Consider the following 109871-nt stretch of genomic DNA (forward strand, 5'->3'; position numbering starts at 1 on the left):
CAGATAGGCAAAAGAAATAATGACAAAGTTAACATTTATATTTTTACGAAGTATTTTTATTTTATTTTTATTTTATGTCTAGGCACTGTGGCCAAGGATTACCAATAGTGAATTAATCACTGTCCTATCAGATAGGTGGTAATCCCCCTGATACAGAGGCTATTGTGTGAACCAGTTCACCGGGGTAACCCCCTACTCTTTTTCGAATAATGAACTGGGTTCTTTAAAGTACATACAGGTTATAACTGTGTACACTGGACCTACGGTTTATAGTCCTTATCCGAGAAGACTTGTTCCACCACCAGAACTAGGAGCGAGTCGGCCTCGAACCCTTGTAAGTACGTATGTTTACTAGACATTTTCGCGCTTTGCCAGACTTGTCTATTGACATGACCCGATAGAGGGGCTAGAAATATGACGTATGTTGCTCTGTGGAATCATTCAATCATATCGCACTAAAAACTGTTTTAATACGATCGCGATGATTTGGTGAATAAAGAAGATGGTATTTATAGTAATCCACCGGCCTAACCCTTGTACCCAAATACGATACCAGGGGTGGCGCCAGGATCTTACCGACGCGGGGGCTACATTCCCCGACGAGGGGGCTATGCGAGCGAAGCAAGCATCACACGGCTGGGGGACAGGGGCCGCCAAGGGCCCCCGGTGGGGGTCCAGGGGGCGAAGCCCCCGGAAGCAACGCGTTCTAGCGTCATTTGAGGTCATTTTAATCAGATTTAGGGTAGCCATTTTTTTCCATTTTTTATAATGCATAAATAAAATACTGCGTGCGAAAAAAACGGTGCGCGATGACTGTTTCAATCCATATTTTTCAATTTAAAAAATAAAAGTTCAAAGAAAATTTAGAAAAATAGAGTTGGAGGTCCTGGAAATTGGACTTCAAAACATGAAACAAAATATATAAGTCCCTATCATGGTTGTGACTGAGCTAAGAAATGTTTGAAAAATAGAGATGTTAGGTCCCGGAAAATGCACTTCTTGTACTTCGAAATATGACCAGCTTTATTGTTGGGGATGAGCTAAGAAAATGTTTAAAACTAGAGCTGCATTTTATACTTTGGAAACATCAGGCCCAGAGGCTTAAAAAACGCAAGCGTAGACCTTTTCAGTCGGGGAAATAAGTTTATTTCTCCAAAGTGTATGCCTGCGTACCATCTGGACTTCCGAGTGGTGAGAAATTCATGACATACAGGACATTGAAAATTTAATAACTTAGCTATAATAAGATGTTGGCTAAGCGAAAATGGCATGTTTTTTTGTTTAGTAATGGATGAAATATTTATTTTAGGTGCCCCACGTTACAGAAGGTTACTTGTAAATTAAAAAATTGGTGAACATACGAACAATTAACATAATTCGTTTTTGCTGTAGTGTAGCGTCGTCGACACAGTACACGACGTAACCGTTCGTAAACTTCGCCTGGAAAATAACTACAGTACACATTTTGGTCCCTGGACGGAACATGATATCACGACCCAACGTTGAACGATTCGTACAAAGGAATACCGCCAGACAAGTGCGTACCTATAGCTATTGTTTAGTAGTAAGTTAGATCGCTGGCGATAATGAATGCATATAAAGTGCATAATATCACTCTGACGTACTCTCACGGTCAATGAAACGTCGAGGTTTTCTAGGCGCTGAAGCTACGAAGTGAACGCGAACAAATTATATTCCCCGACAAAAAGTACCCGAACCGTCGGTAAACTTCGCCTGGAAAATAACTACATTACACATTTTGGTCCCTGGATGGAACTTGATATCACCCGTCTCGACCCAACGTTGAACGATTCGTACAAAGGGATACCGCCAGACAAGTGCGTACCTAGCTAATGTTTAGTAGTAAGTTAGATCGCTGGCAATAATGAATGCATATAAATTGCATAATAGCACTCTGACGTACTCTCACGGTCGGTCAATGAGACGTCGCGGTTTTCTAGGCGCTGAAGCTACCAAGTGAACGCGAACGTTTTTTAACTGTATATTATATTCCCCGACAAAAAGTACCCGTGTTCCCTTCGGTAACCGTCGGTAAACTTCGCCTGGAAAATAACTACATTACACATTTTGGTCCCTGGATGGAACATGATATCACGCGTCTCGACCCAACGGTGAACGATTCGTACAAAGGGATACCGCCAAACAAGTGCGTAGGCCTACTAGCTATTGTTTAGTAGTTAGATCTCTGGCAATAATGAATGCATAAAAGTGCATAATAGCCCTCTGACGTACTCTCACGGTCAATGGAACGTCGTGGTTTTCTAGGCGCTGAAGCTATATGAAGTGAACGCGAACGTTTTTTACTGTATATTATAATATTCCCCGACAAAAAGTACCCGTGTTCCCCGACGGGGGGGCTAGGCTCCCCGACGAGGGGGCTAGAGCCCCCGTAGCCCCCCCCGCTGGCGCCACCACTGTACGATACTATAAGTAAATTGTAAAAATGTATGATCTTCTCTCTGTCATGGTCTTAGCTTTAGAAACATCCATCAGCAGAGGGCGACATTGACAAAAATAATTATACAAATTTGTTCGGTATTTAGATTTTGTTATTTTGTTTTCGGTTTGTTTTAGGTTATTTTCGGCAATTAGACTGACCGCGGTAAAGTTGTCATTTAAGACGATACTAAGTAAATTATAAAAATTCATGATGTTCTCTCTGTAATGGTCTTAGCTTTAGAAACATCCATCAGTAGAGGGCGACATTAACAAAAATAATAATACAAATTTGTTTGGTATTTAGATTTTGTTTTCGGTTTGTTTTTGGTTATTTTCGATAATTAGACTGACCGCGGTAAAGTTCCATCCATTAGCGAATAATATATTATATTCGCGGGAATATTAATACGCATGCGCATTAGTGAACACGTTTATGCCTAATATCATTTGTGACCAGTTGATCTTTTTTATTTTGATGAAAAGACGACATAAATTAAATGAATATAGGCCTATATTTCGTCTAGTGGAAAACCGGCTTAAAAGACTGATTTCCCATAGGCCAAGGGCCGTATGAATTATCCCTAGTCCTGACCTTTCTTTTAGTTTCAATGCTTTTCTTTATTTCTCTACCTTTAAGCATTCGTAACTTTTACAATTTCTTCTCCTTTAAATCTCTTTTAAAAAACATCTCTTTCTCTCTCTCTAAATTACTGAAAAAATGACAATGCTGTGGGTATCAGTGGCTGGATCTCAATGGAGATACAAAATAAAAGCGAAAAGCTAAATCAAAACGAGAAGTAAAACAGCCAGAAAAGTTTGTTTCTTTGTTAATTTTTTGTTTTTATAGTTTATTTTGTATTTACTGTTTGTATTTGAGGGTCCCTAATGATCAGCGTATGCTGGATGGATCACCCTCATTAAATATTTTTCAAATAATAGCGAATATTATATTAATCGTTTGAGTTCTGATTGGTAGATTGCATATATTAATATGCATATCACACTGTCGAATCCCTCTAACATTCTCTATAAATTTACCACTGCTCGAGCGTTTCATACGTAGTACATCAGCTTGAAATTACAGACAAAAATCGAAACGCTGACTAGAATATTAGACATAAAATAACAGATTAAAATACTTAATAATAATAACTATGTTACTCATGTTACTAACATCATAATGAAAAAAAAAGAAAACATTCAAACAGCTTCTCGCGAGCTACCTCGATGAGGGGTTAAATTTGATGAGGCTATTGCTAGCCTATTTGTAAAATTGTCACACTTTAGTAGCTAGTATCGTAACACAGTTTAGAACACACACATAAATATTATTATTGTAATTTAATGATTGTGAGTCACATGTGTTTGATTAAAAAACGCCGTTAAACGATCTTGTGATGTTTTTTTTTTGTGCAAAAAAAATCTTCTCTCATCGAAACTCAACTGTGAACATCCCTGAAATAATACTACATTAAACAAAATAGCTCAACCAGAATTACCATTTTTGTAGAACGATATGTACAAATTAAAAAAGTAGGGCTAGTAAGAATATTACCGGTGTATGTTTCGGTTGTTGAAATATTAGGCAGGTATAGCTATACAAAAATAATGAATGTCTTGGTATTGGAGTTTGAGTATATTTCATTGATCGTTGAAGGAGACTGTTATATTTCATTCGGTTGCAGCCCCGTTATATCAGTCAATCTTTAAACTCATGTAATATTCTCCACCATCAAACTCAAACATTTAACATTTTGAAGTTATAAGGTCAAATAAATATGTGAACAAGGAAATCCCTTCCACAAAATTGTTTTCCTTTGATATAAGACAAATGTCGCCCTCTATGACCAAGTAGTTCATACCATAAAACTATTATTTGCAATAAGTGTATGATATGTAAATTTCAGTTTTATTTATTTTCGAATTTATTAAATTTTATTCTAATCCTACAGGATATGCTCTTAAATTATCAATCAGTCAGTAGATGATTATTTTAAAAGATTTTAATTGACAATTTTATAAATCTTTTTTACCACAATAATCTTATGAGTAATCGTTACTAGGGAAAATAGTTTTAAAAACCTCGATCTGTGACAAAAATAAGATCCAAGACTTAGAAGCATTAAAGGAATCCGCATAGTTCGTGCCCGACAACGGCGTAGTCACATCCTTTTCTTTGGTAAGTTATACGAATCCGGTTAGAAGCAGGTTTACCGATCATTCCACACCTTATCAAATATGGCTTATATTCCTAATGATTGGCTTTTAGGGGAAAAGTGCTTGTCATCCTCTTTCAGAAGGTACCGGTACCGCTAAGATGTCGTTGTAAACCTTACCGTTGTACATCTACAATGACAGAAAGACAATATTAAAAGATACGCACTGTCACTATACATCTGAGCAGCTCATATCCCACAACGAACATCAGATTGTTTTGGTTGTTTATAAAACATTAAAATAAAACCAAACTTTTGATAATTTCTAGTTTGAGTTTATTTTTCTCGGCACAAAAAAAAACACCAACAGCTTTTTTTTATATTTAATCAACCAGTCCTGTTTATCTGACATGACTATTTTTTTCTTTTAAATTACGTTTTCATTATATGCGTTGAACATTTTTTTATCTAAGTTTTGGTCAATGTGACTAGGCCTATAACTATTTCCAATACAAATGTGTTTATCACTTTTTTTTTTCAGGGCGCAATATATTGATGATAATAAATGAAATGTATCATTGAACATTTATATAAACCGTAGGTCCAGTGTACACATCTGGCTCATGTGCACTTTAAAGAACCTAGTACATCTTTCGAGACGAGTAGGGGGTTACCCCGGTGTACTAATCTACACACAGTCACTCATCAAGAGGGCCGGCCCCTTGATTGTCAGCATATAAATAAGGTGTAATAGAAAATAAAAATCAAATAAAACGGAGTTGGTATTAATTTTATTTTACTATTAAGGAAGTAAAGGAAGCCACCCGAAATGACGAAAATGACCACGTCCACCACCGCCTCAACACTATCCTGGTCGTGTCTCCGGGATGCATGATTTGACGTCACCATTCTAGGAACCTAGTGTGCAGGAATGAAAACTTTCAAATTAATTACCTCAGTTATAAGTTTGAAATATATAATAGTATTTATTTTCATTGGTATATAGGCCTAAATCCAAAGGCAAATTACTGAAAAATGACAATGCAGCGCAGTAGCTGGATCTCAATGGAAATACCAAATAAGCAAAAAAGTATAATATAACAGCCAGAATAATTAGAAGAGGTTTCAGGCAACAATAGCCCTTCATATCAGGGCAAGTAAGGACAAAGTAGAGAGTATAAACCACCTGAAACATTTATATAACTATATCTTATTCTGTTTAACTGTAATATTCTTTGTAATGACTATAATTGATGTAAATTACAAGATGAATTGAATTGCAATTGAAATAAATATACATTTTGTTCCAACGAAATGCCCAAAAAGCACATTCACATCACTATGGCGCGCCAAGCTGTAATGTATTTGGAAATAAAGATATCTTAGTTTAAAACTAAGATATCTCTATTAAAAACTAAGATATCTCTATTAAAAACTAAGATATCTCTATTAAAAACTAAGATATCTCTATTAAAAACTAAGATATCTCTATTAAAAACTAAGATATCTCTATTAAAAACTAAGATATCTCTATTAAAAACTAAGATATCTCTATTAAAAACTAAGATATCTCTATTTAAAACTAAGATATCTCTATTTAAAACTAAGATATCTCTATTTAAAACTAAGATATCTCTATTTAAAACTAAGATATCTCTATTTAAAACTAAGATATCTCTATTTAAAACTAAGATATCTCTATTTAAAACTAAGATATCTCTATTTAAAACTAAGATATCTCTATTAAAAACTAAGATATCTCTATTAAAAACTAAGATATCTTTATTTAAAACTAAGATATCTCTATCTAAAACTTTTAAATAGAGCAATCTCTATTAATAGAAGAGAAGTCTATGCACCGTACGTGATTGTTTTGTTAGAATGGAGAATTTTCAACAAGTTGCCGAAAGAAAAAGACTGTCCACTAGGAAGTAAACAAATACTGTCGTACAGTTTGGGTTACTATTCTTTGAATGTGTTTTTAGGGTGGATTGTTGAATACATTTATTAATATAATAGAGAGGAGTAACCAATAGACTAGTGGGTTAATAACTATAATTGCTAGTCAAATAATGGTCATACACTGCAGCCAACTTGTATATATTATAATATATACACTTTTATATTGCAGTATATTTTAAATAAATCAATTATGGATTCGTGAATGGATTTTGTAATAAAATCCCTTGCCTTCATGTGACGCAATAAGCAAATTCTACAAAATGTTTCCTCGAAAAGAGCTGATTATGCGGTTGCTTGCAAACCGAAAGATAGACATTATTTTTTCACGAACCAATAATGTAGTTAAAATCATTTGGTAAATCTGTAACGAGATGGATACTGTACACAAAAACAATAGAGCTAAAGGTAAAATGTCACAAAATCTGTTTTATTTACAATATATGATTAATTAAAACAAAATAAATACTATAATATTGTATTGATAAATAGTCAAGTTAAAAATTGTCATATGCAGCGAGCAACAGCTTTTAAAATATTTCCAGCATATTAAAATAACTATTACTATAAAAACAAACGAGCTGATACAAATGCTAGCAGTTCAACTGCGTATAAGCCTACATTGTTGTAACCCCAATCCCCAAAATGTGGTGCCGAACCCCATTAAAATAAATTATTTAGGCCTACTGTGTCGTCAGTGATAATTCCGATTAGTAACTTAAAATTTACCAAGTTGTACTTTTAATTCTGGATAGACACACATTTAGTTTAATTTGTAAATGTAGCACAGTATCTGATAGCACAGGCTGTAGCACACGGTTGTGGTTAAGCGAATTTAAAAGTTCTGTTTTAACATGGTTTTAATGCTTCTCTGTCCTTCCGTGAGACGAACACCCAACGTCATCGTGTTTGTTTAGTAGTGACATCCGAGAAAAAGTTTTCCCACACTTTTTACAACAGTATTTCTTAACATCCGAATGCGTTTGTAGATGAGCCCTCAAGTTCGATCTGTCAGCGAACGCTCTTTTACAGTGATGGCAGGAGAAGGGCTTTTCTCCTGTATGGGTGCGGATGTGACCTTGCAGAAGCCAAGGCCTAGAGAATGCTTTTCCGCAGAAGGTGCACTTGCACGGAAGTGTATGAGTCCTGATGTGCATCTTTAGTGCTCCAAGTGACATATACTCCTTATCGCAATATTTACATTTGAAGCTTTTCTTACTTTGGGCATCACAGTAAAACTGTCGGTGTTTGCTAAGTCCACTTGACGTCACATAAACTTTATTGCATTCCGGACATTGGTGTTTCTGATCAGAATTCTGAGGTTCTTTCTTCTTCCTTGGGTTCTCCTTAGTTGATGGTACAATAGTCCCTATAACTGTCTCTTGTGGAGAGATGACAGAGTGCATAACAGGTGCTGCGTCAGCGATCTTTATTCCGCTGTCACAGCATGCCGTCTCAGACGGGTAGCATGTCATGTAGCATAGCTGGACAACCCTTTCGTTCAGCGACTTGATGGCTAAAGGTTCCGGTCGTATGGGTTTTCGTATAACATCTGTTAAGGGATTGAATGCTATAATAAAAAAAAAGATATTGTTAATAATGTATTATTCGTTTATATATTAAAAAAAATGAAAGATTATAAAAGGGAAAATAATAAATTATACAAATAATGAATACTGGATATTTACTGAATGAAAAGCCGAGCGTGCAATAGAACCATTGAATAGAACCTTTACCGTGTAATAGAGCTAATACTTATGCGGTAACCAATAAATGCATCATTGATTGATGCAATTATCTTATTAGAAACATTTATTTATAACAAACTAATAAAAACTCGAGTAACAGGTGTCCCTAAATACAGGTACAGCATACAACATTTACAATAATAAATAGTTATAAACCTTAGCTTACCTGCTCTTTGTATAGAATGTTGCAGTCTCTTAAAATGATACTGGTGGTTGTAGTGTTTCTTGATCAAAAATGACCGCGGCATCCTTGCAAACGGACTCTTCTAGTATCAGAACAAAATCTTGAAATCTGTGACTGTCGTATCGACCGAAATCAATGTAATGACAGGTATCGGAAAGTTATACAAGCTTTTATACATCTGACTTGCTTTACCAAGTACAATACAATGCATTCCGGTCTAGTCCAAGGATTTGTAGGCGGAGCTAAACTACTAAGTAGCCAATCATTGCGCCGTATTAAGTGCAGGTGGATATTAATAGTTTCGCGGTCCAGTGAAGTTTTGGAACAATGACATTTACAAGAGCTTTAACCACAATCCGAAGAGAAAAAAGGGGCGTTTTGTAAGATTCTATGCAACGAAAACTAACAGATTATGTGTACATCTGACAACAAATCATTACAACTCTATTAACTATAAGCATTTTGGTGGGAATCTTGAATAAGAACAATGAATATATCAAACAACAAACGAGAAAAAACAGAGGTGCTACCATTTTCTCGCCATTCAAATGTGTGACAGTTAATTTTGAAATCGTCATTATTGGTTAAAAGTGATTTAAACTAGATCAGTACTGGCTAATCTGTAGGATATGAACTTCTATGATTTACTAACCCACTTGTCCCTGAGATATTTCTTATTGCCAAGCAAGTGCATCCTATACTACAAATATGTGTTTATATCAATACTTGAACAATGTTAAGGATTATGGTGTGTATAGTATATTGGAAATGAAACTTACCAATACAATGAAAATAAGCAACCACTTTTTATTGGTAAATCAGTTTGGTATTATGAAACTATAAGTCTTTCAAATTGACGCTTGCTTTTCCTGTTTTTTACTAAACTTAGACAATGTGTACACAAACATCCCGAAGTATTCACTCTAAACAATACAGAGATTTAGCTGTTTATGTAACCTTTAACTAGATATATATTTTTTGGAAAACTACGTATGTAATTACAAAAAAATTAAAAAAGTGTCAATATTAAACTTGACTCAGGTAAGCTATTCACTCAGTAAATTTGGCGAAACCATGAAACCAACTTACCGGGTAAGCCTGATAATTATTTTTTTTTAATGTTTCGACTAATAACATTAATGGGATGAATACTGTAGGCCTACACAAGAACAACAATAAAAGTCACAAAAGCAAATTTACTTTACTTCTCCGATTACGGGTAGATTTTTCTACTGTCGCAATTTAATAGTAACATAATACAGCTGATTATCGATACAGTGTTCACTTATCTTGGTTCCGTAAAACACATGTTCGACGTGTTACGACTGTATCGTACACCCTATAAATATTATAATTTTGCTTCTGACGACTTGATTTTGTAAAATGTGTTGTCTCTGATCTACGGAAAACAACATAACACTAACATTATTATTTGTTGAGAAATATACGCGACAATAATATAGATGACAATACTTATTACCGGTAACGCGGCCGACTTCAGAGCCATTTATTTAAAACCACTTGGGTACAACGAAGTATACAAAAACAACCTAATTAAATTCTTATCAAATTTTTTGGGGAAACTATTGCATTGTTTCCCAATCATAATTAACACGTAATGACCGCATATATGTCCTTAATAAAGTAATCATCCTACGTATAATAATGCCACAGATCCGCAAGGAATCACAAGTTATTTGTGGTAACCGGACTGTCAGGAACAATTGGATGTAAAGTACAGTAGGCCTACTCGTTCGTCGTGTGTATTTCGAGTAATATTTCTTGTTTTGTTGTTGCCTTTGTCTCATGGATTTACACGGGATATTTTGATGTGCTTGCAAATGGCTCATGGTGTAATCGAGACCGATGCAATTTTTCCCTACTGTGGTTTCGTTCTTTTTGTTTATATAATTTCCATCTTTCTCTAGATCAGGACAATCTGGTATTTATATTTATATGAACGGTGTCAAAACGAAAGATGAAACAAACTTAATGCATATTGTAATCTTTTTCTTGTGGTAGACATACGTGATATACCTGTTAGCACATTGTGCATGTTTGATACGCATGCTAAAATGCTCAATCACAAAAGGAAAAATAAATACAAATATGATTTTACATTAAAACTGTTACAGTAGCCTAAGTAGCGATTAAGATCCTTATTTCTGAATGGTTATCATTTTATCTTTTTAAAAAAATACTAAAAAATGGCGCTGCAGCAGACAAATTCACAATTTTATTACAGGTGTATTATTACACATATCTACGATAATAATTTTGACAAATTAACTCTAAATGTCACAATACCGGAAGGTATAGAAACCAGTGCGTGCTGAGTGCCCACCATTGCAAAATCCCAAGAACTACAAAACTTCCGTAAACATTGTGATCGTCGGATATGATCCATATAATACAACACACAGGAACTTTGTATTACGTTTGTCTGTCGCCAGTAAAGGCCTACTACTATCTTTAGCTTTGCAAGAACTGTATTGGTTTTGTTTTTTTGTTCTCTTTTAAAGGTGTATTGTCCACAAAACATGAAAAATAACGATCAATAAATCAAATTTTAAATAGGTCATTTTGTAGATTCACGTTGTTAAAAAAATGACTAGCTTACAAAAACAACAAAAAAATAGTTATTTAGCCAAAAATGTGGGTTTTTTTTTATCCAGGTTGAATTTCTTTTTCAGGGGAGCAATATTTTAACAGGGAACACAATAGGATGTTCCTTAAATTTAATTCCTATCAATAATTTATCTGATTCATCATCAGTAATGTTTTCGGGACGACGACACGGCTAGTTTGTATATGCGCTATCTTACTATAAAAATTGTGTTATAATAGCCCTTATGGTCTCTACTATGTAAGTGGTACGGTAGTCACTTAGATATTATAATCTTTAACATTGTTAACGGACTGGTTCTCACAAAAGGTCACAATTGCATATTAGCTCCTCGTGATAAAAAAATAAAAATTTCAGAGGCGCCAGGTTGTTAAAGGTATAACCAATCGATATTTCCTTTATCAATTTGTCCTTCGGTAGCGATTCTGCACTTGACCGACACAATAGACACGGCTATTATACAGATTGGCTAGATTTGATATCAAGGAATTCATGGGAAAAGAAAATAAACTGTACCAGGATACAAACGTGAAAGATTCGGTAAAACATTTGATAAAATTTCCCTTTTTATTCGGCCCTATATAACGCAGTTGTTCCATGTAGTGGAATTTAAATTCAGTAACTTTGTACAAATTTACTGTATGTTTTCCAGTGTCTTCGTACTGTACGAATTCCATTTTTTCTTACTGATTTTGCAGTTGTTACATTTTACGATTTCCAGTGATGAATGGTGTAAATAAGACATTAATTAAAGGCATATCATTATTTAATGTTCCTGAAAATACTCTCCAGTTTGGGCTTATTATTGGTTACACAATTGTATTAGACCAATGGAATTCGATATACGGATGTGATCTTTTTTATGTGTTTTTTTTTTCTAACAAAAACCATCGAATAAAAGTCCACAGAACTTTCTTCGCCCAATTTTAGATGCTAATTACCCGTGTCCCATCTTAGATGACTCTTATGGAAATTCAATAATGATTCCTGGTTTTACCATGGAGTAAATTCTTTACTCCATGGTTTTACTTAATAAACAAACTACAGCTGACTCTAGGGTTTCGTGTAGTTTCCCATGGAAACCGACGCTTGTGATTTTTACGCTGAATTAACCTTTACGCTTATTTTAACACTGGGGCGTGTTCTACAGCACTTGAAACTCGCGTCCAAATTAAACCAAAATGTTGTTATGATTTAAAAAATAAAAAGTTTAGAATATCAATCAAACATGTAAATTGGCGTACATAAAATGAAATACAACATTCTTTTTGCAAGACAAAAAAGACCAAAATACGCGGGTACACTCCATGGTGTAAACAAAACTGAACCTTATTCGACACCTGCTTCAAGTCAGTCAAGTGGAACGGGCTTGCGTATCGCGTTTTGTTTGCCCAAAACAATAATACTATCGAGTGCTGTATGTTTTCTTTGTTTTTGGGTTGTGGCGAGAGTAACGGTATTTATGGAACATAAGTAGACTGTATGTGTGCTGTGATTGGTCAATAGAGAAGACGCGATAGGCTACACACAGAGAGTGTGTACTTTGGCGCGAGTTTGTTTGTACGATAGGTGGCAGGTGGTAATTAGGCGAATCCACAAAGTGTGTACTGGAATCTTCAAACGAAAAAACATACGGCACACGTTCATGTGTGCTGTACATACAGCAGGTGGCCAAAGCAAACATAGGATGTATCTCTGTCTTAAGTAAACAATTTCATCTAAAGGAATTTTAAAAATATCATTTTTATCTGTACTTTAATTTTTAATACAATTTTACTTTATCAACGATAACTACAATATTTGATTTATATTTTATTCAACGGTTGTTCTTCTGTTTTCTGTTCTATTCTATACTTTTATTGTATTTGTTTGATTATATTTTATAGTACCGTAAGTAAAACCTCGCAAAGAAAACATACAACACTCTTCTTTTTTTAGTTCCTTTTTTTTTGCGTGGGGGGGGGGGGGGGGGGGCGCTTCTTTTCGAGGTTTTACGGTACTGAACTATTATTATATTATCATTACAGTATGGCAGCCTTTGTAATCTGACATTATAATAATATCATCACACTTGGCATTCTTTCAAACAAACTTGAGTATTTCGTTACGCACTTTGCATGATATACTTAAATACTAATTCGTTGAATTGTACACATCCATTGTTGTTTATTTCTAATAAGTAGGATTGAGCGTTTTGTGTGCCTTATGTTAATTCAATGAGTAATGGAAATTGTTTGATATAGTTTTAAATATTACATAATTAATCAGTAATAACACACGACTTTAAATCAATGCGCACGTCAAGATTTTGAGAAAAAAAGTTATTTATTATTATTATTATTTCTTACATCCGGGGTACACGCTATCTTTTGTATTGCAACCAAATTAATAAAATAAAAACAATATTAAAACATAAAAATAATAAACCAAAAATTATTGAAGCAGAAACTGTAGGCCTACATAATTACGGAAAAGAACGAGTAAATTGTTAATTAGGCCTGATAATCTAAGAAATAGTGTAATAAAGAAAAGTGAACGTAGGCCTACTGTATAGTGTAAAGTTATGCACATGCAGATAATCATACATTTTTGACGGAAATAGTTTCATTTCGTTTTACGTTGTTATATTGTTTTTAAATTTTAAGCAAGTATTTTTCGCAGTCTTTTATAAGAAATGTAAGTATATAATTAAGGACAAAGTAAAAACCAGTTGAAGTAGCTATCAGATCACATGGCACTTAATCGGTGATATTTGTAAAGTAAACACAAACTTTTAATACGTGATTACGTCATGTCGCCTTCGACTTTTCAATGAATGGCTAATAGAAGCGCATTACTACACAAAACGTCCAGCAGGCATTAATACTTCAGGCCTATAGAAACTTGGTATACAACAAGGGGTGAACAGAAAAATTTAACAATAATTCCACCATACATCCAAGCTTTGTTCCGTCACTAATCAACCCCGGCGCGTGCACCTTGTCCATAAACAATGGTCGATCCTGGGTACTTATCTAGGCCCTGACTACTCGCAGCTGCCCCAGGCCCACAAAGGGCGCAGGTGGTTCCTACTCAAGGGCCGTAGGCATGCGACGAAAGTCACCACTGTCCTGGTATTTACTCTCACACACATGTCAGCCTACCAGATTTCGCGCCAAATTTAACAAAGAATTATTCACAGAGAGTGATCAGAGACAAATTGAATAATGAGCGGTGATTAGAAAACTTTAAAAACAACTCTTTGACCTTAATGAGACCAAACTATTGTGAATACACTATCAACAAAGTCACTATGAAATAAAAACACACCACACTCAGTAATTGTTTAAATTGTTAAGTACATTTTTTAAGATTGTATACCATTAAATCCTTTTGCTTTATTTTGCACTGTCCCTAAATAAATAAAAAATAATGAATGATTTACTTTTTACATTTAGCGGGTGTTTTACGTAATTCAAAGAATCATTTATGGCTGTGAGAAGGCATGTCGTTAAAAAGCATTATTAGGCCTACACAACCTTCCCCTTTTGTGTACAAACTCATTGCTTATGTACAAGTATAGAAACTTAATTTAATTATTGCATTGAATTAACATCAATGGTTATTATCTAGGCCTATATATATCATCGCGTGTGTCGTTTCACTAATTAACACCGAAGGCCTATAGACCTAGTTTATTTGTGCTTATGTCTGTTCTTAGTTTAAGTCTAAAAGATTCGCGAGGATTTTGTCTAATTATCGCCTATTCTACAGGATGGATGGGAAGATGGGTTTAAATGACTCACGATTGCTTTAAAGACATGATTATACGACAATTAAGACAGTACCAAAGTATCAATGAAACAATTTACCCAAATGGGCTTTTAATCGGTCTCTCGTGCCTTTAAACCGATCCTCCACACTAGTTCAATCGAAAGGGGTTTCAATTAAGACAAATACTGTAATGAAACGATTAGAAATCAAAAAATCAACAGCTTTGATATTTGTACAATAGGGTTTAATCGCTTTCTCGTGCCTTAAAACAAGCATGCACACAAGAGGTGAATCGAAATTAGGGTGTTTCAATAGAACAGGCTTAGCTGCTATCAATGGAACAATTGGAAATCCAAAAATCAACAGTTTTAATGTTTGTAAAATGGGGTTTTAATCGACAAAATGAAATTGAGGTTTCAATCAATCAATAAAACAATAGAAATCAAAATAAAACAAAATCAACAGTTAAAGTAAGCTTCTGTCGCGACACACCTGGAGTTTGATTACATTATTCCTTGGTTATATGAATCTTTCAACGAATATAAATATACTATATATTCTAGCTATTCAAAAAAATATAAAACATTCGTTTCTAACTGATTAATACCGGCATTCGACACCGATCATTGTGACAGAAATACTTTCACGGAATTATCAATGAAAAAAATATAGCATTACACGGTGTTCGTATACAAATTTAATGATGAAAGCAGGAAAAGGGAACAATTTTTTATCTCCCTGGTTAATACAAAAAACAATGTAGTTTAATTCGGAATTTTCTGGGTTTTTATTTAAAGGATCTTCTTCAAAGTGGCCAGACAAGTTGACGTTTTCTTTGAGGTTTTTAATACATTATAGACATACCTATAAAGGAAAAGATCGAGTAAACATAGATTTTCCTGTTTACGTGCGTAACTACGCTGGTTCATGGTGGTTTGCACTCTTCTATTTCAGTCAATGCTTTTCTAGTATATTTCGAAGAACTATTGTCAGAATTTCATTTCGTAAATTGCTTCCTCGTAAAAGATACAACACCGGAATTTCCCAAAATATTTTGTTAACAATAAGAAATGTTATTGTATGCAACACGGTAGTGTCTATGTTCGAGGTCAATGACCTATATACCATAAAGCACTGTTCTCAGTAAAGGCTTTCAAACTTCCAATTATTCAAAAATAAGTATTTACACGAACCATAAATGAAACCATGACGAACATAAATTCATTCAAAAATAAAATGTTTGTTTTTACCTTTCAAATAATTGTTAAAAAATAAGAGAAAAACAACTTGTGTCGGGAAACCAGTTAATATGTGTTATCTAATTCTTTTTTAGCCTACATACAGAAAAGCTGAAAAAACAAAACGAGACAAATAAAGACTGAATTGCTGGAGTAAGATTATTTTAAAATATTTTAGAAAACCAAAACATATAAAAAAGCAAGATCGGATCTGGAAAAATATAATTTTAAAAACATGCGAGAACCCATATTTCCAGAAGCCCCAGGTAAGACGTATTATTGTTTTTTAATTGTCAAAAAACTAGGTCACGTATTCAAACACCTACACATATTTGACTATTGTCCTCTAAGACCAAGGCCAGCTTCCTTATCCTACCACTTTCGAACAAGGAAAACAAACATTGTCCTTGATTAATTAAAAGCGCATCACTTCAAACAGAAGTACGTTATTAGTCTATTTATATGTAATTCTATTTCTTTTTGACATTAGTTACAGGTATCTTGCTTTCTACATGGCTGACATTAATTTGCCTTTATGCGCCGCTTAGGCCTAAGTCAAGAAGTTACGAAGTGCTTAAAAGGCAGGTGCAGACAAACATTCTAATAACTTTCATATATTGTTTGGAATTGTTTGCGTTGCACGAAAAAGAAGCAGCACAAGCCTACCATTACTATGGCAGAAGAAAATATGTTTTGTTTAAATCTATGTTACTCAACATTAACTAAATTTAAAATGCTTAGGCCTATATAGTCCTATTAGAAAACATATTGCATAACATAAACCGGATTTATGGTCTACTTCAAATAAACGGTCGTATTTGAGATTTTAAGCGAGAGGAATTTGATATCACACAATGTGTAAATACAAGTTATGTCAAAACAAATATGAGAACATTCATTGTACAGTATACCGAACATTTTAAACATTTCAAACCCACAAAGGCGGATGAACGAAAGGACATATTTTCCAAAAATATAGTCGACCGAGTTATTTTCAGAAGCCCCACCCAAATGTAATTTCTCGCCCGTTCCATCACGTGTACCGTACATGGTCTAGATACGCCCCCGATGATCGAAACGCGTCAGTACATTTCGTAGGATGGAATTTGGTCATAATGTATTATATACTTTTCTGTGACGTAAATGTTCTAGGTCTAATATAGGCCTAAGCCTGTTTTGGCAGTCGTTTTACTGTTGAACGGATCACAACAGGTCGGTCCCATGACGTAACATTTAAAGAATTTCAGGAAGGCGAGATCGGGATGATTTCCCATCACCCACACACCCCTTGAAATCCCAGAAGGTACCGGGCACACAATGTCAGATCTGTGTACACAACATGGATAGTTCCTTGTCGCGATACCGTAAAAAATGCAGACACTATTTCTTGTCAACCTGTTATACTCCCGTGGTTACAACGTGTCAATAGCACTTACTCAATGTGTTACTCACACATAACTATGCATTCCGTCCAAGTTCAAGTGGACTTAACGTTCTTTCTATTCACTTTTTCTCGGTAAAATATCCTACAAAGGAACAAGTTCATTAATTATTATTATTAGTAGAGATTAATACAATTTGTGACGTCACCTGTAACCTTAATATAGTTGTTAAAAAATACTAGTAGGATATTAATCACAAATTATATTAATCCGCAAGCTTTAGTGAAATTGTGGTCACACGTACTAAATGAACATTTTTAAAGAGCTATTCTATCTGAAAGTAGGACGCATGCTAAGGTCCTGGCATGATGGCATCACTATTATTAATCATCATCTTAAATTCTTTTCTCATCATATTTAAGTTTTCTCATTTTTCTTTCAATAATCACGGATGGACAATATCTTGTCAGTCATCGAATAACTAGTTGGTTAATGTTGCAATTACAGGCCTATCATATGTATCGATTGGATGTTTATAATCAAAAAAGAGAAACAACCTGGCCCATGAAAGATAATAGCGATAATAAAGAGGCCTACATCGTATTTTAAAACGATTTAAATACAAATCGAATTTCATATCACCCTTCCAAACATTGAAAATGAGCATTTTAAAAACTTTTAAATTAATATTTCTTTAAAAATTTTGATTCTAATTCGTAATTAACCTGTATTGCGGTCGACGGAAAGTGTGGGACTACTCGACTCACACTCAAGTTTGTATGAAGAGCATTACGAAGAGCAATGGAATGCGTTATCAAAGTATAGTATAATTTAATAAAACCGGCAATGAACTATCAATTTATCTCTAGAACCATTTCATGTGATCATGTAATAGTCATGGGGATATGATCCTAATATGTAATAACTATGTTAATAACTATCCAATATCTTATAAAACGTCCATCAACAATGTAAATCCCCCAAAATGGCAGAATCATTACAATATAACGGTGTTCACACAGAGTTAACAAAGTGCAGCATGATCGAGTTTAAGTATTCCATTTAGTTCACTTTCAGTTTTCCCTGTGTCATGTTTCTCTGTTATTTTATTGTTGTACCTTTGTACTGTCCTTGTTTTTTTTTAGATGAATAAATGAAATGAGTTATGCTGATCTAAATCACATCCGAGTTACAACCGACGTTCTTGTATAATCATCATCATAATCGCGTCACAGGCTAACTCCATCAACTCCAATAAAAACAACTTTTTGCGTTCGAACATTTTTTATTTTCTCAAAACAGTGGGTCCTATAATAAAATGTTTTACTTAATAAATATAAAACGAATAAACCAATAAAAATAATGTGTTCATCCGTGAAAATTTGGCCTAGTTTTTAAAAAATATAAACAAAATCAAAATCACCATGGTTCATAGAGGCATTATCGAAGAATGCGGTTTTGGTGTTAAATATTTGTTTGTGTTTATATTGTTTATTATATTGACGGGATTATGGGTTTGTGGGGCGTTTTATGACGTTGCAAACGAAGTATTGTTGGTGACCTTGATGAAGTAAATGACGATTATGAAAATCAAAAGAGAAACCAAATAGCATCAAAAGGGCGTTCTAAAATTGTGGTCGAACGATGAATTGAACAACTCACCTGTTTGGGAGCCTAATATAGATGCACCTGCAGGGTAGGCCTAGTTTGAATTTAATATCTTCGATATTAAAGTACATTTACATTACATATACAATAATTGTAAATAAAACCACTCTCATTAAGCCTACACAGTCGTGTTTAGTGCAAAAAAAAACCTACAGAAATGTGAATAAAACAATAGTAAGAAACGCCGCCCTCTATAATGTGAACATTCCAGAAACTTTTTTTAGGCCTTTTACGCAGCCAAAATGAATAGCATAACAAGACCTTCGAATTCCTGGTCAATTTAACAACGTGAAGGATGATGACGAGTTAAACGGTGAAGTTTTTAAGTTAAAAGAAAATGCTCACCAGAGTGTTGTCTTCGAAGATTTTTTCCAAAACCAGATGTAACCACGTGTCCGGTTGATTGCCAACAAAGAAGAATGGCAAAACTGTGAAAGTAGCTAGAAGAAATTCGAGTGGCAAAACAATTCAGATAACATTTCGCCAAATTTGTGACAACATTCAACATGGATTAAAAAGAATCACAGCTCCTTTAATAACCGTGTTGACTTGTTGCGTCTGTCTTTAAAATCACATTCTCTTAAAACGTTTTCCGAAATTACGCTTCCCACGATTTGTTTCCATATTTTTCTGTTTTGGGCAGGATGGTTTTTTCTTGTGCTAAAGTCTACATTAAAAGGCGAATATTCTGTTGTTGTTATTCGCAAGCATTTATTTTTTTAGAAATCTAAAGTATACGATTACTCATCCCTGGTAAAAATACTAATTACATAATCACATTATGAAAAGTATATATAAACAAATGTGGCTTTTTCTCATTCTTACAGATTTCCTCATGTTTATCGTTTCAATTAATTAATCAATATTCAGTATATCACCGGGCGGTTTAAAATTCCTTCTAATGTCTGTGAATGTATTTTGTTGTTTTAGTATTTTATAGTATTAATTATACTATATAAATTATACATCCCTTCTAGTCACTCTTCTACTGTCCATGAACCATTTGTTGAGTTTCGTTCTAACTAATATGCTTCTACATGTTACAAGTAAACATTTTACTCATCACTCATCCTTATATTATACCAAAAAAATATATAGCTATATACACACACACAATGTTATGCCTAATTAGACGGTGTACAAATATCATATTTAACCTGGCTATTTCACATATTAATAACACCTACAAATACAACACTAAAACAATATATATAACATAACGAATATTTGCAGAATATAATACATTTGTGCATAAATTGATCAAAATAATTTGTGTTCGAATTAAACTTCATAGAAGTGTACTAAAATGAAATTCGTCTAAACTATCAAAATATACAATATTCCAAACTAGCCTATTTACTTCTGAAACTATGTCACATGTTTTAAAAGCGTAAGCAAACACAATAAAAATTGTATTACTAAATGTGTATAATTTCATTTCTGATTTAAAAAATAAAACCAGTTATCGAATGTGAAGAAACCACTTGATTTAAAACACCCTTTGAAATAACACAAAGGTAAATATATTTCATAAATTTGCATTAAAATGTAAAATAGGAACGGTTGAAAGATTTTGCATTGATATCGCATAAATTGCACAATTTTTATTATTACTTCATGTCATTCGCTTTCCTGACGCGTTATTCGCTTTCCTGACGCGTTATTCGCTTTCCTGACGCGTTATTCGCTTTCCTGACGCGTTGTTTGCTTTCTGAAAGCTTCGTTCATGTTTAACAGTTTGTCTTCACAAAACTGAATCCAAGAATTGCTCTTATAAAAACTGTATTGCTTCAAATAGCTATGCGCTTCATTATTATCTTGATTAAAAAAGAATTTTTATTATAGAAACCATTAAAAGTCGCGCTTCATACCAATATTTTCCTACCTTAAGGGCCTTTCACACCTGCTCCGGCACGGTTCCGGTCCGGCGACGGCAAATCCAATCGAACGTCAATGTTTCGTTTTCACGCGGCTACGCGCATATCGATTGGTGCTTGGCCGCGTGGAGCGTCGTAAAAACGAAACATTGGTGTTCGATTCGCCGGACCGGAACCGTGCCGGAACAGGTGTGAAAGGCCCTTTACACTGTCCAGCATTCAGGCACAAAGTCATGAGTTTTTTTTTATTATAATTGGATGGATGAAATAAGGTTTTTAAAATGTTGATCTATATCAAATTACTTCATTTGATGTACTTTGTATATTGTAACTATAAAGGTTACTTCACTTGCAGTCTGGGCTCCAGACGGAGTTTTGTCTTAATATTAGTATATTAAATATTTTTGCACATATGGCGTTTCATACGTGTATTACTTGAGTTTGTATTTTCAGACAAAAATCGCGGTCGAAATAAAAACAAATAAATAAAAAAAAAAGACAATAAATACAGACTTGGGGCAAGTCTACTTCACTTGGTACAATAATGTATATAAAACAACTACCAGTGTAGTGTATTAATACACACCCGAGTGAAGTCAGTGAAAAACCAGACGTTTTGTTTTTTTCAAGGACATAACGGACGGCGTATTAGTTCAGATGATATATACATAACAAAAATGAATGATATAAAAGTATTTTTCGTCAAATGTTGACCTGTACCATTGATTGATTGGATTGGATGTACAGTAGTAGGTGCAAAGTCTTTACAAAGCAGCGGCTGTGCCAAAAAATAATCAAATAGTACAAAAGTGTCCCCTATAGGAGATATGTTCCAGTGAAACAGGCACAGGCTATTTCCTTACCACTACTGCCAACCCCTATTCAGGAGAAAACCCATATTAAGTGGAAACTTTGTTAGGTCGCAAAAGTATCTCCTTAAAAGGGCTTCAAATTATTATTGTAATTTTCCTTACGTAATTATTTAGTAATATTACCTCTCTCTATTATAAACAAAATAAAATCATAACCAGAAGGTGTGATTTGAAATGTATTAAAATTGGTTAAGAAATGGTGATTATTTCCGTAGATGAATCATTAGAGCAGATAGGCAAAGTAGTACAAACGTCCAAGCAAAACTGGTGACAAATCCCATATACACATTAAAGTAGTTGATACTCCATCCTATAAAAGAAACAATTATGAACTTGAAGATGGAACAGTGAAGAGAAAGTTATAGAAGAGCAAGACCAAATATGGCATAGAAAGATAATATTATGACCAAATATGGCATAGAAAGATAATATTATGACCAAATATGGCATAGAAAGATATGGGGAAGAAAATTTAAAAAAAGTAATGTGCAAGATGTGCAGAGGACAGATGTGGAGAGCTAGTGACAGTAACTGCTCTTTTTTTGGTCATCCTTCCATTTTTTATGCATATATTTATTTACACTATGTTTTATATTGGAAAATAAAAACTGAACTGAAACTGGAGGGGTAAACATCATTTCACAGTTACACCATCTCTTTACCTCTCACTAACACGTTTGTAGGGGGAGAGATTTACTTTTAAAGAACTGATAAAACATGATGTTCCTCTCACATGTATTTACCGACTAGAAGGCCCATTTGTCTGTACCATTGATTTTCTGTGCCTACCCACTCCATAAAAGAATTTTTAAAGGCCTAATTGCTAGTTCACATAACTAAAAAATAATTTATCATTAAATGAAATCTTTGCAGTTTGGAAAGATCCAGAAATTTGTGGCATCTTAAAAAGCCAATAGAATCATTGCACCAGTAAACTATTACTGTACTACTGTATATATGTATATACCTCTTGCTAAAATGCAGCGAAGACAAATAATAGCATATGTCTGTGGCATCATATAACTGAAGTACATCAGTGGATATGGTACGCCTTCAAGAGGCCACATGATACCTGCACACAAGTAACAACATATAGTAAACAAGTTAGTACATTAGTTATTGATCATAATATTATATGCTCATAGTATGAAAGAATTAATGACCACTTTTCTGCTGTACCCTTATGATAAAAAAGAACCGCAGTGAAAGTGGAACCATAAAAGGTTTAGTTTTAAAAAGTGATTTGACTTAATATTGGTTTAAAAAACAACATTTTGACAGCATAAAACAATTAAAACTTGTGGCATTAAACAATAAACTAAGGTTTCTATGGAAATTCTCTAGTCTGAACAATATGATAACTCTGTACCTAATAATATATATTATTACATAATTCTCCCAATACTGGACACCTTTGGGCTGGCCAAATATCTCTGGTTTTCTGAAAAGTCTGGTATTTGGAATGTGTTTTTACTGGTAAAACAAATTTGGAACCTTTGGGCTTCAAGGAAAATTTGATTTTGGGAGAGTTCACAGGTTTTCAGAGAGTTCGATATTGGGAGAAATTACTGTATATTAAATTAATACATTACATTTTATCCTTTTTAAAACTCAGTATTTTAATTTGAATCAGATTGGGAAGAAATTGAATTATTTTAAATATTAATACATACAAGTACTTACCACTCATAAGGATCAGTGGATAGAAAGATCCCAGCGACAATTGCATTGCCGATATCTCATTGTCACAAACACTAGAGACAAACAAGCCATAAGCCATTCCATTCAGGCCCTGGAATAGTGTAAGCACTATCACCATCAGAAGGGAGCCTTCATTTGGTACCTAACAACATAAAAGATCAATCTTTAAACTGAATGTTTAAGAGCAAGATATATGATGATCATGTTATTTCAGAATATTTTATATAAAAAACAAGCAAGACAAAGAAAACGAAAAATCATCAAAAAATAGAATTTTTGCCAATTTAGAGATTTGAAAACCGTAAAATATATTTTGTAGTGCACTTAACAAGATCATTTTGACTATTCAAAACTCATATTCTAAAACCATAGACGCACTTTATTATTCATTATTATTTCATTATATTATAATAAGCAGTTATACAGTGCATCTGAGAGATGAGTTCAACACAAGACAATTCCACATCATTACATTATGTTTATTATGGAAAGGCAACAATATAAAATCACTCAAACTAAGTGGCTTTACCTTGTACAGTTTATATTTCTTATTTATACTTATATATTAATAGATAACTTGTTCATTTTGGAATATTAGGGTGGGTGGGTTATGTCTTTATTTATCTAAATTGTAAATATATATGTATATTTATAAATATTTACTTCTGTTCCTTCAATATTATTATGTCTATGTTAGTGTTAGTGTTATTATTGTAAAGTACTGTACAACGTTTTTTCAGGCTTTGCCTTAGTTGTACGTCCTCCATCTTAATTTGTATTTTATGTTTGTTATGATGGAAATAAAGATTGAATAATGATTAATAATTATAATACTATAAAAATTTATATCTATAATTCTATCTACAAAGATATTCTAATAAGACCAGTCTTTTAAAAAATAAATTTTTTTTTCAATTGTTAGTTGTTTTTGATTGAATTGAAATTTATATTTATACTGGGTAACCTCTTCAGTCAAAGACTGGTCTCCCAGAGGGCCCAGTTGGTGATCAGTGGCTGTGATGTACTAATACACCGGGGTAACCCCCTACTCGTCTCGAAAGATGTACTAGGTTCTTTAAAGTGCACACGAGCTAGATGTGTACACTGGACCTACGGTTTATAGTCCTTATCCGAGAAGACTCGTTCTACCACCAGAACCATGGAGCGAGTGAGCCTCGAACCCTTGCCGATGTTATGGCTAAGTAATTACGGTTCCACTGTCTTAACCGCTCGGCCACTCACTCACTCAATCAATCACTTGATGATTGCCTTTTTCTTTCCACTAAACTTTGTTTAGTTGTAAAAAAAAGAATATAATACCAGGCATTGTATTAATAAGTCCAAAAGACTTTCATTATAATTACTGAAAACGAAACACATCAAGGGGTTTCTAAATTGTAATAAACGCATCCTGTTTACAATTCATACTATTATTATTATTATATTATTTCTAATTTGTTCTTAAAAATGTTCTTTTGAGTACTTTAAGGAGATGAAAATCTCAAGGTCAATGGACCACAAAATAAAGACATTATTGTAAACTGTTTACAAGTTATGAGTAATATATAAGAATAAAACTGATTTCATTCACCACAAAATGTATACCTGACTATAATGTATTCTATTGTATTGGATAAAATTAAGTGTAGATTAGACAAAGTATAGGACTAAGATTACAGATATAAGTGGTTCAATCCTGAAATTTGGTGTCAAGCCAAATAATACATTTGTCTTGTAAAATAGTAAGGAACTTTCGTAATCATAAGAATATGATAACAAAAATGTCACAAAAATATGTTTTTTGCACTAAAAATCTGTTTCACATGGCAAAGAAATATTGAGGGCGACATTCAAAACATAATTTGAAATTACAGGTGGTTAAATTGTTTAGCATAAAAATAATCAGTGCAAGCGAGAACAAAATAAATAAAATGTATGTATAAGAGAAACAAATTATTTAATTAATTATTATCGTCAATATATGATGCACATCACATGGAGTAAACCTTCCTTGAACAAACAAATCTATAACTTAGGCGTCACGCTTGCCATATGATTGTTTGTTGCCTACGTTCCTTGTTGTTTTATCATGCAAATTACTTCCTCATTTACATACAACCTGTCCTATTGGTATATAAGTACTCTAGGCATTGTTTTCTGTTCTGATGATGAAAATAGTTTCTCAAAACATGTCAAGACATTTTAAGGCAGTTTGCCTATTTATCAAATGTCTCACAAAAGTTATTTTAACTCGAAAGTTTGGTGGAATTATTCATGATGTATTTTAATGTAAAATGCATTAACTTACATCAAAGATTAACAGGATAAAGACAAGAACAATAGCTGTTTGCACTGCTATTATAACAAACTGAACCACAACATGAGATAGCATCACTTCTGTCGCTTTGGCGCCTAAAATAGAATTAAAGTAGTAAACCTGTAAAGACAATGATTGTTTGGCAAAACACAACAGAATATGAAGCAATAATATCTGTGCATACTCACAAACAAAACAAAGTTGTGATAGCTTTTATAACAACCCCAATTTCCAATTTCAGGAGAACCCTTTCTATGTGACTCCCTTTGTGTGTACAGTACATGAAGATGTTAAGCACTCTTACTAAATAGTTGACTCAATATTTAGAAGTTCTATCCACATCTAAAGCTCTGTTTACACTATCAAACTTTATGTGACAAAAAATGTGATGTGCCCATATATGGACACGGTGATGTCATATCACTACCATATTTAAGCATATCACTGCCATATTTGCGTACACTTTTTTGTCACAAAAAGTTTGATAGATGTAGAAAGGGCTTAAGAAGACCTACATAAAGTGTGTAAAAATAGTCAACTGTAATTTACCTGCTACCCATGTTCTTTCTAACAAGCCTTCTTTGCGCTCCAAAATAAAAGTGATACTAGTCATTGATACAGCCAAGAAGAATACAATACTAGACAAAAAAAGAATTGTAAGTATTTAGTTGTAATTCAATAAATCAAAATTATATAAAATACAAAATAAAAATTGAAATTGAAAATATAGGCAATAACTAGTTGATAACGAATTCTAAACTATTGAACCTAACAGTTTTACGTATGCTTTAACCAACTTCTTCAGATATTTTAAACCTTAAAATAGTAAGGCATAGCTTTTTCAAGCCTAGGCCAGCACTGGTCAGCGACTCCCTTCCTAAGTCTAATGATGAAAGAAAAATTGCCTCAATCAATCACTGCAGGATGTGTCAGACATGTTTGAAATTTTAATGTTTTTCTTGCATGCTTACTTCCTCATAGTTATTTGTTTACCCATCTACCTGTAGTCAACTGTATTGTCACATTTTTAACCAAGTTAGGGTGTATAAAACTCACAATGCAAGAATATGTTCCCTCCATTTTTGTTTTCAGTTTTTATAACGATTATTAAATATTATTATTAAAGATACATTGTCATGCACATAAAAAAAATCATTGCAGTTCAACTTTCTTGTACTTGTTGATTCACTTCCTTGCAAAAGTCGACTATCGGATATTGAATAAAATTAGGGCCACTCTTTTTTAATGTTTTTTAGTTGTATTTGTTCAATGATCATATTTACCTTAGTATGACCCCAGGTGCCATAAAATCAGTAAAATCAGACTCCTCGGTTCCATAAATTGGCTCACCAAACTTTGAATAAAAGAAAACCAAATATTTGAAAAAGAACAATTCAATAAAATTATACTTTGATTCAACTTTTTTTTTACAGAGAACAGATTACAATATTTCTTATAAGCAAAAAGTAGATAATACAAACAAGTACAAGAAATCTTAAAAAATAAAAGAAGCTATACGTGACAAAAAAAGTACTATATTTCATAAATAGGAAAAGATCGGATTTAAAAAGAAATTCACAACATTTTAAATTAACGAAAAAAATGTCATGTTTATAAATAGAAAATACAGTATATAGTATAAGTAAAAAAAAAATTTATTAACAGTTTAGAGTACAAACTAACCTGTAGAGGGAGCTCTGCAATTTTAGGATTTATTTTTGGAAACTTAATACTACTTAGCAAATCTGAAATGAAATCCTTAAAAAAAAAATCACTCAGTCAATATAAAAAATTAAAATTAATACCATTTGTGGAAAAGCATGTTTTTTGGAAGTGCTTAAAATCTAATTTCTGTTAAATCCTTAAAATGACATCACTTAACCTGACCTCTGAACAGAAAATAGAAATAGTGCACAGTTTACTTACTTAATTCATCTATTTTAAAACAGTTTAAATCTCTTCTTAATAACCACCTTTTTTATTTTAAGCGCTGTAAGACTTTTTGGTAAAAGACCAAATCAAGATATTATTATTATTATTATTAGTTCAAGGCCGTAATGAGTTGTTCTGGGCCTCCATGGTTAAAACAGTTTAAATCTCTTAATAACTACTTTTTTATTGTAAGCGCTATGAGACTTTTTGGTAAAAGACCAAATCAAGATATTATTATTATTATTAGTTCAAGGCCGTAATGAGTTGTTCTGGGCCTCCATGGTTAAATAAAGTTGAATTGAATCAAATAATGGAGACCATTCTATAGATTGTTTTACTGTATTCCTTTTAGGCACGGGCACAGAAGAATAAGAAATACCTGGTATGCTGTAGACAGTGACTGTTCCAGTGATAAAGCTATTTGTTGATCTGTAAGGAATATCAATTAAGTATAGAATCAAGAAACCCTGAAGTTAAGACAAGATTAATGGCAACGGTTCCGGTTCTCAGAGTCGCTGAGAACCGGACTATCTGGAAAGCCATAACCGCCTGAGAACCGGACTATCTGGAAAGCCATAACCGCCAATGTTCTTAAACATGGTACATGAAGAAGAAGATGTAATGCAAAAATAGAAAGAAATGGAGAGAATGCGAGAGTACACAGCCATCGACCAATAGTAAGAGAAGGAAAATTGACTACAAACATTGAAAAAAAAAAAAAAAAACTCAATCCACTTACTTGTTAGGTCAAGTTGAACATGTACTGTACTGCCCTCTATAGTATCATTGTCAACCTTCGTTCCTTCCACAAATCTGAAAAGGTGATTATGTTATTATTAAAAAATTATCTAGTGAGATAGTAGATTTTAACTGAACAAGACATACAACTTCATGCAGGTCATTTGGAGATCATGGATTTGAGTTGATAAAATTCTACCAAATTTGTCACAGGTTCGGCAATAGAGAGCTTTCAATTCGATGGAGGAACGGCGATCAACCTATGTCAGGTCAATTGTCAACCATCGTCGTCGGTCATCGTCTGACCAGGTACACTGGACCTATGGTTTATAGTCCTTATCCGAGAAGACTTGTTCTACCAACAGAATCATGGAGTGAGTGAGCCTCGAACCCTTGCCGATGTTATGGCTATGGATTACGGTTCCACTGTTTTAACCGCTCGGCTCCCTAATTTCTACTATAACGATGATCTCTATTACAGTGGAACTCTTATTGAAGGAAAAATTCGGAACCCATGTGATGTCCCCTTAATAAGGGTCTCTCAAAGGAGGGATTCTACAGAATACTTGTTTACCTTGTTATTAAATCTGTACTGTAGGTAGGCGCCATATATATAGTACCCCAATACTCTCCTTTCTTAGCGTCTTCAAAGGCATGAGTGAAGTTATCGTAAGGATGCTAAAAATAATTTAATATCAAAATGTTAATAATGATGAGTGATGATTGTGAACAACAAAGGATTCAGGAAAGGAGGACGACATTTCCTTTTTGACAGATTAAATAATATTATACTACTTTTCGATATCTATTTTTGGCAGACTATTAATATTACGAATGAGAGTACGTTTATTGTAAATACATAATATAAAAATAACGCTTAAAAGAGAACGACGTTTCGACTCCATCATGGGGTCATTATCAAGTCCAATGAATAAAATATAAAACAACAACTAATTAAGTAGCACAAGCCAAGGGTCAAAGTTTAAATAACTATTAATATTATTATGATTATTATAATAACTGTAATGGTCGTGATATCTACTGTAGTAGCTGGGAAGTGCAAATAGTGGTACTGACAATTATATGTTATAACCTTTGTCTACACTATCAAACTATCAATTAACAAAAAAGTGTGATGTCAAAATGCCGTAGTGATATGACATCATCGTGTCCATATATGGGCACATCACATTTTTAGTTGCGACTCTACAGCTCACTATGTTGGTCGGTTGGTCGGTAAACACTAACTCAAATTTGAGCACGCGACTGCAGTCATGTATATGGCCTTGTTTTGTCACATAAAGGTTGGTAATTTTAGTGTAGACAGCGCCTAAGACAATAAAATTGCTAGTGTCAAAATCAATGTTTTTCATGTTCAATTCTTTGATGTCACTAACCTGTACAATAGTATCATTATCCAGATGCCACAGAAAATGCTGGCTGTAGTTGAGTGTTGAAGTATCCATGTTGATGACAGCCATGTGAAGGCCTCTTGGAGGGTTACCAATACACAAACAAAATAAACACACCTCAATTATTGGTATTAGAAAGCTGAACAATATTGAACTAGGACAAACAAATAAGAATATGTTTTGTAAAGGTTTTGATAATAGAGAATTTTACTACATAAATACAGGCATGTAAGAAAATATTAATGCGTCCAGGATGACAGCAAACAGAATCCCTCGTATCATTATGTATGGGGAGCTAAAAGGGTTCCGGCCATAGGAGGTCATTAGTTTGTTTAGGATGTGTTTAAAGGTTACAAATATCAATATTGAAACCTGGGAAAAGCTAGCCTTCAAATGCCCGAACTGGAGGAAGGACATCAAGCAAGGAGTAGTTGTTGGCGAAAACAAACAATTAAGTAGACACTTTTTAATGACCAACACTGGCAATTATGATTATCTTTGGACACAATGCGTATAATCCTTCCACAACAGAAAGGGATTTCTTCAGTTCAGCTAAAACACCCAGGACAATCCACAATGGACAGTAAAAGAAGCATAACATCATACAAATTAAATTTGAAGTAACTGTATACTATATAGCAACTTACCCTGGGTTGAAGTAACTGTATACTATATAGCAACTTACCCTGGGTTGAAGTAACTGTATACTATATAGCAACTTACCCTGGGTTGAAGTAACTGTATACTATATAGCAACTTACCCTGGGTTGAAGTAACTGTATACTATATAGCAACTTACCCTGGGTTGAAGTAACTGTATACTATATAGCAACTTACCCTGGGTTGAAGTAACTGTATACTATATAGCAACTTACCCTGGGTTGAAGTAACTGTATACTATATAGCAACTTACCCTGGGTTGCGGATTAGCTTAATAAAGCTTTTAAAGATCATGGCAGATATGTTACTTGTTCTCGGAAGAAAGTCCCATCTTGTACCACCAGACTTCTGATGAGAAACTAAAATACAATATTGGAAATAAATAAAAATATGAACGTTCAGTCTATAATTGATAATTGTTCTAATCCGTATAAAAAGTGCTGCATTATCGAATGGTTTAAGCCTAGATTCTTGCTAAAAGTAGGTGTGTTATAAAACTAATAGTGAATGTTTTATAGTCTTGCAATAGAACAAACAAATTCGGCAAAAGATGAATGGAATGTTATGTTTTCCTTCATGAAATTATTTGTACCATTTCACTCATAAAAATTCATTATTTTATAAATGAATAATATTTATGGATCTTCCACAGATACCTTCTGGTAGTTCCTCATCAGGTAGCAGCCTAGCCGTATCTCCTGCACTCTCTTTTATCCTCTCAACATTTTCTACGTTACCATAGTCACCAACATCCTGAACATTCATTGTATGATGGCTGTCAGAAGAGACCATCTGAAATAATACCCATGGTAGCAAGTCAAAATGTGTTTAGCAAAGTTTACAATTCAATTTACTTTACTTTTTCTATACAATTTGAATACTTTGATATTCTATTAAAGATGTATTGTCCCTTTGACTAATTCCAAAAAAATGAAAAATAATAGATTTTGAAAAAAGGTGGGTCATTTTGAAGTATCATAATAGTTATTAACTATCACCAAAAATTTTTTGGAAACAAAAAAATTTAACTGAAATACAGACTTTTTTTGTTAAAAAAATAACTTTGACTTCCAGTCAAAGTTTTCAATCGAAACATATCCCATAATGAAACGCGCTTGTTTGGCTACTCTGTATGCATAATCAAAAAACTTCCTCATGATCTGTGTGAAAATACCTTCTTAACCGTGACGAGTTGTAAACAATCCTAATTTAGCATATGCATAATGCGTACTCATGGTTTGAAATCTTTGTTTACTTTCGCTCGTGACGATTTTCCAGATGAAATGTAATCAAACTAATTTACCTGTTAATTACGTAAACTTGTTGTTTTTGGCTCAAATTTTCGACTTAAAGTGAATAACTTTAATATTACTTTGATATGGCCACTTTAAATTTAGAATATTTTGACCATCATTTTTTTGTGTTTCAAGGGACAATACATCTTTAAGTAAATGTGTAATTAGTATGTCATGTTTGTATGTACAGTAGCCCCACTTTTGGGACACCTATATCATGGGGAAATGAACAAGGTGTTTTTAAACTATAGCCAACCCCTAGTGGGGAAACTTTGTTGAGTCCCGGTCTTCTTTATAGGGTTCAATATAATATTGTTACTTGTTGTTATGTCAGAGTGAATTAAAATAATGAATGTCCTTACCTCTTGAGGTTCACTTGCATCCCTCATGCATAGTTTTAAAAACACACCCTCTAGAGTCTAAAATGATATATTAAGTATAATCATTAAAACTATTCAATTCGGATTTAATTGGGACTGACACAAAAATGTAAATGGCCATTTCAGAACAAGATCTAAACCTAAGCTTTTTGAACTAAGTAAAACTATTCCCAAAATGCTTTGGTTTGGCCATGCGAAATATTGTAATACCGAGACATGACCAGTATTTGTATCTAGGAGCACGAAAAACAAGATTATTAACAACCAAGATAAGATTCCACTACTGTAGAGGCAAGAACTAGGTGGTTTGGCTTGCCTACCGAAGTCCAAGTCCAGAGGATTCAAATACTGTTCAAAGTCTGACGATGTTCAACTCCACTCAAAACTTTGTAGAGGATCTCCATATTTTTCTGTAAGTGAAAGATGATTTCCAGCTCCCTGGAGGACAATGAATGTCACTCTTGGTAAACCTTAGTTGTATGTACCTAAAGCAGTAAAAAAAGAAACATAAAAAACAAACCTGCATTTGATGATAATGCATAAGATCTTGTGGAGCAGACTCAGATAAAAGCACACCACTTCTCATCAATCCAACCTAAGAAAAGTAAGAAAATATGAAAGACTAAGAACTATAGCATAAATCAAGAAACAATCAGAAAGGAGGAATACAATTAGCAAGTCAGTAAAATAAAGTCTCATGATACAGTGTCTCATGGTCACCACTGTATCCAGGATACACCACCACATGTTAACCACTGTATCCGAGATACAGTCCAACATGTTACCCATTGTAGCCAGGATACAGCCCAACATGTTACCCACTGTATCAAGGAGACACTGCGATGTTACCCACTGTATCCAGGATACATAGTCACATATTGTAATCATTTTAATAAAAACAATTACACTGAATTTAGGAATTTCCCATGACAATACAATAACTTTAATATGACTCTGTTAATTAGCATGAACGTTTATTTTCAAATATGTCAATGATAAATATAGTGCCCTTGTTGTTTTTAGTGAATAAAGCTAGCCAAAACACTTGTTAATCTTTTTAAAAACAGTCAAAGCATACCGAATCAGCCTGTCTTGCTTCTTCAATATAGTGCGTTGTAATGATAACAGTTGATTTGCCTCCTTTCGTTAGATTAATTAAGTGTTCCCAGATTCTAAAAACAGGGAAGATTGATAAAACCATGAAAGCAATTTGGTTTCTTTGAAATATATAAGGTAAAACAATATACAGCACAGTAGAACACCTTCCAATTTGCAGGAGAAACTCAGTTTAAGGGGATGCTTTCCTGTGAAACAATCAAGGGGAAATATGTGTTATTAATATGTGACATTAGACAACCCTAGTATATATAGATACTTTTTTTTACGTCCCACAGGTGTCCTCTTAAAGATGTATTGTCCCAAAAAAACATGAAAAATGAAGATTAATTAAATCAGACTTTGAATAGGTTATTTTGTAGTTTTAAGTTCATCACTTCCGTAGAGGGAAAAAATAATCTTTTCACTTATAAAATAATATAATAAATAGTTAAAATCAACCAAAAATCCATTGGCTGGCAGCCAATTTGATCATTCATTTTGTTTTAAATTACAGTTTTTCAGGTAAATACATTTTGTTTAGATCCAGTTTTTTGTCAAAGTGGATAACAATTATGTGACATTAAAATGGCATATTCAACAAAAAAAATATTAAAATTATTTTTCAGGTGGACAAGACATCTTTAATAGAGGTACTACTGTACCTCATTCTTAGCATAGGATCAACTCCTACAGTTGGCTCGTCCAAAATCAACAACTGAGGTGAATGAAGCAACGCGACAGCAAAGGAAACTCTTCTTTTTTGTCCACCACTGTGAAAAAAAGAAATTAAAATCATTTTACAGTAATTGCTTTTAAGTAATATACATATAATTATTAGATTTGGATATTATTATTTCACAGCAACACAACCAATATTATCATAAAGTACTTTTTAACTGGGCCAAATAGCCAAAACAACTCCCTTATAAACTGTAATGTCTTTAATTACTAAAACAAATATGAACAGTTTTGTCTGTCTTAAGCTGGTTTTCTGTAAGTGAATTTCACTAATGCACATGCTTATTAATATCTACCTCCGCCAGAATGGCGAGAGGTTATGAGGTCCATCGGGTGTGTCTGTTTCTTTTTATATTTGTTAGTTAGCAGGATTACTCAAAAAGTCAGATTTTCATAAGATTTTAATGGATGTTTTCATAGCTGTATGGGAACATGTGATTCAATTATCATATGCCTGGTTCAAATATCAAGCTAACCACAGGGATTTTAACTGAAAAAGCTTTATTATTACGTCTTTATTGACATGTGGCATTGGCGGAGGTTTGTGCTCTCTGAGTTTTCTTCTAGTTTCATCTACTTTTTGTGACGTGCAAAAATGCACAGCCATAACCCTAATGAAAAACAGGCTTTAGGGTGTGTGCTCGCCAGACAGACATACATGTACTGAACACTTCAATAGTGGTTCTCACCTTAGGTTAGATATCAAAGATTTTGGTGTGGGAAGGTGAAGCAATTCAACTAGAAACTCTTTCCTGGCTTGCAACTTATCTTTCTTCATGCTACACAATGTTCCAAAATAAGTCAATGTTTCATGAATTGTAAATTCTTCATAGAGGGCAGTCTCCTGTATAGGGAAATAAAGCAACTTGCTGTATTATAATTTTCATGACATCATCAATAAAGAAGAAGTTTAATATACAGTACACTAATTACAGCATTTATACTCTTATTTATAATGTATTTCTTATTTCTTCACACACCTGAGGCATGTATCCAACCATTGGTCCAGGTACGCCATGACCCTGGGTCAATGGTGGCTTTCCGCAGATGATGATGGTACCACTATCATAACGCAATCTACCAAGGCAGCATCTTAAAAGCGTTGTTTTTCCACACCCACTTGCTCCTAGCAGACCATATCTGTCAAAATACGTACAAATAAGACATGCTACTAAAAATAAATACGTGCTCTAATATTATTTGAGGGAGGCATGTTCATTTTTATTAGCTGCAATACAATTACATGTATCAAATAATTTCCACAATTAATATCAAGAAGTGATAAAATACAGTTAAAATTGTTTCACAATTTTTTTGTAAAAAATGGAAACCAATGAATTCTACTACAAACATAAATGTTCAAAATTTTCGAGAAAAAAAAAATGCTCAGGGCGTTTATTTGAGAGATGAATTCACGCAGGGAGTTGAAATATAACCGTTCATCATTCACCTCATGCCATTATTTCAAAGTTGTTATATTTACTGTATTATATATATAACTTTTTATATTTTTACAATATTTGGACCAATAAAATATATCTATCTACATACAGTATAAAACTTACATAGTGCCTTGATTTACTGTCATGTTTAGGCCATTCAGTACAGGCAGTCGATTCTTTCCGGTGCCATAGTGCTTGTGAATTCCTTGCACGGTGAGGGCTGTGTTTTTTCTAGTCATATTTATGGATTTCTAGTTCCTATGATAAACAAAAACAATTATTTTGGCAACTATTTGCAAACATTCATAATAGTCAGGCCCGTAGCCAGGGGGGTTTTTATGGTTCGGGCGAACCCCCCCCCTTTACAGCGAACCCCCCTTAACCGACTGCGAACCCCCATTCCCGACATGCCCAATACCTCACCCTCATATTCGAAAATCGTCCAAATACGTGCCCCACAGTACAAAAAGTTGTTCGTAAATTAAAAAATTTGTAAACTCGTTCGGAATAACTCATACAGTACCTTCTTCCCTGTATGAGCGTACTTCGAGTGATATAGTCTGTATAAAGAGTTGCAAATGAATTGCCGATTTTAACCTGAAAAACAAATGTTTGGTCCCTGCATGTAACATGATATTGACGCGTCTCACAGCGAGCTGGGGGACGGACGAACGATTCGTACAAAAGACACCGCCAGACAACTGCGTACCAATTGTTTAGATCACTGGCAGTCAGGCAGCATGCATAAAGTATATAGCCTTCCGACATACATCAGTATTTATGTGTGGCTATGAAGTATGTATCATAGAGGATCATAGTGAATATTAATATTTTACACTATAATATCTATGGTATCATGTACTGTAGTTCACATTATGACATCCGATTATTTTTTTCTAGACCACCAGCCGATACGTACTCAAATGTATCAATATCACCTATTTACATTGGCATATTTAATTTCCTCAACAAATTGCTGTAAATAAATATTATAGATAGAGCTATAATAAGAATTGCATTTGCCTTCACCCAGTGTGCTTTTTTCGGGGCTTCTCCTAGACGTACGTTCGCATTGAACTTGAACGCAAAACAAAATATCGAGTAAATGATCAAACAATCGGTGGTTCCACACAGAGCACGCGCATCTAACATACGGCAACAAATGTTATCGTTAGTCCATGAGTCCAAGTACGATCGTTTTGCTCATTGGTAGCATGCTGCATGAGAGTGTCTTTTCCGGCCATCTAGGGGTGTCATTTAACAAAATTTGCTTCGCCTCAGGCCCCACCCCAGGGGTGGGGGTGACCCAAATACTTAGTGTGCGAACCCCCCCTTGACAGATCCTGGCTACGGCCCTGATAGTTTATAATTGGCAAATATTGATTTCAAATTTGACAGATAATTCAAAGAATATAAAAATTAAATTTGCTATAAAACTAAAGTCTACCATTATACCATGTACCATCTACTGTAGGTCCGTCTATCCACTATTTTACATACTTTAAATTTGTATTAATATAGTAGGGTGTAGTAATGGTGTGGTAATGTAGTAGGCTATGCCTAAACTTTAATATGAAAGGCCTAGCTACTACTACTAGCACTACTTTACACTGTAGTATATTAGGCTTGGATCAAAAGTAATTTACCGTTCATTTATGGTAAGTTGAAATACGCTTCTGATATGTATGGCATATGCCTAAAATGTCGAAATTTGAAATCAGTTTGTTTTGTTTGTTTTATTAGTTTCTCCACACATTTTAAAATAAAAGATAAAAATTACAAATTGCAAAAAGAAAATTACAATAAACAAGAAAAACATAAAAAATGTGCGGATGGAGGTCAAAATAAGTTGCGGACAACTTTAAGTCGTGACCACCAGTTAAAAAAAAAAAAAAAAAATTAAGTCACTAGCAGCCAAAGCCCATACTTACCACAAACAATTCATCCAGACAATCATGGGATCTTGGGTAAAGCTGGCCTTTGAGGCTTTAATTGTACCAAACAAATATGATGCGATTGTGAGTATATAAATGATGTAATCAAAAGCATCAATAGGCTAGTACTCGACTATGAGGATGCACTTGTTACACGCATTCAGTGGCAATTTGAACAATTTAATATTCATTGAAAAAATACCGGAAATTGATTATTGTTCACAGTACGTCTAACAACATTATTATTAAACACAAATGGATTACCGTGATTTCTATAATTAATATTAACGCGACTAATGTCATTGTTTACGTAAACTGCCACATTAGTAACTAGGCCTATGCATAGTAGTACTAGGCCTAGCTAGGCCTAGTAGTAGCCTGGCTATATAGCAGAAGTAGGCTATAAGAGCTACCTACCTACCTGGTCCTGGCCTACCTAGCATGGAGTTATCTATTTTTATACCTCCACTCCATGTATCTACTACTTACTAGTATGCCTGGTCTGGGAGGGACAGGCTAGGCCTACAAGAGAGGGGAGAGACAGAGAGGCTTTTTATAGGTAGGCCAGACCTAGGCCTACTACGTAGACTACAGTACTAGCCTAGGCTAATAGTAGTAGGCCTAGGCTAGGCGGCCTACTAGCCTAGGCCTAGCCTAGTGTTGTAGTAGCCTAGGTAGGCCTAGCCTAGTAGTAGGCCTAGATAGCTAGTAGGGAGGGCCTAGGCCTACATAGTATACTGCACACTATAGTACTAGCTAGGCCTAGGGCCTTATCTAGACTAATTATAAGTAAATAAATAAGGAGTTATATACCACATTAATAAAACAACACTAAAAAGTAAACATTTGTTTGGGTTCTGCTGCTGCTGCCCAGGTTCGCCGGCCGCGATTTTTTTTTTCGTACATAAGTTGGGGACCCCTCGTGAAACGTCACAAAATAAACATGAATAATTTATCAGTTAAATTTACTTTTTCCGTGTGCACCCAAGCGTATAGCAACAAGAAGTGATTACACCGTACTGCAGCTGTTGTACATTTTCTTCATTCAGCTATAACTGAACTTTAAATTGTACATTTTATTTGTGTAATTACAATTATTACTAATAATTTTTTATAATAATTATAATTATAAAACTGTAATTTATATATTTTAAAGTTGTTGTGTGTTTTCAATTTATATGTGATTTATGTATGTGGTTTTGAGTCTTTGATAGTGCTTGCACTGTTGGCAATCTTCAGGGTACTCCATCCACCACACTTGTATGTATAATGTTGTTGGTTTCTTTCTGTTTGTATACCTGGATATTGAATAAATAAATAAATAAATAAATAGTATAGCAGTAGTTATTAACAACGCTTTACACAACTTAAGGTCAAAACACTACAATGTATTTTCTTCCAAGAGCTCTTGAGAAGACAAATGCACATCTACGTCATTGAAATGGGTACTTAAAGTCTTTTATTGGTTTCTAAAACTACACCGAATTTGTTAAACAAATTATTCAATCTGTGGTAATAAAATTGAAAACCTTTTATGAAAATTCATATGTACATTACTTTGCGGTTCATTCGTGATTAAGTTATACATCTACAAGGAATGCATCCATTTCAGACGGAATTTACACTCAATGGAATCATAATAGGTCTACTACATACATTACAGTTCAAACTGTGTGTCATTTATTGTGAAGGTTTTCTTTTCCACCTGAGCACCCTCTCGTTTATGCCCTGAAGGTGAGCTAAAACGAAAATTGTTTGGTTTGTTTTTTCATTCAGTCACTACGAGTTCATTGTAAGGTAAGTACAATTTTGGTCAACGATTTTTTTTCTTTTATCTCGATTTTGATCGGACCCGTAAGATACAACTTCAGATCCATAGCCTCTTTTGAAACGAATACTTTGCTTGAATTAAGAGCCAGGTTGGAGTTGTATCATCTTCTTGGAGGAACTACTAACTATTTGGAAAAAACTAGGCCTACTAACTCCTTTGGTAAACCACTAAATCCTTAGAGAAGCTACTTACTCAGGGAGGAATTTACTACTGACTACTTGGAGGATACTAACTCCTATACCTAGAGGAACTACTGACTTCTCGACTTGGAGGAACTACTCTCCTTGACTTAGAGGAACTACTAACTCCTAGACTTGGAGGAACTACTCTACACTCCTTGAAAAAAAACATTAACTGGTTATTATTATTATCCTTGCTAAGCCTTATATTCAGGAAATCTTTAGTTGAATCGCTCTTACCATAGAGATAATACTACTGTAAACGAAAACCTCTTTTAAAGTAAGATAATATAAAGTGATGATAAAAATACAGTCATTTGAAAGAAAGAAAAATTCATTGTCGTTTGAATTGAAAATCATGGTGAAGGACGGGGTAATATAATGTGAATAGTTTAGAAATTATTTTCTACGGCAACGTGGCTGATTCATCTATTGTCATATGACATTATTATCTGTCTATTATTCTTCATTTATTCACGGATAATAAACCAATTGTATATTGCCAGTTACTGACCGGGAACATTTAGTTCCGATCCATTGAATACAAGCGTTTGACACAAGTTTATTTCGACGATCTCAATTGAGTCACCTCTTTCTTTTGTAGTTTAGCCAACCAATAAACAAAAAGTCTTGGCGTGTCACAGTTTTGAGCTTTTGAGCTTTTGTTAATTTTTGTTACTCTTAATTATAGTACTTGCTTTGTATGTTTGTTTGTTATCACGATAGCACCTATAATTTCAAGTTATCATTCTGACTTTTTTGGTGTAAATAGGTACTTACAGCATGCCTCTTAACATTCAAGAAAATCGGTTCATTAATATATTCACAAAAAAAATAACAAAAAATTTGTATTCTTTTAACATAGGCCGAAATATCAATATGCGTCTCTGTGGCAATATTTTGCTTCACTCAGCGCTTTCATAATATTTATTGTTGTATGGTACAAAGTGTGAAAGTAGGTATTTTGATAATAAATTGTTTTCTCGGACTAAGTTACAAGATGAATGATTTTTCCGATCTAGATCATTGTGTATTAGGCATTTGAATATAATATGTCATCGACATCACTTAATGAAACGGCACAAACATTTTTAAAAAGAATCAAACAAAACTATTTGTTTTTTAAAAAAGGGAAGAGGGGGAGGGGTGTTCACAAATATGAATATTTGTTGGAATAACAATCATTATAACACGATTGATGGTTTTAATATAATAGAAATAATCGTTAGCAAGAAATTCCCATCGAGAATAAAATTATTATCTAGAATTGAAACCAATATTCAAAATGTATGAATATAACATTTTTCACTCACAAAATGTTCATATGTTATTGCCGTTCATAATGTTATACCCGAGCCCGTATACATATTTAACCAATCTTATCTAAGTATAATAATTTTACTATGTCGAAACAAAAAGAATGCTCAATCACGTACCCGTCTGGTAGCCTATTTGTTAACAATTCAGTACCATGGTTGAGTTCTCATAGTGAATCGTTACAGACATAAAGAAATATGGAACAAAGGTTAGAAACACATTTTTTCTTTCAACTGAAAATAATTATACAAAATAATTGTTCAAATCAACGTTGATTAAAAAAACCATAAATATGTTGTTACATATGTGTTTCCTAACACGGTATGCTGTCGGATCACATGCATTTTTTAAAAAAAGATAAATATAGTTATAACATGGACCAAGGAGGAACCTATACTGGACCTATACTGATTTGTAGGTCCATGGTTATAAAACGAATAGGTAAGCCTACATTCCCAGCAGACTGACAGCCTACACAATAACAATACCAACTCAAGAACGGTAAACAATAGACTTAAGATCAAGGCCACGCACTGTATTGTGTTTTGCATACCTCTTGTATCCAAGCTCATGACGTTCTCATACCCACTTATTACTAATATCAAGTACTAGGCGGATGTGAAAACACAAGCAGAGAATTAGCATCAATCTTGGTTGTTTTTTTTTTTTCTGGACGTGTCTTTACTTCAATAAAAAAAGTAAGATGTTTCGTACTTATGTTATCTATTTTACTAGAAAGTTCAAACAATAGTTTTTATTGACGTCTAGGCCTACGTTTGTGAGGTGACCATGTTCGGCCTAACATAGACCTACCACTGTTTAAATTACCATGTTAGGCCACCACGCTCTTGGCTATTATAAATTGTCTTTAATTTCACCGATCATATTTGATTTGTTTCATCCAGAAATGCCTGAGTATATGAGTTTGTTTTATATGTTTAACTTTTTCATTTTAAGTTTTTTGTTATTATCATCATTTTGTTGATTGATTGATTTTTGTATTTCGTTCTTTCTAGGACGCACCGTTTCACCTAAGTGCCACTGTCACAAAGATTATTGTTTTTTTTAAACAAATCTATAGTGCTAGTTTTTTATTAATTGTTTTTTTGTCTTTTTTTTGTGATTAACCACCACCTTTATTTATTCAATCTTTCATATGTATTATATTCACATTTCATTTTCGTTCGTTAAATTTCCTTTTCTGATTTTTACACTTTTAACTTTATAGTGTTCATTATGCATACTTAAAAAATAATTATTCTTTATTCATTATCCGTTTTTAATGTCATCTTATATACAGTTATTTCACATATTCATTATGGAATTTATGAGTACAGTAGTCATTTTTAACCCATTTCAACCAGTTGTTGTTGAATATAGTTTATAGTTCTTACACGCGTGCACAATTTTGATTATCCCCGGTTCACTAAAACATGCAAATTAATTCTATTTTCCATTTCTGTTGTAACATTTTACGGTTGATGATTAAACTGGTGGGCGTGTTATTACTCATTTTGATTCATTCAGTGAAGATTGAGACTGTATAACTTGTTTCTATTTCAGTATTGGCATAGATATTTAGAAGCTAGCAACGTCTGACCACCTAACCAGAAACGTTGACGATGGGAGGCTTCTTAAAGCTGCCTGTTATTTTGGTTCTTGTGTACGGTTGTATTCAGGTAAGTTTTAATAAATTAATCTTTACACAAACGCTGTAATGTACGGAGTTAAACTCCAATTACACTACAGGGAAAACATTGCAAGCATTTCACAATAAAACTTTATCATTGGAAAGTAATCTTTTAGTAGGACTCTAACACATATATGTTTGATTTTGACAATCCTTTACCCTCTTTAAATATAAAATGGATGGACTGGTTGTTTTTTTTTTTTATTATAAACTGGTTTAAACCAGCATTTTCATACACGTAAACATTGTACAACTGTACTCTAAAATAGTTTTTTTCTGCTGATACGAATTCATTTTCCATTAAATATTCAGTTTTAAGTTTTGAAATGTAGGCCTACAATTGCTACAAATGCTATGTTCGGTTTGGATCAATTATATTATCAAACATTATCTGTCATTTTTTTAATAATAGAAATTTATTTTATTCCCAAAAAATCACTTTAGGCCTAAATACATTATATTGTTATGTCTTATTATAATATTATTATTTTGTCTTTGAAAACTCAAATGCAAAATAGCAATTAGTTACCACGGAATCACTTGTTTGCTTGTAAAAAGGAATATCCAATTACATCATAACAAGATTGCAACCTGGTTCTAAATTAATTAAATTAAAAAAACAATACATTAATTTGATCAAACCCCAGTCTTACCAAGCATAATGAATAAATTAGTGCCAGGTTTGTAACTCACGACTCTTTCAACACTCCCTAAGCCTCAAAAGAGACTTAGTTTATAAGCATGATAAACTATAGGATAATTTGTCTTATCCTGTAATTGGCGAGTTTGTGCTCGCTGTTGGATGAGTATGAAATAAAGAAAAAATAAAATAATGCCTGTAGGCCTAATGATGGACACACAATTATTGACGACGATGATCAAAGTATATTGATCGAAACGTTGAGAAACTTAGAAGTTCTTTTCAGAACATATATATGTGGTGTACCGCAAACTTTACATCAACATTTGATTTCGCCATGCAAACCTTCAAAACATAATAAAATCATACTAATAATATTTTGGGCTACAATAGTGTTAGAATCTTACTTATTTTGTTACTTATTTTTGTTTACTGTTTTGTCATCTGCGCGCAGCTCATCGCATTTTTACTGTAACTACGTATACAACTTTCAATAAAATTGTTATCTACAGTATATTATTATCAATCCGGTTTATTAAAATAAGCAGCCACTAAAAAGTAACCGCAATACCAGAGCTTAATGAAGTGACACTATAGTAATGACTAATAATAATTGAAAAACTGACCTGTGTCACACCATTTTATATGATAAATTCCATTGGTCAATAAGTGTCATCTGTTGGTTATATATAGTAATACATAATACAGTACTTTAGTAATGAACTGTAAATAGAAATACATATATAGCTTTTCGTCAGAGTGTGCTCAGTAAACTCGTCAGATGCTTGCCCTATCTGGGACCTAACTCTACTTTACCATGGAGTATATACTATTTTAAATGTTTGTACTAATACATATAGGATTCTGTATACACTGTCAAACTTTGTTACAAAAAATATGATATGTTCATATATGGACACGAAGACATATCACTATAATATTTTTGTCAAACTAGATTGATAGTGTAGACAGAGCGTAATTCTTTGGTGGGAATCAGAACACACGACCTAAAAGATCACTAGCCTGTTGTTCATACCTCTAGACCACCGAACCTACGGTGATGGCTACTGTAGGGTACCAGAATTACTGTATTTGTATTCTCATATACTGTATACGTGTATAAGGTACAAGTACGTCGGAGTCGGCCAAACATCTGACCATTAAAAAACAACCGTTAAAAACAAAATATTACAATGTAGAAAAAGAACGGAGAACCGTTTATGACGTTAGCCACTGAATGAACATAATACTACATTATAATAATTTAAAAAAAGCTAATTTACAAACAGTACACTAATATTTTATGTGTATATGAGGGTTAGGTTATATGTAAAGATAAACTGAGAACCGTTTATGACAATGAATGAACATAATACCATATAATAATTGCAAAAAAATACCAATTTATACAGTACACTAATACTTTCCCTTTTAAAAGTAAGTTCATTATTTTAATGGCTTCCAGAAATATTACTTTGATTGAAAATACAGTATGTCTAAATTAATTTTTGTGCATTTAAAAAAAGAAATAATTAATTTTGCATCTATTTTTTGTAAATAATATATATGTACTGTGTAATGTGCTGTGTTTTCGTCAGAAATGATGTATAGGCCTATGTTAAGAAAATCAAGACAATCTAACAACAGGACACTGAGCTCGCCTTGCCAAGATAGGAACTCGTAACGGTCCTTTGATCTTATGTCTGGCTGCGACAAATACCAACATTACTGCATGTACATTCTCCACGGCGCGCGGTGTTTGTTAAGGGTCGTGAAAATTATCGTGTCGCAGCCACAGATAAATCCTTTGATCTTCAGCGCTCAGCATCATGTTGTTAGATTGCCTTGAGATAATCAATACTCTAACATTCAACGTCACACTTTCATAATGATATCGCTTCTTACACCACTGAGTATGATGAACCCTAGTTTAATCGTACACAAATAAAAGTTAATGTTCGAGCATAACACATGCATCTTGTGATCTGAGTAAATGTAAATATAGGCCTACTGTATACTTATCTAGGCTACAATAATTACCAGTATCTGATGATACAATATTGTCAATGCTGATGAACAACTAACAGATTCTAATGGGTTTTTTTTATTATAGATATTTGGACAAGTTCATGAAGCCAATCGATGTATCTGGAACGATGAATGCAGCGATGATGGCAAGCCATGTTTTAGCAATACAATGCCACAACCTCTCATTGACCCTGAGGGAATTTACCTCCTATCTCAACTATGTCCAAAATTAGTGGTATCCCCAACTCCACCGACGTGCTGTAGCACTGCCATGCTAAGGCGTATGGCAGGATTTACAGTCAGATTTGCTCAACAGAATTTACGACGATGTCCGTCTTGTATGGAGAACATTATGAATCATTTCTGTCAGATAACTTGCAGTCCTAACCAAAGTCAGTTTGTGAATGTAACACTATCAGATGCAACGGGTAGTGATGTCCTTGTGAATGGCACAGAAGTGTTCCTTACAAATGAATACGCCGAAGGAATACATACATCATGTAAGGATGTCTTATATCCTGGCGTTAATGACATAAAAGTGATCGATTTGATGTGTCCAGGTTATTCTGATGAAACCTGTAACCCACAAATTTGGTTTAATGCTTTATACTTGACATCTATAACACCGTACACGGTTGCTTATAATTTTGTGGATTCAAGTCAAACGTTTACGAATGGAATTCAACCTCTATCAGACACCCCGTTCCGTTGTCAAGATTCTACTTTTGGTGATCCTGCATGTAGCTGTGAAGATTGCCCGGCTGTTTGTGTGGAGGAATACGTACCAGAGCCGACTAATGAACCATTTGAGATAGGAGAAGTTGATGGCTGGATTCTGATTCTGTCAGTGATTTTTTTTGTATTCCTCAGCGTGCTACTCGTGCTTATTCTTTGTATAGCTTTCTGCAAAAGACGACGATCGGACTCAAATGAAGTTAGAGATGCCAATTGCTGCGATTCCTGCAGTAAATTGTTTAATGACACGTTGAGCGGAGTTTTTGAAAAATGGGGGAGGCTGGTGGCGAAACATCCTTTCATCGTTCTCCTGATATCGTTAGTTGTTGTGATAGCGTGTTCATGTGGCATATATTATACAGAAATTGTGACAGACCCAATTGAACTTTGGTCCAGTTCTAGTGCTCAGACAAGAAAAGATCAGATAGAGTTTCAAGAGACATTTGGTTCTGAATCAAGGACGGAACAATTGTTCATTACACCTCGTGTTAACGGAAAAGAAATATATGATTCCTTCCGAAATGGTCCACTTGAATTTAATGCACTTTTTGATTTGAGCATTTTTGAAGAGGTAAGCTTGTTATGATTATTACTCATATAGTCAATGGCACAGGAGAGGAGAAGTATACATGTCTACCTAAATCATAACATCTTTACTGAAGTGAGGTTCCACCAACAGTGCATCTGATAGCACGTCGACTAGAATAGAGTGATGATGAGTGCCGTGTTGCAGTACTAAAGAGGATAAGGCAGCGTGGAAAGGAACTGATCACCATGCCACATAGTAGACCTACAAAGGCTTAGTACAATGAGCTCCTACGTTCAGAAAGAATACGATAACTACCATCACCTTTGTTTATATTAACTTAATCAACAAAATCAATTTTATCCGTTTCAGATTCTAAACCTACAAAACGAAATCTCTCAGTTACCAGTTTCTTATACCTATCCTAATGGTACTAAAATAGAAATCACACTAAAAGACGTGTGTGTCCAACCAGGAGCCCCATATTCTCAAGAATGTTTCATTAACAGTGTTCTTCAACACTGGCAGAATAGTTTTGAAAAAATGAATACGACAGTGATACTTGGTGGAAGAAAGGCAGATTATCATGACCATTTTTTGTTCTGTACCACGTAGGTTATTGACGTTTTCGAATTCTGTTCTCCCGCTTCTCAGTATTTGTCCAACATATTCTCCCGCTTCTCAGTATTTTACCTAAAAACTATATACATTACTTGGACAGATTCCGTAATAAAGTTTCCTAAATGTAATATAATGTTTTTATACCTTATAAAGCTACTTTTTCCAAAGTCCCTTTATGGATGCCATTATTATACATGTCCCTAAAACCTTTCTGTTTCATGCACTAATGCGATAATAAACCGCCTACCTGTCAATGGTTTACTGTTTAGGTGTAGGTTAATAGGTTATTATGCTGTTGTTATAATCAGCAGACTCGAATCGGCTGAATGTATCTGATGCTATCATCCTGTACGGAGATACCTAGCATTCTTAGAAAGCAACAATAGAGTTTATCTAAAGGACACCTACAACTGACCAAAATATAAAATAAAGAATACATTGTCTGTTGTAAAGTTGCGTTCGCACTAAGCCTAGAATAACTATAGCTGCGTTTTTCGGTCACACACGTGACGTACTACATTCAGAGAATTTCGAATGAGTTAGTGTGAACGGTTTTTATTAAACACATTTGCCACGATTTGTTTTATCTGGCCACCAGACTGGGATCTATGAAGGTATCTTTAGCGATTTCATTGTAAATAATTACAGTACACCACAAAATAAAAGGTCATCGATTGTTGTTGTTTAGATCCAACCAACCATACTGCACTACAAAGATGTTTTCTGCCATAACGGTTGACTAGAAATGTAAACTTTCAAGATACGCTGGTATCTACTATATTTTTGAATATATAAAATTGTCTTATTTGTAATAGTTAAATTTTTGTAAATTTGTATGATTTTTTTGACATTATTTGGATTTTTTTTCAGATCACCTTTATCACCAGAGTCGTTTATGGGACTGCCCTGTGGCAGCAACCTGGGAATTCCTGCTTTCCCATACACTACTCTTGGAGGCTACAAAAGTAAGTTCCAGACGTTATTTGACATGAGTAACGATTTCTTATATTAATATACACACTTAAAGAGATCTCCAATTTAAAAAAAACAGTTATACATCTAAGCTAATAATGGTATTGTATTATAGAGGAGCACCCATATAAGTTTCATTAAATTGAGTTGCTTAAAGTTAAATTTATAAAGAAAATATACGTTCTCTCATAACTACAATAAATATACTGATTAGAAATCCTAGTAAAGGATACAATTAAATGATAAATATTTAACATAAACCATGATAATCCTACGGAAGCTTAAAGTGATCTTTTTATTTCTTTATACTATTATTCCGGAAACGTAAATATCTTAAACGGAAATGACCTTAGAAACATGAAAAATGGACATGTATTATTATATAAATGAATTTACGAGTGCAAAGTGTCAATAATTTATTCAGGAGAAAGATGAAAATATAAATGAAATATTTGTAGCATTGTAGGAATATATACGCATTAAATATTTTGTTTTACAGTACAACCAAAGTAGTTTTGAAGTTATCGCGTATTTTTACTCACATATAGCGAAAAATAACTAATATTACTCATTTTAATATATTAAATTTTTCTAAATAACAGTTTTTTAATTTATCCTTCATTGATTTTTTTTTAATAATTAGACGACAATGGAGTTGATGTCTACAATAGTGCCGAGGCTTTCATTTTTACTTTGTTTTTGAGAGAAGAAGTTGATAATGATGTATTGTCAGGCATGACATTTGCTTGGGAAGAAGCCTTTATAGAATTTATGCATAAATATTCAAGCGATTTGATCAGAGTTTCTTATTATGCTACCGTAAGTTTAAAATTATAGAGACAGACTTTGTAGGCCTATCATCATTACCTATTCTTTACCGCGATAGGCAGACGCCGACTCTCATTTTGGATTCACCTCTCTTTACCAATTAATTTCTCTTCAGATTCATCATTTCCGTCTAGGCCTATTGGTATTGTTGTCAGGCCTAGTCTATGGTACAAAAACGAATAGACAAAAGATCGTTTCAATATTTGAACACTTCTCTCCTTGCCACATTCAATTATATACCCACCGGGATGGCCATGCCTCCCCAGTATATAGTCTATGGTTCTTGTAACATAGGCCGTATATATCCAGTCGCTAGATACGTGAACATCAATGTTATCTAATTCTTTCATGTTTAAGTATAACTATCTTTCTTTTCTATTTTTAAGTCTACCCTTGAGGAAGAAATAAAGAGAGAAAGCGAGGCGGATACTGTTACTATTGCCATAAGTTACTGTGCGGTATTCGTGTATATTGTATTGGCCCTTGGACAGTACAATAAGTGTTCCCGTATTCTGGTAAGAATTCAAATATTTCTCATATTTAATACAATACAATAATTACATTGATAATAAAGATACGTAAATAAATAGTTTATGGGTTAAGATACACAGAAGCCAAAGTGGCTTGTCTTTGTAGTCCTAAGCATAAACATAAAACATATACGGACGCATATTCATAAAACGTTTTTGAAAACTTGTGCAGTCGGACAAGTTTGTGTACTCAATATTGTTTCATATTATTATACAACAAACTTTAGACTTGCCCCAAGTCTGTATTATCTTTTTTTTAAATTTATATGTTTTTATTTCGACCGCGATTTTTGTCTGAAAATACAAAATCAAGTAGTATACGTATGAAACGCCATATGTGCCAAAATATTTATCTTTTTACTAATATTAAGACAAAACTCCGCCTGGAACCCAGACTAGACAAACTTCAATACAATAATAATAATAGTATATTGTGTTTTCGATTGCTTGTGCTAATAGATACAAGATAGATGTTTACATCTTATACAAGAAAAATAATAATTACATCCATGACAATTTATCTTTTCTTCTATCACAACCGCACTATAACTAAATATAGACTAAAGTTAACATTGCTTGGTTTTAGTTATCTATATTAATGCGCTTGGAATTTTATTTTAAAAAGCTCTGTCTACACAATCAAACTTTATGTGACAACAAATTGTGATGTGCCCATGGACATGATGATGTCATTTCACTACCATATTTGGTCATACCACTACCATATTTGGGCACATCACACTTTTTTTTGTCAAACTAGTTTGATAGTGTAGACAGAGCTTTAGGCGCATTATAAATGATTTGTGTATGTAAGTTGAGTATATGAACACTTTCGTTGTAACTATCCATGTAAATTGTGTGGAAAATCATAATACTACTCTTTTTTTTTTAAATTTCTCTAAACAACACAGGTTGATTCTAAGGTTCTACTAGGCCTGAGTGGTATTATCATTATCCTGCTATCGATCCTTTCTGCTGCTGGTATTTACGGTTACGTTGGGGTTAAAACTAGCTTGATTGCCCTGGAAGTGGTACCATTTATTATCCTAGCTGTTGGCGCAGATAACATGTTTATTCTTGTCAAAGACTACCAGGTGAGCAGATTGGAACGTTTATATATAATTCTGTCTAGAAAAAACATGGAATTATAGATGTTAGGGTAGCGTTATGAGGAGAGATCAACATGGAAAGGATAGGCTAGTACTTAAAAGAAGAATAAAGTAGCTAAGCTAATAATCATATTGATGTTTTTTTGCAGCTGGATGTGCGTCGGTCTGGTGAGACACGCGAGGAGCAGATAGGTCGAACTATCGGACGAGTTGGTCCAAGTATCTTCATGTGCGGCTTGTCCGAATCATTCGCTTTTTTCGTTGGTAAGATCATAATCTCTATTGAACCTTGTGCATTAAATACAACTGTACATGACAATACTGTCAATACAATACTTTAATGGAATATATTTTGAATAAAATCGGCAGGTATATGTCAGAAGCCGATCCAAGATGTTTGAAAGGATGTTGTCGAACAGACATTGGGTCATTTTGCTTCTTTGATGCGGCCTCGACGTCTCAGGCAGAAATAATGAATGATTCATGAGATTAAATCTAAATCCGGCTAAAATCTCCATTACAGTGCTATACTGTTTTAAAATAAACAATTGTAAAATACATTATATATTTCAGGTGCTTATATTAGGATAGAAGGTATCCACACATTCGCATTGTACGCTGGTCTTGCTGTTCTCTTTGATTTCATACTGCAAATGTCTGCTTTTGTTGCCGTTTTGTCAATTGATGCTTGGAGACAAGATGTAAGATTAAGAGTATTGTTTTTAGCTACATTTGGTTTTTTAATCAATGTTGACAGACGTTAGAAGATGAAGACATTCTGGAATAATGCATTCAGAAACCATCGAGACTTAAATGTCTGTTGTTGATGACGTTAACGCCATACTGTTGATGTTTTACATATAATGAAAGGTGTAAAGTAATGTAATCCTTATGGGATTAAAAACAGAAAAGCTCAACACACATTTTACTACGTATACCTTATGTAAAGATTATTGTTGTTAAAGCTAGAATTTAAAAAATGTAATATATTGTTTATTAATCTGTGGGAAAGAATTTTAACCTTCAACTCTACGTGTACTACCATATGCAAGAAATGCACTGTGATCCGTGAACCTCCAACAAACCTCAAATTTAAATATAAAAATGATCAACCTTTTGTTTGCAATCTGCGAGTTTGTAGGAGATTTTGGTGCATATTTCTACACTTAGCTATTGGAGTCATGTTGGCCATCTACATGATCACAAAAACTAATTTAATTCACTGACTTCATAAACCTCAGAAAATAATTTTGTCAAGAAGGTGCATGAAATAATTACTGAAAACTAATTTTCTAAAATGTTTAGAAGTTTCTCAACTTCTAAAAAACTGTTCTTGGCAAACTCAAGTTTTCTCGAGTAGGTCAGATTAGTATGTAACTGTTACTATAATATTCTCCATTCTAGGCCGGTCGAATGGAACCATGTTGTTGCTGTACTTGCAACCGGGAGAGTACATCAAATGAATTAGGATATTTTCAACTGTTTATGAAAAAAATCTATGCGCCTTTAATCGTGAACAAATGGGTTCGTCCAATCATAGTAAGTATTCATTGATTCATGACATCTATTCAATCAATGTAAAAAAATGCAAATGTAAAATACATAACTTTATCTTCCTAAAATTTAAAAACCTAAAAAAGGAAAATAGAAAACAAGATAGCAAATCTTGTAAATATATATTTTTTTAATATACAGCGTAAACACATTTAGTACGCATTGATCATGCGCACTAATTTAAATTTCATTATTTATGGCGTTCGCAATAATCAACTTATTCCTTCATCATAATTATTAATTTTGATTCGTAGGTGATTGTTTTTGTTGCCGCAACATGCATCAGTGTTTATCTGACGACAATGTTAACAGTTGTCCTAGATCGTGCGGACGTTCTTGATGACGTAAGTGAAATAGTATTGTGGAATTTATTACACGTTCTGCCAAAAAACCTGATACCCAACTGTTAGCTTACCCGACCATTTATTCCTTGTTTTTTTTTAAATGTGAAATCATAATATTATGATTTCTTTTTTATAGGATTCATATGCAACAGCGTTTGTTAGAGATTACCAGGCGTACGGTCAAATCGGACCTCCTGTATACTTCGTAGTTGCCGGCGATTATGACTATTCCAATGAACTGGCCCAGAACATGATATGTGGAGGTACCAATTGTAGCGACAACTCCCTACATCAACAATTATCTGCGGCGGGTCGCGACCCAGAGAAGTACGTTTAACTTTACAATATCTGAGTCTACATATTCAATTCACAATCATGATGCTGCAGATAAATTAGTTCATTATTTTCAACCATTATTTTAAATATTCATGAATTTAGTGATTTGATTACACGGTAAACTGTACACTTTTCTATTCTGTTTTATCCATGCAGTAGCCTGATAGCTTTCCCGCCAAATTCATGGTTAGATGATTACTTTGATTGGATTGGACCAAACTTTGGGAGCTGTTGTAAGCTTAAGGAGGCCGGAGGGGATTTCTGTTCTACGGCAGGTATGGTAGGCCTACAGTCACAAGTAAATTTGACAAATCACAAGCGATGTATCCGAAATATCGCTTATCGTTTGCGTTGCATCATTAAACTAAGGCTTTAAATTGAATTGAAAACTTGATTTAACAAGAAAGGCAGGATTGTCCGGGAGTAGCCGAATTCAATGGAAATGTCAACCTTACAGCGAATGAAAATATTTCTTTATTCAATGAATTCAAAACATTATATTTGTAAAATGGAAATTTGTCTACTGTATATTGCATAATTTATGAACAGATAGCAAAACCGTATCTGTACTGCAGACACATTCTGAGAATGTTTAAAGAAAGTTTACCGAGTACACTCAAGTGGGTTAGGCATGGTAACTTGTTATACTGTATTTGTTTATATTAGATCCAGCTTACCTAGGGTGTACCACCAATTGCATTCCTGCTTCCACTGATGCATGGCAACGACCCATCGGACAGACGTTTAATACATATTTACCAAACTTTTTGGGGACGCTTACAGGACAATATTGTACGAAAGGGTAAGACCTAGATTTACTATAGTATAAATATAAATATAATATAGTAAAAGTTTGTTTTGTCTCTGAAAATATTACCAATTGTTTTGATTTTACAGAGGAGCTACTTCTTACGGCAGTGCAATAGCATTCAACGACGACGGATCTATAAAAGGTGAGTGTCTAACTAATTCCCCGTTATATCATTCAACTTTGGTCATAGGCCTATCCTTTAAAAATATCGATCACAATATTTAAGTATTTTGGTTCCTAATAAAACATCTACTGGCCTTTGGCGGAGTTGGATAGCCGAGTGGTTAGGACACTTGACTGTCATACAGATAGACCGGGTTCAATTCCCGACAACTCCCAGTCCACTCAACTGTAAATGAGTACCTGGTTGAAAATACTGGGGAGAAAAAAGGCGGCGTGGAAAGGAACTGGCTACCCTACCACATAATGCCGAGGCATAGTACAATGAGCTCCTAAAGAAATCAAATATTCTTAAAATTACTGATATCCATAACATTCAAATCTCTATTTTTATGTTTAAATTCATAAAGGGCTCACTACCTAGACCTATTCTTGAATTGTTTTCTAAATCTACTGTTATAAACAAATATAATTTTAGAAATCCACGTAAGATACTTGTACCACTTGTTAGATTAACCAAATCTAAATATTGTATAACCTTCTCAGGACCAACTCTGTGGAATGATTTAGATGAAAAACTTACTGACTGTAAAACTTTAATAATTTTTAAGAAATGTATAAAGTACTTTTATTTGTCTAATTAACATGAGTAAAAATATAACTGTCATTTACATATATTTATTTTCATAATTACTTATATAATTTGAAGTCTAAATAAGGCGTATACTTTTTCCTTATTAAACTATTTCTAATATTTGTTTTGTTAGGGGTCTGATTGAGACAAGTTTAATACTTCTAAACCAGATCCCAGCCAAAAAAAAAAATAAGTAGAAATATTATGTTAAAATGTTTAATATTTATGTTAAATAATATGTTTTTTGGTTGAATAAATATTACGAAACTCAACTCAACTCAAACTCAACTCATTCCCCTACGTTCAGAGAATACGGGACTCACCTTTACCTTACCTTTATTCGCCTTTGCACTTTATGTAAAATATGTGCATCTGTTGTGGTCTGACACCACAAAAATTGTTTGCTTTTAATAAACAAGTTATGTAAGTCGTTTTTTTTAAACAATTGTATCTTTTGTATTAGATTTTTTTTAATTATTAATTTTGTTTTCTTCAAAATTTAGCTACGTATTTTTCATCGTTCCATGCAAAACTGAGTACGGGGTTAGACGACATAGAATCCTTAAAGATAGTCCTACAAATCTGTGAAGATATTGAGAAAGAAATTCGAAAAAATATTGACGTTGGCGACAATTTTAGAGTGTTTCCATACAGGTAGGCCTATATTTGATTTGATGTTAAATCGTTGAAACATAGGACTACAGTTTTTGTTGGCCTACAAAAAAGTAGATGTTGTTACATGTTTTGAACTATGTTGTTTATGACTTTGGATTGCTCCAAATGTAGCCGTCACTATTGTCCGTTTCTCTACTACATGTTTACATGCAAACATGTTTAGAACTTAAATTGGTTTCATACCTAAGTATGTGAAATGCTAACCGTGTGGACAATTTGGTTAACAATTACATTTTAAGACCTAACACTAGGCCTACTTTTAAAGTGGAGTTAGAAAACATCGTAAATTGGAAATGTTATACAGAATATACTGACACTAGAAAGAAAACTACTAAGTACTTGTAGATACTGTTACAATCAATTCGACTACCTATTGTTTGAACCCAATAGAAGGGAGTCCAGGTATAACAAAATAGAACATTTTCTCAGCGTTACAGTTTTCCTATTTGCCCTTTAATATTCGTTTTTTTTTATTCTAGCGATTCCTATGTATTTTATGAGCAGTTCTTGGATATAGTTGACGAAGCAAAGATTATATTGCCCGCTATCCTTGTTCCAGTTTTCGTTGTTACTTTACTTCTGATGTCGTTCGATTTCATCTCATCCATAATCGTAATCGTAAACGTAGCAATGGTTGTTGTTAATACAATGGGCGTTATGTATCTCTTGGATATATACTTCAATGCTATTTCACTCGTCAATCTTATGATGGTAAGAACGTGGAGATTATTATAACACGCCCGTGTGTATCCTTGTCCTTTGATTGGTTAACTTCGTATCACATGCCGTTCAGTATATTAGTTCTATTGCAGGGCCCACGGGGGTTATTTATTGGTTCCAATACACGCCTGCTTTTTTAATGGCCTTGATCGGCATTAGTTATAGATGGAATCAGTGGATTAAAACAATACATAAACAAATAATGGAAATATAGTTATGTTAAGTTATCAACATTATTTAAAATTTTAAACTGTACGCAATTAGTAGGCCATGCCGAAAGATCGTTTTCCAAAACCCTTTACCATTAGGCATCTGAGTCTGCTAATTACGTGATTGGGTTTTTTTTCTTCAGGCAACTGGTATTTCTGTAGAGTTTATATCACATATCGTAAGAACATTCCGCCTAAGTACGCTTCCTACAAGAAAACAGCGCGCCGAGTTCTCTCTTGCTACCACTGGAAGTTCGGTAAGTGTTTTTAACTATTAAAATAACGAACACGTAGGCCTAGTGATAGAAACTTGTTTTCGACCACTCCAGCCATATATCGATTTGAAAGTATGATTTTATACTTTTTGAACAATCATAGCGACGGCAGAAAGTACAAAAAAAAAACCCACATGTATACAATAGCAACTGAGCAAGGAACATTATACAAATTATGCCTAGTCCTTTGCTCCTACTCGTTTTTTGTTGTTGTCTTTGTTCTGATTTTGTTGATTGTTAAGTATGCGACTTTTGATGTATATATATATATTTCTGTACCACTGTTATTTTTATATGAGCAAGAAATTAAAACAAACAAATAGTCTGCGAAGTACGGTATTCCGAATGTTCATATGGCAAGTAGACCTACACTTACGTACGAATTTTGGAACACACAAGTTTCACTACGGTCAATAGTATAGAGGAGTTCCACGAAAGCTATAGGATACTAATAATTAAAGCCATTTTAGGACAACATTTAAAAATATGGTTGAAAAAATTTTAAAATAAGGTAAAATGCTCTGCATGACATCCCATTTCACTAGGCCTACCATATAATCGATACTTAAACGTTTTCTATTACAGATTTTGAGTGGCGTTGCACTTACCAATCTTCCTGGAATCATTGTTCTCAACTTTGCCTCGTCAAAAGTATTTCGTGATTACTATTTCCAAATGTTCTTGGCTATTACTATCATTGGTACTCTTCACGGTTTAATGTTTCTACCAGCACTTCTAACGTATTTGGGTAAGTTGTCTCTCATATGGATTTGTACAAATACTGACTGCTTGAACATAAATAATTAGGCACCGCTACCGGTACATAGTCAAGTAAGCTACCACAATGAAGTAAGCGCTTACGGTACTCCCCGGTATTCCAACATAATTTGCATAAAATAATGTAATTTGCATAAATGGAAGTTTAATACTGTAGGCCTAATCACTGTTTTCGTGTAAGGTTTTGGTGTGAAAATTGATTGAAACTCTCAATGTAACGCGATAATACTGTTTCTTAATTACTTCTTAGTATGTAGCCTAATGCATACACTGTGATATAATAATGGTGTGAGATACTACTTTGTAATTCATTGACAAACTATGTAGTTAACTACTAACTATTAATGTTACCATTGACTTATACAATGAATACGGTAGTTGCACGGAATCCAATTTGCTTTAATCCTATAGGGCCACCTTTGAACAGGGCAGAGGCTGAAGCCGAGGCATCGAAAAGCAACGGGAATGTTCAACGGATTCACATGACCAAGATGGACCCCGAAACACATTTCGGTTACGACAACAAGGAGCTATATTTCCAAAACCATCCTGGCTAGTTGAGAATTCTCAACTATTCTATGTTTTTTTCTACCTTTCTGGAAAATGATATAATCCAAATTGTATTAATACTACCAGTAGTAAACATTTAGAAACACTTGCATACCTTCACTAATTTTAGTTGTTTGTAGTTTAAGACAATCTTAGTGATATTTAAATGAAAACAATACGATAAAAACTATTGTGTCTGTATTTAACAAGACTATGACTTCCGTATAACGTGCATTGTGGGTACTTCAATTTTTATAGAAAAGCTAGGGAATCCTAATTTAGTAGGCAGCATATGGGGGCGGGGCAACCAAACTTGCTTATCAAATCAAAGCACAGTAAAGCAAAAGATAAAATTAATGTACGATCCAGTTTACCACTGTTCTCAACTACAGTCATTTTAGTATACTTGAGCACAGTGATAAAGAATAGGATAAACTTAACAATATACAACAAATAGCATTAATGTACGATCCAGTTTAACACTGTTCTCAACTATAGACATTTTGGTGTACTTGAGCACAGTGATAAAGAATAGGATAAACTTAACAATATACAACAAAAAACATTAATGTACGATCCAGTTTAACACTGTTCTCAACTATAGTCATTTTGGTATACTTGAGAACAGTGATAAAGAATAGGATAAACTTAACAATATACAACAAATAACATTAATGTATGATCCCGTTTAACACTGTTCTCAACTATAGTCATTTTGGTATACTTGAGCACAGTGATAAAGAATAGGATAAACTTAACAATATACAACAAATAACATTAATGTACGATGTAGTTTAACACTGTTCTCAACTATAGTCATTTTGGTATACTTGAGCACAGTGATAAAGAATAGGATAAACTTAATAATATACAACAAATAGCATTAATGTACGATCCAGTTTATCACTGTTCTCAACTATAGTCATTTTAGTATACTTGAGCACAGTGATAAAGAATAGGATAAACTTAACAATATACAACAAATAGCATTAATGTACGATCCAGTTTAACACTGTTCTCAACTATAGACATTTTGGTATACTTGAGCACAGTGATAAAGAATAGGATAAACTTAACAATATACAACAAAAAACATTAATGTACGATCCAGTTTAACACTGTTCTCAACTATAGTCATTTTGGTATACTTGAGCACAGTGATAAAGAATAGGATAAACTTAACAATATACAACAAATAACATTAATGTATGATCCCGTTTAACACTGTTCTCAACTATAGTCATTTTGGTATACTTGAGCACAGTGATAAAGAATAGGATAAACTTAACAATATACAACAAATAACATTAATGTACGATGTAGTTTAACACTGTTCTCAATAGTCATTTTGGTATACTTGAGCACAGTGATAAAGAATAGGATAAACTTAACAATATACAACATATAACATTAATGTAAGATCCTGTTTAACACTGTTCTCAACTATAGTCACTTTGGTATACTTGAGCACAGTGATAAAGAATAGGATAAAGTTAACAATATACAACAAATAACATTAATGTACGATGTAGTTTAACACTGTTCTCAATAGTCATTTTGGTATACTTGAGCACAGTGATAAAGAATAGGATAAACTTAACAATATACAACATATAACATTAATGTACGATCCTGTTTAACACTGTTCTCAACTATAGTCACTTTGGTATACTTGAGCACAGTGATAAAGAATAGGATAAACTTAATAATATACAACAAATAACATTAATGTACGATCCAGTTTAACACTGTTCTCAACTATAGTCATTTTGGTATACTTAAGCACAGTGATAAAGAATAGGATAAACTTAATAATATACAACAAATAACATTAATGTACGATCCAGTTTAACCCTGTTCTAAATTATAGTCATTTTGGTATATTTGAGCACAGTGATAAAAAATAGGATAAACTTCGAATAAACAGCAAATAACATTAATGTACGATGCCGTTTAATACTGTTTTAAACTATATTCATTTGAGTATAATTAATCACAGATAAAGAATAAGATCAACTTTAATACTATTTATTAAATAAAAAAAACTAATTCTATATTAACACATATTATTTACATATACTTTCACTGCTGATTTCTAGTATAAACAGGCCATAGGCCTATACATGGCTGCAGTCGCGTGCTCAAATTTGAGTTGGTGTTTACCGACCGACCGACCGACATAGTGAGCTGTAGAGTCGCGTTTGCTCGCTACTAAAAAGTTCACAAAAACCGTAGGACGGGCACAGGGAAGTTTGTTCGAAACTCCAACCCTTCCCCTGGCTATGCGTTTAGATTTGTCATGCCTCCTTTACAAACCAAGATTATTAGAATACTATTAGGAGGATCAAACACAATTCTTGTTGCCAGATTTCATTGACATTACAGGTATGAAGTCTATCAATATACAGTACCGCTTAATACAATACTTGTTGAGGCCATATCCATCTATACATTTTAGTGTTATTCCACTTTAAAAAAGTCGATTTATATCAATACTCATCAACATACGATATAACGATAGAATTTATTGCAACTTGTCCATGTCGTATTCATCTACAAATAAAGTGTCTATTACCGTACTTTTAAAAATCTATTTATATCAATACCTATCAACGTATGTACGTGTGCATATTATATATACAAAAATATATACATCAACATAAATGTCATATCATCTACAGTCATTAGTATTATTTTACTTTTAATATTAGTAAATCCAAAGGCAAAATACTGAAATAATAACAATGAACAATGCTGTGGTCTCAATGGAGATACAAAAAAAGAAGCGAAAAGCTAAATCAAAACGATAAAGTAAAACAGCCAGAAAAGTTAGCAGAGTTTTCGGGCAACACTAGCCCCTCATCAGTGCAAGTGAGGGTACTTGTACAAGATAGTGCAGTTATCTAACGTTTAGTCGATTTATATCAATACACTCATCAACATATTGTACGTGCAATTCACGTTTACAATCACTAGTGTTAATTCCACTTTTAAAAGTCGATTTATATCAATATACTCATCAACATATGTACGTGTCCACGTCATATTCATCTATAAATTTTAGTGTTATTTCACTTTTAAAAGTCGATTTATCAATATACTCATCAATAAATGTACTTGTCCACGTCATATTCATTTACAAATCAGTGTTATTTCACTTTTCGAAGTCAATTATATCAATATAGGCCTACTCATCAACATATGTACGTGCAATTCACGTCATATTCATATAATGATCAATAGTGTACAACTAATAGTGTTATTTCACTTTTAAAAGTCGATTTATATCAATATACTCATCAACATTATGTACCGTACGTGTCCACGTCATATTCATCTCCAAATAGTTGTGTTAATTCCACTTTTAAAAGTCAATTTATATCAATTACTTATGAACATAATGTACGTGTCCGCGTCATTCATCTACAAATATTATAGTGTTATTGTGTTTTTCATATTTTCACTGTGCTCAAGTATATGAAAATGACTATAGTTGAGAACAGTGTTAAACAGAATCGTGTACATTAATGTTATTTGTTGTAAACGGGATCGTACATTAATGTTTTTTGTTGTATATTGTTAAGTTTATCCTATTCTTTATCACTGTGCTCAAGTATACCAAAATGACTATAGTTGAGAACAGTGTTAAACGGGATCGTACATTAATGTTTTTTGTTGTATATTGTTAAGTTTATCCTATTCTTTATCACTGTTCTCAAATATACCAAAATGACTATAGTTGAGAACAGTGTTAAACTGGATCGTACATTAATGTTTTTTGTTGTATATTGTTAAGTTTATCCTATTCTTTATCACTGTGCTCAAGTATACCAAAATGACTATAGTTGAGAACAGTGGTAAACTGGATCGTACATTAATGTTATTTGTTGTATATTATTAAGTTTATCCTATTCTTTATCACTGTGCTCAAGTATACCAAAATGACTATAGTTGAGAACAGTGTTAAACGGGATCGTACATTAATGTTTTTTGTTGTATATTGTTAAGTTTATCCTATTCTTTATAACTGTTCTCAAGTATACCAAAATGACTATAGTTGAGAACAGTGTTAAACTGGATCGTACATTAATGATTATTGTTGTATATTGTTAAGTTTATCCTATTCTTTATCACTGTGCTCAAGTATACCAAAACGACTATAGTTGAGAACAGTGTTAAACTGGATCGTACATTAATGCTATTTGTTGTATATTGTTAAGTTTATCCTATTCTTTATCACTGTGCTCAAGTATACAAAAATGACTATAGTTGAGAACAGTGTTAAACGGGATCGTACATTAATGTTATTTGTTGTATATTGTACAGTGTTAAACGGGATCGTACATTAGGCCCTAATGTTATTTTTTGTATATTGTTAAGTTTATCCTATTCTTTATCACTGTGCTCTAGTATACCAAAATGACTATAGTTGAGAACAGTGTTAAACGGGATTGTTGTTGTATATTGTTAAGTTTATCCTATTCTTTATCACTGTGCTCAAGTATACCAAAATGACTATAGTTGAGAACAGTGTTAAACGGGATCGTACATTAATGTTATTTGTTGTATATTGTTAAGTTTATCCTATTCTTTATCAATGTGCTCAAGTATACCAAAATGACTATAGTTGAGAACAGTGTTAAACTACATCGTACATTAATGTTATTTGTTGTATATTGTTAAGTGTATTCTTTATTCTTATTAATTGTACTAAATTATTAAAAGAAACAGTAGTAAGCATAACATTTCCCCACTCCTACATTAGCATGGTAGGACATTGTAATGGTCGCAGGTGGCTCAACTTTATTACTGCAATGGGATGGACATGGTCCTACTACCACCTTACCATCCAATAGGATTCCAGTAAATTTCCTTTACTACCAATCATAATTCAGTAATTAAATGACCCCTTAAGTTAACAAGGAAATCAGCCTATCCCATTATACCGGTAGGCTTCGTCGTTACAGGCGTACTGCGGTAATAGTTGAGAATTCTCAACTAGCCAATTTGGTATATTTTATATACCTGCAACAAGGCGGCTGAACATTAAAGACCGCAGATTTCTTTTTGTATCATTGCATTTTTCCTAGCAATTGTACTAATTTCTTGCCCTTTTTATGTAATTTTACGGTTAGATTTATTAGTATAGTATATATTATTATTTATTACTCAATTCAGTCATGCGATCGAAGACAATGTTTTTAAATACAGTAAATTACGTGTTATTATTAAAGGTCATCACTAAAATGTGGCGTAACTATAATTGTGAACGTAATCCAGTGCATTGTAAACTCTAAAGACGCACATTCGTAGAAAATAGTTTAATAACGTATGCTGATACTCTGTGTAGTAAAAAGTAATCATCGATGAATCAATCGGCAGTGAGTAATTGTCAGGTGGCAACTACAGATACATGGTGTAACTGGAAAAAACAACAAATGCTAAATTGAAATATAATAGGCGTACAGTTTGATAGAGCGACCGTTTTACAGCGTGACCTAAACAGATAATACATATAATATATATATTTTTTATACCGTAAACATCGTAATATTGTAACATGATGTGTTTTAAATTTTAGTGGTGTTGGTTGATTAAGTTATTATAGAACACATATATCCATTGTACAGTACTGACTATTGTTGTCTAAAGCTCTGTCTACACGATGGAACTAGTTTTTTTTAAACAAGAAATGTGATGTGCGCCAAATATAGTGATATGACGTCATCATGTCCATAATTATATCACATTTTAGTTTTGGCATGATACAGTTTGATAGTGTAACGAAACGAAACCATATATTTTGAAATATAGTTTAATAAGAATGTTGAAGGCCATCTTAAGAATTGCCAATACTATTTGAAAACTAAGAATAAATGCCGTCTCGATATATTTAAAATAGGTTTATGTCAGTACGTGGACTAATTTATTATTTTTCTATCGGAACGGTAGCCTTGTATACCAATGGTTTTCTGTGCAGATAGAACAAATAATTACGATATGCCTATAGGGCTGTTGACGTTTCGATAGAAAACAATGATAAGATTGTTGCTGCTTGTTGCAGTAATTGTTTTTAACATTATTCTAGCATGTTAACGGTGTTAACGGTAATATCGGTTTGAATAATACAAAATATTATCCAAATACGAGAGAAACTCAACAAGACATTTTTTTTCTATTTTCTATACTATTAATATCATAATATGGGTAAATATATTAAATTAATGGTAATAACAGAACAAAGGTAATAGGTTAGGGTTAGTATTGGTATAGAAAATACAACATCTTAATTAATCTATATATAGAATAAATTAACGTTAAATACGATTACTCAAATGATTGAGGAAATAAACGCATTAAAATCGATAACAAATCGATTAATTGTATTAAAATATTACTCCCAGGGGCGCAGCCAGCAAAGGATTAAAGGGGGGGTCAACCAATATGTGAGTATTTTGCGAGCGAAGCGAGCAACCATGGGCTGGGGGCCAGGGGGCCGCCAAGGGCCCCCGGTTGGGGTCCAGGGGGCGAAGCCCCCTGGAAGCTTTGGCGGTCTAGGGCAATCTAGATCATTTGAATCGGTTTACGCACACACAAATAATTATGACAATGTTAACACTAAAAAACTGTAACAAAGAAAACAAAAAACAACTCTCATTTTCATTACAGAACATTTTTATATTCCAGGCTGCCACAGACAAACACTTTTTTTCTTGCTTGTTTTGTTGATTTGTGTAGAGAGGCTGTAAACTCAGAGGAGGAATTATTTGAATTCCTCCCTTTTCACCAATACAAAAGTTGCATGAAATGAACGTAGAGATGCAAAAGTTTGAAAAAAGAAATTAGAATGATAGCATGGAGGGAGTGATATTATTAAATGAGAACCGTAAGGTTAGAGTTCATACACTGTGCAAGTCCAAGAAGCTATCTTGGCTCCGTGTTTATGTGAGACGCTTATCATACCCAGTACATACAATATTTTGTTTAAAAATATACCTATTTTGTTCGAATGTATAGTATAGGTGATAGCTTATACATAATTGTAATAACTAACTTCTAAATTATTATCATACATTTTACGTTAGTTACTATAACGGCGCTCTTGACATCGCGTGATGCATCTTTAAACATAAGTTTGGAACATACATTCTTCTTGGCTTGGAGACAGAATTCGCGAATGACATTCTCTGTATTAATGTTCATGTTAAAGTGTATGTTCATGAGGCACAATCCCAAAAGCTGCTCATAAGACATGTGATTTCCCAAACAGGTTTTTTTCTCCATAAAGTCGAAAAACTCAGACGTTACGGGCATAGGCCTACGCGATTAGAAGAAGTGCACGCACATTCGGGAACACATCTGGATCCGCTAATTTTACACAGTCGCTTCCATCACTGAAGCTCGGAATGAAGATGTTCGTGTCTTGGCAGATCATCGTACCAAATTCAAGTTCCTTGAAGACTTCTTCAACATTACACTTCACTATAGACTCGGGTGCTACGCCAAATATTTTAAAGCATGGCCTGTTATCGGCAGAAAAACGGGTTTTTAACTCGGTTTGTAATCAAGAAGTTGATTTGGTAATACTGCTCGGTAGTAATCTTCCACAGTATCTCCAGGATGATTTGATCTGTATTGTTGTCTCATGTTTTTATTTATTTTTTCTAAAAAAAAGGGGGGGTCAGGACCCCCGTGACCCCCCCACTGGCTGCGCCCCTGACTCCTCAATTACTTTGACCTATATATTTCTAAAGTAAGCTATCAGTGTAATTATAAAAGGATACAAAATCTCACTATATACAAAATATATACAAATTGGAAGCTCAATGTACTGTAAGACTACACTTATTGCAGCATACTAAACCTACTGTAGTTTGCTGACACATGCTGACATACAATAATTAATATCATTAATATTAAATACTGTAATATTTGTTATCTAGTATAGTTGACATCTATTTCTAAAGGCAGTAATACTCATCACACATGCGACAAGTTTGAATGCCTGAGTTACAAAATGTTTTATAAAAATAGTTTAGTTTACAAAAGGTCGTCAAAATATATTGATATAGTAATTAATTAGCATATATGCAAATTATACCTTAATTTAAGAAAGGATTTAGTATACTACATGTAGGCCTACTTTTTACGATTAAATTTTGATTTGACTTTTTTAAATGTTTTTTAATTACGACCATTTGTTTCTTTAGTCCCGTTATAAACTTACTTCGAAATTTAAAGGGGAAAACACATCTTAGGGCCTATCTGAGTCAGATTTTCATTTCTGCAAGGTTTTCGGCGCGGTTTTCGGCGCATTTTGTGTAGTAATTTGGCATTGTTCATATTCTAAATCTACAACTGAATTTAAGGCACATTGTGAAGGATTGTGAAGGATTAGGAAGGGGAGATTAGCATTATGAGATGTTCATGCTACAATCTATGTAGCACTATAGGTCTCATGATAATACTTGTGCTGGAGAAAGAAAACTATGTACAATTGACCAGACAATATTGCTACGTCCCCAACGCGAATGAAAGCGACTTATAGAAAGATGAGGTTCAAGATCAGCATCAACAGGCACAATTAATGTACATGATGGTTAGTAACAATGTCAACTTTGTAACAGATAGACGCAACAAAATACAGCTTCACATATTAAATGGAAAATATTACAAAATGTTCGCTGTACTTAAATTGCCTCGTCTGAAATTTTCAATTTTCACCACCCAACTATAATTATTAATAATTATATTTAAAGCATTTTTGCCTCGTCTGTTTTAACCTCTCGCTACGGCCTTGAATAACTTACTTTCAACCAATCACAAACTTGCTGGTTCCATACGGCATCGAATTATGGGATTTCTACAAAATTATCCCCAATAACGCTACATGTTTTATCCTACAAACTAAAGCACTAGGCGACTTTTACGCTACAAAATATTATATAGCATTATGAGACTTTTGAATGTTTGAATATTTTTTGTTATACCGCAGCTGTTGGCTAGAATTTGAGGAGAAAAATGTTTGAAATTCCCTAATTTTCGTAGTAACCAGATAAGTTAATTTTAATAAAGTAATAAAAGTAAACAAAGGGGTTAAACATCAGTTGCCAGGTTACCATGTGTACTTTCCGTTGAATGTTTTGATACGTCATCTGGCTCAGCTTTACGTCCGCTTTCTACATCATCTTCTCTCTTCTTAATCCATTCTCTTTCTTTTAATTTATCATCTCTCTTGTTGTATTTATTGTTCCTATACTCGCTATACCTTTGGTAATCGGCGTTGCGTATTTTGTCGTCATCACGGTAGCGTGGCAAGGTTCTTGGTCTTTCGGCACAATCATGTCGAGATCTTCCCTAATAAGAAAGTTGAACAAAATTTCTTCGTTACCATTGTACCAATCAAAATATTGTTAGGGACACAAACTACTCGTGAAGAGTCTGTCAAAAAAATAAATCAAAAAGTAGTTCATAAACTAATTTTAGCTGTCAAAAGGAGGGCACAACCCTGGATAATTGCTAAATAATAAAGGTAAACAATTTGTGGATAATTGCTAAATAATAAGGGTAAACAATTTTTGGATAATTGCTCAATAATAAAAGTTAAAAAAAATTACTCTGTATGGTAAATATTCTGGATCCACGTAATCATTATGGCGTCTTGAGTAAGACCCGTAGTTCTGACGTGCACCACGCGACGGTGGTCGGTCATAGCTGTCCCAAGAGTTCCAACGTTTGCGCATGATCTTGGTTGGCACCGCATAGCGGTCATGACTGCTGCGGGTACTCTCAGGCGAGTTCTTGTAATTATTGTACTCTCTGTATTTTCTTTCTTTTTCTTCTTTAGTGAGGTCATAATCTGAGAGTCGTTTGATGATTTCTACCGATTTCTTTTCATCATCCTCATCATCGTCCACTTCTTCTTCTTCATTCAATGTTAATTTTTTCCGTCCTGTTGAGAAAAATTGTAATATTTGTCGACAAATCTTTCTTTATTTCTTCACACAGGACTGGTGAAAGAAAAACGATATTAGTCCTACTCAAGCCCACCACTTCACCCACATACTTATGACCCTAGATCATATATGACTGAGTAAACTTTCAGGAAGCCTGGTCATAAAATTTGGGTGGGATTATATTTTTGACATCCAAATTTAGCATAAATTATGAGGTAGTATTAGGCCTATACTTGAGCATGGGATTATACTCTGTCATTATACAGTATATACAAATACCTATATTTGTAATGTTAGTTAGTTAGAGAAATTACAATTCCTTTTTGTTTCTAAAGAAACTAAGAACTTACTGTTATATCTTCGCTTAAAACAAATGATGACCATAACAGCTGCAACTAAAATAAAGACTGAGCTGGATACTACACCAATTATTATAAATATGATCATGTCCATTTCTACAAAAAAATATTAATTATAAAATTAATTTTTTAATATAGGTTAAGCATATAACAATGCACACACAAAATACAGGTCATAGGTTAATTGAATTTAAGAAAAAACTAACCACAAGGTGTAAGTGTAATGATAAGCCACGATGACCCTTTCTCATTCCATATTGTGCAGTTATATGCTCTGAAGTCTTCATCGGAAGTTTCTTCAATGTAAAGTATGCTCCGTACACCATGCTTTGTGGTACTCTTCTGAGCAGAAAAACGTTCAAACGCTGAACCTGAAACACAAGAGAAAAGTGAGAAAAAAGATTTTAATGCAGTCGCTTAACTTTCCAATTTCTATTTCTTATTCCTCAATGTTTTTTTTAATGTAATATGGAGCTGTAATTTAGGAAACAAATTCTTACTAAATCCAAGTATTTCATCTCTTAGCAGTTATAGCGCATACAGCAATTGTTAGCTATGTCCTGCCATTGTAAACAATCCTGCGCCTTAGTGTAAACAGCTAGACTATAATAGATACACTAAGTATACAGTTGTGAATCTTGTTATATGTTGCAGTGGCTTCTTGGCACTAAGGCTGTGCCTTGTGAGGAGCCTCTGAACGAAAAAAAGCATAGGCCTACAGTATGCCTATATTAACATTTCCAATACCAGATAACTTGCCTGTTTCCAGATGTTCCTCTCCATCATTCCAGTTCCACTCAATCATCATCGGGTCTGGTTTAGTGTCTGTGAAGCAGTCTATCTGAGCCGTGTCACCAGGTTCTACGCACTGGACATCCTTGCTTTCAATAATAGGGATACCATTGATGTCCACTCTCGCGTAGTGAGCTTCAGCACCAAACCCGGTAACAGTAGCTGTACACATATATATACCGACATCACCATCTTTAACATTGTCAAACTGAAGTCGGTTCATAGTGCTAAGAGTGGCCCTGGAGCCAAGACGTGTCCACTTAATCGTCGGCTTTGGATTTCCATCTGCAGCACATTCAATAATTGCTTGTTCTCCATAATCGACAGATATGTCTTCTGGATAGGTCGTGAAAAATGGAGCAACTAAAAGAAAAGTTATTCTTTTAGCAACACATTTAGGTATTCTCTGACATAGCTATTAAGTCATATACTGCCCTCTATTGGTAATGAGACTAAAGAATGGAAATTTTTTATTTGTTCCCTGATTTATTTCTATTTCATAGTAATTTACAATTATCATCGATTTTTGATTCTCGATTTATTATAGGTTTTCATTTTTAGATGAATTGTAATTGAACAAATTGTTTTATAGGAATGGAATATTAATTTCTAAAATTTTTTTTTTCATATTTTATTTTATTAAATGTATCAAGACACAATAATTAAGTTGAGTAAACATTAGTCTAGGTTCTGTTTCGACCTAAAATTAGTAAAAGATAAATATATTGGCACATTTTGCATTTCATAATACATCATGTGGACTCGTGGAACATGAAAAAGACAAATTAAATACAAACTTGGGGCAAACACTAGTATATTCTTTTCATGGTTCTAAAATGATTGTAGATGTGTTTTTGCACAATGGATGAGCAACAATAAAAGCGATGTGGCCACAACACTTACAGTGAACATTCAAGGTTACTGTAGCCTCTCTACTATCAACGGCATTCATTGCAACACATTTGAATGTTACTCCATTGTCATTTTTACTCATTGTTCTTTCAAGTTGAGCTTCTGTGGCACCTAAAATATTAAAAAACACCATGACATCAAGTCGAAGGGAATTGTAAGTTAGGATAACACAGCACTGTTAAGGTCGTCAAGGATTTATTTGTAATTCCTATAGGAAAAATTAATGTATTATCCATTTACACAGATGTAATACAAGTTTTAGTAATGAACTTACCACTCATAATGACGTCATTTCTATACCAAGCATATGACATTGCGTTGGGGTTGCCAGTTGCAACACAGTTGAACGTAACAAGCATGTTTTCTTTGATGATCTCATGACTTATTTCAATTGAAACAACAGGAGCGTCTGAGTAATTTACAAAAGAAATCAATCTTTTAAGATAATTAATTTCAACTAAAGAGTTATTTTGATTCAAATAATTAAAAAAAAACATTTCATATGCATAAAAAACCTAGCTTTTTTACAACTTTAGAAAATATTTTTTTTCATGTATCATGTATTGTAGGGGAGAACAAGCTTTTGCTTGAAATAATGAGGGTCCCAGTTACTCTTAACAGAATAAATTACAGCACAGTAGGTTAGGATGTGACCCAGATACTAGAACACAAGGTCAGCAATGAACCGTGAACCTTGGGAGTAAAGCAATCATGTTAACCACTATCTTTCATCAATCCCAAAAAGAATATATATGGACCTACATTGCACATCTAGATCAATGATTGCCTTATACGGTTCATTTAGAGCATCATTGATCACATGACACACATATATCGCTGCGTCGTCATTCAGGGTTGGCGTAATCGTCAACACACTCTTTGCATCATGGAGTTTTCCACTAGCATCATTTGGTGAAACTTCTGTACTGTAAGCAGCAGCACCCCCTACCACTTGTTCGTCTCGGTACCAAGTAATCTGGGCCGGTGGATTACCTTGGAGCCCTCTGCATGTTAAGGAGATTGCCTTTCCTTCAACAGCAGACAGTGTGGGTGAATTATCAACTGAAACTGATATTGGAGGACCTAGATATAAAAAGGAAAAACACATTGTATTCTGGTGAATGAGATGTGATTATAAAACCCTATTGTGTCCTTATTAACAAATCTCACTTAAGTAGATAATTATCAAGAATTTCCCTTTAAATAGACATTCTATTAGATTGGAGATTTAAAAAAAAAGGACATTTTGCCTACACTAGTTTAATTGTACATGGTGACTACGGCCACTGGTTAAAAATCAATTTGAAATGGATAAATTTTAAGGCCCATGGACCACCCCAGTGTAAAGACTGTTCCCAGAAATGATTATACAGTACCATTATCATAGTCCACAACTAAATTTACCTTAATTGTTTTTAATAAACCCAGATGTATAAAATAGGTTAGTGATTTATTGATTGGTTTCAATAGGAGATTGAATTCAATAAAGCAAACTGTTCCTAATGTATTCAGTGGTCTAATGGTATGCAACATATCAAATGTAAAGTTCGAGTCTTGGTTGAGACAATTTTCTTAACTCAAGCTGATTTTTTTCTTTATTGTTTCATAGTGTTTACTGTAAATTTATTGAAAAATTATTGCATTAAAATTTATTGTGTAAAGGTGGTAATCAGCGTGGTACACCTGACATTAAGGACAATCAAATATTTATAGATATTTTTAAGTACTCTACCTTATACTGTTTTTCATTTCTGTTTAAAAAAAATTAAACTTTGTTTAAAGAGGGTGACTAAAAACAGGCTGAACCAAATGATACAAACACGAAAAATGAGAAAAAAATTAACAAAAAAAGAAATAATGAAAAATGAAATAAAAAAATATACATATTAATATAAAAATATTACTGCACAGTATGTTACACTCTAAATGTCTTTTGCTTCTTACACCTCCTTTTACAGGTAGCTTTCGATCGACCAACTACGTCATGTTAGTTCATTGTGTGCATGTGGAAACATGCTCGCTCCCACCTCGATACAGGTTTGATAGTTTCTAGGTCACCAAAAGACAATTGACCTAAGTTGGTTGTCAGTCATCTGAAATCGAAAGCTCTATAATAATCCACAGTGCCTCCCAAATTTTCTGAATTCAGGCTGTAGGCAATACCCAGAAAAGAAGGGTCAAACATATATATATATATATATATAAATTGAAACGATAAAGATGAGGAAATCTGTGAGAATGAGAAAAAGTCGCCCCCAACCGAGACTCGAACTCGGACCGCCTGCTTGATATGCAGATGTCCTAACCATTAGACCACTGGGGCTTTCATGGTATTGTTCGAACTCGATTGGATAGTGACTCTTTAACATTCTCGGCGTGGTACAGCGGAACAGCACTAGTCCTCAGTTGTACGCACGCGCACCAGAGATCAAATTGATACGCCCTCATCTTACAGTATTTTTATTCACTAGTCCTCAGCTGTTCCGCCGTACCACGCCGAGAATGTTAAAGAGTCGCTATCCAATCGAGTTCGAACAATACCATGAAAGCCCCAGTGGTCTAATGGTTAGGACATCTGCATATCAAGCAGGCGGTCCGAGTTCGAGTCTCGGTTGGGGCGACTTTTTCTCATTCTCACAGATTTCCTCATCTTTATCTTTATCGTTTCAAATTAATTAATTAAAATTCAGTATATCACCGGGCGGTTTAGAATTAATGTTCTGTGCCTGATTTGTTTATATATATATATATATATATATATATATGAAACAAAATCTGGTATTCTTGTCCAAAATAGTATAAAAACAATACCATATGTAGTCGCATGTCCCATGTGAATAGATAACTAAATGAAATTGTCAAAAACCTATAAAACAAGAATTTTACCTAATGGAAAATATTGCATGAAATTGCTTAAGTTAAAAGTATTCCCAACAGTAATTATTCTGATGTTGGTAGCTATCTAGTTAAGTAACACCGCCCCCATTTAGTTGTTGCGGTGACTTCCAAGTCACCTTTCCACCTTGAAAAGCAGGTGTAAAGAATTAGTTAAAGGGGTGGGTGATTACAAATTACATTCCTAGATTAAACCACACTTGTAAGCCTAATTAGAAAAACTGTACTGAAAAACTATAATCTTAAAAAAAAAATATATAAAAAATATATTTTCTTTAGGTGACTGTAAAAGGGATAGATCCTTCAACTTTCATCAAACAGTAATTATTTTTTCTCATTTTATTATCCTAACCTGTTTCGACATCCCAACAGACACAGATTTGCAGCTTACAGTAATTATTTTTTTCTACATTTCATCCTTTAGGGTGATGGTGTTGGACCCTTCTGCTCAATCAACGCAGCAGTTAATTATCTCTCATCTGAGCTATTTGAACTCTCAGTACTTGCATTGTTTGACTTTCAATCCATACAGTTCTCATTAGATTTCTGTTACTGACACCTCAATATGTCTGTTAATTTCCACGCTAAATAAGAACTACCAAAGGTAATATAAAGTATAAAGCATCATCCTTATGCCTTATGTACCTGGCTTGATCCATGTCAAGTCTCGATTACCTCAAGGGAGCTCTTGTCTTTGATCTGAAAGCATGTCTAGTGAACCGCATTATTAAAAGATGTTTAATGTTGATGATGAGGTGAAAGAAATGTGGGTTACAGGAGATTTTCATACAAGAAAGATTTGTTAAAGAACAGGTCATTAAATCAAATTTATAGCTACTCACAGTAGTGTACAAGGAGATATACTTCTCTCTTAACAGTTAAGTTTCGGGAATTTCTTTTTGTATTGCAAAAACACTAAATATGGAACAATTCCTGTAAAACCTGAGTACAAATTAGAACCAAGTTTTGGTACAATTGTTGTTTTACATCAACAATGAAAACCGTAGTGTATACATTAAAATTACAATTTGTTTGAATGGTAATGGGATAGTATTAATAACTCTATTCAACACGTAGCTTTAATTTAAAAACAATTTTTACTGCGGTTTCACACTAAGAGATAGTGTAACATATAACAGTATTATACTGATCATTCAGAGCCTTCAAGCTAGTTTACAACTAACAAGTATTTTGCAAAATAGTGTTATGTGTGAAAGAGTAAAATATACATATATAATCGTTGTAAAAATGTGACAGAAGTTCTATATCCTTACATCAAAAAGTGCGTCTATGACACAACATGATTGATGTGTATTACATTGAATGTTCTGGTTATAAGTGACTTAAAGTACCCACTTACTTTATATGTATGTGTTACATCAGTCACTGTTATATGAATGAGGTCTAAAAGTGTTTAAGAAACCCTTGAATTATTTGTTTCGAAGCTCCATTCATGAATCTATTAGTTAAAGCTTAAGGTAAGTGTTCTTTTATTTGAGTTCTTTTGTCTGCCTAAAACCTAGCTGGTTGTTATGTATGGGTGCAACAATTCGGAGATAAATAAAACATTATTATACACTTACTCAACACAGCAATGTTGAGTAATCCTATTCGAAAGAGATACCATTTGTGTACTAATAGATACATTTACAATATCTCAGTAGCTCCATAATACAATGTGTCTCACAATGTATTGCTACCTTCCTGTTCTTGTTTGGTTAGCCGTTCCTGTCTCGTTAAAAAATTTGTTTATGATTATAACAAGTTTAATCTACAGGCCTGATACGTAGGCCTATGACTTATAATATACTCAGACTTACGTATGACAGTTAACTTGGCAAGTGGAGATGACCGAAGAGTTGTTTCTCCTTGAGTTCCTGCAAGAACCTGACATTCATAATGTCCATCATCTGCCAACACAACATCCTCAATCTAAATAAAGAAAAACACTAAAAAATAAATGTATATAGGCTTTGTACACAAAGATTGATAGTGGTGGTGTTTTAGTTTAATATTAATTTACAAAACATATATTTTCTTGGGTAATGGTAGTGGAAAAGAAATGGAATTATAAACATTTATCTTACATAGGCTAAATAGGATATACGAGTGGTGAGAATGAAAACGAAGACAAATTGATGATTTAAAAACATGTTGTTTTGGACGAACCTACATAAAGATATAAAAAATGGACTAAAAATATATTATCAGTAAAAGTTTGAGGTATGGTGTGGCATTTTCTTGAGCCTCTTTTGTCCGGGCTCCTAGGTTTAGCCATTACTCATAGTTCCTACGCAACTGTGTATGGATATCAATATTTATCTTTTTTCTGAACACACCAACCTGTAGATTAAATTCACCAATACTAATGTCTCCAATAATTGAATATCGAGGTACTCCTGATAATCCCGGATCGAGATCTGATCCAAGAATTTGACCATCTTTCAGCCAGATTAGTTCTCCAATCTTGTCTGTTATAACACATTCCAACACAACCCTCTCTAAGCCTATAACCACTTGAATGCTTGCTGGTTGCTTAGCAAATTGCTGAACTGCAGATGCTGAGAAGAACAACAATTTTGTTTTTGAGTGAGGGTACAAATAAATACATGCAGAATATGTTAAAAACAGTATTATAGGTGGATCCTATTACAAATGCAAAAGATTAGGTTCAGCACACAATGAATTCACAATTGTTAGGCCCTCAATCCTGAATCTGCCACTGGTATTGCAAGCAACAAATATTCAATGGAGTGAATATACTCTATTAATGAACAGTCTAGGCATTAAAAAAATGATAGGCCTATATCAATTTTTACTTAGTGAAATTGGACTGTATTTAATAATTCAAATAAATGTATCATTATTATATATAATAATCTCACTGATCAATTTGTTGTCATTAGCTAATGAACCTTTATTTTGGTAAAATCTTGAATGGAATTTTACAATTGATCTAACTTATGAATAACCCTACAAACAAACATGGTACGGAAACATGATGAATGCATCCCAATGTTTAGTACAGTAGGCCAATGCGTTCAAAAAGAAGTTTCAAATCCCCTTTAATAAAATACTTTTCAGAAACTCACACCATAAAATTCACAAGATATAAATGACTTATATTAATAATAACTTGGTATCATTTGACCTATCTTTTATAAAGGTGAAATGACAATATTCACAATATCACAACTAGCCATTTACACTTCAACATCCTACATTTCGCATGAGTATTAATATGCCAACCAATCACATAACACAAACTAGAAGACGTGTGAAACCACTTCAGAGATTGGAAAATATATGAGGCAGTTTATAAATCACCTCACAACGGTTTTACACAAAATAATGCTTTTACAATAAGTGTAACACTTTTACAATAAGTTATCGAGTCTATCTTTAATAGTAAATAATATATATCATGTATCAAGCAATTAAATTTCAGTTTACATGTAATAAAGATGATTTATTAATGTTATGTGTTTAAGAGCTTTCTAACTTTGTAGTGTATTGGAAAGTACAATTCAAATATTTGGGTACTTCATATAAGCTGGGAAAAAAGTAATAAATACGGTAGGATGTTTATTATTGTTTACAATAAAGACAAGGCATATAAAGAAATTTGTATGATACCAGCATTTACATTAATAAAAACTAGTTTATCTATAAATATTTCTATAATGAAGAATTATATGATGATATTATGATGTGATGATGATGGTGTTAAAAACGGGACTCACTACCTGGTATGTTCACTCATCCAATGAACTATATACAATACAAACCAAAATCAAACTCTTTTCAAGGAATGTCAAATATATATAAATATATTGGTCATAATTGTACAAAGAAAACTGTTCAATTTCAAGGAATATAAGCCAATGACATGTTATACAAAAAAATCTTTTCAAGGAACTTCTAGCCAATGACCAGGAGTTGTTTCAGGTTCATTAATTATCTGAGTGCATCCAACCCATACACAGGCAATAAATCAGGCACAGAAGCTGTTGATGCCTCTGGCAGGTAGATCAGTAATGGATTTGACCACACTAGTCAAGGCTGTATTAAACCATTGAAGTATTCATGAGGAGTGAGGAATAACTTATTTTGAATTTGAAGATTCAAAATGCATTCTATATTTTGCTTGGTTGGGTAAAACAGATTAGCATTAATACGTTAAGAGTACCCCACTGAGAGTATAGATATCATGTTGATTTGAGACATTTTATGGAAAAAGCAGAGATCATTCACACAAACTTTGACCTGATAAAGGTTCGCAGCCAATTACATACTCCATGTAATTAAAAATCAAATAAAAAATGTTATAACATGAAAAATAAAGATGAATAAAATAAAATTTGAATATGTTATTTTGTGCTTTTAAAAAGACAAATAAACAAATTGAACCAAAAACCCATTGACATGTTTTAATTTTGTTTTCTTTTTTAAAGTTTTGTTTCCAATTTATGGTCAAAGTGAATAACTATAATGTTATAATTTTAAATGGCCTATTAAAAAATTTAAAAATAAATTTTTTTCCATTGAACAATATATCTTTAATGTAAAAAAGATAATATATATGATATATAGTAGGTTAAATGGAACATTTGCAGTAATTCTAAAAGCTCATCAAACAACATCATTTAAAAATCATTATTTCAATTACATCATTGATGATTACAATTTACCGGTAGGCCATATTACTTGGGAAATACTAATTTTCTGTTTAAATTGAAATTGTCAAGATAATAACAGATGAAATGGAAGATTTGTTCATTATCAAAAGTCCTTTTAAATTGGCCATATGTCATGAAAATTATGATTAATAATTCATAATTCTTGAAGAATTATTTTCCCAAAGGAATGATATTTTAGCCATAACAGCTTTTGCAAAATATTTTATAGGGTGGATTATTGAGCTGGTGTACCAGTTTCTATTTCTGACAGACTGGGTTAGCAATTCATCATTACAATTCTAGACACACCCCTGACACAATACCTCTACATTTTCTTCTGTTTTTCAGTATAATAATAATAATATCCTTGATTTATATAGCGCCTAATGTTGTCAAACCTCTAAACGCTAAACATTATTACCTCGATAATTTTTTTGGATAAACACGTATGGAAACATACTTCCATAATGCAGCTAGTAATCAGCACAAAAGTTTTGTCTTGATCTAACTGGGTCCTATTTATACACCTGGGTGGAGAGAGTCAAACATAAGTAAAGTATCTTGCCTAAGGATACAAGCAATGCGGCAAGAGTTGGATTCAAACCTCGATCTCACGATCAGTAGTCGAGCGTCCAACACACTGCGCCACACGCCCTTTTTGAGAAGAAAGTGTAATGCAATAAACACATTTAAGTTCATTGATTGTACAACGCATTGACACATTAGAGTCAATAGAATAACTGTTAATTAATTAGCCTTCTATTTAGCCATAAGGCCTACATACATTCATCACATTATATAGTCACGTCACAGAATCATTCTTCAATGTTATTATACATTCAATTGACACATGACAGTTACTGCTTGTTCTATGTTTTTCTACTTAAAGATGTTTTGTCCTGAAAAAATAATTCTTAAAAACATTTTTTTGTTGAATATACCATTTTAATGTACCGTAACATAATAGTTATCCACTTGACCAAAAATTGGATTGAAAAAAAATATATTTACCTGAAAAAAACTGTAATTTATAGCAAAAATTGTCAAATTGGTTGCCAGCCAATAGGTTTTTTGTTGAATTTAACCATTTATTTTGTCATTTTATATGTGAAAACATTATTTGTTTTTGTTTTTTTTTCTGTAGAAGTGATTAACTTTATTAAAACTATAAAATAACGCATTCAAAGTCTGACTTAATTAATCTTTCTTTTTCATGTTTTTGGGGGACAATACATCTTTAACATTAACAATTGATGTATGGATATTTTTTTTTCTAGGCATCAAATCTGTATATTTTATAGTTCAAAAAAATGTAATGAATCTGTATTTAGCATAGCAAAATCAAGTATAAACATTATTTTGGTAAAATAAAAAGAAAAAATGTTCCAGGTTGTTGCGCAATAAGCCATATGACAGATGAGGACTGTCACGACAAATATGGTCCGGGGCCAAAATCGGTACCAGTTTTGGCTCCAAAGTTGTGGCCAAAAGCAGTCCGCCACTGCCAAAATCGGTCCGGGTTTTTCTTCTGTCGATTTTAATTGAATTACTAGGCCTATGATGCTGGTTTAAGTTGTTTATGGCTAGAAAAATATCCCATGATATATATAAGTAAGTTATCTTGTCGGATAGATACGATAAATAAATGCATTTTATCTAAAAACATGACGTAGGTGTTCACTGATATTGCAGCCTGCCACACACTCACATGAACGGGTATGAGACGCTGATATTGCCAGCTAGATTTTATTTTATGATCGAGGCCTTTTTCCTTCCTCAGCCTAATCAATATTGGATAATTGTTTTATAATAATTGTATTGAATTGATTAATTAACCATAAATAAGTAATAAATTAAATTGTTTTTAACATCATGGGGAAACGAAGATGTTTAAAGAACAAAATGGATTAAAAACAAGCAGAGATACATTGTACACAAAAAGCCTAACAATTAGTACTAATTATTGATGAGTTACTATTAATAATGATAATAAAAAAACAGACTTAATTTATAATATTAAAATAACAAATAAAACCCTGTAGTTTTCAATATAATGACAATCATGGCCCTTTATTTAAAATGATATGTACATTATGACTCATTTTGCGCACCATATATTTGTAAGACCGGACCATATTTGGCGGCCAAAAACAGTCCTACTGCCCGGACCGATTTTATCCAGGCCGGACCCGTTTTGGCGGCCAAAATTGGTCTGGCCGGACAGGTTTTTGCAGCCAAAAATGGTCCACCGGACTGATTTTGGCAGCCAAAACTGGTCCGCCGGACCGATTTTGGCCCGGACTGATTTTGGTGTGACAGGACCATACATAATTTTCATACCAAACATGAAAAAGCTAAAGTGTAGGGCTATACAAAAATCGAGTACTTTCTACATTTTAATACACATCTGGTCCTCGGTTATTACAATTTTAGTAGTAAATTAACAAATTCTTTCAACGATTTTGGTCTATATTTACAACTGTATATGACTAATTATTTGTAAAATATAGAAATCTGTATTTTCATTCAGATATTAATCTATTAAAAAGTTATTGACATCTGTTAAATACATTGAACATCAAATCAGGGATCGCAATTCACATGACATCAGCCTTACTGTGGAAAGAGATTAAAATCTGCAAAACTAGAACTGGATTGATATGCATTTAATGAACAAAATAGGCCAGTTACTATAGTAACAAAGCTCTAAAACCATGGATCACCTTACATCTAATCCATAAAAACCACTGTCTTTAAATTCAATCAAACTATTTGGAGACAATTAGGCCATTCAATATTGGCTCCTCTATTAACGGACAACTGTCACTGCAAGATTTTATCGTGAATCTATGTGTATAAATTACGATTAAAAACAAAACCTGAAAACATTAGATCCTCTATTAAGGGGACAACTACATGACTTAACAAGACAAGATTTGTCCCATGAACTAGGAATGGCTATTTGTTAAAAATATTATCAGTGACTTGTATTCCATATGGGGTAATAGCTGAGGTGTACCCATATTATATGGCGTGCGCCAAGGTAAGGGTTGTCTTCTCTAGCTAACAACATTATAGAAACAAAACTATAGTATTTAGGTTGGATTTTAGTAGTTATGTTTAACACAACAAAAAAGAAATATTGCAGTCAAAGTAAATAATATATTGAAATTGTTAATATCACTTAATCAATTATAAAACAATTTTGATAGAATACTATAGCTGTCAGGAAACAGACTTAATAATATCACTATTTTCAATTCTACATTTAAATTTCAACAAATCATAAGAAAATCATTAAATTAAATACTCTCAGAAGTTGTAAAATCATTGCAAATTAGATATTAATTTTTATAAATACAATTTCCAACATAGATTTTTGTCAAGATACAGATCTAAATTATGGACTTAATGATCCACAGAATGACAAATGCAACAAGAATGTCAGATAGAAGGATTTAATTTCCATTTAGTTTAACAAATATCGGCAAAGTCATTACAAACAACTGCCACCTGTTAAGTAAATTATTTTACTGACCAAATATTTAAAAAAAATGTAGTTAAAACATCCAAAACATACCAACTCTCCCAAATACAATTACAAAATACAATTCACTTTCGAGACTAAAAAATAGTAAGGGGTGTACCCTGAAGAGGATTTGGCTGTTAAACCATATATTTTTCCTCGTTCACTTCACAGAAAAGTGTCATCTTATGGGGGTGTCCAAAAAGAGGGATTCTACAGTAATATATAGCTTCCGGGAACCAACAAAGTGTCCCCTGAATAGGGGCTGACCATGGCGTTAAAACATATCGTTGTTTTACTGGAAAGTGTCCCCTGAATAGGGGCTGGCCATAACGTTAAAACATATCGTTGTTTCACTGCAAAGTGTCCCCTGGATAGGGGCTGGGCATAACGTTAAAACATATCGTTGTTTCACTGCAAAGTGTCCCCTGAATGAGAGGTTCTTCGTGCAAATTCTCTATATGTTCTCCAGCTTTACCAAATTAAACATGTCTGTCTTATGTTGATAAGCTTTCACAAAATATAACAACATTCAATTGAATTCAAAGACATTTCTATTAATTAGCCTGCTATTAGCTACTTTATGTGGACACTTAATCCTTTCACGTATTACATTCCTGCGCCTTTATGTATGTCACTGAACCTCTCAAGCAATTATAAAGCAAATTGACATATTACCACATGTTACAAGACAATGCTTGTTCTAAATACTGAAATATAAATTTCTGACGCAAGAAGCAAAGACGTTAAAAACAACAATGCTTATGAAACGTGTACTGAACTAAGATCTGTCACCTTCTGCCTTCATGCTTACTCCAACAACAAGAATACATGCTTGTTTAGATTTTTTATCCGTAATAATACTTTCAAATACGGTATAAAAATACTAATGGTAAGTTCAAACAGTAGACCTACATTAAATTCAACAGAGATTATAAAGCGATATTATGAAATAATTATAATAAAACATATAAAATAACTATTAATATGAGAAACTAGTGCTGTTCTTATACTCTAAGCTTTATAATAATCAGGCTAAAAAATACCACCAATAATGGTCTTTAAAAATTGAAATTAATACTGAATAAATAATCTTGAAATGGAAGACTAAAGTTAAGATGACTATAGCGAGGCATTTAATAAAAAGGCAAACTGCCTTAAAATGTAAATGTGACCCGTTTCGAGAAACTATATTCTCATCATCAGAACAGTAAACAACGCCTAGAGTGCTTATATACCAATAGGACATGTGTATGTAAATGAGTAAGTAATTAGCATAATAAAACAACAAGGAATGTAGGCAACAACCAATCATATGGCAAGTGTGACGCCTAAGTTATAGATTTGTTTGTTCAAGGAAGGTTTACTCCACGAGATGTGGAGGGCTTCCTTGACCTTAAGTTTGAAAGCGGAATCTGCAGAATCCAGAACGGTGAAGCATTCCGCCTTAGCGGGGACCTTACACCGTTCTGAATCCTGCAGATGTTGAAAAATGTGAGAAGCCTTGTCCCTGAAATGTTTACGCACCCAAGACTAAAGTTGTATTATATTGATTTTCTATCAATGTAAGATTAGATATATTAGTTGCATTTATACAAATAATGAATATTGAAAGATTGATTCTATTTAACAAAGAGAACCCAGGTTATAAATATGAATACTCTATCTGTAAGTATAGGACAGTGTCAATGAATGATAGGCCTAATACAAGATAAACCAATCAATCAAGCAATATCAAACAAGAACACACTTAAATAATACAAAATAATATATTTGGTACAGTCTTTCCTTGCCAAGCAAGTAAATGAAACTTTTATAATACTCGTATACGGTATTTTCCAATTCACACAAATGATAAATACAAAAAAAAAATATGATAAAATAAAAAGTGATTTTGTGTCCTCATGGAAAATTATGTTCTGTGGTGATAATGTATAAACTATTATGTGCTAAAACTCTGAATTTTCTAAATTATAATCTATTTGTTAGTAATATATATTATATGAATTTTTAAATTATGTAATTTTATATTGTATAATTCATTCAAAAATCAAAGACACAAATTGTTGGATTTTACACTTGTGGGAATCCTAATAATATAAAATATCAGTGAGAACGTGCTTAGTATGTTGAAATGAAATGCTCTCTTGGGGGCTGAATTGACCGTTTGACCACTTCCATATCTTGTATTAAAGCTCATACAATATCTGACCATATAAACACTTGCGTGGGTGGAGGATAGGGAATCTTTCTCTGCTGACATTCTATAATAATCTCAGTTGTAAAGTGAAGATATAATCATAAACCTGTTAGCAATAGGTTAATAACTAGTAAATCATCATAAGTTAACTGTGTCCAGTGAGACATGTACATTTGCATGCATGACCTACAAGAAATTGTAGGAACATGCATTTAGGTGTAATGACACCAAAACATGTTCTTCTAGAACACTTCTACAGTTGCCATAATTTTAGACAGCAATAGCAGAGAAATATTTAGGACAATATTCTCAGACAGTCTTACAATTACAGATTAATAACCAATTAAAAAAAAATATTTATGAACAACCATCAATCAATCTTTCAAGTTTATTCAGAACCATTTCAATCAGTTTCAAAATCAATACAATAAAGTAATACAAAAGGATGAAAAGAAATAGCCTACAACCTAACTATTAAAGCCGAGTAAAATTTAATTGCTGCAGTAGGCCTATTTCATCATCTGAGATTTAGTTTGGTTACCAAAGTAAAATCTATATTTAAAGTGGTATTAAAATGTAAATGTTCCCCTTTTTGTTTTATTTACTTCTCGCATCATGAATGTGCATCCTGGAGCCAACATAGTTTTAATAAAAAAACAATATATTTCTTTCACAAATATACAGATGGGAGAGGAAAATATTAACCCAAAACCGCACATGTTCATATAATTAAAATCAATTACTCTTTATTCATCATCGTTATCATTAAAACATCAAGAAAAATCAGAATAAGAAAAACAGGTCAATAAAGAGATTAAAAGGAAACACATAAAATCTTGAAATGAACTTGATGATAGTGTATCTTTAAAATTATGATAAAATTAGTTCACTATCTTCACTAAAACACAATGAAACAATTAAATTTTTGAAACCATAAACAGAAACAAATCTTGTGGATCAGTAGAGATCATTCTAAATGTCATTCATTTTTACTCTATCAATGGCGGCACAACCTTATATCCAAGTTCACTTCAAATCATTATGTACAAATCAATGGATGCTGATTATTCTCTCTGAATAAGTAAACACATAACTGTGTGGATCTAAAATTTTGAAAGCATTTGAGATCATTCCAAAATGTATTTTTCTTTTTGCTCTATCAATGGTAAAACTGTACCAGGTCAAAGTTCATGTCAAATTAAATTATGTACAATCAATGAGCCCATGTTGATGATTCCTAACTACTTTAATAGCAAACAGCGTGTTTAACAAATTAAGCAGTCAAGTGTAATGCAGCATGAAGGGGAAAGTGGAATTGTTTACTTTTTTCCAGAAATGTTTATATCATAGAAAATTAAAATACCATAAGACTTCAAAAAGGAGTCATGGAGGTTATAATTATTTTATTCTTCTCAACTTAGAGTCAAACTAAACTATTGTTACATGAAATACATTTGTTTATGACAACTATAATATAAATGTTTGAAAAAACTAGGTCACCTGGTAATTATCAGATAAAGATATTATCCATATTAATATACATGAATTTAACAGGTGCTGTACATGGCCAGGCATGGGTTATTTTGCAAGTTTGCAATTTAAAGTAAGGAGTGTGTTTGTACATACTTTTGAAAAGGTTAACAAATTTTCATTGGGTAATTGGTGTTAGCTCACCAAATCACATATATTGAGGAACTAATACTCAACCGGCGCAGCTACAGTGATAAAGTTCACTTAGGTTGACCCTGGTCTCCCCAATTTCATTTTTTTTATTATGTATAATTATACTGAAATAGACTGAATAAATAATGAAATGAAAAATAGAAAATCACTATTCTGCTTATCTAAAAAAAGTTTCAGTTTGTTTTAACTATAGAGGGCAGCAGAGTAAAAGTTGGAAATGAATAAACCAGGTGGCACTAAATCACAGGTGACTTAAAACAACCCTAAGACATATGTTGAATAATGTAAACAAATTCAACAATCAGAAGAAGCATGTTTATCAATCAATTGGTCAATTACCAATGAACCATTAACTGTGTTAATTGTGCTTCTACTATTTCAAGTTCAATTTGACAGAAAATTGTAGGTCCTTCAGACTGTTTAACCAGGGAGATGTAACTTTTAAAACATGTTAGAAACGGGTTTCAAATATATTCAAACAAATCATTAAAACTAAATAATGATTAGACAGAAACTTTTGAACCAAAACCAGATAGCAGCAACAAGTAAACTGTCTAAGGAAATATGATAATTTGCATAATTTTGGGGTCATTTGACCTGGCATGTAGGCCTATAGGCCTATGATTTACCTTTTTCATTCACTATAAAAAAGCTATTTATTCTACAAATTTTGTTTACACTGGATAGTGAAGATTTATATGAACACAAAAATGTTCAAATATGAATTCTTTTTATTGAATATAATGAAAATGAAATTTACACAAATCAACATTTGTCAGCAACAAGTTGAAAGCTATAAAAAATGCATACATTTCAGTGAAAAAGAATGATTACCTAAAAAAGTGAAGACAAATTATTTTCTTATACCAGGTAGTGCCCAGTTCAATGACATTAATTGTTTATAGCTGGTAGTAACAACTATTTATCAAACTACCACAAATCCGGGTTCAAAACATTTTCTACAATTGGGTGAAATTTAACTAAATCAAATAATACAGTTAATCCAAAATGTGATGCACATAACAAATGTCTTTGAAAAATAAACACTTTCCAAGAAAAACTACCTAAAAGGATATTTAAGGTCCAAATTAATTTCTTTCCTGCTAACTGTTACTTTACTCTGATACTGTTAGGCCTACTATCTAATTGTATTTCGATATTTTAAGTGTGAGGAATAAAACGAAAATTACGTAGTTCCCCAACCAGGGCCACCCTAAGTAACCCCCATCGTCCAGTACCTACATATCACGATCAATCAAGACGGTCACAATCCCGTCACTTTTGCCGTACCTCAACCACCCGTGCGGTGAGATCAAACATGCACCAGCTACCCGTCACATATCATGGTAGAATGTTAAACACTAAAAATGACATGACAATTTAGTATACTAGTAGGTTATTATTATTCATGAAATTAATATTAATTTTATTACTGACTTTATAAACATATTTCATGGGTGATTGCTTCGCAAGGTGTCATTTTCGGACGACTGTTAGAAATGAATAAACGTTGGAAGAAATTATAAACAGACCTACCTTTCAACGTAAAGGCCATCAAAAACAAAACGAAGAACATCTTTAGCGTTGTCATTAATGAATAATTATTTTAAAGAGAGCAAATCAGCCGTGTGCACGCACTGCATGAGTTCTTGCTAAATAATGTGGAACAAAACTCGTCGACTGTTTCAAAAAATATCTTTTCGATAAGACGATGTTGCGAAGTTCGTCTGTCAAATTTACTGAGTACAGTACAATCTTCCCTCCTCCCACATTCGATCACCGTTTGCATATTAATTAGGTTGGGTAGCAGACCAGAGGAGGAGAGGCTATTGAATGCGAGAACGTTTCCTACGTAGATGTAAAGGAAGTAGTTAGTGTGGTGAATAGCTATAATTTATAATACTAGATGGCACGCTCGCTTCGCTCGCGTACCATCTAGGTCGTGCCCACAGATGGTTCTCGAATACACAGTATTTCCAGCGCGAAAAAAATGGAGATTTCAAATGTACGTACCGCAGGACTATAATACATTGTCGTTTACAGAAACGAATAGATATACACAATGATTTATGTAGTCAACCAAAATTAGCACCCTGGGAATTACTTCCGAGAGAGAAACAAAATGAGTCAAATTTTTTTATTTGGACTCATTTAAAAAAACCCAATTTGTGTTTTGTATGTAACATTAAGGGTTGAGGGATGGGGGAAGAAGATAGGTACAAAGAGGAAACATTTTAAAATATATTCTTATCCACTCAGTAACGAAATATTGTTTTTAATGTTTTATAGGCCTATAAATAATATACCACTAAATACAGTAAAACATTTGCGATTTAATACGGTACTTTGTTAGAACTGTCACTGTCATAGTCGATTGAAATAGTAAAGTACATGTGTTACGATACACCACTACGACGTTTATATATTTTTAAATTATTAATTAATACAAACGTTGAGAAGCAACTGTCAGTAATAACGTTTATTTATTTGTATATTATATGTTTATAATCTAACAGTAGGGCCTACCACTCACAGTAATAAAGTTTATTTGTATATATTTTTATATTACATCTAACAGTACCAACACTCACAGTAAGAAATTTGCGATTCAGATTGCGATCAAAAGTGGTTAATACCTTAACAGTATTGTACAGCATTGCAATACTATTTATGTTTATTCTCCAAGGGGGCCCATAAATCTAAATCTATACCTCTATGGTTAAACCAAATAATTTGGAATGTTTATTTGTATATTATATGTTTATTATCTAACAGTAGGGCCTACCACTCACAGTAATAAAGTTTATTTGTATATATTTTTATATTATATCTAACAGTACCAACACTCACAGTAAGAAATTTGCGATTCAAATTGCGATCAAAAGTGGTTAATACCTTAACAGTATTGTACAGCATTGCAATACTATTTATGTTTATTCTCCAAGGGGGCCCGCCCATAAATCTAAATCTATACCTCTATGGTTAAACCAAATAATTTGGAATGTTTATTTGTATATTATATGTTTATAATCTAACAGTAGGGCCTACCCACACTCACAGTAATAAAGTTTATTTGTATATATTTTTATATTACATCTAACAGTACCAACACTCACAGTAAGACATTTGCGATTCAAATTGCGATCAAAAGTGGTTAATACCTTAACAGTATTGTACAGCATTGCAATACTATTTATGTTTATTCTCCAAGGGGGCCCATAAATCTAAATCTATACCTGTATGGTTAAACCAAATAATTTGGAATGTTCCATTCATCACAAATCAATACATTTGTAAAAACGTATATTAAATGTATCAAAATAGTATTTTTTAAAGAAAATCGGCCTGTCTTCAACATTATGATGCTGTACTCGAACTGTTCAACCGGTTTTCAGCTATTAAAAACAATTATCGTAGGAGGAGATAGGAAAATGCGAAGCCTCCTCGCATTTTTGTGGCGGGTATTTTTCAAGATGGACATCCATTAGACAGTGTATACCACGATCGGAAAACACCCCTATTTGGGGCAAATCGTTGAACCTAAATTCGTTTTAATCGTCAATAACTAATTATCTAACTTAATTTAATTAGTAAACAGGGTTACATCAGGTGGTTAAAATCAGTACCGAAAGTACGAACCAACTTTATATACCATCGAGTAAAAATTCTAGAAGTAAGGCGCGATTTACCGATTTTTGCCCTTACGTAAATTTATATATAGATGTGTATATATTATATGTAGGCTTCATCGTAATTTTATTAACTTGAAAATCTTCCGAATAATTTTGAAGAATATTGAAAATTCATGTGTTATCGTACTGTGGCTATTTTCGGAAGTTGAACACAAGTTTGCGCGCAAAACTTTTTTGCTGGTGATTTTTCGACGACAACATCGATGTTGATCTTGTAGAGCAATCGTTACATCAGAGTTGTTTATTCGCCGTGTAGTTTATTTTTTGTAGATGAACATTTGGTTTCATCTAATCACTCGACTAACGGTGTCCACCACCAGTGTATAAACATTGTCCACAAAGGAGAGCAAGGTAAGCCCATCTTTACTTTTATTTTAATTATTTAGTAATTGTCAAAATGGATAGGCCTAAGGAAATTAGCTACGGACCTCGCATCCCATCATGGAGGTATGCGTTCTATCTCCTTTCTTTCGTCATGGGACATTTATTATGTTTTGTGAATATTGTTTGTATTGTACCTTATGTATTGTATTAGTACATCTTACAATATCATACTTGTTTGCGTTCATGAGAGTAGCCTACTTTCTTGAGTGTTTTCAATTAATTTTGAACAAGGTTTCCGAGTAAATATACTTTAAGCATTTTCTTGAACAAAACCATATTATAGGAGTAATATATATGTGTATGATGGTATGGTTATATACAGGACACATGTATCAAACTTAACTGTCGTCCTAGTACTCATGGCTGTATATCATCAATAACAGTAAGAGAAGAGAATAAGTCAAAGAAGCAGTAATTGCATTGTCAAAAACATTCTGATAAATTGACAAAAATTAGGTTAATTTATTGAAAACTGCAATGAATTTCTTCAAACAGAATATTAATTGGAAAGATAGTATTTTAAAGATCTACTAATTCAATTTTAATTAATTCTGTAGAATTTTGCACAAAAAAAAACACTGCCTTGGGTACATTTTAAATGTATTTTAAATTGATAAAATCCATTAAAAGATTATAACTAAGAGGTTGATGCAGTTACAGTGAAAAAGACATTTAATTGATTTTCTCTTAAGACAGGGTTGAGTAGAATATAAGTTTGCCCCATATTTTTTAACATGCCTAGATATTTCTAAACCAACTACCTATCCACATCCACATTACCTGCCACTGCTATGGAAAAGTGTACCTCTATTGGGGGAGAGGTTTGGGGTGGGGGAAGGTTTGGGGTGGGGGAAGGTTTTTTTGGTTCCTGTGGGATGTTAGGATGAAGGACCAAAAATAATTCTAAAGACTATTCAGTAGACCTACAATAGAACCCCTATTAATTAAGGAGACACTTTCCTATGAAACAAATGAGGGGAAACATTTTTTAACACACTTTGGAGAACCACTATTTAGGGGAGGGGGACCCATATTAGAGGGAAACTGTGTTGTTCCCAAGGCAAGGGTGTCTCCTTAATAGATGTTCTAATGTTTTAGTACCCATTCAGAAAATTGACTATAATTCCTATTGCATTTCTTCAAAAGATACATTTAGTTAAATCCCAGTAGCATCATTCAAGTAAATTTTGATTATTTAATATATTAGTAGTTTATTCACATAAGGAGTGTTTACTTCTGTGCTATTTTAAATATAAACACAGTGAAGGTCAGAACAACTATTAAATATAGGTTAAAACCACTTCACTGAATATAAAAAATGTGTAACAAAAAAAACAGAACTTAAATCCTTCAAATCAAAATGAAACTTTTCAGGCACTATTCACTATTTTTTATGTTACAAAAAAGTGTATATAATGGTAATTGGTGATTTTTCTTTTGGTAAAATAATTTAACATTGTTTGTAAAATTTACTCAAGGCATGGATAAATAAGTTCCAACTATTTCTCCATGCTCACCGACAACATATTATACTACTTTATTTAAATTTAACTGTTACTACACAGAAAAATAAACAAGAGGTGACATAAAGGGGTTGTTTGTTCATAGTGTGGAGACAATTTAACTCAATGACAGAACTTTCCCTTTCAATTGTATTTTTAAATAGAGAAGAGCTAGGTGCAACAGTTATTGTGATGTTAATTGCTATGTATTATTTAGAGACATGTAATCTTCTCATGGACAGTTTTCTATTCCTTTCAACTATTGTCTCCAAATAATTTAACTCAATTTACCAATTAAAGTAAGATAATAAGATGTAAAGTCTTTCTAAGTTAAAGTGTGCTTTGATCACCTGAGCTGACTTGAGGCAACAGATAGATTTTGAGAGAACAATCAGTGCAAGAAAAAATTGTTAACAGTATTTGTTCGTGTCACAGACCAAATGATGTTCATATTTGTATATATACCAATAAAGTTCACATAGATAATACAATACAATTGTGGAAGATTATCTATTATTGTATTGGAAGAAAACCTATTTATTTATTTATCATATTATTTAAATAGGGTAATTTTTTGTTTTTGTAATTTTGTAATTTTCACTTTCAAATGAAACCCTATGACTGGACATCCTACCACCTGGTTCATTATTCAAATCACCTTTGGGGTGCATACTGACCCATACCCTGCCTGTATCAACTCTTAATAGAAAGTCTAGACAAAATTATCCACAAACTCTACCTTTAAAATAATTAATTTATACTAAAACTAACAAATTTACAATTAATTATATGGTATCAAAAAGTGTTGGAACTTTCTGGCTCTTGAGATTTGGAGTCGGCTATCATGGTGCCATGTCTACACGCGTACAAGCATCAATCAGCTAGAATCTTATTGTTAGACAAGTTAAAACTTTTTGATTGATGTGAAACATGTTTTTATTTCTTCTGCCTTGTTTCCTGATATCTGTTTAAACCCAATGATCCTTATAAATGACCATGTTCACTGACATAATATTGTAAGCTTGCCATTTGTTAATTACATGTTTTGTTTTGTTCTACATTTTCCAATTCATTAGTGTCTTAGTTTAAACTCAGTCATTTGATACTCGCTCTTTTTCTGCGTTCTTTATAACCAGCTTTATATATTGCTTTAAAGGAACAGTAGTAGTGGGTTGTCGACGAGTGTTTGGTATATTTGTTTTGTGTATTTGGTGTGAGGAACTACTATTCAGGGCTCTTGTAGCGAGCTAAGCCCCTTCAGCCGTTACCCAAACATATTTAATCCTTCATGGATGGGGGATTAGTGGGAACAAAAGCTTGCAAATTAGTTCTTAGAGTAGAAGTGTTATTTTTGACGGTTACCAGATTTAGACCGATTGCAGCCAAGTACACAGGTAAATCACTGGCGCTAACATTTAAGTGTTTTCTGGCAGAAAGACAAAAGTTGAGGATAAATTGGAAAGATTTAAGATTAACTACAGGAACTACTGTTGGAATTTAGAGAGAACACAGATACACAAGATATAAGCAGAGTAAGTGATGTAATATGTTACTTTTCCTCAATCAAATTACTGTATGTTTAAAAAAGAAATTAGAATTAAAATTAAGTTTGATTTAATTTATTTCAATAACATATATGATATACAAAGTTAACTAATATAGATAAAAAAAGCAAACAAAAAACACAATCATTTTGTATAGTGCTAGGGATAGCCCTCTAAATTCCCAAAAAGGATAAACGTAATTTTAGTAAGAAAGAAGGATAGTGGTTATTTAAAGTGAAGTGTAAGATTAAGTTTGTTTTTGTAAGAATACTTCATCAATAGATACTGGGACATGATCATCTTTGTGTAACATTAATGTTCAACATTATTTATAATCTATTTATCCTCCATTGAAAAACACTGAATTCATTGAGTTTTATATACAGAATTTAATGTTTATTTCCAAAATGTTACATTGTTTATCAGTCAAATTAGGTCTGTTATATATTCCTTTACACCATAACCTTGGTTTCTTTATGGTAGGCCTACTTGGCTTGTAACTGTAGACAGTTATTCCTGATACACTATTAATAGGCAATCAACAAGCTGTGTTGTTTAACTAATGTTCTGTTAATTAACATCTCATGGTCCCTTGTCTTTTAAAGAGAATGCAAAAGGCTACATTTCACTATTATCAGGCAGTTGTACAGATGTGTACAGTTTATTTGATCAATAGGTTTTATGGGGCCATATTTAATCTGGGTGGTATGGATGAAACTATCAAGCAATTTAATTGCAGAGAAAATTAACATTGAGCAGTAGGTGCTAGTTTCATATATATAAAAAAAAGAAATTATATTTAGACTTGTTACATTTTGATTTGGACTTCTGTGCTGGAGAATGTCTTAGACTTTTTACATTCTGATTTGGACTTCTGTGCTGGAGAATGTAAGTGTCTTACCAATTAATTTGTACAAATTTGTGATAATACAGATAAGAATTGTTTGAATTTCATTTAACAGATAATTATACAGTATTAGGACTATATTGTTAATTATTGTAATCGATTCTCAGTGTTGTATCTCCACTTACGACACTATTTGCCTAGTCTGTAATACACCATAGCTCCTGTGCATCATACGTGGTGCCTGCATCATGTAAATCATAGAATCAGGTGATTATTGTATGGTATTCAGCATGCAAGCTGTAGCCTATAAGCTTGGGGAAATTCGAAAGTGTTTGTACTCATTTGTTAGACATCTAATTAATATAAAATAGATATCTTTATGAATAGTTCCAATTATTTCAAATGAGCAAATAAAAGATGTTCCTAAGACAATACCTTTGTTACTTAATTATCAGGTTTTACTAAGTCTACTACTACTGTACACAGAACTCCACATTATCCTTGTCTCCTTTATTAAGGCCTGTCACTCCAATGAGATTAATACATTTTTACAGTTATTATTATTATTATTATAATTTTGTTTTCAATCTGAGAAAGGTTATAACATTTTTTTTGTTTTATCTCAAGGGAGGATATGTCAGTCAGTTTGCAATAAATTAAATTTCATGATTAAAAGTCTTGTTTTCATATTGAAAAATGTAAAAACACACTCTTTTGATCAATTCTATGATTTAAATTATTTCATAAGATAATATGTCAGTCAGTTTCCAAAATTAAACTTTCTATTCTAGTGGATCTACACAATTTTGTTAACATATATTTGTATGTTACTATGATATGCAAATGTGGCAGGTCACTTACCCCATAGTTCTTCCTTTTAACTACATGCTTTTCATCCAGTAAAATTTCCAAAACATAGTACTGTAGTAGCATACCCTATTGAAAACCTCACATATTGGTTTTGTTAAATATGTTATCGTATACCTACAATATAACATAAATTATTAAAATAAATAATATCCTGTGAAAAATAGAAGTAGAGATAGATGATTCTATAATATTTTTTGAACTTTAAAGATCTAAAAATAGATAATAATTGTGGAAGGTAGAAATATAAAGATTTATAATAAATATTAGTTGAATTGATGAATACTAGGCGATACTAACTTCACTTGAATGATATACGCACCCATAACGAAATAACTAAGTAGATTTAGATAGTCTTTAATAGAAATAGCTCTATCCTTAGTAGGCTTAATAGGCCGTTAGTAGTTTTTTTCTCTTGGCTACTAAGGATTTTATCATAATTTCTTTGACTACTTTCTGACTACATAAAATAGATAGGTGACATAATAGGTACTACCTATTAAAAGTACACAGTAAGTAGTTGTATCATAGTTGATGTAGCACTATTTAAAGTAGGCCTTTAAGCTACACCATTGTTAGTAGTTTTTAATAGATATTTTTCACCTTAAGAGTTTTTATCTAGACAGGGAATAGTCTCCATCTATCTATATATAATAGATATTTAGTAGGTATGAAAAAAAAGTTAAATGTAGTTTGTTAATAGGTTATAGATAGCTGTTGTCTATCTATTATAAGTAGACAGTTGATAGATAATACAAAACTGTATTACTCATAGATTTATAATAGACTTGTAGTAGTCTCCAGCTATCTATATATAATAGATATTTAGTAGGTATGGAATATAAGTTAAATGTAGTTTGTTAATAGGTTATAGATAGCTGTTGTCTATCTATTATAAGTAGACAGTTGATAGATAATACAAAACTGTGTTACTCATAGATTTCTAATAGACTTGTAGTAGTCTCCATCTATCTATATATAATAGATATTTAGTAGGTATGGAATATAAGTTAAACGTAGTTTGTTAATAGGTTATAGATAGCTGTTGTCTATCTATTATAAGTAGACAGTTGATAGATAATACAAAACTGTGTTACTCATAGATTTCTAATAGACTTGTAGTAGTCTCCATCTATCTATATATAATAGATATTTAGTAGGTATGGAATATAAGTTAAACGTAGTTTGTTAATAGGTTATAGATAGCTGCTGTCTATCTATTATAAGTAGACAGTTGATAGATAATACAAAACTGTGTTACTCATAGATTTCTAATAGACTTGTAGTAGTCTCCATCTATCTATATATAATAGATATTTAGTAGGTATGGAATATAAGTTAAATGTAGTTTGTTAATAGGTTATAGATAGCTGTTGTCTATCTATTATAAGTAGACAGTTGATAGATAATACAAAACTGTATTACTCATAGATTTCTAATAGACTTGTAGTAGTCGCCATCTATCTATATATAATAGATATTTAGTAGGTATGGAATATAAGTTAAACGTAGTTTGTTAATAGGTTTTAGATAGCTGTTGTCTATCTATTATAAGTAGACAGTTGATAGATAATACAAAACTGTGTTACTCATAGATTTCTAATAGACTTGTAGTAGTCTCCATCTATCTATATATAATAGATATTTAGTAGGTATGGAATATAAGTTAAATGTAGTTTGTTAATAGGTTATAGATAGCTGTTGTCTATCTATTATAAATAGACAGTTGATAGATAATACAAAACTGTGTTACTCATAGATTTCTAATAGACTTGTAGTAGTCTCCAGCTATCTATATATAATAGATATTTAGTAGGTATGGAATATAAGTTAAATGTAGTTTGTTAATAGGTTATAGATAGCTGCTGTCTATCTATTATAAGTAGACAGTTGATAGATAATACAAAACTGTGTTACTCATAGATTTCTAATAGACTTGTAGTAGTCTCCATCTATCTATATATAATAGAGATTTAGTAGGTATGGAATATATGTTAAACGTAGTTTGTTAATAGGTTATAGATAGCTGTTGTCTATCTATTATAAGTAGACAGTTGATAGATAATACAAAACTGTGTTACTCATAGATTTCTAATAGACTTGTAGTAGTCTCCATCTAACTATATATAATAGATATAGTAGGTATGGAATATAAGTTAAACGTAGTTTGTTAATAGGTTATAGATAGCTGTTGTCTATCTATTATAAGTAGACAGTTGATAGATAATACAAAACTGTGTTACTCATAGATTTCTAATAGACTTGTAGTAGTCTCCATCTATCTATATATAATAGATATTTAGTAGGTATGGAATATATGTTAAACGTAGTTTGTTAATAGGTTATAGATAGCTGTTGTCTATCTATTATAAGTAGACAGTTGATAATACAAAACTGTGTTACTCATAGATTTCTAATAGACTTGTAGTAGTCTCCATCTATCTATATATAATAGATATAGTAGGTATGGAATATATGTTAAACGTAGTTTGTTAATAGGTTATAGATAGCTGTTGTCTATCTATTATAAGTAGACAGTTGATAGATAATACAAAACTGTGTTACTCATAGATTTCTAATAGACTTGTAGTAGTCTCCATCTATCTATATATAATAGATATTTAGTAGGTATGGAATATAAGTTAAACGTAGTTTGTTAATAGGTTATAGATAGCTGTTGTCTATCTATTATAAGTAGACAGTTGATAGATAATACAAAACTGTGTTACTCATAAATTTCTAATAGACTTGTAGTAGTCTCCATCTATCTATATATAATAGATATTTAGTAGGTATGGAATATATGTTAAACGTAGTTTGTTAATAGGTTATAGATAGCTGTTGTCTATCTATTATAAGTAGACAGTTGATAGATAATACAAAACTGTGTTACTCATAGATTTCTAATAGACTTGTAGTAGCCTCCATCTATCTATATATAATAGATATTTAGTAGGTATGGAATATAAGTTAAATGTAGTTTGTTAATAGGTTATAGATAGCTGCTGTCTATTTATTATAAGTAGACAGTTGATAGATAATACAAAACTGTGTTACTCATAGATTTCTAATAGACTTGTAGTAGCCTCCATCTATCTATATATAATAGATATTTAGTAGGTATGGAATATAAGTTAAACGTAGTTTGTTAATAGGTTATAGATAGCTGTTGTCTATCTATTATAAGTAGACAGTTGATAGATAATACAAAACTGTATTACTCATAGATTTATAATAGACTTGTAGTAGTCTCCAGCTATCTATATATAATAGATATTTAGTAGGTATGGAATATAAGTTAAATGTAGTTTGTTAATAGGTTATAGATAGCTGTTGTCTATCTATTATAAGTAGACAGTTGATAGATAATACAAAACTGTATTACTCATAGATTTCTAATAGACTTGTAGTAGTCGCCATCTATCTATATATAATAGATATTTAGTAGGTATGGAATATAAGTTAAACGTAGTTTGTTAATAGGTTTTAGATAGCTGTTGTCTATCTATTATAAGTAGACAGTTGATAGATAATACAAAACTGTGTTACTCATAGATTTCTAATAGACTTGTAGTAGTCTCCATCTATCTATATATAATAGATATTTAGTAGGTATGGAATATAAGTTAAATGTAGTTTGTTAATAGGTTATAGATAGCTGTTGTCTATCTATTATAAATAGACAGTTGATAGATAATACAAAACTGTGTTACTCATAGATTTCTAATAGACTTGTAGTAGTCTCCAGCTATCTATATATAATAGATATTTAGTAGGTATGGAATATAAGTTAAATGTAGTTTGTTAATAGGTTATAGATAGCTGCTGTCTATCTATTATAAGTAGACAGTTGATAGATAATACAAAACTGTGTTACTCATAGATTTCTAATAGACTTGTAGTAGTCTCCATCTATCTATATATAATAGAGATTTAGTAGGTATGGAATATATGTTAAACGTAGTTTGTTAATAGGTTATAGATAGCTGTTGTCTATCTATTATAAGTAGACAGTTGATAGATAATACAAAACTGTGTTACTCATAGATTTCTAATAGACTTGTAGTAGTCTCCATCTAACTATATATAATAGATATAGTAGGTATGGAATATAAGTTAAACGTAGTTTGTTAATAGGTTATAGATAGCTGTTGTCTATCTATTATAAGTAGACAGTTGATAGATAATACAAAACTGTGTTACTCATAGATTTCTAATAGACTTGTAGTAGTCTCCATCTATCTATATATAATAGATATTTAGTAGGTATGGAATATATGTTAAACGTAGTTTGTTAATAGGTTATAGATAGCTGTTGTCTATCTATTATAAGTAGACAGTTGATAATACAAAACTGTGTTACTCATAGATTTCTAATAGACTTGTAGTAGTCTCCATCTATCTATATATAATAGATATAGTAGGTATGGAATATATGTTAAACGTAGTTTGTTAATAGGTTATAGATAGCTGTTGTCTATCTATTATAAGTAGACAGTTGATAGATAATACAAAACTGTGTTACTCATAGATTTCTAATAGACTTGTAGTAGTCTCCATCTATCTATATATAATAGATATTTAGTAGGTATGGAATATAAGTTAAACATAGTTTGTTAATAGGTTATAGATAGCTGTTGTCTATCTATTATAAGTAGACAGTTGATAGATAATACAAAACTGTGTTACTCATAAATTTCTAATAGACTTGTAGTAGTCTCCATCTATCTATATATAATAGATATTTAGTAGGTATGGAATATATGTTAAACGTAGTTTGTTAATAGGTTATAGATAGCTGTTGTCTATCTATTATAAGTAGACAGTTGATAGATAATACAAAACTGTGTTACTCATAGATTTCTAATAGACTTGTAGTAGCCTCCATCTATCTATATATAATAGATATTTAGTAGGTATGGAATATAAGTTAAATGTAGTTTGTTAATAGGTTATAGATAGCTGCTGTCTATTTATTATAAGTAGACAGTTGATAGATAATACAAAACTGTGTTACTCATAGATTTCTAATAGACTTGTAGTAGCCTCCATCTATCTATATATAATAGATATTTAGTAGGTATGGAATATAAGTTAAATGTAAAATGTAAAATGTAGTTTGTTAATAGGTTATAGATAGCCGTTGTCTATATATTAGTGCGTGTGTATAACAATTGTTACACCCAAATTCCCGCTTCTTTTTTGCAGCAGCAGCAGGCACGATGCAGATGATCAGAGAAAAAAGGAGCATTCGCTTGTTGTAGGCCTTTTCGATCAGACCATGAATGTTTATTTTTATTCCAACCACAATGTCAGTTTAGTGGTAAGTGAATCAATCCATATCTTTACATTTTATTTGTTAAAGTTAAAGTGTTCCTTTTTGATAGGCTAGAAGCTAGGCTAGTAGGCCTCTAGTAGGCTCTATAAGCTAGCCAGGCCTGTATTAGTTAGTAGGCCTAGGCTAGGCTACTAAGCTAGGTAGGCCCTAGCCTAGGCCTAGTCTTTTTTAAATTGCACTAGGCATTTTTCATTCAATTTATAATTATAATAGCCTAGCCTAATATACTTTATAGCCTAGGCTTATAGGCCTACTACTAGGCCTAGTTAGCCTAGGCCCTACATTGCCTATTTGTTGTTCAAAAAACATTTATTTATTCAACAATGGCATTATACAGTATAATAATTATAGGTGTGTACATAAATGAAAACATAGTAATAAGCCACAAGTTGTAGGCCTACTTCCCAGGGTTCAATTATAAAATAGATTTTTTAGTTTATAATATTAATACTAAATAGTTATACTGGGCTGCCTAGGCCTATTATCAGTTTGTTAATAGGCCTAAGCCTAGTCTATTAATAGGTTATTATTGGTAGCCCTAGTATAGCTATTGTAAGTATGCAGTTGATAGATATTACAACTGTGATATTTAAATAATAGATTTCTAATGCAGTATCTAGGCCTAGAGGCCTAGGTCATCTAGCTATATCTACTGTATCTATTTGTAATAATTCTTAGTAGGCCTAAGTATATAAAATAAATAGTTTATTAATAGTTACTGGCTATTATCAGTTTCTTTATAGTCTGTTAATAGGTTACTGGTAGGTAGCCCTTGTATAGCAAAATTCAAATGGCATATTCAACACAAAAATGTTTAAACAATTATTTTTTCAGAGAGACGATCTTTAACCTATACAAGTACAAATTTGATGGTCAAGTGCAAAGATGATTAATTTATGGTGAAGTGTGCTTTTGCGTAATTAATTTTTCATGTCAATAGTGACAATATTTGGTGCATTTCTTATTGTCTGGTCTAATTCCATTCAGGAATTGTTTTGAATTTTGAAGTTTAAATAAAATGTATACTGTATATTTGGATACTGTGTCTTGTTTCATTTGATAAGTCTAGATTGTTACAAAAGTGATGTTAAAACATGTGCAATGTTATGGTTAAGATATTAAGGTTTACAAATACTGTACTATCTTAATTGTTTGTTAAATAAATTTATAAAATGTATACTGTATATTTGGTTACTAATGTCTTGTTTCACTTAATAAGTCTAAATTGTTACAAAATTAGCTGTTGTTGTTGTTTGGTATTCTTCCTTTTACATGTCCAGCTGAGTTAAAACATGTGCAATGGTTAAGATATTAAGGTTTACAAATAATGTACTATCTTAATTTTTTGTTAAATAAATTTATAAAATGTATACTGTATATTTGGTTTACTAATGTCTTGTTTCACTTAATAAGTCTAAATTGTTACAAAAGTAACTGTTGTTGTTTGGTATTCTTCCTTTTACATGTCCAACTGAGTTAAAATATGTGCTTAAAGTTTTCGGACTCGCATATGTATGGACAAGATTAAGGTTTACAAATACGAGAAAAAAATTAATTTGTTATTATTATTGTCATTATACATTTGTTATTTGCCAATAAGATGAATTATTGTTCTGTATCTGTATTTTAGCCAGAAAAGATTAGATTTTTAATTTCTTTAGATTTTAAGTATCTAAATTAACAGTAGTTAATTTATGTAGATTTTTAATAGCCAATTTATATGTAGATTTTTAATAGCCCAATAATATCTATATGTAGATTGTTAATAGCCCAATAATAGTTATATGTAGATTTTTAATAGTCCAATAATATCTATATGTAGATTGTTAATAGCCCAATAATAGCCAAATAATGTAGATTTTTAGTAGACAAATAATAGCCATTTTTAAGTAGATTTTTAACAGCCCAATAATAGCCAAATAGTGTAGATTTTTAATAGCCCAATAATAGCCAAATAATGTAGATTTTTAGTAGACAAATAATAGCCATTTTTAAGTAGATTTTTAATAGACCAATAATAGCCAAATAATGTAGATTTTTAGTAGACAAATAATAGCCATTTTTAAGTAGATTTTTAATAGACCAATAATATCCAAATAATGTAGATTTTTAGTAGACAAATAATAGCCATTTTTATGTAGATTTTTAATAGCCCAATAATAGCCAAATAATGTAGATTTTTAGTAGACAAATAATAGCCATTTTTATGTAGATTTTTAATAGCCCAATAATAGCCAAATAATGTAGATTTTTAGTAGACAAATAATAGCCATTTTTATGTAGATTTTTAATAGCCCAATAATAGCCAAATAATGTAGATTTTTAGTAGACAAATAATAGCCATTTTTAAGTAGATTTTTAATAGCCCAATAATAGCAAAATAATGTAGATTTTTAGTAGACAAATAATAGCCATTTTTATGTAGATTTTTAATAGCCCAATAATAGGCAAATAATGTAGATTTTTAGTAGTTGAATAATAGCCAATTATTTAGTAGATTTTTAATAGTATATTAATAGCCAAATAATGTAGATTTTAAGTAGACAAATTATAGCCATTTTATGTAGATTTTTAATTGCCAAATAATAGCCAATTTATACAGATTTTTAATAGCCCAATAATAGTCATTTAATTAGTAGATTTTTAATAGCCCATAAATAGCAAATTAATGTAGATTTTTAAAAGCCAAATAATAGCCAATTAAGAATCCATTCTAGATAGATTATTGGTAGTCTAATCATAGTTGTATTTAGTAGGTGTCGCCTACTAATATCATCGCGAAATATGCTAATGAGGCAAAAATCTACTAACAACTATAAAAAATCTATCAAATATCTATCTACTAGTAGGTGATAAATAGGCGACAGCTCTATATCTACTAAGCCGGATAGACTATAAGGCTAACCGCTATAGAGCTATAACTACTAAGACTTTTTGTTATGGGCAGTTTAATCTGGTGAGAAAATGATTATTGAAATCAAAGGATGAAATGGAACCATAAAACGTGGAGAAATATATTGAACTATACAAAATATCATATTAATATGGTAATAAATAATGACATTCAAATATAGGGATGCGAGAAATAGGTAGAAGGTTCAGTATTTACACGACACAGATTTTGTGGATCTATAATTGGCAACCTTGTGTGAAATTAAATAAAAACTTGATACTCCACAGTTCAGTAAAAAGATTAAATGCTGATGATGATTTAGTTTAAATTATACTGAAAATAAAAGGTTAGTTTAAATTATATAAATGAAATGTTAGAAAATGATACTGAAAAATGTTAAAGTTTAAATACCCAAAATTAAACTGTATTTTGAATTAAAAACAATAAACTAATGAATGGTTAGCCAATATGATTTAAACAAAACTTGTGAATGTGTATTGTCTTGAATGCATTGTAATTTTAATGATTTTAGTTCAGGGCAAACAAGGGGTAAGAAAGAGAGAAAAAACAGCATAAGAAAGACAGCAAAAACAGGGGAAGAAAGAGAGCAAAAACATGGGTAGAAAGAGAGCAATAACAGGGAAGAAAGAGAGCAAAAACAGAGGAAGAAAGAGATAAAAAAACAGGGGAAGAAAGAAAGAGAGCAAAAACAGGGGAAGAAAGAGAGTAAAAACAAGGGAAGAAAGAGATCAAAAACAGGGGAAGAAAGAGATCAAAAACAGGGGAAAAAAGAGATCAAAAACAAAGAAAGAAAGAGATCAAAAACAGGGGAAAAAAGAGATCAAAAACAGGGGAAGAAAGAGTAGTATGCAAAACAAATAAGTAAAGATTATCTTAGGAGAGGAAATGTAAAAAAAATAAATCTTTCCCCTTTTCGCGTTCTTTTTTAGCCTAGGGAACCAGTATGTCTAGATACATTACCTACTGACTTACAAGTTTAAAATCATAGATGCTAATTCAAACCTGTTTAGACATTGATATATTAAGATTTTAAAAGGGATATTAATTTTATTGATGTATGATGAGCAAATAGCATTGGATGAGGGGCTTTTGTCTTAGGTATTAAAAGCTCGGAATAAGAAATAATTCTGCCTGCAGGGTCTAGCTCATCTGTCAGGGGCTAAGCGTAGTAATGAAGTTACAACTTCATCATGTACAAGATATTTTTCTTGTTAGCTAGTAACAGTAAATTCTTATACTCATTATTGTATTAATTGTGCGGTTGAATATAAATGAAAATGGATAAAGAATATGATTGATTAAAATGTTTACCTTTAGCTTTATGCTAGGTATCAACACCTTGAAATTGTACATCTGTTAATAATTCGTAGTTTTTAAAGATGATGATGATGATGATGTCAATTTTGTTGTAAATCCATCAACCATATTCTTCAACTTGATCTTTATATCTTGAAAGAATTTCATTTAGCTTCGATTTTGTATAGATGACAAATTTGATCTTTATAGTTCCCACTTCAATTGTAAACATATGATTGTTTTTTTTGTCTGATTATTTAAGGTGGGCCTGAGTAAATATCACAAATTATTTCTGTGTGTTCTAGTAAGATTTTAATTTAAAGTTGTTAAAAATAACATTTTTTTCTGAAATGTTTTTTTGTTGTAGTTATCTTTTTGTAGGATCTTGCATGTGACACGAACCTTGTGCAAGATACCTAAATATTTAATAATGATTCTTTAAAAATGTATTTGCCATTATTAAAAATTAATAAATATTTTGAAAACAAATCCTCTGTTATAAACAGATCATCTCCACAGGCTGAATGATCATTTTCAATCTTCGATTGTCTTACACATAATTCTTATCCTGCAGTACTTTCCACAATGCCAACCTAAAAACTTGCAGTATAAGTAAGACTGGTAGTAATCAATAGTGTTGGGACCAGGACTTGTTGTTGTAGGTGTACAAATGGGTATGTGACATGGTCATACACAACCTGTGCTGATTACTATTAGTTGCAACATGCAACACTATGTTTGTTATCCATATCCATTGATCCAAAAATGACCAAGGTGATAAGAGTAGATCATTTAGAGGTTTTGAGTATTAAGCACTATAAAAGAACATCGTACACTAGACCTATTGCATATGTTCCTTCTTTTGTACATTCCACTGTAGGCCTACACTCAGTGGTGGTTCATTTGAAATCTTTATATATACCTGTAACAAAACATAATCATAAAAACATGTCTTCTTTATGGCTGAAATGCAATAAATTTTAACAACATGCTATTTTCCAAAGGAATTGGATTAAAAAGAAATGTTCAATAATATAAATCTACAATATATGGTGAGTGTTGTTGTTACATTAAGTAGGTATATAATCAATACAGTACGCTTTTTAGAATTTTTTACCGCTTTCACTGATCGTCTTTATGATAGGATAGCTTTATACAGCATTATTCCTTTAATCCATAGATTCAACAGATAAAAAACTTATGTGTTTGATGCGCTATCAAAAAGTGTGCATTAATAACAGCTACTCCTTTAGGATTACTTCAGAACAACGACGAAAAACTACTTTTGTTCTAGATCATTTCTGTTTGTGAATATATTCTTCATCAGCTTACAAAAAAAATTGTAATGTTTTAATGATCAGTATAGAGCATAATTCATATATGAAATGTGTCTAGGTGATACTGAGATCTCAATTTGCCATCCATTGAAGCGTAGAGGTGGTGTTCTTATCTACCTCAATGCTGATTGCGTGTGTTATGTCTCGTATGTAGCATTCTGTCTCTTAGATATGACTGTAAATTTTGTGTCGTTTGCACGTTGTATAAGCAGGCCGATTGAGGCATGGAAAATTTTTTTTACTCTCATCTTCCTGATTATTCACCGATTATTCATGAATTATCTTCTCCTTCAGCAAGAAAAAAACAAAAAAGGTTAAGACGATAAGAACCTCAGAAAAATATGCATCATGTTCTCAGTCTTGAACCCTGCTATACCTGCAGGATTTTGATTAAAATATCGATACCCTTCTCCAATCAAAAGCAGCCGTTTTATTGCAAACTGTTCTGAATTAATTTTTTTTTCTTCCTTATCTTGCACAATTTGAAGTCATTACAATCAATCTTGTTATTATTCAACCTTCACTTTGACATACGGATGTCTAAACTCCTTTGTTTTCAATTTGTAATAGATTGTTTTATACTAACTCTGAAACAAATTAGAATCAAATAATCGTTTTTTAAAAGATGTTTAGGTACAGTAAAAAGAACTTTATAAATAGAAATGAAAATTGTAAAAAAACTTTAAATATAGAAAATTTAAAACAAAATTATTTTAGCTTTTGTTAATAAGTTACATTTGTTGAAAAAAACAATAGAATTAAGAATCATTTTTTTAATTAGAAGAAGTTTTGAAAATAACAAATGGATATCAACATCATAAGAAAATTAGTATTAGGAATTTCAAAAGCATAACAGAGCCTCTAAAGCTGGTCCTTGTAAATAGAAGTCCTTCTAATAAAAGTTATTTTGTAGGCTCCAGTCACTAGGCTGAATAAAAGCCTAAAATAAACCAGATCCCTGCGGGTATCAATGCTCCTATTGATGACACCTGACCTTAGCAGACAATGTCTACAGTTCTTCCTGCAAATTATTCACGTAAAAAAAAAAATGTTAAGACTTTGCAAGTCATTTATTAAAAGTACACAATGATAATGTATTATGCTTTGCATGCATTATCAAAATATTTAAATAAATAACTTATGGTTATTTTATTCAGGCTCAGGGACATGAAGGGTATAAAGTCCTTAGCAAAGAAATACTTTTTTTTTGCATGCATAATATCAAAAGTTTAGTAAGAAACTATTGATTACTTTTGCTCAAGATAATTCTTGTACTACTAATTTAAAAAAAAATGAAATTAGAAATGACTACTGTATTTAAAACTAAAAGGAATTCAACCTCTAGAAGTTGCTTGCTTTCTTACAAATCCTAATGTGCTACAGTATCAAGAGGTGGAATTTGTAGTGTGGTAGGTAGTGACTTGCTTACTAATTCCCTGGTGCTGGGATCAAGTTGTAGTACCAGGATTTTCTCATAGCATAAAACATTAGTTTAGATAAATATTAAATATTATTACTGCTTATTTTACATATTTAATTTTACAAATTAAAGATGGATTTTTAAAGAAAGTTGATTATTAAAAGGACTATATCATTGATTTTATTGAGCAGACCATATCATTATGAAAGAATAAATCAGAGAAAACAGCAGATTCTTTGGTAATCAGTAAAACGACATCAACCTCTCATGTGTGAAGCCTTACTTCCGCAACATCAATCGTTTCAAACTACTTGTACACAGAAGTTCATCATTTCAGTACTGGACTAGCAACAACAGACCTGTCAATTAACATAATATAATCAAAAATTAATTAAATCAACCTAATAAATGGCAATAATAATAATTGTTATGTAATTATAATAATCTATAATAACTTATGATGTATCTAGTTGCTAATGCTTTAAAAGTCAGCTGAATTTTGACACCTTAGATCAATTCGTAAAGACATTGTCTCTCAGAACGGCGTAAGTCTTAATAATGGTAGACATTGGTTGCATATTGTTACATCTCACACGCCAATGGTTTTTGTGAATGAAAGTAAAAGCGTTGTATATTTTGAATTACGGTAATGGAATTACAAATGAAGTGGAAAATGCCTTAAAAGAGTGTTTGACTTTGTTCCATTATTATTCAGTATCTATCAGTATATTGGTTGATGATTGATGATATAATAATGGTTTATTAAATTGACATGTTGTCTAACTGGAAATGGTATCTAAAAGTGTATTTTAATCGTTCTACTGTATAAAATTCTACTGTATACATACAGATACGTTTTTTTTTTGTAGTCAGGGGAAATATTTTATATATGTATAATTAGGTAAAAACACAATTCATAGAATATTTATAAATAATACTACTAAAAAGGCCATTTACAGTAGTTGTTTTTTTTACAATCAATTATAGCTTAGAAACTAGACCTTTAATTTGTAGATAGAAATGAATATTTGTTAGTATAAATCAATTATTAATATTATTAATAAAAAAGATTTTTTTGTTTTTAACAAAAATTTAATTTTTTTAAAGCAAAAAATGCAGAGTTCAACTGCATTGAATGCATAGTTTAACTGCATTGATATTAAACCTAGATTCTTAAAAAAAAAAAAAAAATAATGGGATGGGGATCATTTTAATTTAAGTTTTCCCGGTAGATAGTATACAAGTAAAACTGTTAAGTAGTATATGAAACCTTGTTTTCAAATTTTGACAAGTACTCATTTCTAAGGGCGTTCTATGCATGTTTTTAAAAAAAGGTATTTTCCTGTTCTACACAATATATATAAAAATTCTTTCAATTTCCTCAATTCTTTTTTTAAAGTGACAAATATAATAAAAACTTTGTTAAAATGATTGATTCTGGCCTAACTGATCCTATCATCTTAAACACAACCATAAATAAAGCAATAAAAATATTTATAACTTACAACAAATTTAGGAACAAAAAACACATTCTTATTTTGTATTAAAACAATGCTTCAACAACCTGATAGATTTTCCTCAATTCTTTTTTCAAAGTGACAAATATAATGAAAACTTTATTAAAATGATTGATTCTGGCCTAACTGACTCCATCATCTTAAACACAACCATAAATAAAGCAATAAAAATATTTATAATTTACAACAAATTTTGGAACAAAAAACACATTCTTATTTTGTATTAAAACAATGCTTCAACAACCTGATAGATTTTCCTCAATTCAAAGTGACAAATATAATGAAAACTTTATTAAAACGATTGATTCTGGCCTAACTGACTCCATCATCTTAAACACAACCATAAACAAAGCAATAAAAATAATAATATTTATAACTTACAAAAAATGTAGGAACAAAAAACACATTCTTATTTTGTATTTAAAACAATGCTTCAACAACCTGATAGATTCAGTAGAAAACTTAAGCTTAAAACATCCGGTATCTTTTACAATAGATTAATTTATTGAAACATTTTTGTTTTTTTAACAAGTGCAGTAATTTATTGGAAGTAATGTGATGTGGTCTGATGATTTGTTTTGAAAAAAATGTTGTTTTTGAAAGATTTCCATTCTCAGTACCACTAATGAAGAGTAAGCCTGTGTTGAATTATAGGCTTGACGGGAAAATGTATCAAATAGTTTCTTGTGAGGTTTCCCTGTGGGTACAATGGTACGCATTTTGTGGTCTACTTATGTATTCAGAGTTTGTAAATGATGGTTTTCTAAATCAAATAGAAATACATCGTAAATTACTAATCTCATTAGAGGATGGTTGATGTGTCCAACAGTACATTCTTCAAGGAAACAAATCGAGACATTCATATGTTTGTTGTCACTGCATTCATACGCACTTTTAGCTTGACAGTTTTATATCTGCTTTTGAATCTAACAGGTAAACATTTTTTCTTCTTCTTATATATGACATTTATTATAATATGATAATCTATTTAAGTTCTTGCTTATATCCTTTTTTTTTTGCACTTTATTATTGTATCTACTGGAACCTTACTTTTTCTTTTCTATTGATATTCAACTAAAATCTGTCTGGCCTTTTTAAATGTTTTTTTTAGAAAGCAATTTTACGTTACCATGCGTACAATGTAATGTCTTTAGGAAACTCAGCCTTAAAGCTGTTTTTGGCTTATTTGAGATTCCACACATAAACAAAGACTTAACCAGGCTTTTTTTTCTTGATCTTTTTTTTATTTTATGTAGAAATAAAAAATGAAATGAAGTGAACTACAATTTAAGTGTTCTAAGTTTCTGTCAGTTATTTTTACTTTCAGGTTAATAGCCATGAAACAGGACTTTGCAGACTTTTAGCTATTTTTAACAATTTTAAATTCTTGTTTAAATTTTAATATCAAATATTCTTTTATTCAAAATCGTTATTTTAATTATACCGTTTAATTTTTCTGTAATATTGAATTCTAAAAACTGTTTTATTATGACCTCGCCGCCTATTTTTATTTGATGGAATCTTTGTTCAGGTTAGTTTAGATGTGTACTTTGTAATTTATAAGATGATTAATACAAAATAATACCAAACAAGAAACACTTTTTTTGTAGTATATTAAAAACCTCTGTAGTTTCATTCCTGTAACTTAGATTTCTAGGTTCAGGTATTCACATACTGTACTCAATAGGAAATGAATTATTGTCAACTCTTCGCTGATGCCTCAAAATGTAGTTTGAGAAAAAAAAACGTTTATCTGATTGACGGCCATTGACATTAAACCAACCAACCTTGCAATTTGCGTAATGTTAACAAATTGATTTGACAACCACCAACTGCTTTAAGCGGTTTCTTGATATTTAGCAGAAATGCTGTCGAATTTTAAAATAATAATTTTTAATCTATTTTATTTGATGTTTATGCAGCAGAAACAGGTCCTGATAATAATTCAGTATTGGGAATACCCTTTAATTAATATTAATAATATTCCACATAAAAACCCATTGTGACTCACATTATTGTTCATTTATGCAAAGAAATTCCAGGATGATTAGTTTTTAGTCTGAAGGTATGAACTATTACCACTATCAGCTGCCCTGTTACGCTTCATTGAAGCAGTGGTCAAACTAATGAATGTTAGTTGCCACCCGACCGGTATTGGCAATCATTCAAAATTTAAACAATGCCCACGTAAAACCAAAAATTATGGTTCAGTTCACATTAATAGTCATTGGTGGTTTGTACCAGGACTTACCAGCCAAAGTTATGATTCACATTCACAAATTTGTTTTTCATGAAGAAAATAAGAATAATAAATGTTCCTGCATGGTTACAGTAGAGAAGACGGATTGAAATTTTACTCTTCCCTGGTTACAGGGAATAGTGTATTAAAAAAGTTTCTCTAGACCTAGACCAGGACATTAAACACAATTTAGAGTTGTAGGTTTGCAGGTAAACAAAACTTCACCTGTTTGTAGGCATACATTATAAAATAGTATGTTTATGGTCTTTTGAAACTAATTTTAAAAATTCCAAAGTGTAGTTTGGTGGCCTGAAAGCAAGTGTTATCACTAGCGGCTGCCAGACTTCATGAATCATTCAGATAGCAAAGAGGTGATCAATTTCAGTTGTTGT

The 109871-nt window shown here is 32.4% G+C and overlaps 4 protein-coding genes across 5 annotated transcripts; 1 reads left to right on the plus strand and 3 right to left on the minus strand.

Annotated features, from left to right (window-relative positions):
- Positions 1 to 5128: 5128 nt before the first annotated feature.
- LOC140056851 (ABC transporter G family member 20-like) lies at positions 5129 to 38468 on the minus strand. Of its 2 annotated transcripts, XM_072102352.1 has the most exons (21): positions 38384 to 38465; positions 35760 to 35894; positions 35175 to 35334; positions 34884 to 35038; positions 34119 to 34226; positions 33437 to 33530; positions 32879 to 32953; positions 32341 to 32397; positions 31340 to 31475; positions 30937 to 31042; positions 30009 to 30177; positions 29186 to 29289; positions 28613 to 28686; positions 28253 to 28302; positions 27625 to 27699; positions 27225 to 27295; positions 26491 to 26579; positions 25933 to 26036; positions 23607 to 23766; positions 22891 to 22995; positions 21261 to 22233 (listed from the first exon to the last, which is right to left on the minus strand). In XM_072102352.1, exons 2-21 carry the CDS (start codon positions 35873 to 35875, stop codon positions 22127 to 22129), a joined length of 2115 nt encoding a protein of 704 aa, XP_071958453.1. In that variant the 5' UTR covers positions 35876 to 35894; positions 38384 to 38465; the 3' UTR covers positions 21261 to 22126. The 2 variants fall into 2 exon arrangements, with proteins under 2 accessions (XP_071958454.1, XP_071958453.1); XM_072102353.1 differs by lacking the exons at positions 21261 to 22233; positions 22891 to 22995 and adding an exon at positions 5129 to 5534 and having other exon boundaries at positions 38384 to 38468.
- LOC140056386 (zinc finger protein SNAI2-like) lies at positions 6985 to 8699 on the minus strand. The gene is made up of 2 exons (XM_072101747.1): positions 8490 to 8699; positions 6985 to 8145 (listed from the first exon to the last, which is right to left on the minus strand). The coding sequence occupies exons 1-2, from the start codon at positions 8569 to 8571 to the stop codon at positions 7436 to 7438; spliced, it is 792 nt and encodes a 263-aa protein (XP_071957848.1). The 5' UTR covers positions 8572 to 8699; the 3' UTR covers positions 6985 to 7435.
- A 3961-nt stretch (positions 38469 to 42429) lies between the features above and the next one.
- On the plus strand, positions 42430 to 57689 carry LOC140057129 (NPC intracellular cholesterol transporter 1-like). The gene is made up of 20 exons (XM_072102673.1): positions 42430 to 42576; positions 45341 to 46561; positions 46889 to 47127; positions 48008 to 48102; positions 48753 to 48928; positions 49324 to 49452; positions 50379 to 50561; positions 50726 to 50840; positions 51150 to 51277; positions 51981 to 52115; positions 52385 to 52474; positions 52611 to 52801; positions 52967 to 53085; positions 53477 to 53612; positions 53708 to 53763; positions 54879 to 55029; positions 55530 to 55761; positions 56123 to 56236; positions 56840 to 57002; positions 57443 to 57689. The coding sequence occupies exons 1-20, from the start codon at positions 42520 to 42522 to the stop codon at positions 57586 to 57588; spliced, it is 3876 nt and encodes a 1291-aa protein (XP_071958774.1). The 5' UTR covers positions 42430 to 42519; the 3' UTR covers positions 57589 to 57689.
- Positions 57690 to 63905: 6216 nt separating this feature from the next.
- Positions 63906 to 86232, minus strand: LOC140056381 (kin of IRRE-like protein 1). The gene is made up of 11 exons (XM_072101738.1): positions 86119 to 86232; positions 74838 to 75055; positions 74315 to 74426; positions 70362 to 70682; positions 69874 to 70008; positions 69591 to 69710; positions 68655 to 69050; positions 68102 to 68266; positions 67887 to 67991; positions 67198 to 67532; positions 63906 to 66937 (listed from the first exon to the last, which is right to left on the minus strand). Exons 1-11 carry the CDS (start codon positions 86171 to 86173, stop codon positions 66677 to 66679), a joined length of 2223 nt encoding a protein of 740 aa, XP_071957839.1. The 5' UTR covers positions 86174 to 86232; the 3' UTR covers positions 63906 to 66676.
- Between the last annotated feature and the right edge of the window lie 23639 nt (positions 86233 to 109871).

The sequence above is a fragment of the Antedon mediterranea genome, chromosome 8, assembly GCF_964355755.1.
Source record: "Antedon mediterranea chromosome 8, ecAntMedi1.1, whole genome shotgun sequence".
Taxonomy (NCBI): domain Eukaryota; kingdom Metazoa; phylum Echinodermata; class Crinoidea; order Comatulida; family Antedonidae; genus Antedon; species Antedon mediterranea.

Excerpts from the sequence above, each read along its gene's own strand:
- LOC140056386 (XM_072101747.1), bottom strand. The coding sequence starts at position 8,571 with ATGCCGCGGTCATTTTTGATCAAGAAACACTACAACCACCAGTATCAT. Across the intron at positions 8,146-8,489 it reads ACATTCTATACAAAGAGCAG|CATTCAATCCCTTAACAGAT; the intron begins GTAAGCTAAGGT and ends TTTTTATTATAG.
- LOC140056851 (XM_072102352.1), bottom strand. The coding sequence starts at position 35,875 with ATGACTAGAAAAAACACAGCCCTCACCGTGCAAGGAATTCACAAGCAC. Across the intron at positions 35,335-35,759 it reads ACAGTAAATCAAGGCACTAT|ATATGGTCTGCTAGGAGCAA; the intron begins GTAAGTTTTATA and ends GTATTTTGACAG. Across the intron at positions 31,043-31,339 it reads TGATGAGGAACTACCAGAAG|TTTCTCATCAGAAGTCTGGT; the intron begins GTATCTGTGGAA and ends ATTGTATTTTAG.
- LOC140056381 (XM_072101738.1), bottom strand. The coding sequence starts at position 86,173 with ATGACAACGCTAAAGATGTTCTTCGTTTTGTTTTTGATGGCCTTTACG. Across the intron at positions 69,711-69,873 it reads AAATGACGTCATTATGAGTG|GTGCCACAGAAGCTCAACTT; the intron begins GTAAGTTCATTA and ends TTAATATTTTAG. Across the intron at positions 66,938-67,197 it reads CAGAATATTTACCATACAGA|GGAAGATCTCGACATGATTG; the intron begins GTAATTTTTTTT and ends CTTTCTTATTAG.
- LOC140057129 (XM_072102673.1), top strand. The coding sequence starts at position 42,520 with ATGGGAGGCTTCTTAAAGCTGCCTGTTATTTTGGTTCTTGTGTACGGT. Across the intron at positions 47,128-48,007 it reads CATTTTTTGTTCTGTACCAC|ATCACCTTTATCACCAGAGT; the intron begins GTAGGTTATTGA and ends ATTTTTTTTCAG. Across the intron at positions 50,841-51,149 it reads ATCATTCGCTTTTTTCGTTG|GTGCTTATATTAGGATAGAA; the intron begins GTAAGATCATAA and ends TATATATTTCAG.